Source organism: Melitaea cinxia, chromosome 20 (assembly GCF_905220565.1).
Source record: "Melitaea cinxia chromosome 20, ilMelCinx1.1, whole genome shotgun sequence".
Classification (NCBI taxonomy): domain Eukaryota; kingdom Metazoa; phylum Arthropoda; class Insecta; order Lepidoptera; family Nymphalidae; genus Melitaea; species Melitaea cinxia.
The window spans coordinates 3,820,321-3,959,645 of record NC_059413.1 but is presented as its reverse complement, the minus strand read 5'-3'; the positions used below and the strand labels follow the sequence as shown (position 1 = coordinate 3,959,645).

Sequence of the window (139,325 nt, the reverse complement as noted above, 5' to 3'; positions counted from 1 at the left end):
TTTATTTATACTTAAGTTATTGGAAGGCTTTTATGACCCGTTACCGAATTACCCGTTGTATACGGTGGATTTGAGATTAGCTCTTTCTTTTGCGATTTTTATACCCTGACATTTATTTTGTCATTGTAAAGAAACGATCTAGAAAGACTTTACCGCGCATAATCAAGAATTTTTACAGGATATTGCAATTGATATATTTTATAGTTGAATCAAGTACTTCGATTTTTCCTTAGTGATACCTACATGCTACATTGTACACTCATCCTAACAAGAATTTTATAGAGGTATTAACTTCTAAAGAAGATACCTACCAAATTTATTCATTCATTTATTCGTGGCTGATATTTTTTTTTCTTAATTTTGTTAATTTCCATCAAATATAAAGTTTCATTTATCCTATTTATAAATGTTATTAATTTATTTTATTCAGTTTTAGGTGTCCTCGATTACTCATCTTTGCTACAAAACTTTGATTTGTTACAAAGATGCTTTTTCATAGATAAAAAAAACTACTGTACAAAATTATCTTAACACATTTTATTTACAAGGATTTATAATAATAATCGTAAACTACAAAAGTAATAACCGTCATCAAACTATACCGCCGACCGATGGCGGGATAACCATCTGCATGGCAACTGCTGGCTTGAAATACACAGGTCGAAGACGGGCAGCAGTGTCTTCGGTGCGACAAAGCCAGTCGTACCGATCACCAACCGTTTGCCCAACGTGGTGAGTATGGGCAACACACATGGGTTCACGCCCTTTTTGGCGCGAACTTATGGAGGCCTATGTCCAGCAGTGGACAGTATTAGGCAGAACTGATGATGATGATGATGACTGATGTACATAAAAGCTTCAGCTAGCGAGTAAGTTCAGGTAAAATAATGGTATTAAACATTAATATACTAAAAAACACTTTACAAGTACCTATTTATTTCATTACGAAATCGCTCCAAATATTTTTTCTTTTATACCATAAAACGTGCTATAAATTCGTTCTAATGTCTTAACGCGTAGGTGGATATGTATATTAATACAAGCCATCCATATTAAAACAACTAATCAACATATTGAAATATAAAAGGGTGTCATTGTTATGTTTTATATAGTTTATTTATTAAAATGACTTACGTAATCTATGTGGGTCGATTAACTCCGTCACTAAGCGAGATTTTTATTTTTTAAGATCATAACATGATCATGTTTTGTAAATGGTATTTATTGACATTTTGAATGGATATTATTCAGGTCTTTTATTGTCATCTTCGAAAGTAATATTGTTTTTTTTTTTTTTTTTTACAAACAACATAACTTCGTTGTACTAGGCTGGTATAGTATCTAGGTATAAGACCACTTTGCTGTTGACGTAGAAGTGGAAAATTTCTATTTTAAGCATACGTGAAAATTTTTATATGAGTTTTCTCCTTTCCTACTTTTTGTCTTGTATATACTTTAAATTTTTAAAAGAGTACCGAGTGTTTTTTTCCTTCGGCTTTTTTTTCTCTCGGCCTACACTAGGGACATTAGTTTATCTTATTTATTGTAATTTTTAATAAAACCGAGGACATACCATATAGTTATACCTTGAAGACTTTTAGTCCAAGAAAATAGCTTCTGTAAATTAGGTACTAGGTAACATTAGTTTATTTTATCTATACATCTATACAAATAAATAAAATTGGAGTGTCTGTTTGTAATATAAAAATAACCACTTTTTATTGAATGCACTGTGTGGCTACGGTACTAAAGAATATAGCTACCCCCTCTCTTTTCATGAGTGTCGTAAGAAGCGACTAATAAGGGATAACACAGTTCCGCTACCACTTTGGAACTTAAAAAGCCGACCGGTGGCGGGATAACCATCCAACTACTGGTTTTGAAATACACAGGCCGAAGACGGGCAGCAGCGTCTTCGGTGCGACAAAGCCAGCCCTGCGGTCACCAACCCGCCTGCCCAGCGTGGTGACTATGGGAAAAACACATGAGTTCACGTTATTTTTGGCGTAAATTTGTGAAGGCCTATGTCCAGCAGTGGACTGTATAGGCTGGAATGAATGAATGAATTAAATACATATATAGGATGTATACACGGTACACACACCAAAATAACATTTATTACAATTTTATCTGTCTGTCTGTTTGTACCGTAATATGATGTAATAAGGAGTAACTTAGGCTTCTTTTATTTTAGAAATTTATTTGTTTTGTAACTCTACGAACTGAACAAATTTTTTTTTAAATTCCACACGGACGAAGACGCGGACACAGCTAGTAAATAATAAAAATTGTAATTACTTCAAGGGATCTCTGTACATTTTATAATATTCCTGTCCCTAAAGTAATTCCAAAATCATCAAATAATTAAAAATCAATGTTTCTTACTTGACCGCGAGGTCAAGTGGCGTTAAAACTGATATGTATTTCTCGCTATAGTCAATAGTCATAACAATGAGCACAATGAATTCTTGTTTAAGTTTGTAAGAGTTTTTAATGTTCTTATTTTTAAAAGAAAGATATAAGTATGACAACAAAAAAAATGACCTTTTAAACAGTACTTTAGAAAAATTATGTTTCTTTCGAATTGTATTCGAAAAATAGAACAAAAATCATTTTTCTAGTAACTTATAGACTATTTAATAAAAAAACAAACCAATGTCTAAGTTTTATTTAAAAAAAACTGGCCAAGTGTGAGTCGGACTCACGCACCGAGATATCCGTACAAAAAATATTAAAAATATTTTTATTATATGATGTAATTAAAAATTTATGCTTTTCCAATTTTTCCCTGAAGTACCCTGTAGGTTTCAATTCCCTCGCGAGTGTCGAAAATTTGCAGCATAAGCGGCTGTATCTTTAATTGCGTTGGCTTAGAAGTTTGATTTTTTCACAGCTCCAAGGGATAGTAGACTTGAGTATTTGATAAGAATTTCAGTTTGATATCTACCAGAATACCAAGATAACTTACCAGAAAACAGACGAAAATAGTGAAATTTATGACTATGCTAAATATGGATAAGACCCGAAGTTTGATGAGGTAAGAAAATAATATACGAAATAAATTATATATATACTGGCTGACCCCGCAAACGTTGTTTAGCCATATATGTTACTAGCCTCCTTATAACTTAGGGGTATGAAAAATAGATGTTGGCCAATTCTATCTACCCGATATGCACACAAAATTTCATAAAAATCTGTCCAGCCGTTTCGGAGGAGTATTGCAACTAACATTATGACGCGAGAATTTTATATATTACGAGATTTTTTAACCATGTACAGTTATTCACAATATCAAAATAGCTAACCAATGATTATTACAATGTTACTTACATCTACCGCATTAAATTTAAGTTATTTGGGCTAATTGCACAATCAATAATAGGTGAACACAACAAGGTTTTTACTTCATGTATCACTTTAGCCTATTACAGTCTACTGCTGGATATAGGCCACAAAAAGCTGTTGAGGATGATGAAGATTATCCTTTATTGTAGGTAATGGTAATGACTTCTATTCCAGGTCTAAAAATATGTTTTGTTAAGGTACTTGAATTAATGAAAAGATTGGCTCATGCGTCATGTGCGCATGTTCCGAAAGAGACAAAATGTTTTACGTGTGATCTCTGCATCGCTTCAGCTTCTAATATCTCACTGCTGGGCAAAGATCTCTTCCACATGTAGGAGAAGGATCAGAGCTTAATCCGCCACTCTGCTGTGGATTGGCGGATGATTCTCTACCATGAGTAACAATCGCTATCAGGTGTACATGATAACACCGGAACCGACGGCTTAACGTGCTCTCCGAGGCACGGTGGGAAGACCCACAAGGACGGCACAAACACCCAGACCACGGCAAACATCTGCATGGCCAATACAAATGTTTGTCATGTGCGGGGATCGAACCCGCAACTGCAAGTGTAACAGTCACAAACCAGTGCTGTGACCGTTGCGTCAACGCGTCGTCGTCGTTTGATCTCTGCATATAATAGAGTTATTTTCAGTATAAGTTTGTTATGCCATTTTGTCCACGCTACATGTGCCATTTTACTCTACTAGGGCGGACAAAATGGAATTGATTTCAGTTTTCAGAAATTTTTGATATTTATTTATTTTTGTATTAAGTTGATGGATCTTTGTAATTTTAATTAGGAACCAAATGATAAAATGAACCAAAGATTTTATATAGATACATGAAAGGTGGAAAATGATCTATTAATAAAGATATTACGACCGTTTTTGTAACTTGTATGTCATTTTGTAGCCTTTTCCCTACTTGTTGATAAAATAACATTTATCTATGGCAATTGAATATCATTAACCGAATTATAATTCGATTCTCTGTGATGATATTGTAATAGAAAAATACTTATTAATTACTAGCTGTGCTCGCGACTTCATCCGCGTGGAATTTGAAAAAAGAATTTATAGTTCAGTTCGCAGAGGAGAAGGAGGAGGAGGAGGAAGAGGAAGAAGAAGAGGAGGAGGAGGAGGAAGAAGAGGAAGAGGAAGAGGAAAAGGAAGAGGAAGAGGAAGAGAAGGAGGAGGAGGAGGAGGAGGAGGATGAAGAAGAAGAAGGGTAGTAGTAGTAGTAGAAGAAGAGTAGTAGTAGTAGAAGAAGAAGAAGAATAGTAGTAGAAGAAGAAGAAGAAGAGTAGTAGTAGAAGAAGAAGAATAGTAATAGAAAAAGAAGAAGAATAGTAGTAGAAGAAGAAGAAGAAGATGAAGAAGAAGAAGAAGAATAGTAGAAAAAGAAGAAGAATAGTAGAAGAAGAAGAATTTAAATTCACCCCCTCATCTATCGATTTCGTGCCGTCAATTGGTATATTCTTGTCTTTCGAAAATGCAATAGTATCTTCGATAACAGCTCATTGAGTATTTTTATTTATCTTCGTCATAAACATCCAGTCAAATTTATCAAATTGTTGAAGAGGCTGAATCCAATCTTCAATGTTCATTTTTATTTCACTATATTATTATTTATATATATATTTTATTATTTACTCAGAGTAAGTAAGTAAGAGTAAGTAAGTAAGTGTTTATTTAAAATGCTTTTAATAGTTAAGGGCACGAAGCTTTCTTTGATTCTATCATCTAGGCTTTGTGTATTAGATCCAAGAATGTTTCCAGGTTCTAAGACGGAAGTGTCTCTTTTTTGTAATTTTTCTATTTTGCTATGCAAGATAGCTTATAGAAGACATTGTTGACCCCTTGTCGTTCTTATTCCCCCAAAGTTTGTATTGCAGTTATCTCCTATAGCTTTTATTAACATAAATTATGAGAACGGGATCTGATCGAAAAACCGGACCTTTATTGTAGTTTGGGTTCAACCAGGACTACAATTTAAACCCCGCCCGGACGCTCCCCGGACGTCTTCCAAACTAGGAAAAATTCGGGGAAACCCGGACGGATGGCAGCCCCAGGCGCAGCAGGAAATTTTCTGTTCAAAATTTGGAGCAGATCGACTGGGGTAGTACCTTGACCTTACAGAAGAGCTCATAGCTAAATAATACTGCTTTCAAGCAGTGTTGTGTTCCTGTTGGTGAGTAAGGTGACCAGAGCTCCTGGTGGGAATTGTGGATATAGTCCGCAACGCGTTTGCGATGTTTCTGGTGTTGCAGACGTCTATAAGCTACGGTAATCGTTTACCATCAGGCTAACCGTACGTTTGCTTGTCGACCTAGTTACATTAAAAAAAACCATTCCACGCGGACATGATTCATACCATAACTATCTGTAAATGTTTCGTTCTTAAGTTGTGAATTCTAAATATGTATAATAAGTAGTGTAAGAGTTCGAAATAAATGTACGTAAATTAACTTCTTAATACAATTTAACACAATATAATTAAAATAAAACCATTATCTTTTTTAGCTACTCATTATGTTTAATTAAAAATGAGATCATCGTTTTTTTAATTGTCGTAGATATATAGTCAGAATAATTAATTACTGACGGATATAAAATGGTATTTAAAATGCATAATTTGCCAGCGCTTACTCACTATCAGACGAATTTGCGAATATAAGGACATTCAATGAGTTGAAGGCACCTTTTCCTCTTCGCGACATACATAAACGAACAATGGTAAGTGTTGTATTATTAAAGTACTTTAAAGGCTAAATTAATATTATTTTTTTACATTTTTTTTTAAACAAAGTGTAATTTTTATCGTATTTTAGAATGTTTATTTCTTTTTATTTTGAAATTAAGAGTAGGCAAATAGAGAAGTTGTCCGTACAAAAGTATTTAATTTGAAAGTAGTAAGTTGGTGTTTTTAACCGACTTCAAAAAAGGAGGAGGTTACTATATAATGAAGAAGGCTCTCTAGATTAGGCTTCTTAATAAAGTGACACTAGTAATATGACGTCACTATCAACAAAAAATGGAGTGTCTGTTTGTAATATTAAAGTAACCGCTTTTTACTAAATGCATATGGATGTATACAAGGTACATATACCAAAATAACGTTATAATATATATGGTACGTTCGGGGATAACTTCGTAACTTTTGATTATTATTTTTTTGTTGGAAAGAAGATATCCCAAGGGATTATTACCACGATAAGGAAACCAGGATCTGATGATGTATACCCGAAGAAATCGAGGGAAACCCTCGAAAATCGTAGTGACGACTACTGTGTTTGCCAATTTTTTTTCGTTTACTTATGTTGTATTACTTGTCGATGATGTAATTGAAGTTGGTTTTTTTCGTTTTCTAGCAAACACAACTATTTTTATTATTTACATCTTAATTAATAAGTGATAAATGTTAAAGTAGTATTTTTTTGCTTTAACGCGATAATATGATATACATTTGTAAGTACTATTATTTTCTATCTTACTCTCATTTTAATATTTTTTTTCGATTATTTTCATTGTGAAAATAACTAAAAAATTTCGTTTTAATATGAGTATGATTTACGCCATTTTTGTCGCGAACTTTTGGAGGCCTCAACTATGTCTCAACATGCCTATTTTCGTAATTGAGTAGTATACGTTAAAGTTATTTTAAATAGTTTAGTTTTTAGTTAGTTATTTTATTTTTGTAACCTATTTTGTTTAGACTTCCGATATAAGTATAAAAGCTTGTAAGTAAATGTTACTGTATTTTTTATTTCGATTCCACATCTGGTTCCGTGGACTCTATTAGGCTGAAGTGAAGTGAAGTGATAGGTAAGTATTGTACATACTAGTGATGTACGAATATTCGCATTCGCACATACGCAATCGCGAATATGCGCGATTTTTCGACACTCCCATTCGCATTCGCATTTGCGCGAAAAGATGCGAATATTACTAACTACTTTGTTCTAAGAACTTCAATACATTCTGATTGATTATAATTACCGATTAGTGATCTGGTTTGGCGTCAAAGATTTCAATTCTAGTTTAAAGCTTAATTAGATATTTTTGTTTTTTCAGAGATAGACAGCCAGTTTTATTTTTGTTGTTCCTTGGTTATTGCAACTATACATATATCTACATATATTGTTATTTCGTGGTATATACTGTCTTACATTTGTCAATAAGCTTCTTATGATTTAGATGGAGGGGAAACTTATGTTAGCGGCGTCTTTGGCGTTGTTAGCTTTAGGATGCGGCGTTGAAGGTATGTAAATTTATTATTAGATTTGTGTTCTAAAATATATAACTTACGCGTGTAATAATGTGACACAGGACATTGAACATATTAATTGTAGTAAGTTTATTCTATGTGCTCTAGTTCTACGAAGAACATTAGTGGATTCAGGGTGGGGTTTAGAGGTCTGCAGGTCCTGCGAGATCAAAGGATTGGAGAGCACACTACATAAAATCTGCGACACAATCAACATCATATTTCTGTTAGCTCTATTATGAAATTAATTTTAATCAAGCAGAAATAGTTTATATTATATTATTATGTAGCTATACCAAGCGGCTGCTACCTATAACACTAGCATAAAGTGGCTTACCATATGAACAGACGACCGTGTGTGTATGTTGTAATATATATATAAATATTAGCAATTATACTTTTTCTGTTCTTTTTAGTAGAAATCTCAAAATAAAGACGATATTTGCGTTTTTCTAATACAAGAACATTTAAAGCCTTTACTTTAAACTGATTTTCTTACAATCTGAATGTAAAAATATTTCTGTCCATTATTTTGTCCTGACAATAAAATAAACAAATAGGGTTTTAACTTATAAAAAGCAGTAATGAAATATAAAATGAGTGTAGTGTTTTCTTTACATATATACTAGAAAAATTCACGTCAAAACTAAAGCTTAACCTTAAACCCAAAAAAGTTGTGTCATTGTTAAACTCAATTATAAAATCAAATGATTTTAGAAGTAAACTTTTATTACATTAATAGTAAAATTTGTTTACGACTGTGAACTTAAACGCAACTGATAATCGAAAATTTTAACAATCGATATCTCAGCGAGGAAATCGATTTTGACAAATTAAAAAAATTGGAAGTTGTTCTTTTTTTAAATACCATTTTTAAAGGTGCATTTCTTGTAAATAAAATAAGATTTTTTTCGCTATTTAATTTTGGAAATAAAGCTAAATCTAAAATTGAGTATTTACCTTTTTTTATATAAGTAAATATTTAGACGCATTTAATTTTTTTTTAATTTAGTAAAAAAAATATTAGAATTTAGTAGTGGCCAGAATTCAAGCTCTCGGGTTAGACGTAGCGTAGGAGAAAACGGAGGTCCTGGCCTTCCACGGGCCCAGAGGCGCTTCACGATTCGGAACATCAATAGTCGTTGGAGGTACTTTAATCACCGTCGGGTCGATGATGACTTCATCACCTGGGAATCGTTCTCGATCGTCGATGGAAGTTCGACGAGTACTTCCGGCGGCTAGCCCCAAAGCTTCTGGGCACTGTCAGGACACTCGGATGTCTCCTGCAGAACCTCGAAGGGCCCGGCAATAAATGTAGACGCCTTTACGTCGGGGTTGGGCGTTCGATGGCGCTCTATGACGCACCGATTTGGGCGGAAGCACTGTGCGCCAGAAATGTGCTATTGCTGCGACAGCAGCAAACATGCTGTCGCACGAGCGTACTACACAAGTACACAGTGTCCTACACTGTGTAGTAGTCACGCTCGTTTCGCATCGTATTTTTTCGCCAGCAGCCCTCCGTATAAATTGGAGGTCGAAGTCCTCGCAACGGTCTTCTAGCGCACGATGGAGGCACGCCTGAGAGAGTTCATATTTAAATTTATACAGAATTCGATGTTTGGATCCGCAGAAAGTTGGTCTTTGTGGTATTTTTCTCTACACTCAGTGTAGTATGATTAAAAAAAACAAGTGCGTGCGTACAGAGTACACATGTCAGAAGTGAAACTCCTTTGGGAAACTAATTTTTAAGTCTTTTTAAGTTAATCTAAAGCTTGAGATTTTTGTTCTAGCGCCATCGACGAAAACGTTGCCGTTTTATCAAAACGTTGCCGTTTCATAGAAACGTTGCCGTTTCATCAAAACGTTGCCGTTTCATCAGTAAAAATTTAACCCTCATGCGCCTTAAGAAGTTTCACTTCAATAATAATAATAATAGTGCAACATGAATAGAAAAATTCACTACTAAATCTACTTAGTGTTAGCGTCATGGATTCTCAGTGGATAGTGTCAATAGACACTTCGACATATTTATTTACATTTTACATAGTCTGGCTATCTATTTATCTATATATTTATCTATTTGCTTATATTATATATTTATATGTTTATGTATTAGTGTACATATAGATAAACATATACGCAATAGAGAGATAGGTGTAAACAGTGATAATAAGCAAGCATAGACGTGTTACCGGTGTCGATTATGATGTGTGATACATATATAGTACAGTATATACAGTTGATGAGTTAAAAAATAGAATTATTGGACCTTTTAATAAATTAAAAAATATGGCCACTAATGGCGACATCATGTCAAAATTAATGAATTAAATTATAAGAAGATAATTATTTTAGATAGAATTTAAAAATTTAGTAACCTACTATGACCGACCAAACAAACCAACGTACCTAGTTCGTAGTAGTTCGTTGTGTCACCGCGCGTCATAACAGGTCAGTGAACCTATAGTCACACATGTTGTAGTATAATTTTATTATATTTTTCTTATTTAGTTTGTTTGAAAAAATCATTTTTTTGATTTTGACGTTAGAACTTTTTTGATGGTTTTGAAATACTCCTATAAACTAGTATTACCTGTGTTATCAATTTTTGTCGTATTGTCATCCCCACTCTGTATATATATACAGGGTGTCCCAAAAAGTAGTGATAAGCGGAATTCCAGAGATAGGGCATTGGGGTATCCGAATGACTCCTATGTATGTTCAGCGATTTTGCATAGTTTTCGAGTTATGAATTTTTTTATATGTTTTTGAGAATTTTCCACCTGAACAACTTTAAAAATTTCTAAAAAAAAAAAACTAAAACTAAACTTTAATTTTCTAATGAAATTTTTAATTTTATCTTGTGGTAATAATTGCGACTTGAAAAAAAAAATACATTTTGAAATAAAAAACAATTTGAAAATTATAAAACACTGGCTCAATTTGCTTTAAATTTGTTATGTTTTCCCCATTACAGTGCAATCTGTAATGTGAACGAGAATTCAGCGAAGTTAATTTAATCAGAACAAAACTTAGAAACAGTTTATCCAATGATACCCTTAAGGGCACATTATTAGCCTAGCAATTAATAAGAAGAAACGAAAATGATACGAATTTTAAGCCAACAAATTCTTTTGTTAAAAAATATGACCACAGAAAATTTTGTATGAGTGTGACAAATTTTTCTAGCAGCCCTGGCACAGCCAGTTGTCCTTTACACCGTTAGACGTTCTCAGGGTCATTGCAACACACGTGCCACGTTGATTGTTTTTTTCAGCTGTTGTAAGATTTAATATTTTTAACCGACTTCCAAAAAAGGAGGAGGTTCTCAATTCGACTGTATTTTTTTTTTTTTTTTTTTTTTTATGTATGTTACATCAGAACTTTTGACCGGGTAGACCGATTTCGACAAATTTGGTTTTAATCGAAAGGTGGTGTGTGCCAATTGGTCCCATTTAAATTTATTTGAGATCTAACAACTACTTTTCGAGTTATATCTAATAATGCGTTTTTACTTGACGCTTTTTTCGTCGACCTACGTTGTATTATACCGCATAACTTTCTACTGGATGTACCGATTTTGATAATTCTTTTTTTGTTGGAAAGGGGATATCCCTAATTTGGTATCGTGATAAGGAAACCAGGATCAGATGATGGGATCCTAGAGAAATCGAGGGAAACTCTCGAAAATCCGTAATAACTTTTTACTGGGTGTACCGATTTTGATAATTTTTAATTTAATCGAAAGCTGATGTTTATCATGTGGTCACATTTAAATTTTATCGAGATCTGATAACTTCTTTTTGAGTAATCTTTGATAACGCGTAGTTGCTTGACTATTTTTTCGTCGATCTACGTTGTATTACTTGTCGATGTAATTGAAGTCGGTTTTTTTTTTCGTTTGCGAGCAAACACAATTATAATGTAATAACGTGGTATTTTATTATTAATAAATGTTGTTATTGTTATTTGTTGTCTTTATCGCATTTGTTGAACTGCTCGAGCAAAAGTTTCGCGAATATTTTGATCTTGAAATAAATATAGTCAATGAAATACTTAAATTTATTAAATATTGTTGATATGCCATGTGTGCTCCCCGTGATATTACCTACTTGCAAAAACTATGTTAGATTCAGAATTTAGATTTTCAGAATTTAAAATTTAAGCATTAAAAGAAACAATAAATTTTTAAAAAACAAAAATTATAAAAAGAAAATTATTAGAATCATACTGAATATTAAAACTATTTAACAAATGTTTTTAATATGTCTTAACACAACACTGACCTACCAAAATAGATAACAATTTTGCACGTTTTTAAATTACGCGTACGCGTAATATTATGTTTGTACCGATCGAGCTCAAAGGGTCGTTAACCTGCGGGTGACCGTTTATTAATGTTATACAACACGTAGTAATTTTAAAAAATGAAAAATCATATTTTTTGACTAAACTACTGGATGTATTTTATTGATTTTTTGTATGTGGGCTTGGAATATCATTACATATACGATGTCAAAGTTATTGTCGTATTGTCATCCCCACCCTGTATATATATTTTTTTTCAGCTCAGCAGTACCACAATTACAGTCCACGAGGTTACTATGGACGTAGCTCACGTAGTGTGCAAATAGAGTGTGTTGGTAAGTATAACTTTAAAAAATTATAATTTATTGTTCGTGCTTGCTGTTTTATATCAGAAAGTATCAATCATAAGAGTTTTGAAAAAGAGGGGTCCAATAATTTTTTTCGTCTCAACTGAGTTAGGGCGCAGCAGGAAATTTCCAGCTCAAAATATGGAGCAGCCCGACTGAGTTAGTATCTCGACCTTACAGAATATCACAGCTAAATAATAATGTTTCCAAGCAGTATTGTCTTCGTGTTAGTGAGTAAGGTGACCAGAGCTTCTGGGAGGGGGAATAGGGATAGGATCGGCAATGCGCTTGCAATGCTTCTGATGTTGAAGACTATAAGCTACTGTAATCGCTTACCATCAGGTGACCCGTACACTTGTTTGCCGACCTAGTTATATATATATAACTGTTTTATGTAATGTTTTTTTTTCCGAGTGGTGTGCAATAAAGTATATTCTATCTATCTATCTATATATATATGTATATATATATATGTATATATATATATATATATGTATATATATATATATGTATATATATATATGTGTATATATATAGTAGACCGTTGGCGCTGTTTGTTAGTGACCCTGCTTTTGGCTCCGAGAATTGTGGGTTCGATTCCCACCCCGAGTGTGAGGTGAGGTGTAATATAAATATTTATTTATATATGTATTATTTATAAGTATATTTATTGAAAAAAGAAGTGTAGGTATATACCAGTCAGCTGTTACACACAAACACAAGCATTAAGTTGCTTACTTTAGGAACAGATGACCGTGTGTGTATTGTGTAGATATTTATATATATAATAAAAACACTTTAACCAGGTTAGCATACAAGCTTGACTCAACTTGAACAAAATTTGTTAACTATTTGAATATGTGACTAAATTAAATGTAACTTTACTATGCTTTTGCGCCAATTGTATATTTTAGGGCCACTTTTCGCCTCCGCGAGAAACGAGACGTGATGGGTGGCGATCCACATCGCCGCCATTTTGGTTACTTAAATTGTTTTTGACCATTGCGTTCCCACGAATAGCAAGGGAAAGGTTTGTCCACCCTAGCAGAGCTCCAAATGCCAGAGTAAGGGCTGGCCTAATTCTGGGTCGCCCGGTCCCAGGGCAGAGTGGCACGCTAATGACTAGGCTTGCCCCTAGCCACGCATCCATCCACGCGGCAGACGTTGGATTGGCGGAGAGGGTAGGAATAGGGAAAGGGAAGAATAGGTGGTGTGAAAAGAAAGATTGGAAGAGTTCGTGTGGGGAATAGGAAATGTAGGATATTTTTTTTTTTTTTTTTTTTTTATAACGATATATATCCACGGGCTTATAATGCCCGTGCTCTTGTTATTCCAATTATTTGTTTGTTACTCTCGATACCTTGGCACCTACATATGCAACTTAGAGACTAATTAAACTAAGCTTAGTATCACTAATCCCACGTGAGTCCACCGACCAAAGTTTAAAGTTATGCTATCTTAATTTACTTATATATATAATTACTACTATTTATTATTACTTTTTCCTTTTCTTCACTTTTATCTTACAACTGTCCAGGGGTAGAAGCTGTGTACATTTCTTGAAATTTTTGTATTTATACTGTTATTTTTATTATCTAAGTTTATATTTACACTTATATGCTAGTTATCATATATGTACACTTATTTCCTAGTTACCTTATATATACACTTATGGCCTACTGGCCTACTTACAATATACACTTAGCCTAGGTTACTGTTAGTAAGTTTTTTTTTTTTTTTTTTTCGTTTTTTGTTTTTTTTTTTTATATATATTCTTATATATTTATCACCATATATGTATTTTTTTTTTTAAATTAATATTATATAATTAATCTTAATTAATTTGTTACACATGTTAAGTATAAATAATTTGTACACGTTATGTTATATGTAATTAATCCTATTTAATTTAGTAATTATTATTTATATTTATATAATTAATCGTATTTAATTTAGCACTTAGTACTTATGTTTATATACACACTATTTATTTATTCAACAAGTGTCTTCACACGTCAATAGTTTTCAACATGTCGAGCACACTCTCAGTGACGGCGGCATCTCTGTGATGAATCGCCATCTTGAGACTGTGCTCGAGTATTTTCTTATCCGCGGTCTCCGCTGCCCTCGCCACAAAGCGACCAATTGCGTCGTCACGGTCGTCGGTGTAATAGACACAGGTGTTGGTGTGTCTAGTCACCGCGACTACAGCGTGCGAAACGCTGTCGTGGATCCTGAGCCTCCTCGCCTTCGTCTGGAGGACAATGACGTCCTCGCAGGTCTGGCCCTGCGCCTCGTGGATGGTTAAGACGCGCGATCCCTCCCCGGATCCGTATCCCTGGTCAGTCAGCAACCTCTTCTCCTCTTGCGTAAAGACCAGGTATAAGGTTCGGTCTCTTCTTGCAGGAATACGCGCGCCCGTGAGGCTCTCCACTCGCAAAGATCGGATCTTTGGGCTTGAGCTGTATACGTCTTTATAAACTTCGCTGATGGCAAGGGCTACGTCTTTGGGATTTCGATGCGTGCATGACAACTCGCACGAGATGGTTGTTATCCGGGTTGGTCTGCAGTACCGCATTTCGAACAGGTTGTCCCTGTCGATGTACGGCAGCTGGTTTATGTCTCCGATAAGGACTACCTTCTGAGCTCCCGATAGTCGGGCGGCCATTACTATGGCTCCGAAGTGGTTCATAAGGGCCTCGTCCACCGTTAGGCGGTTGATTTTTGAGCCCTCGTTGAACCCATTAACTAGAACGGAGGCCATAGTGCGCACCTTTTGCTTGGCTTTGTTGCCGTAGCGGTGCGCCAGTTTTTCTTTTAAGTCTTTGGCCGCCTCGACTGTGGTCGTAATCACGACCTCCGTGTCCTCATCGAAGTCCCCGACTATGCGAGTTGTCTTGCCGCATCCCGGTACCCCGTTTATCCACTCCAGTGATGGTAGTTCCCAGGGCACGGTCGGTAAGCCGTCCCGGTCGCCCGAGATGGTTTTCGCCATTCGTAGCATCCGGTCCCCCAGCATTACTTTCGTGCATCTGGCCACTACCACCACTGGGTCCCCTTCAGGTGTTTCGAAGGTTTGTGGCTCCTCGTCATTCCCCTCCGACTCGACTGCGCTCACGAAGCCTGCTGTGCTGTTATATGCTGCCATATACCTACCCGACATCTTGCCCTTGAGTATTTGTCGGGTTTCACTGTTGTATATGGCCGCTTCGGCTTCCTCGAGTTCCACCTCCAGTAATCTTTGGTGATCGTACTGGTAGGCCTGCATGATCTTTTTGCAGGTGGCCAGGCTTACCTCGCGGTTTGCCTTTATTATCGCCAGGAACTCGATTAGGGCGTTCTCCGCATGTTGTAGCGGTGTGGAGGCAGGTCGAAGTCTCGGCGGTTTTACATGTCCCATGTCGGCCTTAGTACGAGCGGCCGGTGACGCCTCCGGGTGCCTCGGACTATTGTCTCTGGTGAACCTGCTCAGCGCCGCCGATTGCCGCTCACCCTGTCCAGCCTTTTTGGGAGAGAGGTGATGCGGGAGCTTGCCTGGTTTTGGGGAGATGGTTGCGTGGATAAAGGTCGCCAATGGCATCGAGCTCGGCTTAGGTTCAGGTGTGGCTTTTGCCTTAATTCGCTCTGCCTTCTGGGTCTCGATCCGTTGTTGTAGGCGCTCCGAGCCGCAGAGCGTGGACTCGTCGTCGGCCGGAGATGCAGGAGGTGTTGGTGTTATGGATTTCGGTCTTAGATATCCGAGATCCTCCCCCCTGTCTTCGTAGACTATGACCTCACTGTACTTGGAGGCCATTAGGCAACCGTACCTATCAGATACGTCACCTCTATCATATCCGACCCTCATCGAATCCACGCTAATTCTTTTGGGGATTCCACCGGGGGTCTCGCTCAACCGGCGTAGCCACACACTAGACTGCGTAAAGGGGGACGTCTCTCCCCACTCGAACAGCACGATGGATTTGTTATTCAAACGCACCAGACGGTAGGTCGAGTCGCCCTTCTGTTCTTGCGATAGCGCTGTGATTTTAGTGCGCTTTATACTTGTCTTTTGCGTGCTACCCTTTAACAGTAAAGCGAGCCCCGGCGAAATCGCCAGCCGATCGCGTCCTTCGGAACGACAGAAACTTATTCCCATCCTCTCTACTTCGCTGTCCATGAACAGAGCCACGCATCTGGTTTTAATTCCCACTACTTCGCTTCCGTTCCCTTCGCTAAGCGAGGATTGAGTCATCCCGCTGTGGGTCGGTTGCGGAGGTGCGTTTTGGTCGGCTCTATTCCTGAACAGTTTCTGCAGCGAGGAGGGCATGACCTTTGTTATTTGACCCAGAAGGGTGCGGCCAGGAGAAATCCGCGGAGCCGTTGAGCTGTTTCTCTGAGTGGCTTGTTGGACACAGTTTTGTTGTGTTTGTAGTTGTGCGTTGTGTGTTTGGGTGTGTGTTGCGTGGAAGACGGTGTTAACGCTCTGCGTGGGTATTACAGCAGGTGGTGGAGCGGTCGTGCTGTTCCTTTTTGCGGCTATATTGACAGCCTTTCTCGCGAATGTGAGGAAGGCAGTTCTGTTTTTTTCACTCTCCAGGATGGTATGGAGCGATGTCTGCTCAAGTTTGATCTGGAGTTTGAGTTCTAGATCTAGCCTATCTTTACTGAATCTCGGGCAGTCCAGTATAACATGCAGAACTGTCTCCTCACAATTCGGATCGCAGATACATGAAGGACTGTCAGTGAGGTGGAATCTGTGGAGATACGCCGCAAATCCTCCGTGGCCGGTCAGAATTTTTGTGTCGACAGCTGTTGGTGCCGATTTCCTTACCAGCCTGCAAGCGGTCTTTACATCCGGTAGGAATATTTTCGTGACCGAGCCCGTCTCCGAAGAATTATATCTTTCCTGCCACATCCTGACAGTCTCTTCCCTGATCTGCCTTCTGACATACGAGATGGGTACTCTGTCGTAGTCAGGTGCCGTCTTTTTTGTTAAGGCCGCCTTTTTGGCCAACCCGTCCGCTCTCTCATTGCCCGGTGTTCCAACATGGGCCCTCAACCAAAAGAACCGCACTGTCTTATTCTCCTCCCGGAGCTGTCTGATTCGACTCTTCATTTCCAGGGCCAGAGGGTGAGTCACTGAGGGGCTCCTCAGCAGATCTAAAGATGACCTCGAGTCGCTCAAGATGTTAATGGAGCATGACTTTGAGGTTTTTGCCATGTCCACGGCTCTGAAGAGTGCGTACATCTCCGATTGAAAGACAGTGTTGTGCGGCTCTAACCGGAAAGTAGAGTATCTTACTTCCCTGCCTTGGTCCCAGCATGTGAGGGCGGCTCCTACTTTACCCTCTATTTTGCTTCCGTCGGTAAAGATGAAAGGCCCGACGATGTTGTGTTCTTCAAGGACTTCGGGGTTCAGATTCTCTAAGCGCTCGTACTCTGTTGTCATGAGTAGGGAAGGGTGGGGATTTTGCATTGGTCCCACCCTGCGCTCTAGCTCTCTTCCCGGTGGAAGAAGATCCGTGCTGTGACCTTTTTTGGTTTTGAATAGTATGGCCGCCTCTCGGACGCGAAGGTCTAACGGGAGCAAGCCAGTGAGGACTAGTGCCGATGTCAGAGACACCGTTCTGTACGCCCTGCACATTTTTTGTGCAAATCCTCTCTGCAGTGAGTCTAGCTGCTTTCTTATCGACAGTTTCTCTGCTGCAGGGGACCATACGCTCGCTGCGTACAGAACGATGGGCTCTATCACCGCCACATATATGATCCGTACGATCTCCCCATTCAGACCCCAACTCACTCTCGCCGCGCGCGCGAGCTGTTTATAGATGTCCGCCGCTTTTTTACACACGGCGGATACGTGCGCGTTGAAAGTGAGCTTCGAGTCCAAAATGAGCCCCAGCAGTTTTATTTCATCTACAAGCCTCAGTCGAGTGCCGGACATATGGATTATGGGGGTGTCGTATTTGAGTTTTTTAGTGAGCACCATCGCGTTGGTTTTGTGCGCGGCGAAGCTCAGCTTGTTACGTATACCCCACTCTTGTACGGCCGCTAAGGTGGTTTCGGCTGAGGTCTGTAGGTTGCTGGTTTTTTGGCTGGAGAAAACGAGGACAACGTCGTCCGCAAAGGCCTGGCAGTATACCCCCATCGCGCTGATCTCTCTCAGAAGCGAATCCAGTATGAGGTTCCAGAAGGTCGGCCCGCCAATGGATCCTTGGACACAACCCTTCGTGGTCTCCTTTTCACTGGTCGCTCTGGCGTAATTTACGATGACCTTTCGGTCCTGGAGGTATGAGGCGACCATCGCGTATAGGTTTCTCGGGCAATGCTTGTCCACTAGCTGTTTTTTGAGAGCCGGCCACCATGCATTGTCGAAAGCGCCCTCTATGTCAAGCGATACCAGAAGTACTATCTTCTTGGACTTAATTTCCTGCCTGATATGCTCGACGAGATCGTAGAGGGCGTCTTCCGTTCCCCTCTGTGGCATGAATCCGTACTGGCTTCGGTGCAGCGTGGGGAAGAGTCTCCACTGAAGTCTACCTATAAGCATTTTCTCAACTGTCTTTCCTAGGATTGACAGGAGTCCTATAGGTCTATAGGACTTCGGGTGGGTGTAGTCCTCTTTGGCTGGTTTGCGGAGGATGCGTACGTGGGCGACTTTCCACAGCTTGGGGAAGTGGGACAGCGATAGGCATTTGTTCGCCAACGCTAGGAATAACTCCCTGTTACAGTTTATTGCCGCCGCGCATATATCCGACGTTAACCCGTCTGGGCCTGGAGCTTTTTTGGGATTTTGGCTCAAAAGAACCTGTTCCAGCTCCGCGGCCGTAAACGGCGGGTCGTCATCGGACAGATCTTTTAACTCCGCGGGAGTTCTGCCTTCTACGGCCTCTCGGATCTGTTTGTGATGGGCGGTTTCGGTCTCTACAGAGTCATCAGGGTAGAACGTTTTTGCTAGGAGTTTTGCCGACTGTTCTGGTGACAGTGTTTCGCCTGATTCGTTCCTTAGCAATGCGTCCTCGTGTCTACGAGAGGTCTTCCTGATGACTCTGTAGATACCGTCCCACACGCTTTCGCGGTCCTGTGCCGTGCAGAACTCTTTCCAGCTCTGAGTGGCTGCTTTGTCTGCCGCTTGTTTATATTTTTCCTTTGCCCGTACGTATTCTTCGATGACGCCAGCCCTTCTGCAGGGTGCAGCATTTCTGATGCGACGTTTGGCTCTTAGTTGTTCCCTTTTCAGGGAATCTAGCTCTACCGACCACCAGGGTGGTCGGGGGTCGCCTTTCCATGGTTTTATCTTCGGGATGGTACTCTCGCATGTGCGGTGAATAATCGCGACGTATTTTGCGATTATGCCATCGAGATCGTCCTTGTTCGAGACATTTCGGACGGCTTCCAGAGTGATGCTTTCTTCCGCGAGGCCGGTTGTTAGGGTAGCGGAGAAATCTGTCCATCGCGCCTTTTTGGTGTTGTATCTACGCGTCGAGATTGGGTCCAATGGTTTCAAGGGCCCCTCAGTGCGCAGACTAAACGTAATGGCGTTGTGATCAGATGTGATCAGATTTCGTTCCACTCGCCAGGTTTCCAGTCTCGTGAGAAGAGATTGACTGGTTAGAGTCAGATCTACGCAACTCGAGTATAGCCTGTCTCCTCTGTGAGTCTCGAATGTAGGAACTTCCCCGTTGTTATGAATGTGGAGGTCCATTTCGGTGATAAAACCATGGAAATGTAGGATATTACCGCCCAGAGGGTAAGGGATAAGACAGTAATAGCTAGGGAAGCCAGGGTCGCATACCCGTATACTATACCACAACTACCGGACAGGCAATTGGGATGAGTATCCCATGACTTATTGTCCGTCAATGGTGTGAGCAGTGTCCTCATACGAGCGTTGCAATCTCTTTATAGGGATTCTAGTACTTGTGTGAGGATAAATGGGGCATACACAGAATGGTTTAATATAGAAAAAGGTGTTAGACAGGAATGTGTAGCGTCACCGGGGCTGTTTAATCTGTTCATGGACAATTGACAGATTTAAAAGAGAATGAAAATGGGTAGAGAATGAATGAGTTACTGGTCAAATATCTTCTCTATGCTGATGATCAAGTATTACTTGCGTCTTCGCGCGAGGTGTTGCAGGAGATGGTAACTGATATGAGTGGAGCTTTTGTAAGAAAGGGAATGAAGATGAATGTAAATAAGACGAAAGTGATAGTGTTTGAAAGAGATGAGGCAGTGACAGATTGCAATATCGTGATTGGAGATGAACAAATTGAACAGGTGAATGAGATTGTGTATCTGGGTTCAAAGTTTACAAGAGATGGAAAGTGTGAGAGTGATATTGAAAGAAGAGTGAATGCAGGAAACAGGGTGAATGGAGCTTTGCACTCCTTTATGAGCAGTCGGGAGGTGTCTAGCAAGGCTCGATTGGCTGTGCATGGAGGGGGGGTGTTGGTTCCGACACTCATGTACGGAAGTAAAAGTTGGGTATGGCACGAGAAACATGAAAGCAGAGTAAATGCAGTTGAGATGAGAGCGTTAAGAAGTATGATAGGAGTTAAACTGAGTAACAGGATAAGAAATAGTGAGATAAGGAAACGTTGTGGTCTGAAAGAAGATGTAGTGTCAAAAATTGAAAAAGGTATGCTCAGACGGTTTGGTCATGTCGAGAGAATGAGTGCAGAACGATTGACGAAAAAAGTGTATAAGGCGAGTTTAAGTGGAAGGGTTGGAAGGGGTAGACCTAGGCGAACGTTCCAAGACCAATTAAGGGACGTCTTGAAAAAAGGCCAGGTCAAGAGTACCCTAAACCGAAGAGCATGTATGAAGGGAATAATGAAAGTGGACGAAGCGAAAGAAGTATGTAAGGATCGTAGCAAGTGAAAGAAGTGGTCTCTGCCTACCCGTACGAGAAAGAGGTGTGATTATATGTATGTATTTATGTATGTATGTATGTATGTATGTATTCATATTTTAGGCACTTTAAAGAGCCTTTTCTTCTTAATTTAAAGTTTTTAATTTTTAAGATTTAAGCGATTTCGTTGTTTTGCCATAAAAAGTAGCATGCTTTCTTATTTGATTCTCAGATATTAATTTTCAAAGGCTAAACTAGGGGCGCACGAAATAAAAGTAAATAAAATCTTTAAAAACGTCAAGTTTACAGCAAAACTTTCTCTTTTAATAGGTAGCAGCGAATGTCCTCAAAACCAAGCTTGTATCAACCAAAAGTGCATAAATCTGTGTGCATTAGCTTGCGGAGAGAATGCAAACTGTGATGTACGAATAACATTTTTTAAAATATAATATACTAGTTATACACTGCGGTTTCTCACATATTAATTTGAAAAAAATAAACTATAGCCTTCCTCAATAAATGGGCTATCTAACACTGAAAGAATTTTTCAAATCGGACCAGCAGTTCCTGAGAAAGAAAAATATAAAATAAAGGAACATTTGACATAGAGCGGCTCCCGTTAGATTATCTGTACTGTGTGGGTCAGGGGTCCAAAAATAAAACACAACAACAAACGCCCAGATTAGGACAAACATCTGTGTGGCCCATACAAACATTTCATGTCATGTACGAGGATGGAGTGACCGCTAATTAATTGACTGGCTAGACCATTGTGTTAACGCATCTTCAACTGTAAACTTTAAACAACGAGTGTTTTGCATTATTTACAACAAAAAAAAAAATACTTTTAATTAGGTTCGTGAGCAAGTCCCACAATGCTTCTGCCCGCCTAGATACACTGGAAACCCGTACACGGAGTGCCGACTCATTGAATCTGGTATGGAATATTTTACAATTACATTAAGAATTAAAAAGTTTTGCTAGTGCTGTGTGGCTACGGCACCAAAGAATATATCCACCCCCTCTCTTCCCGTGGATTTCGTAAGAGGCGACTAAGGGATAACAAGGTTCCACTACCATCTTGGAACTTAAGAAGCCGACCGATGGCGGGATAACCCTCTAACCGCTGGCTTTGAAAGACACAGGCCGAAGACAGGCATCAGCGTCTTCGGTGCGACAAAGTCAGCCCTGCGGTCGCCAACCCGCCTGCCCAGCGTGGTAACTATGGGCAAAACACATAATTCCACGCATTTCTGGTGCTAACTTGTGGAGGCCTATGTCCAGCAGTGGACTGCAATAGGCTGAAATGATGATGATATATATGTATCTTAATAAAAATTCGGCAGTAAAATACGCTTCAAATTAATGTTTATAAAAAGAGGCTAAGAAGAAATAGCCTAAGATCCCAGAGCGATAAGACATAACTTATTTTCTGAAAGATGAAAATTTTCTTAGGCCCTCATTAGTGTCTCATGTGCTTTGAATACCTGAGTACTTGTGTGTGTGTGTTCACCCTGTAACACCTGGGCAGGTACCAAGTAAAAAGGTAACTAAAAATAACAGTTACTTAACTTTCATTTCGCTTCAGTCTTCAGTCTCTCTTTACCTGTGTAGGAGATGGAGGGTCAGAGCTTAATTCACCACGTTGCTACGAGGACTATGAGTAACGATCGCTATCAGGTGTACATGATAACAAGCGGGACCGACAGCTTAACGTGTTCTCCGAGGCACGGTGGGGAGACTCAAAATGACAAACAAGCAGACCGGAAATAATAATAATAATTAAATATTTGCCAGAACAGGGTCTTGTAGTTATACAAGGTTAACATTAGTATAATCCAAACATAATTATTACCTTACTGTGTGCAAATATTAAATATTAATTACCGTGGTGGATTAACCTCTGATCCTTCTCCTACACAGGGAAAGAGACATATGTCCAGCAGTGGAATATTTCAGGCTGAAGCGTTATACATTTTTTTTTTATACAGAGCTAGTTTTTGAAAGGGTACATATAACTTTTGTGAATATCTTGTTGTTCGTGACCTGAATTAGTTTTGAAGAGGTACAAATGCTTTTTTACAAATACACAAACTTCAAAGATGTACAGAGAAGGTAATGGTATTTTGAACGATTTAACAGCTTACAGCTGTCTAAATATCTGGCGCCACATAATGATCTTATACATTTTTTTTTGATTTTGAAAGCTTGCATCAAGCTTTCAAAATCATCGTGTCGTCGCGTCCACAGAAGCGTCCACAGAATTAGCCCAGAAGATCAGGCCATATCTAAGATTTGACGCCACATGTCCATGATATGCCAATAGACCTATTTCCGTAGCAATAAATATTTGTATAAACACAAATATCCACTTCGAGTGGGAATCGTATCCGCGACCGCCGGCCGGTGTTGAGGCGCCGCCGATACGGCACACCCACCATTACACTAGAGCAGTCATCAAACTTAACTTTCACTTAGATGGCTGATTTTTATGTAGATACAAAACATTGTAAAATATTACCCTGAAGTACTACCAACAGTATCAGACACTTTCCGTGGACCAGAACTTTTATCAGACCCTTTAAAACTCCACAAAAATAAATGATTTGTAGTTCTATAAACATGTTTAGTATCCAAAAATCGACCGTTCCAGCGGTCTTCGTCAAAACTTACTTAATGCTTAGACCTAATATAAAATCATCATATCAAAAATTTCGATCTAGTGGGTACATCGTTCCATAGCTTAATTGGCTAGAGCACCGACACCGTCAGTCGGAGATGCAGGTTCGATCCCCGCTGGAACGGTCGATTTTTGATATGATATTAAAAAATTGTAGTTTTATGTTCATTTTTTTATCTGTTTTTTTTTTGCAGAATAAGCTGCCAGTAACAATTACCATAACTGATGATAGTGAAAATGTTGACCCGAATCGGCAGTCACATGATTTGCTTAATGGTGAAAATTGGATTGATTAATATGACGATGATCACGTTGATTAAGACAATTAAATAATTTCCTTAATTAATCATAGTGAAATATTTTTCTGTTAAATAATTTTTTAAAATTGTCACTTTTTTAATTAAAATTTTTAAAATAAAATAAAATGTATTCTTTATAGAATAAAATTGTAAAAAAAATTATTTAATAAATTATTTTACTTTAATAATTATTTATTGTAATCTTAACAAAAAAGTTCATATTGTTTAACTGGTAATTATAAGTCTAGCCACAGATTTCTTTATCGGCCACGTGCTTCGGCCACGACTTCTCATTTTATAACTAGGCAACGGGAAAACTAAACATTCTATAGAAAACGTCAAGTAAAGATCAACAATTATTTTCACTTGTTATTCTTATTTTTATTTGCCACCTAATTTACTAACTCATCCACGAATTTTAGATTTTATCAGCATTTTACGTTTTACAGCTTCAAAACAAGGTCCTCAAAAAATATAATTTAAGCTTCCATAGACAGTATCATTTATTATAACTTAGCATGTAAAATAATACACTATATTCTTTAAGCACGATAAAAGAAGTAGCCAATGCAAGATTTGGCACGAGCGCGCGAGACGACAGCGATTGTATTCCATTTGCCATTTGCACCAATCAGAGAGTGCTATTCGGTTCGTGTAATGATGACGAGTTAGTCACGTGTATTTGTTTATTGTCGTTCGTGAGTTCGTATTGCAATTGTTTCATCTGTAATTAAATAGTTTCGATCATACTGCCCCATACCACTCGCGATACAAGGTAATGCATGGTGCTTTTATGAAAAAAAAAAGAAATCCAAAGAAGACCTAAGCTTAAAATTAGACCGTTTATTGGCATAATTTCGTTCACGTAGACACAAGATTGCAACGAACGCAATGGTGATTTTATTTTTAATTATGCCTCAAAATGCTCACAGAACGGAATCAGCTTACCCCGACTCTACGTAGTTTTGTTTAACCTACCCTCGAGTTTTCTTTAGATCACCTAGCAGACTTATGGTAGCATTGGATCTTGGGATACCCCGAGGTCCACCTTAGGTTGAAGATGGTAGTTCGACATCCCTGATACTTGTAGACACATCAGTAGCACACCTTTCACGTACATCCTCAACAGCCGTATCTGAGGACAGCTGTTGCAGTACCTGCAATACCTATAATATCTAGTTCGATATCCTAAGATAATGTTCCAGTCATGCTGATATCTCTAGTGCCGAAAGGAGATTATGAGGATGGACAAGGTAAAAGGAAATCTCGCAAAAAGCATAAACTTTGTTGTTAACTTCAACATTAAATACACAATAAACTAAGCCGAAATCTCCTCAACCAAGAAGGTCTCAAAAGTTTTGGATTTTAGTTCCAACATTGATTTTTTTTCTTTTCTTAATAGACTTACACATAACGTACATTTTAACTGAGTAGTGATGGGGTGTAAACTATATATTTGAAGTTTTTGAACGAAGTAGTAACACAAGCCATACATAAAGGTTGTCTGGAAGAAATCACTCTTTTAGCGATAAGACCGCCTTCGTACATCTTCCTCTAATTGTACTACTTTTGTTTGTATCTTTTAATGGTGTGCAATAAAGAATATTATTATTATTAAAATGTTTGAATAGTAGTCAAATCAACTGATTTATGCGCCATCGTACATACATACGTAAATATATAATATAATCACGCCTCTTTCTAGTAGGGGTAGGCAGAGACCACTTCTTTCCACATGCTACGATCCTTACATACCTCTTTCGCTTCGTTCACTTTCATTATTCCCTTCATACATACTCTTCGGTTACTCTTAACCTGGCCTTTTTTCAAGACGTTCCTTATTTGGTCTCGAAATGTCACACTCGCTTTGTACACTTTTTTCGTCAATCGTTTTTCACTCATTCTCTCGACATGCCCAAAGCATCTGAGCATACGTTTCTCAATTTTTGTCACTACATCTTCTTTCAGACCACAACGTTTCCTTATCTCACTATTTCTTATCCTGTCACTCAGTTTAACTCCTATCATACTTCTTGACGCTCTCATCTCAACTGCATTTATTCTGCTTTTATGTTTCCTTTGTCATACCCAACTTTCACTTCCGTACATGAGTGTCGGAACCAACACCCAAACACAGTCATGCACAGCCAAAAGAGCCTTGCTAGACACCTCCCGACTGCTCATAAAGGAGTGCAAAGCTCCAATCACCCTGTTTCCTGCATTCGCTCTTCTTTCAATATCACTCTCACATTTTCCATCTCTTGTAAACTTTGAACCCAGATATGCAAACTCATTCAATTGTTCAATTTGTTAATCTCCAATTACAAATTTGCAGTCTGTCACTGCCTCATCTCTTTCTAACACCATCACTTTCGTCTTCTTTACATTCATCTTCATTCCCTTTCTTACAAAAGCTCCACTCATAGCAGTACATGGTGTATGTCTAAAATAATATGTCACCTGTCCTAAATAAATATTTAGGACATACAGATATTACGAGCGTTTTTAGTCGTGTATTGCTTTTTTCAGATTTTTATATTACTATCCAAACTGGGGAAGTTTATGTTAGTGGGCAATCTTTATTGAAGCACCATGAAATATTTACAGTACGCTTCTTAAGTTTTTTGGACATAAAATGGACTTCTAAATATTAAAATATATTTTTTGATATGTTATGAATTACTATCACATAGGTACGTCGAAATTTTTTTTTTTTTTAATAAATCTAATGTAGGGTAAAGGGTAAGGGTTCTCGTAAAATAAATTATTGAAAAAATTAATTTTAATATGTAGCCTATAGAGAATATTGGCGATTGCATATATCGATTTATGCGACTACCTCTTATAAATATTAAAAAACCTCTATTTCGTTTAATCAACTTTTGTAATATACGTTAAAAATAAAATGAAACTTTTCTGACGAAGGCAAAAATATCAGTCCACCATACATAAAAATAAATAAACCACATGATTCAGCGTAGTGTGGCAACGTGCTATTTACTTAATCTAATTCATAATAATGTTAAGTAGCGATTAAATTATAATAACGAATTTTCATATCCAAATTTTTTATTTTAATAAAAAAATAGACATTATTAAGACTCACGGGGTACTGTCCAAGCAATCTTAAGATAGTTTTTATTTGATACTAGCTTCTGTTTGCGACTTTGTCCGCGCGGAATAGTTACTTTGGGCTAACTGGGAAGCTCTTAAAAGGAAAAAAAAAACGATTTTTAAACATTCTTGATTGGTGTTCCGCTCCAATTGGTCTTAACGTAATGATATCTAGCTTACTGCCATTCTCGATAAATAGGCTAACACTGAAAGAATTTTTCAAATTGGACCATTAGTTCCTGCAATTAGCGCATTCAAGCAAACAAACAAACAAACAAACTCTCGGCTTTATAATATTAGTATAGCTAAAAGTTTAAATAAAACCAGACAATGTATTAATAAATTACAGCTAAGTAATTTGGTTTTGAAACTATTTTCCAAGGCAATCGTGCTGAATCGACTTAGAAAATATTCAGTGCCTTAGCTCATATCGCCTCTTAGATAGTATGACATCAAATACTGACAAGTTTTATTTTAATTCATTTTGTAGTTTTGATCCGATGAGCGACAAAGATACAAAAAGATAGATTAAAAAAAATATACGTTTTCGTTTCAGTACCTCTTACAGAGTGCCTTAAGTGATAGTTATAGCTGAGAGTAATCGAAATTTGAAGGAGTCCGACTGCGTGACCTTGCACAAGATCAAAACCCAATAATAGTGCTTTTAAGTACCTAGTGTTGTGTTCCTGAGTCCGTAAGGTAGATAGAGTTCTTGATGTTGTAGAGGGATATAAGCTACGTTATCCGCTTAACATCACGTGAATCGTACGCTTCATTGCCTCCCTAGCGAAAAAAGGGGGCTTATTTACTTTATTCTGAAAGAAAAACCACTTTTCTCTTAATCTAGGAAGTAGAAGAAGAAGAAAAAGAAGAAATATACTTTATTGTGCATAGTGCAAGTAGTAAAGCGGTGGGCGAAGAAAACATGCCTTGTAGTACTTAGCAAATATTTAACTCGTGCAGCTTCTCTTTTGATTTTGATTGATTATGAACCAGTTGTCCCTTATGAAACATAACTTGTTTGAGAGAATAGAAGAGAGGATACTAAAGAACATAGTATTTTTTATCTAGGACGAAAGCTAACTCGCGAAAATAGTTATAGCAATATAATAAAATATATATAATAATAAGTATAAATAATCTCTTATCGACCGACCGATGGCGGGATAATCATCTAACTGCTGGCTTTAAAATAGACAGGTCGAAGACGGGCAGCAGCGTCTTCGGTGCGACAAAGTCAGCCATGCGGTTGCCAACCCGCCTGAACCCGGCTGAAGTGATGAATCTCTTATCTATATTATGTTAAGACCTATTTCTCTAGGTATATACCCAGTAGTAAAAACCAGCGGGTATACGTATAGACGATTTTACCGATTTCATTCAAAAATGTTCGAGTTTTCTAGTTGTAAGAAGGTTCTTGTTAGATAATCGATATAATTGTGTAGAAAACTAGAAAATTTCCGAAAACCCATCGATTATTTTTTTTTATTATTGACTTTTTACGTGTAATTTTTTTTTATAATTTACTCAGGGTTGAGTCAGGATTATCTATTCCGTTACCTTCGGGCTAGTGCATGAATGCCTTTCCCAGTGTAAAAAAGCGTTCTATATTCTTAATTAAGTCAAAACTGGTACCGGGTCAGTTACTATGAAAAAAATATGTGCTGAATAATATTCGTCGCTGATTCCAAATTACTTCTTTGTGTCGTTTACAGTCGAAACGCTTGGACCTTGGAGTAGCAATGCTAAAAAAAAATAAAAGATTTAACTCCTTGTCATTTTGCCTCCACGCGCAATATTTAGTTTTTAAGTTGTGAATTGTAAATATGTATAATATTGTAAAAGTTCCAAATGAAAGTGCGTATATAATTTATAATTAGTGCGTAATAATATCTTAATTCAATTTAACACATTAAAACTAAAATTACACTATTAATTTTTTAGCTCCTCATTATTTCCAATTAAAAATGAGATCATCATTTTTTAATTGGAAGTATTGTAGAGATGTAACTATAAATAATTAATTCTTAACGGATATGAAATAATATTTAAAATGCATAATTTGGCAGCGCTTACTCACAATCAGACAAATTTGCGATGCGTAGGCGCTGCCAGGTAGTATAAGGACACTGTCAATGAGTTGAAGGCACGTTTTCCTCTTCGCGACACACATCAACGAACAAGTGTAAGTGTCTCAGTGATTAAAGTTCTTAAAAAACTAACTTTATAAATATATATATATATATATATAATTATTACATTACACATTACATTGCTTAAATTACACTTCGTTATTTATTTTTATCTTAGTTTAGGATGTTTAAACCTTTTTATTTTGAAATTAACAATAGGCAAATAGTAGAATTTTACTTACAAATGTATTAAATTTGGAAGAAGTTAGTTTTTTATTATTATTTGTAGCTTCATCATTAAGTAATAAATGTTAAAGCAGTAATTTTTTGCTTTAACGCGATAATATGATATACATTTGTAAGTACTATTATTTTTTGTCTTACACTCATTTTAATATTTTTTTCGATTATTTTCATTATGAAAATAACTTTGAAAAATTTCGTCTTAATATATCTACTAGTGACGCCGCGTTGGCGCAGCGGTCTCAGTCATGGATTGTACCTGTTGCGCTGGCGGTTGCGGGTTCGATCCCCGCACATGACAAACATTTGTATTGGCCATACAGGTGTTTGTCGTGGTCTGGATGTTTGTGCAGTCCTAGTGGGTCTCCCCATCGTGCCTCGGAGAGCACGTTAGGCCGTCGGTCCCGGTTGTTATTATGTACACCTGATAGCGATCGTTACTCATAGTAGGGAATATGTCCGCCAACCCGCATTGGAGCAGCGTGGTGGATTAAGCTTTGATCCTTCTCCTACATGGGGAAAGAGGCCTATGCCCAGTAGTGGGATATTACAGGCTGAAGCGATATCTACTAGTGATGTACGTATATTCGCATCCACACATTCGCATTCGCAAATATTCGCGATTTTTCGACATTCCCATTCGCATTCGCATCCGCGAGATTTTTGTATTTTTTATAGATAGACAGCTACCAGTATTATTTTTGTTGCTTATTGGTTGTTGCAATTATATACACATATTGTTACATCGTTGTATATACTGTGTTACATTTGTCAATAAGCTTCTTATGATTTAGATGGAGGGGAAACTTATGTTAGCGGCGTCTTTGGCGTTGTTAGCTTTAGGATGCGGCGTTGAAGGTATGTAAATTTATTATTAGATTTGTGTTGTAAAATATATAACTTACGCGTGTAATAATGTGACACAGGACGTTGAACATATTAATTGTAGTAAGTTTATTTTATGTGCTCTAGTTCTACGAAGAACATTAGTGAATTCAGGGTGGGGTTTAGATGTCTGCAGGTCCTGGGGGATCTAAGGGGTGGAGGTCGAGGATCGAGATAGTTTTTTATGATAGTATATATACTATATAATATAGGGCGTCAAATAGGGGTTCAAAGTTTGTATTTATCATACAATTCACTCGATTAATTAACAGTGAATAATATGCATTTCGGTATTAGTGACAAATCTAGGTACCTTTGGAATGATAAATTTTGATGAGAATGATGAAATTTGTCATTTTTGAAGCTGAAAATATCAAATTTTAAGTAAGAGTAAAGACGTGTTTCCGTTTTTGGGAAAATTCTAACCTCAAATGGGTGAAATATGACATGAAATTTGTATGGAAATCCGAAATTTCTAGAGTTAGAACCTTTCACCTTTTTCCATAGATGTTTGATCAGTATTTTTCAAATTCAAGGAAAATCACTCGCATCAAAATCCAATGATTTCCATATTAAAGTGCGTCCTATTTTTGTATAAATATTATTTTACTTTTTATCTTTAGACCCGATTAGATATCGGTTAAATGTAAATAAATAAATAATCAAATGTAATTTTTTTTAGTCATGATGTATTTTTACGCCTCCATATATCTTAAATGTTTTTCTGATATCGGAAGTAAAAGCATGAAAACGGATTTTAAAAACATGATGTTTTATGTTTAAGGGTTTTATTGAATACTAGCTGTACCCGCGACTTCGTCCGCTTGAAATTTAACAAACTAGTTATTGTTCAGTTTACACGGTTATAAAATAAAAAGTAGACTAAATCGGTTCAGCCGTTTCAGAGTTTAGCTGGAACAAATAGACAGACAGACAAACAGACAGACAAAATTATAAAAAAAATGTTGGTAAAAAAAATTTTGGTATATGTACCGTGTATAAATCCATATGCATTTAGTAAAAAGCGGTTATTATAATATTACAAACAGACAATTTTATTTATTTGTATAGATAGGTAACTAATGAAGTTCTGTATGGTAAAATAGGACATTAATGGCTTGAGAAACCTAAGAGAAGACTGTTTTTCGCACGACTGTCCCGTGAAGCGTAACTGGGAGCGAGCTTTGCAAGCATTCTGGTAGTTCTAACGCACGAAAGTCGAACCATAAATGTGATACAAAGAGGTCATGAATTGTTATAATATAATAATTATACACTACTTTAGCCCCTCTACGTAAATATACTTTACTATTTATTTGTAAACATAAATGTTTCTACGTATCTAAATACCTATCGTTGGCCGCGAGTTTGATTCTTTCACGGGATGGTATCGTACAATTATTTGTTTTCGGTCTAGGTGGCTGACCTTGTTAATGTTTTCTGTTGGTCTTATATATATATTCTTTATTGCATGTGAAATGGTCCCATATTCCTACAAATTTAGTGGAACGTTTTCCTAGTCCTACGCTTAGAACTTTTTTATAGCTTAGCATTAAGTATATATACCATATACCGTATAACGTATATATACCGTGTACCGTATACATGCCGTAGTGAGAATTTACACAGAGGAAATAATTGTGTTTGCTCGCAAACGAAAAAAAAACCGACTTCAATTACATCGACGAGTGATACAACGTAGATCGACGCAAAAATAGTCAAGTAACTACGCGTTATCAAAGATTACTCAAAAAGGAGTTATCAGATCTCAATAAAATTTATATGTGACCACGTGACAAACATCAGCTATCGATTAAATTAAAAATTATCAAAATCGGTACACCCAGTAAAAAGTTATTGCGGATTTTCAAGAAGTTTCCTCGATTTCTCTGGAATTCCATCATCAGATCCTGGTTTCCTTATCATGGTACTAAACTAGGGATATCTTCTTTCCAACAAAAAAAGAATTATCAAAATCGGTACATCCAGTAGAAAGTTATGCGGTATAATACAACGTAGGTCGACGAAAAAAGTGTCAAGTAAAAACGCATTATTAGATATAACTCGAAAAGTAGTTGTTAGATCTCAAATAAATTAAAATGGGACCAATTGGCACACACCACCTTTCGATTAAAATAAAATTTGTCGAAATCGGTCCACACGGTCAAAAGTTCTGATGTAACATACATAAAGAAAAAAAAAATATAGTCGAATTGAGAACCACCTCCTTTTTTGGAAGTCGGTTAAAAAATTGGACGCCTCGTCGAACCGAACCTCCTCACAAACATTCATTCTGTTATCTATGTCCCTTATATATATATATATATATATATATATATATATATATATATAACTTTATTGCACTTAACAACAGAATAGTTATATGTGTATATGTTATGCTATATGCTATATGTTAGTGTGTATGTTATGCTATATCCCTTAGTGTTAGGTTGAAATAATATTAACACAGTGTTTGGTACCCAGATTACTCAGATATTTTTAGACGTTTCATCTGAAGCAAGTTGAAATACTTTATCGTATAGGGTAAAAAAAGGAGTGCATAGCGTACGAAGTCACGTGGATACCAAGTTTCATTATACTCGTTTAAAAATATTCGTGATAGAAAAATATAATTTACCATAAAGGGTATTGGTGTCTATTTATGTATATATGGTAATTTCTATAAACAATAAAAAACAACAAAGCATGCGTTATCAACTAACCACGCGGAACCAACCCACATGCATTTATAAATAATAATCAATCATGTTTACAGGCCTATAAGTCCTTTGTGATTACACTGTTGTATGGACGGACACATGCATAAAAACTAGTAATCACATCTAGTTCGTATTAAGATCTGGTTCATAGTTTCTGTTATATTTTATCTTTTAGAACCTATTCACTTCACCTAATAAGCATTTTTTTGATTCTAGTGTCGAATACAAAGAGCTGATGTTGAAAGTTGAATTCAATAGAGAAATTGTAAAATTTATCATACGTTTTATCTGTAGAATACTGTTATACGACATTTCAAATAAAACTTTAATCTAACGATAAGTAATATTGTAAAGCAGAATATGTGTCTTGTCCATTTGGTTTATTGATCTAATTAACAAAAATCTTGTTTCATTAAAATGCCACAATACAATGAACAAATAGTTCAGAAGGATTATAGCGTTGTAGGCTATAAACAAAACGGAAATCTATGTGTGTAAGTAAAAGACAGTTATAATTGTTAAGTTTATAATTGTCCAATCTCTTAATGACCATTTTAGTTGTTCTATTTACAGGTAATTAATACACCCCCAAGTACAATATCTTTTAAAATGACAATGAGTCACAATTCAATATTGCTTAAAATGTTCTAAAATCACACTGTTTTTTTTTTTTGTTATTCAAGGTTTTTCGTGAAATACCAAGAAAATTTTGTGTCTCATCGATTAAAATTTGGTTATTTTTATATCTTCTACTTCCCACACTATAAATTAACAATGAAAACATTTTGGCAAGCTTGTTAACAGCTGAATTGAGATCGTATTGTATCATTAAGCTTCCGAGATCCGTTGAGCGGACGAGACAAAAGGTCCCTGTGTGGGTGATATCTCGTTTACGCCCTTATACGGTCATCCAAGGTGAGGGTCTGACGCTTCACGGCCTCATAATGTTATTAATGAGATTATGTAAACTTTGTTATGTTTTAATATTGGCGAACTGTTTATTTTTTTCGTCTTTTAGTTCATCTATCCCAACAGTAGTGATAATAAGAAAATTATAAATATTGTAATTAGTTGTAGAGGCAGGGTTTCCTTGAAGGAGACAGAGTTTGGTTTTTATTTGTATACCTATTTATTTTGAACTTTAACGGAAATTGAACTACATTTATATAAAAAATAATAATAATAAACGTATAAAATATGTCATGATTGGGGTAGTGTGACATTTTACGTAGACATATAGGCATATAGGCCTACTATAGCCACGTACGTGATGGTGTATAGCAGTAGGTAGATCATATAAAATTTACTACTTGTTATGATATGATCAATGAATTGAGTGAGATACCTTGGTGCAATAATGTTAATAAAATACCATTATGAAAAAAGGTGTTATTAATAAAACCTTCATACATAAACTAATATGTATATCCCACTTCTGGGCAGAGGCCTCTTTCCCCATGTAGGAGAAGGATCAGAGCTTAATCCACCACGCTGCTCCAATGCGGGTTGGAGGACATATTCCCTACTATGAGTAACGATTGCTATCAGGTGTACATGATAACAACCGGGACCGCGCCTTAACGTGCTCTTCGAGGCACGGTGGGAAGACTCACATGGACTGCACAAACACCTAGACCATGGCAAACATCTGTATAGCCAATTCACGCAACCGCCAGCGCAATAGCCACAAACCAGTGCTGTGACTGTTGCGCCAACGCGCACATAAACCAATATCGATTAAGATTTGTCATATATTTATTTATTTATAAATATAATATTTTTTCAGCTCAGCGGTACTACAATTACAGTCCACGAGGTTACTATGGACGAAACTTGTACGAGCATGGACGCTCTATATCCGATGAGGTGGTGAGGTGTGGTCCACACACCTGCGGGGTAGGTGCTCACTGTACCCACGGCAGCGTGAGGCCGGTCTGTGCCTGCCTGCCAGGATACTCCGGCGACCCGCTATCGCAGTGTGTGCAAATCGAGTGTGTTAGTAAGTATAACGAAAGAAAATATAACTTTTTTTAATACAACTAGGTAGGCAAACGCGTACGGCTCATCTGATAGTAAGCGATTATCGTAGTTTATAGACGCCTGCACCATCAGAAGCATTGCAAGCGCGTTGCCGTCCTTATCCTCAATCTTCCCAGGAGCTCTGGTCACCTTACTCACCAACAGGAACACAAAACTGCTTGAACAGTATTATTTAACTGTGATCTTCTGTAAGGTCGAGGTACTACCCCATTCGTGCTGCTCCATATTTTCAGCAGGAAATTTCCTGCTGTGCCCTACCAAGCTTATTGTCCGTGCTTGCGGTTTTATATCAGAAATTATCTACCGTAAGAATTTTGAAAAACAGGGGTTGCATAGTTTTTTCTTCTCGACTTTGAACAGATTTTCGTTGCATTCGAACAAAATTTGTTTAACTGTTTGAATATATAATTAAATTAAATATAACTTTCCTATGCTTTTACGCCAATTCTATATTTTATGCACTTTATAGTCTTTTCTTATTAATTAAAAGTTTTTTATGACCAAACTAGAGACGCATGAAATAAAAGTAAATAAAATCTTTAAATACGTCAAGTTTATTGTAATTAATAACGTGAATACTTCCTTTTTTTAAAAGGTAACAGTGAATGCCGTCATAACCAAGCTTGTGTCAACCAAAAGTGCATATATCCGTGTGAAGGCGCTTGCGGACACAACGCAAACTGTGATGTACGAGTAACATTTTTATTTTTATCATCATTCCATCATCATCATTCCAGCCTATTGCAGTCCACTGCTGGACATGAAAATGTGATGTGAACAATGTGAACTCATGTGTGTAGCCCATAGTCACCACGCTGAGCAGGCGGGTTGGGCAGGGTGGTATTTATATAATAATACTAGCTGACCCGGCAAACGTTGTCTTGCCGCTAAACGCTATTTAAAAATAGGGGTTGATGGTAGAGGGTTGAAAATTTAGGGTTGTATGTATTTTTTAATGTTGTATCATAAAAAAATAGAAATTAAAAATTTTGTCTAAAAAATAAAAAAAAAAAATTTAGGGGTGGACTACCCCTAACATTTAGGGGGATGAAAAATAGATGTTGGCCGATTCTCATAGATACCGGATAAGCACAAAAAATTTCATCAAAATCGGTCAAGCCGTTTCGGAGGAGTATGGCAACGAAAACTGTGACACGAGAATTTTATATATTAGAATAGATATAATAAAAAAAAAATTAAAAACGGCTTCGGTTAGAATATCAATATTCTGTCGGGAGTCCGAAAATAAAACACAATCACAAACTAACAATCAACAGTAAATTTTAAACGATTGTTATGTATTATTTGTAAAAAAAACTTGTTTTTACTTAGGTTCGTCAACACGTCCCAGTATGCTCGTGCGCGCCTGGATACACCGGAAACCCATTCACGGAGTGCCGAATCCTTGACCCTGGTATGGAATATTTTGCAATGATATCACGAATAAAAGAAGTTATACTATAATTTTTGAAAAAAAAATTGTATTTTTTTTAATGTACATATATAATTAAAATGTGGGAAGTAAAATACCCTTCAACTCAATTTTTACAAAAAGAATGCAAGAAAAGAAATATTGCAAGAGTGTGTTACTAAAATAACGTATTAATTAAAGGTTTCAAATTTCAGAGGAAGCATGCCACCCATCTCCTTGTGGAGCTAACACCAATTGTCGCGTTGCCAATAACCAAGCTATCTGCTCATGTCTTCCCGGATACAGGGTAAATTTATTTTCAATTTCAAATTACATTGCATTGAAACAAGCTTTAAAGACGGTTTGGAGCTTAATCCTAAGCTGCTCAACTGCGGGATAGCGATTTTAAGGCTGTATTTTGAATCTGATATTAGAGCCTCGGGGAATCCACAAAAAATCGTTTTTCTTTTTCAGCAGCATTTTCGTTTTTTTTTTGTATTTTTTCGCATTCATCTGCAATACTTGTGCAAAATATTTCCACAAGTATTGTACCACAGTTATTACTTTAGTTTGGGATTGTTTTATTTTTACTTTTTCTCAGAATGTAAATAATAATTTCTTATACAATTTATTTGACTTTCAATACAAAAAGAAAAAAAAAGTAAATAAACTTAGTGAAACTCAGATGTAATATGAAAAAAATTATATGATAATGTTGTGTACAGTTGTTAATACTTAGTTAACAGTCTCTGGCGAAATTAAATTCTATTTTTATTTATATCGTATTCATAATTAATCTTTGTTAACAGCGATCGTCTGCTATAAATTAAGTATTTTATTTACTAGATAATGGGTAGGAAGATATTATTGAGTGTCTTCAATTGGTTTGTGTATTCGTGTCCAAAGGGTAGTCCATTGACGGGCTGCAGACACGAGTGCGAGTCCGACAGCGAGTGCGGCTCGACACAGTCTTGTCGCGACTTCAAATGCGTCAACCCCTGCAGTGACTGTGGCGTCAACGCCGACTGCGAAACCGTCGCCGCTCATCGTGCCATCTGCAAGTGCCCTAGGGTAAGATACAGCCTTATTTAAAAAACGAGTGTGCTTTAGACCACACGACTGAAATAAAACTAACAAAACGTAACACTCTCTTTTTATCTTCACTAACTTATATCTCTCTCTCAAGTTCCGTTCGCCTCGCCCGATCACACTTTTCGTAACACCCTCGTCACGCATTCACCAGCTTGCTCCCAAAGTCAAGCGTGCACAAAGAAGTATTACTTCGAAAAAATCATGCCTATTTTTTAATTCCTATAATCAATTGTGAGTTTTCTTTATATTAGTTAAGTATCAAAGGTGTTTAGGTATCATCTACAATCATACTACTTACAAAAGAGAAAATATTCACTTTACTGTCATTTGTATTCTATAAACTCTGAACCAATTTTCTTTTAACTATACTTAGCAATATCATCCAGATGAAACATAGTTTATAACTATTTTTAAATCACAATTTATATTTATGTATAACGTAAAAGAGACCACACCTATTCATCCAAAGAAATCAATCGTTAAATAGGTCAAAAAAAAATTATTTACCAGGGCTACCACGGCGATCCTTACCGCATTTGCACAGCGGAATGTACTTCTGACAGTGAATGCCCAAGCTACAAACCAGCTTGTGTCTACAACGCATGTGTGAACCCGTGCACAAACGCATGTGGCGTGAATGCGGACTGCAACCTACGTGGTCTGACGCCCGTCTGCTCCTGCCCTAAGACCATGACCGGTGATCCATTCACCTTCTGCAGGCCTTTCGAAGCGCGTGAGTAATGAGCTTATGAGTAATACAACGCTAAGTGATACCATAAATAGTAATTCAAGTAAGGGATTAAGAAAAGGAAGTTGCGTAATTTTTTGTTTATTCGTGTCGAGTACACACGCGCGTTTGGTATTGAAGTTTATATTGATGCAATTTGTTATACAATAGCTTGAATATTTTCCTATAGCTTTTGAACAGTTGATTGATAGATTTAATATAACAACTTATTTTCAAACATTTAATACTTAGTGGTATCACTTACTTGTAGATACTGTTGCAATATTGTTGTTGAATTTTAATATAGTAATAAAGCCCCTACGAATTAGTATTTTAGATTTACAAAAATCCAATTTTTATTATATATTCACTGGAGGTCACTGGTAGTCTTAATTCAAAAAGTAGCGGTACCAGACTTGTTGCTGCATCCGCCATCTTGATGAATTTTACACGAAAAATAGTTATTACAAAAGTTGTTTAAAATTAAATTACCTAAAATTTTGGTCCCCATCAATTTTTTCGTAGGATCGATTCGTTTCCTACACAGGTTTCGTTTGAAACATACCAAGACTGAATGTGACATTAAAACAATTACTGAAAATTAAAACAGAAATGATGAGACGTGGTATTATCATATATTTTGGAAACATTACAGTTATTTCACAATAAGTAAATATCGTGATTTTTCAAATTTGCGCAAGTTATCATAAACGTTTCTAATTTTACACAGGTGACCTGTGCGAGCCCAACCCTTGCGGTACGAACGCGAAGTGCACGCCCGGACACGACCGCACAGGTGCCGAGCGGCCCGTCTGTACCTGCCCCACAGGCTACATCGGCAACGCACTTGTTGCTTGTGAAAAGGTAAATACTTTAAAATTAGCTTGTATAGTGTTAATACATCGATAAACAATAAACAATCTGAATAGAAAAAAATATCACCGTTATCATTAATAAAAATAATAAATGGAACAGGACCGAGATGTAAGCCCAGCGTACACCCGACGTTGCTATAAACGAATTAAATAAAAAAAAACACTTTTCTTATAGGTCAAATAACGTACCTTTGCAATTTGTTTTAAATTAGTATTAGCTATTATCAACCGATCGAATCGAAAGTAAATGAAAAGTTGTAGTACCTAAATAAAATAATTTCCTATTACTTATCAAGTTTTACGTTTATTTATTTGGCCACACCTTATCAAACTTCTGGGTACGTATACATCAGGTGTTTACATCCTATTCTGCTTCATCATCAATTAATTTCAAAAAATTTGAAACACACTTTACCCTAATCTGATAACCTGATAAATCAGCAATATCTGTACATGTCTAAATGTGTGGTATGTTTAACAGGGTGAATGCGAGTTGGACTCCCAGTGTGCCGACCACCTGGCCTGTGTAGGCTACGAATGCGTAGACCCGTGCCTCGGAAACACACAGTGCGGCACCGGTGCCGTCTGCATGGCGCGCCGGCACATCGCCGTCTGCACTTGTCCTGGAGGTACTTATGCTTAGACATTTATTATTAGCTCAAAATAGATGTAGGATAAGACATACATAAAGGTGGTCAGGTGGCGATTGTTGCACTTCTTGACTTTAGCAATGCCTTCAACAACGTTGACCATGATTTACTTATTGCAATTCTACGGACTCTAAATATTGCTCCATGTGCTGCCAAATGGTTTCAGGCCTACCTATATCAACGGCAACAGTGCGTTAGCTTTGGCAATAAACGTTCTACTTATTGTACTCTTTCCTGCGGGGTCCCTCAGGGAGGAGTTCTGTCACCCATGCTCTTTTCTATATTTATCAATTCTTTGTCTTCACTCCTCACTATAAAACATCACTTTTACGCTGACGATTTGCAACTATATGTTACTACACCTATTGTTGACATCGCTAACGCTATCACTACTCTAAATACTGAATTAAATAAAATCGTTACGTGGTGTCATTCATACGGTTTACTGATTAACCCAATTAAATCTCAAGTGACTATTATTGGCAACTCATATCAGCTTTCCAAAATTAATTCACTCGACTTACCTACCATCCTATTCGATTCCGTCGCTCTTTCACCTCTTCCTGTTGTTAAAGATCTGGGGTTATTAATTGACAACACTCTTACCTGGGCGCCTCAAGTTGCCGAGGTGAGTCGAAAGGTCTTTGCAACAATAGGTTCGCTAAAACGTTGGAAGAACTTTCTCCCCTTTAAAACCAAAGTTGCCTTGACTAATTCCTTACTGCTACCCTTATTAGATTACGCTGACATTGTTTATATCGATTTATCTGAACAACTGTTAAACAAATTGGAACGATTACAAAACATAATTATGTATTCGCTTTATATTCGGGTTGCGCAAATTTGACCATATATCTCAATATCGTCAACAGTTGGGTTGGCTACCAATTAGACAGCGACGAAATGTGCATGCTCTTTCTTTATTGTTCAATATCCTTTATCACCCTCACACACCCCTTTATCTTAAGGAAAGGTTTAGTTTTTTAGGACATGACACTGAATGTCACTTGCGTTCCCGTAGTAATAACTTGCTTGTGGTACCTCTTTGTCGCTCTAATGCTTATGGTAACTCCTTCAGTACTAAAGTGATCAAACTTTGGAATTCCCTACCCAATAACATCCGTCAAGCAGAGTCTATAAATATTTTTAAGAATCGTTTGCACAAATACTACTTTACTCTTACATAGTTTTAATTATGTATATGTTTCTATTGGTATATTGTTTTTATTTGTATGTTTGTATGAATATAGTATGTATGTGTTTACATATGTGTTTATATGTTTATGTAGATATATACCGTTTAAATGTATTGTAATTAATTTAATTATATGTGCTAAACTTGCGTTGTTGATTGCGCACTACTACCGACATATTTTTCTTATACTACTTTTATTAAAGGTTGCCTGGAAGAGATCGCTTTAAGCGATAAGGCCGCCTTTGCATACATCATTTGTTTTTGTATCAAATCGTTCTAAAATGTATCTTCTTTTTTGTGTGTGCAATAAAGTTTAATAAATAATAAATAAAAATAAATAAAATTCAAAGAAAATTATTGATACTTTCCAATACCACCGTCAGATGGAGCGGCGCTGCGAATTAAATTTATTATTAACTTTTTCTTAACAGGAGAATAGTATTTAGTAATAGTAGTAGTTACATGTATCAAATATTGTACCTACTTGTTACATCACATGTTTGGTAGATAAAGAAAAGAAATTTATAAATATTTGGGTTACCCATTTTGAATATCTCTAAAATATACGTTGTCTAACATTAACAGGTAGTAAAATAATAATATTTGTAAATAGTATCTACATAAAAGATATTTTATTAATGTTGTTTTTATTTCAAACAGATCACCACGGAGATGCCCTTGTAAACTGCTACCAGACTAACTCTGTAGCTGCTACCCGTTACTACAGATACAAGCGCAACGGTAACTTTACTGAGTCAGCGGTACCAGTAGTTACTGCCGAAACCGAAAAAACCGAAAAGGAAGATTAAACTTGCCATAAAATTGTAAAACAAGGAATCGATTAATTGATCCCACGTTAAAGATTTTGTCAATATTGCGACTAAAAATTTCTCTAACTTGGGATCGATGCGTGACTATAGATTTTAAATAAACATTACTGATTGATCGAAATAAGTATATATTGTTTTAATCCTATTTAAAAACGATTTTCATCTTAAATTTATAAGTTATACGTAAATAATTATATTCAGTTAAGTCAAAAAATATGAAACAACAAAAAGGACAAATAAATAAAAATAGCGCGACGAATGAGAGAAGAATGGGAGGTCACATAGAACCAATTTGGATTTATGCCGGGCCGGGGAACTACGGACGCCATATTTGCACTCCGCCAACTCGGCGAAAAATATCGACTTGCACAAAAAGACCTACATATGGTGTTTGTAGATCTGGAAAAGGCATACGATAGAGTCCCCCGTAAGGTTCTGTGGTCGGCTATGAAAGGGAAAGGAGTGCCAGAGAAGTATGTACGACTTGTTCAGGCGATGTATGATAGAGCTAGTACCCACGTCCGGTCCGAAGCCGGAGTAACTGGCAAGTTCAATGTGGCTCTAGGTTTGCACTAGGGGTCGGCTTTAAGCCCGTATTTGTTCCTCCTAGTATTGGATGTTCTAACATCAGACATACAGGGGGAAGAACCCTGGTATATGCTCTTTGCTGACGACGTTGTTCTTGTCGGAGATAATGCTCTTGAGGTACAGAGCAGACTGGGAAAATGGCAGGAAAGACTGGAGGGCGCGGGATTGAGAATAAGTAGATCTAAAACCGAGCACTAATTCTGTAATTTCAGCGGTTTGTCCGGTTTTTCCCATATTGCCTTGGATGGTGAATCCCTACCAGTCTGCTCCGACTTCCAGTACCTTGGGTCATTAATACAAAATGACGGCAACATAGACCGTGACGTGAAAAAATAGAATAAATGCGGGATGGATGAAATGGCGACAGGTCTCTGGAACAGCTTGTGATCCACGAATGCCCCTTAAACTTAAGGGGAAAATCTATAAAACGATCGTAAGACCTGTCGTAATGTATGGATCAGAATGTTGGGCAACAAAAGTGACGGATGAAAGAAGAGTGCACGCAGCCGAGATGAGAATGCTAAGACGGATGTGTGGAGTAACGAGGAAAGATCGGATTAGAAATGAGTATATAAGGGGAAGTTTGAAAGTAGCATCCGTGACAGAGAAAATGAGGAGCAATAGGTTAGCGTGGTATGGGCATGTAATGAGGAGGGACGAACGCTATGTTGTTAAAATAATGTTAGGGATGAATGTCGAAGGACGAAGAGCGATCGGCAGACCGAAAAAGCGATGGATGGATTGTGTGAGTGAGGATATGAGAAAGAAAGGAGTAAGCGCTGAAGTGACGAATAATAGAGAGGAATGGAAGAGGAAAACATGTTGTGCCGCCCCTACATAAGTGGGATAAGGGCAGGAAGATGATGAATTAAAAAAGTTAAAATTATTTCATACTCAACAGTTATATGGACTATGAATGTTACAGAGTTCCGGATAAGGTAACTTAACTGAAACTATTGGATATCCGAATTAAAAAATATACACAAATCCGTTACGGTAACCGAAATCCAAATAAGAGTTTTGGATAATTTCGGATAGGAGAGGAGTAGAAATAATACACGTTTTTAATGCTTGTCCAGCCAAACTAACACACCCGTAACCCATTCGTCACTCTAGTGTCGCATCCATAACTTGTCAATCAAAAATGCAATGGAAATCCTTGTGACATCAAATCGCAATTTATAAAAAGTACACAGTTTAAGTAACAACTATTATGACAATTTCTATGACAATTTAGAAGAAAAAATAAATTTAACTCATTACTGTTAAACTTAACTTGAATAATTCTTTAACACTCTTAAATCTAATATTGAAGTTATATGAAACTAAAGAATAATACAAAATAATTTTGTATCCGTAAACATAACAGAAACCTATATCATGTTATCATGTATATAATGAGAAAAACTTGAATCGAGGTAGGACACATCAGGGAGGAATATAATGATCAAATTCTGGAGTAGCCCGACTGGAAAACTATCTTGACCTTACAGAATATAATCGCTTACCATTATGTGAGCTGTAGATTTGTTTGCAGACCTAGATGCGTATAAAAAAGAAATCGGTTAAATTGTCAAAAATCTAAATAGAAAGCATTATATGCATTAATATACATATAAAGAAATAAACTAGTACTACCTACCTGAAATTAATTAAAGAAGTATTATAGTTTTAAAATATTTTAGAAAAAATTGTATTGAACTCTCTTGGGGAGATTTTTGTAGCTTTGCGTGTTAAATTTTATTTTATTTTTATGAAGTCATTTTTAATAACAATTATTAAACTTGACGTGACATTAGAATCATTGACACAGAACATTTGCAGTTACAAAACGTAGTTTGACGTTTGATAGGTAGATTTGATTGATACGTCCTGTCGTTCGATTATCGAATGATGTGAGATACAGTGTTTTATACCCTTAAATATTTATCGTAATTGTAAATATATATGCGAAACCATGTCAGACGTAAACATGGAAAAGTTCGCGGTACCAGAATTCGTACCCGAACGGTACGTAAAAGAGTTAGCAAAGTCATGTGTCGGAGGGGAGGAGCTAGCCCAGCAAAAGGAGAAAATTAAGAATTTAGCCGAAGAAACCGCAAGTGCCCTGAAGAAAAATGTTTACGAAAACTACATGCAATTTATCGAGACTGCTACTGAAATATCCCACTTAGAAACTGAAATGTACAAACTCTCGCATTTGTTAAGTGACCAACGAATAGTTCTTACAACTTTATCTCAAGCTTCGATTTTAGGCAATGAAAATACGTTATCGCGCGAGTCAATCGATAACCACGACTTAGAAGCTGAGAAAGCTGAAGAGGAGAGGAAAAATAAACTCACGTTGATAACTGAAAAGGTTGAAAACTGCATGAATTTATTGGACACACCAGAAAGACATTTGTTACACGAAGGTGACCTGCTAGAGATTGACGCTGAAGAAAACACTGCACTGCAAAGAATGCATGTGTATTTATTCAATGATTGTCTCATGCTTACTTCTTGGATTTCCAACCGACGTGGTCCAATGAGATATAAATTTCAAACCAGTTACCCCATTAGTACTCTAGCTGTAGTAAATGTACGTGATTTAGGTACTGTGAAACAAGCATTTAAGGTACTAGCTTTCCCTGATACTAGAGTATTTCAGTGTAACAGTTTAGCAATAAAAAAAGACTGGCTTGATAAGTTTGATGTAGCAAAAAAAATACATATTGAAAAAGAGAACTCTAAACTAAAGAAAAAGGATTCACAGGAGAAGGTCAGACACGAGTCGTTAGATTCACCTAGTCTATCGGTGGAAGAGATACCATCTCCACAAGTCACTCCACTTCCTGATTGGTTAGCGGATGTTACTGAGGAGTTAGATGTTTTGATTGTAGAGAGACATTTTCAAAAGACCTATGATTTAATGATGTCTGCTCAAAAAACTTTAAGTACAGAGGATTTTATAAACCACCCTCAAAAGAATGAAATATTAAAGAAGATTGAGCAGAAACAGAAAGCTTTGACTGAAATTTTACTTAAAGAACTCGATGCCACTCATAACTGGAGTCCACGAGGAGGTCTGCGCTCAACGCGTAACCCAGTTCTAATACTCAATAAATTTAACATGACTAGTCAGGCTTGTGAATTGTTTTTGAACATATGTAGCCACACAGTCAAAGCCCATGTTAAAGCAGTTCAACTTGAAGGTTCTATTTATAGTTATGTAAAACAAGTGGGAGAGGTTTTCTTCTGCTCACTGAGTGATGCCTTAACAGAATTTATTTCCTTATTCCCTAAAAATAAACTGAGCGCTTTTATAGTTTGGGCTAGTATGCAATTAAGAATTCTTATGAGTCAAATTATTAAACAAGTATTTACACCGCAATGTGCATTAGATTCAGTTTTAGAGTGTGTACAGAGTTTGAGGGAGCAGTGTGATCTATTTTGTGAGTTTGGTTTAGATTTAAGATTTCAGATGAATAGCTGTTTAAGGATGCCAATAATAAAAGCGTTGAGAGAATACAAGGAGAAAATTGTTGATTCAATGAAGACTAAGATATCGGAAGATAAGTGGACGCCTGTGAACATGCATACGAAAGCTGGAGTCAATAAATTTGTAACACAAATAGAAAATTTGGGTCTATCTTTAGTGAGATACGTTATAAATGAAACGTGGGTGGATTTATCAAGTAGTACTATATGGTTTACGCAGTCAATTCTAACTTTACATAATGTTGGCCTAAAAATCGTAACCAAGGATATGATGGATGTGGTCGACGAGTGTATATACGCTATATTTAACGCCCGCCTCATGTGTTCATTGGGGAACGATACGAGTTACGCGCAAAAGAACTATAGGTTTCTTTTAGACGTTTTGATGCCACTAATGCTTAAAAATTACAAAAAAGAAGTAGGATATGAGAATGAGAAATTACTAGAATTAGCGAAAAAATTCGGTATTAGTATCGCGCCACCAAAGAACATCACAAAATACACGAGTAACGAATATTTATGAGAATAGTCAAACTCAATAAACGTTGGTATGTTAAAATTATTTTTATTACGCTGAAGCTTTAATAATGTACATAGTAACGTAAGCGTGCAGGATTTTTGTAAGTTTATTTAAACCGATCAAATTAAAATTTATATTATATGCAAGTTAAATAATATGAAATTTTAATAAACCAAACTCATGGTTCACCAATAACTCGTTTTTATTTACTAATCTATTTAATACTCATAATAATTTATGATACACACAAAATTAATTAAATAAAATATTAACCTATTTTAATAAAAACACGGCAGTACCTCTAATAAATGTATTTATTTTAGTTACAATTAATACATAACATAATAAATTATATTATTTTTATAATAGAAAGTAGAATCTTCTTTCTACTATTCAGCCTCCACCAGTGTTTCAATAAAAGTATTACCATTAATCAACTTTGTGGTGAGTACTACAAATTCTACATTCGACTCTTCCTGTTGGCTGATACTCCTTAACGCTGAGATCTCGTGGTATGTGCAGCCTCCGATAAAGAAGACTAAAACAACTCTAGGGTTTTCTATAGACGATGAATTTTCACTTGATATCGAGTTACGGCGTATCATCCTAGGTTGTAGGCTCTGTAGTTCATCTAACATTGGACCTGGCAACGACCCTAACACATCTGCAATACCTGTGTAAAAAAATTTTTTTTAAAAATTGTCACACAAGTAGTTTTTTTAATACTAGGACATTGAGGGCCTGTTCACAATATTAAACAACTATATATAAAATAGACTTAAAGGTGTGTTTTACTTCAACTTTTGGATTCATAGTTTGGGAATAGAAATATCTGACAGATAAAGTGTAGTTCGAGGGCCTCTTTCAGTTGTTGTGGATAAAGAAAAAGATTTATCGCCACGATTGATCCCAATGAGTTAATATACTACAATTTTTAGATTCACAGGAAGGAAACAGAATATATCCCATAAATTGAATGGATGGAGAATTGGAACAAGTTTTTAATGACCAAACGTTTATAACGAGGATATAATTAAAACAGTGTGTTAGCTTTTTTTTGGTACCAATAGATTAGTCATAAATTCATAATCATTAATTTGCTTTTCAATGCCAACATGCTCTACTAACTCTGATAACATTTTATCAGTAAACAAAGTATATTTAACAATTTTTATAAATCAATGTATGAATAAATTTACATTTTTTTAAATAAAATATTATGAATGTTACTTTTATTGGCACAAACTGAATCATTTATAATTTTAAAAGATGTAATTACAAAGTATTACTTTAATATACATCTACTTAAATAAAAAAAACGAATCGCTAAACGTGTTGCTAAGTCTAAAATGCGATAAAAGCTGAACCGGTTGAGCTAATAATTGTTTTAAAGTTTTTCAATACATCAAGCCGTAATTAGCCGATTGTCTCGTTCCAAAGTACGACGTGTATTATTTATGGCCGGGTACTGTATAAATAATTTCTGAATGTACTATTTATTGCGCTAGATTTGTGGCTTCAACAACAACAATTATAACAAATTTTTATATACATCATGCAGATGTTTGTCGTGGTCACTGCTGCTATACTATGCTGGACATAGGCCTCCCCAAGTTCGCGCACAAACATTATGGCGCGAACTCTTGTATTTTGCTCATAGTTACCACGCTGGGCAGGCGGGTTGGTGACCGCAGGAAAAAAATAAATAAAGATTGTTAATATAATCTTAATATAATATATTCTTATACTATAAAAAATTTTCTTACCAGTCCAACCTTTATTTTTGGCTATATGTTCGCTTAGACGCACTGTCAATGGGACGTATTTACTTGATAGATAACTTTTCTCTTTGGCATCTAAATCTGAGTCATCTACTGTTAAACGTAGAGTCTGAAAAAAAAAAAAAAAAAAAAGTCTTAATAATTTAATTCATAAAAATAATTAAAAAAAAAAAATTTTATTGTAATAACTATTTAATTAATCAATCTATTAACTGAGGCCGAGCAGGAAATATTCTGTTCAAAAAACTGGAGCAGCCCGACTGGGAACCTCGACCTTACCGAAGATCACAGGTAAATAATACTACTTTCAATCAGTGTTGTGTTCTGTGATGAGTTTTGAGGGTAGGGTCAGTAACGCACTTGCGATGCTTGCAGTGTTGCAGGCGTGTATAGGCTGTAATCGCTTACCATCAAATGAGCTTGAAATGTGTGTACGGGCACAACTTCCGAATGATGGTAAATTTATCCGTTATGTCCTGGACAAAGTTTGCGGAAAAAAAATATTTTTTTGTTAAAAAAAAAAACAAATATTATTTTCAATACTACATTAATACATTATGGGTTACAAAATAAAAAAGGTATAAAGATTAATTAAACAAAAAATTTACCTTTCTTAAAACGGCATACTGCCGGGTTCCAGTCTGAGGTTTAAGTAGACCAACTTTTTCCAGATTGCAGAGTGTTAGCCAAGTGTTGAGACCATACACTTGAACTAGTTCTCTTTTATAATATTCTAAAACTTTTGGCTTCAACCCTGATCCGGTCACGCATTGAAGACATATTAATCGAAGTATCTAGAAAATATACAGATGAAGTTTACAACATAGCTCGTATATTAAGGTAAAGTGAAACTTAAAAAAAAAAATTGTAAGGATATTTTTTTTTAACTTGGAACATGATCTATTAAACATACAGAACCCTTCATTCGAAATAACGCACTTAGTAGTCGAAAACAGAGCATATAATTATGTATTAACTAGTTCATTAATGCAATTGGCCGTGACCTTAATTTCCAGGGTCGTCAGTTTGATTCCCGTCTCGAATTTTGTTGTAATGTTTAATTATACAATACAATACAATAAAAATATATTTTATTGTAAACTAAGAGAGAATTTTTTACATCGAGTTTTGTATGTTAGATCAGTTTACCTACAGCACATGTATGTATTTAGTTGTCCTTAGAGGCAGACGACCGTGAGTGTACGTTAAAAACACTATCATATCATAATAAATGATATTAGAGATAGCAAAATTGAAATATATTAATGTCACAAAACTAATAAATTTGACGACGCGTTGGCGCAGCAATCATAGCACATGACATTTGCGCTAGCAGTCGTGGGTTTGATTTCCGCTCTTGGCAAACATTTGTATGGGCAATACATGTCTTTGCCGTGTGCTGGGCATTATAGTTTGTGTATTGCGTTTTCGGACCCCCGACACAGTAAATCCTATTGAGGTCGTCGAGTGTGAACACTTGAATGGAATCTAGACATACCCAATTTAAAAAAAAATTTATGCATATACTTTTTACTTGTTTTAAAAGTCTTTTATTTTCAGTCGAATTTTTAATCAAATCATCTAAATATGTATTCCATATTATAAATATATATTATGTAAGTATGAGTCTGTATATTACCTTAGTCAATGGTGCTTGTTGAGCGATGAGATCTTCTATAAAGGGACATACTTTTTCGTTGTCAATGCAGTTCAAAAAGTCTTCTTCACATTGCAAAGTGTCGTGAAATTCAAAGGAATCTGTCGTCTTAAATAAAAAAATTAAAATGTAGATTTTTTTTGTTGGATTTTCTGTTACTTTAGTAAACTCTCATTAGAATTTTATGATAATAATTAATCTTTTGAAAATCTAGCGTTATTAGACTTCTCACTTTGACACATTGATTTTATATTGGTATCAGACCTATTAAAATATCTTTATAGAAACTGAATTGCTTTATTATAATTGTATATATATATATATATATATATATATATATATATATATATATGTATCAATTTGTTGCGTGGTTACGGCAGTAAGAAAACAGCCACCCCCTCTCGTGGGTGTCGTAAGCACCAACCCGCCTGCCCAGCGTGGTGACTATGGGCAACACACATGAGTTCACGCCATTTTGGCGCGATCTATTGGAGGCCTATGTCCAGCAGTGGAATGCGATTGGCTGAAGTGATGATGATGTGATGATATATCAAAGAGAGTTTATTATTAAAAAACGATTCGTTTTGTTTACGACCCGTTTAAAAACAATGGTAATAAAAAATATGGTAACTACCTACTTCTTTGATATATTCCGCGATTGCTGTATGTACGGCCAGCGATTGTTTGTTCGCCAACATTTGCGGTAAACGCGATACAAATTGTTTGATCTCTTGAACTGATTTCTCATTGTGCCTTTCGTCCAGTTGAGTCTTGATAATGCGAGCTTTCTTTGATAAGGCAGCTCCGACCTAAGTACAAAAATAAAGAGTATGTTTAATATTATACCAGGTCCATTTCAAGTGTAGCAAATAGTAGTGTAAAAGGTTGTTTTTTCCAATTCAGCCTACACTTTAAGATGATACTATTTTTTTTAAATTATATATCACTAGGTTTATTAACAAAAAAATTTAGTTTTTTAAGATAAAACTTACAGCAGTAAAATTACAGTCTCTTAGTTCGGCAAACAGTTCCTCTCCAGAATTCAGTATGATCCGTTTCTTTTCACCGGCCGTCACTTCAGGGTTTGCTTCGTCTGGACTCAAGAACTTTTGAACGGGAAATGTTGCCGTTGAATTCTTTATGCCGTATAGCTCATCTGTATTATAAGAATATAATGTTAATACAATACAATCACAAAAATAAAATCAATTATTATAAATACATTTTAATTTGTAAGATGACGATTTAAAGGTGCTATTAAAGCCTATTTGAATAGTTATTGTGATTTTGGTAAATTATTATAAAATACTTGTATAATGTACATATTAAACATATATATTAAATATATATAAATTTCGTGTCACGACGTATGTTTCTGCTAAACTCCGAAACTACTGAACCAATTTTGTATTAAATTTTGTAAACATCTGTAATTTGGTCCAACTTGGGCGATAGGGTAGTATTTATCTCAATTGGGCCCGGTATGCGGCGCTGCTATCGGTATGTTAGCAACCAAATTTGGTAGTTGTTTTCCTGGTAGGACAACGTCTGGCGGGTTCGCTAGTGTAATTGGTTGCTCGCAAACAAATAAACCAACCTCAATTTATATCGACAAGTAATACAACGTAGGTAGTCGAATTATTAGTGAAAACTCAAAAACTACTCGTCCGATTTCGGTCTTATTTAAATGTCCAGCTTTCGTGTAAACAAAGAATCATCAAAATCGGTACACCCAGTAAAAAGTTATGACGAAAAAAAATAAAAAAAAAAATCAAACCTGCGACGGTCAGGATTAATACTATATGTAAAAGATACATCACTTATCAAAATCTAATAATACAAAAAAAACTTTCTATATCTATATAATATCAAATTTCAAAACTGATAAAATGAAACAAAAAATTAACACAAAAATGTGTCTGATGTAATAAATAATGGGATAAATGTAAAGTGTAACATTTATAACTAATTCCTGATCACATAATATTGTATAGCAATGTGACATTCTGTCTATTACTAAGCAAGGACAAAATAGAAGGTATAGTGTAAATATGTACTAAAATATAAAACAAGAAAATATTATAAAACAAAACTAAGTAAAACTATATAATAAAAATTATTTATATGAATTCTATCTCAATCAATGTACCTGTAAGAGATAAACGAATAGACACCTTACCGATTAATCCTTCATAGTTGAGTTGAGTGCACAGAATGCTTGTAAAATCAATAGCCCTGTCCAAAAGCAGTAGCTGATCGATACAGGATGTACTAGCTCCTCTGGGACTTGTACCTTGTTCCTCTTTGTTCAAGCGACAGAGAAGATCCCAGACCTGAGAGTGAAAATATATTTATAATTAAATATATTATTTTACATTTACTTTTTATACATATGTACATACATAAGGGGTCATTAATAAATTACGTCATACGGGTTTCTAGATTTTTTTTTGGCCCCGGCCTTGTCTGTGTCATAGCTTGTCACATGTATGAGACCCAGGGGGTATCTACATAGAATTTAAATACCATGTTTTAATACGCTACGCTACGCTTCAGCCTTTAATATCCCGCTGCTGGGCATAGGCTTCTTTCCCCATGTAGGAGAAGGATCAGAGGATGTTTTAATACTAACAATTAAATATTATAATTTCTGTAGGGCCTCTAATCAAATTAAGTGATCATCTATAAAATCTACTTAAACTAAAAGGAATTGCTAAATGCAAAACTCGAGACTGGACAGATTAGACATTTTTTTTAAAGTTTTATATTATACTTAGTAGAAAGTTCTGATGAAATAATGACAAAATAACGGAAAATTACAGAAAAGAGAACAAAAAGAGAGAAAAGAGAACAAAAAGAGAGAAAAGCGACCATTCTACGAAGTCGAAATTATTCAGTCAGATTGTCTCTTTCTAAACATCGATGTGCATTATTTATGGCAAGCTACTGTACTCTTTATTGCATAGCTAAAAATATTACTAGTACAAAGCAACAATGTTTACAAGAAAAACGTGCAATAAGCGGCCTTATTGCTAAAGCAGCTTAAAAAGCTTTTTAAATTGCTAAGCAATCTTTTTGCTCTTATTGAAGTAAAACTTCTTTATGCAGACTTAACTTGGGAAGTAAGCTGGTGAATGCATGACGAGAGCGTTACGAAAATTGTGATGATACGGGCGAGGCGAAAGAAAGTTGAGTGGGAGATATAAGTTAGCGAAGATAGAAGATAGTAGAGAAATAGAGAGAGTTATGTTTCGTAAGTTTTACTTCAGTTGTGTGGTCTAAAGAATACTCGTTTTTTTCCATTCAAATAAGTTTAAAAAGAGAAAAAGAAAAAAAAAGAAAGGTTTTGAATAAAAGTAAAATGTAATGTTACAGAGGGTATGCATCTTGCGTCAATTTATCTCTAGCATAGATCTTTAAGACTGTGACAAAGAGTTTAGGATCTTATAGATGACCTTTAAATTATTTAAGATAAAAACATTTGCAAAAAAAAAAATAAAAATAATTTATACACACTTGTTTAGCAGCCGGCCCTTTTCCATAAACTCTAGGTATGATACCATATAACTGCTGTATAGTGCGTAGAGCTTGAGCTGAGTTGTATAAACATGTGGGATCACCTTCCAAATAATTTTCTCTGGAATAAAATATAGATAAATCAACCACTTCAAACAACCACTTAAACCAAGTTATATATATATATATTTAATATTATTTTTTATACTTCAATGAATTGAAAAGATACTCGTTAAAAAATAAAATTTTAAATAGTATTTTTCTTTAAACTTAAACTAGATAATTAAAGAATAATAATTAATAATATACTGATTAAGTTTGAAATCAAATATTTTAAAAATCATTTTTACCTAAAATCATTCTGAAGTTCTAAGGACATAACATCACTGTCCACAGGAAATATGTCACATTTGAATTCCTGAATGGAAAGATTGGCTATAACCCCTCTGTTCTTCAAGTGTTTTTCACAGAGTTCACTCTTACGAGGAACAAAGAACAGGTGAAACTCTACTGGTGTGCTCTGTTTTGCCCTAAAAATAACAAGTTTGATTATATAACTGATATATAAAGAAATATTCTAGGACAATAAGACAAAGTAGGCCAATATCACACTTAAAGTAATTATGATAAAAAACATTTCTCCACATCATGTATGCATCATTTTAGAAATGTTATAATTTAATTATTTTTAAAATACTGGACTAATTTAAATAACATTTGATACCATGTGTGAGTGTTCATACCTTAAAGATAGTATGTAATCAGCTACAAGATCCATTAGCGCAAGTTTAGGGCGAGCAATAAAAATAATATGATTAACAGATATTGTGGGTAAACTGCCTGGTCTAAGCGGAAACATATCAGCTACTTCGTGTTCTTTCAAAAGTGAGTACTGAGCTACGAGACCTACTGGGCCAGCCAGCCATTCATCCCAGATAGTTACCTAGAACAATTGACAAACACATTTCTTAGTTTTCCAAACTAAAAAAAATAATACCATAATAAAAATGGAGTGTAAGTAGGTGGTTACCTTTTTTCCTTCACATAATTGTAGCAGGTTTAACAGCTCTTTTCGCATTGTTTCCTGTAATATTGCGACGTTTAGTCTACCACCAGATAAATGGGTACACATTTTTGTTTCCTTCATTTTTGGGAGTTGTTTTAAATTTCTTTGCGTTTGATAGAAGTAACACTATGTTAATTGTATACTTTTTTCTGATTGTGCTGAAGATTAAAATGTTTTTATAATTTATACAGTTTTCTGACAAACCAAGCCTTGACAACTGTTTTTGATTAAAATGACACTGACAAATGACAACTATAGATTGTGACTTTTATTACTAAAGCTATTTTAACACTATCAATATATGGATGAAATTGTCTATGCCTGCCTATTGGTACAATTTCGAGGCCTCATTGCCTTAACCAAGAATTAATAAATCACTACTGATATGAAAGTTTTCAATCAATCATTACAGCCTATATAGTCCACTGCTGGACATAGGCCTCCACAAGTTTACGCCAAAATTAACGTGAACTCATGTGTTTTGCCCATAGTCACCACGCTGGGCAGGCGGGTTGGTGACCGCAGTACTGGCTTTGTCGCACCGAAGACGCTGCTGCCCGTCTTCGGCCTGTGTATTTCAAAGCCAGCAGTTGGATAGTTATCCCGCCATCGGTCGGCTTCTTAAGTTCCAAGATGGTTGTGGAACCTTGTTATCCTTTAGTCGCCTCTTACGACACCCACGGGAAGAGAGGGCAGCGTCTTTGGTGCGACAAAGCCAGTAATGTAGTATGGGCAAAACACATGAGTTCACGTTATTTTTGGCGTAAACTTGTGGAGGCCTATGTCCAGCAGTGGACTGTATAGGCTGTAATGATGATGATGATGATGATCGTATATCGTACTATCAACAGATACAGTAACACTTCGTCTGTCGAGAGTCTGAGAAATGAAGATTCCCGCTAGGACTCTGTCTCGTATTATAAAACAAGACCTGAAGCTCGGTGCTTGCTCGAATCGATCAAAACGCTGTCTGTCGCGCAGGTGAAAGGCACAGAAACATCCTCTTTACCGATGAAAAAATTTTCACGATTGAAGAACACTACAATAAGCAAAATGATAAACTCACAGTTCTAAAGAGGCTGCTCAAGTTCTCGGAAAGGTACAACGTGGTCATCATCCTGCGTCAGTGATGGTTTGGTGGGGCGTGTCTTATCAAGGAGTCACAAAACTACATTTTTGTGAAAAAGGAGTGAAAACTTCAGCCAAAGTGTATCAAGGATCAGTCTTGGATCATGTTGTGAAATCTCTCAGCAATACACTTTTTAAAATATACCGCGGACTTTCCAGCAGGACTCTGCACCTGGTCACAAGGGACGAACTACCCAAGCCTGGCTTGAAACCAACGTTCTGGACTTTATAAGAGTTGAAGACTGGCTCTCATCTAGCCCAGACCTCAACCCTTTAGACTTCAAATTATGGTCAGTTTTAGAGGACATGGCCTGCTCTAAACGACACGGCGACCTTGAGTCTCTTAAAAAATCTTTGGAGCAAGCAGTGGCCAAATAGATTAAAGACATTCAAAGAGACTCTCGAAAATCGTAGTGACGAATAGTGCATTTGTTAAGTTTTTTCGTCCACTTAGGTTGTATTACTTGTCAATGTAATTGAAGTCGGATTTGTTTTGTTTGCTTTGTTTGTTTTGTTTTGTTTTAAAAATAATCATATGTTTAACGAAGCCCGTTAAACATATGATTATAAATTAGATTAATTATGTCTAAAAGCTCATCGTCATGGAAATGACGAACTTAGTTAGTCCTATAGCCTATTTGATTCTGATTTTAAAGTAGCATTTTTGACATGTTATGAGAACTGAGTCTACACAATAGTATCAGATTAGCAAGATAAAACTTTGCAAAGGCCTTAATATGAGCAAGTGAGTTGTGAGTATGTGTTGCATGATTGGGTAAAAATAATTACCACAAAAATATGTGTAAAACATGCTGCACGGCACATCAAGAACAACTTTATTATGAATAAAATAATATATCCGCCCTGGCATTGTATAGGTGCGGCGCAGGGTTGGTCTTATTATCCCAGCATTTACAATTAAAATAATTATCGTCATAATGAAACAAAACTTTTATAAACTATACGCTTAAACCTTTCTCATTAATCACTCAGCCTGTTAGTGGAAATCTGCTTGAAAATCTATTACGTTTCTCGAGCAAAGGTCCGTACTAAAAAAACAATCGCTCTGTTGTAGTGGTGCGATTAGCCGCCTAAAATACCAACGGTTTGCAGGTTCGATTCCCGCTCGGGATGGATATTTGAATTTGTGCAAATATTTCTTTCCTGTTGTGATATCTGTCCTTGTAGGTTTCCCCAGGTGTCTCGGAGAGCAAGTTAAGCCGTTGGTCCCGGTTGTTATCATACACACCTGATGGCGATATTTACTCATAGTAGGGAACATATCCGCCAACCCGCAGTGGAGGAGCATGGTGGATTAAGCTCCATTCCTTCTCCTAAAGGGAGAAAGAGGTCTATGTCCAACAGTGGGATGTTAGAGGCTGAATGAATAATTTAACGTATTGAGAAGAGTGTAGGTATAACATAATTAATTCATAATTTGCTGTTTTTTCATTTCAGAAAATGTTGTAACTCAAACTTTGTACTTTCTTTCTTTTATATTTTACGGTACAAAACTAACCACATATATTTTTACATATAACCCATACTTTGCTACCATATATATTTTGTTTTTAAAACCATGTTATGTCAATAACGAACGTAAATATATTATATAACTTGATGCTGTCGTTCGGAAGTTATGTGCATATATATAGATATTTCGGCGATAATTTTTTTTTCATACTAGTATTTTCTAGAAAACATCGACACTAAAAATAATAATAAAGATTTAGTAAAATGAGCTCCAGTCATTTAGAACAGTTCAAAAAAAATACTTATAAAGGATCATAAATACTTCAAATAAAATTTACGATTCTTAATATATTATAAATGTTCGGGTTCTTAATAGTATGCTTCTGAAAAGTTATATCTCCTTATTAAACCTTCACTGCTCAAATGAACGATATTTATGAAAACCGACCTAAGTACGGCTAACTTTTAGAAAGGGGCATATTGTTTTTAATCTTAAAAAAGTGTGAAGATTATCTGCACCTAATACAAAAAATAGTTTGTTATTAATGAAATTTGGTACAAGTGATTATAGAGTCTAGCAAAATGTAATATAATGATAAAATATAATAGTAACTAAATCATATAAAAGTAACTAAATCGCCTTAATTGTGATTAATTTGCTGCGTGGTTACGGCACTAAAGAATATCGAGTTATCGAGCCGAATAGCCAGCCCCTCTCTTCCCGTGGGTCCCACTACTATCTTGGAACTTAAAAAGCTGACCAATTACGGGTTGCTTAGATTTTGAGTGGGATGTTTCCTGCTGTCCCCACATCTATACAAATAAATAAAATTGGAGTGTCTGTTTGTAATATTAAACTAACCGCTTTTTACTAAATTCATATGCGCGGTACATATACCAAAATGATATGTTTTATAATTTCTGTCCGTCGATCTGTCTGTCTGTTTGTTCCGGCTAATCTCTGAAAGGGCTGGACTGATTTTGACGGGTCTTTCACTAGCAGATATCTGATGTAATAAGGAGCAACTTAGGCTACTTTTATTTAAACGACTTCAAAATAAGGAGGAGGGAATCGATGGAAACTGTCGAAAATCCGCAGAACTTCTTACTGGGTGTACTGATTTTAATGATTTTTAATTTAATCGAAAGCTGATGTTTATCATGTGGTCACATTTAAATTTCATCGAGATCTGATTACAACTTTTGGAGTAATATTTGATAATGCGTATTTACTTGACTATTTTTTCGTCTACCTATGTTGTATTACTTGTCGATATAATTGAAGTCGGTTTTTCTTCGTTTGCCTGCAAACACAATTATTTTAGAAATTTATTTATTTTGTGACTCTGCGAATTGAACAATAACTATTTTGTTAAATTCCACGCGGACGAAGTTGCGGGCACAGCTAGTAATAAATACAATACGTATATACATATGTATAATATTCATAAGTGAGATTGCCGGTGGAGGCTGGATGAGGATTGCGGATACCAGGATGTTTGGCGCGAGCTTGGGGAGGACTATGTCTAGCAGTGGACTGCGATAGGCTGAAGTGATTATAATATTCATATAACAAAATAAAAAGTTTTGTAAGATGTAGCTAAAAGTCAAAAAAAAACTTGGTTTTTATATCATTCAATATTAAAACCGTTACATTTTAATATTTTCGAATAGGTATAATTGTGTGTATATGTCTTGTGTTTGTGTATTGTGTGTGTTTCCGGACCCCCGACACAGGAGAAAATCCTACTGGGGGATCCGTTGAGTGTGAAGCGTTTATTAATTCGTATAATTCTTAATTCTTCTCTGATATATAAAATTTCCGCGTCGCGGTGTTTGTAGTTAAACTCCTCCGAAACGGCTTGACCGATTCTCATGAAATATTGTGTCTATATTGGGTATATAGGTCTGAGAATCGAATAACATCTATTTTTCATACCCCTAAGTTATAGGGGGGGGGGGGGATTAAAGGGGATAATAATATGTATGGCAAAAAACCGTTTGCGGGGTCAGCTAGTTCATATTTATATAATTTAAAGAATAGCTAAGAACCACTCAGGCTTTTACTGAAAAGGCTTCACAGGACTGTAATATATGATACGTTTTAAGTCAAAAAAAATCTCGTATAAAGCTCCTTAAACTTAATTTAAGTTTTTCAGTAAGTTAATACCTTAATTATAATCCCGTGATAGAAATTAAAAATAAAAAAAACTCATATCTCAATTTTCATATAAATTTATTGTGTTTATTACTTATGTAAATCATAGTTAATGGTTATAACTTATTACTATTTCAAATAAAATTAAAACTTTATAAGTACTTACAAATGTACAAATAATTATAAATTATTCCTTTACATTATTTAATAATGAATTGGATTACGTTTTAAATAACTCTTTTCATAATCTAGGCATTCAAACATTTGTCGTAAAGTACTTGCCCAAATTTCAGAGCAGATATAGGCATGTAGATATATACAGTTTCAGGATCTCTTCACTTACGTATCGCTAGCAGCGGACTGCGCGCGGCGCGACATCGATTTTTCCACTAAATAAGCCATTTTCAACCATCAGTGAGATTGTAAACACGTTCTGTTCAGTTCGGAATAATAAAATTCAGATAAGTGAATACGTGTGGCTCTTCCCGTTAATAATGCGCTACAGTGGGTCGTTATTTAATGACAATGGCCGCTCAAAATAAAGGTACGTAGCTGACTAAGTACGAAAAAAAAAAATTTTTTTAAATGTACGTTACTCATTTGTAATGTAAATATTATGGTAATCGGAGTAAGGCTACGTTTTGTAGGGCATTCTATTTGCTGGAGTGTAACATCGTTTTGACATAAAGATAACAGCGATTGTGGGCGAGTACAGCCATGTGATGTTTAAGCGCGTTTTTTTTCGAATGTAGCAAGTTAGCTTTCATGTAACTTTGTTTTTATATAATTTATTCGGCTTAAGAACATAAATTAACACATCAGAATCGATCGATGTCATCTTGAATAAACCTACGTTATTAATTACTTTTATACATAACGTTGACATTCGATTAAAGTGTGATAATTATATTGAAACTTAAAAAAAAAATAAGTATTTAAGTTATGGCAATATAACAATTATTTATTATTAATTGGAATAGTGTTCGTTCTTGGTCTACTTAGAAAGTTAATAAGGATAAATAGAGAGTAATGTAGCTAATATTTGATTTTGATGAGCATAATGTGAGACAAATTACTGATATCGCACGTTTTATGATTATATCAGATGATTAATGACTTTATCGGTTTTTAGAGATCTTTTGAGTTTTTACTTACTTTGTAAAGAAGTATCTGACGCGTAGCGAATCATAAATCTTGACTAAGTTCGGCTTAACATAGATTTAAAAAAGAAAAATCAATACGTTGTATATAATATCCATCTCCTCTGCCCCTAGGTTGCCTGGAAGAGATCGCTTTTCAGCGATAAGGCCTTTGTACCGTATGATACTCTGTTTAAATCTATATGTATAATCTCTGTTTCGGTGTACAATAAAGTGTATTGTTATTGTTATATACTAAGTGCTTTTCTATATTTAAATTTTTTTTTTTTTTTTATTATCTAAGTGCTTTTATTATTTTATAAATAAAAAGGAAAAGAAGCTCTTATATAATCAATACTTCAAATAGATTTGACAATAAATACAAATTAGGTATTCGAAAATAAATAAATAAACGCTTCACACTCAACGACCCCAAGTAGGATTTTATCGTGTGTCGGGGGTCACACAATACACAAGAAACACACAATACACAAGCACAAACGCCCAGACCACGAATAACATCTATATGGCCAATATAAATGTCTGTCGCCAGAGAAACAGCCCGTGCTTTGAACGTTGCGGTAACGCGTAACGAAAAATATTAATAATCAATTAAATACGAATTATTAGAGAAAACTCAAAAAGTAATCGTCAAATTTCGATCAAATTTAAATGGGACCATATAACATGGACTAGCAATAAAAATAATCTAATAAATTCGATAGATCCAGTAAAAAGTTATGAGATAACGCACATTAAAAAAATACAGTCAAATAAGTACCTCTTCCTTTTTTTGCAGTCAATTAATAACACTAAATTGACAGAAAAGGAGGTCCTAGTACAATACGTCAAACGTAAAAAAAAATATAAAGGTTATCTTTAAGATGAAATAACATTGCGCTAGTATTTTAAAAAGTAGGAGGAATAATCGGATTGAACAGAACACGATAACGTGTGAATCGCATGTGCATTACTGCAGAAATTGGTACAAATACGATTCACTTTATTTTTGAGGATGAATATAACAAATTCAATGATTTTGAAAACAGTCTATTCAGTGTGTTAAGTAATCATCTATCTACGTCTTAATGATTTCTATTTGATATTTTTTTTTTAGAATTAGAAGAAGGTAAATAAGAAGAAGAAAATGAAGATAGTAGTATAGTAGTAGAAGCATATGGGGTAATAGACGATATAATAGAAGTTTAATGAAACAACTTTTTTTGGATTTTATCGCGGTTTATTATTAACTTTTGATTCCCGACGTTTCGGATACTTTACAGCAACCATGGTCACGGGAGGACTGAGGTGTCAGACGTCCCAACGTTACAAAGTTATTCGAAACTACCCGACATACATCAATATCTTATATAGTCCTATCTACGCAGAATGTGCTAATTGAGTCTTTAATCTGTGGTGAATTATGCTTGATTTTTGATTTAATTATATTAATAATGGGGTCCCAAGCAGGTGGTAATTGCCAGCCATCTTCTCTATTGAAATTTGGATGTTTTTTAATTTCAATAGCCTCACGGATCATCCTTGGTTGGAATCGGTGTTCTTTTGCGAGGATCTGTGGTTTATCGAATCTAATATAATGGCTAGCTGTGTCTAGACTGTGTTCACAGATTGCGGACTTAGTATAGCGACGATGTTTTAAGTCAGCTATATGTTCCTTGCCTAGAGTTGTGACTATGGGCAAAACATATGAGTTCGCACTATTTATGGCGCGAACTTGCGAAGGCCTATCCCCAGCAGTGGACTGCGATAGGCTACAGTGATGATTTCTTATTTTTACTTATATTAATTTCTGATGAGCAAGTACGCTAAGGCAAGTAGTAAGACCATAAACGCTTAAAAACAAAGTTAATGCACACTTGTCGCGCAACAACAAGGATATCAGACCGACTATTCTGGCTCACAAACACTTGTTTGCACTTCCCTGCAGTCTAAATTGTTCGTGTAAGAATATTGAACTAGTGTAAACACATCATTATGTACATAGGCCTAATAATAACTGATTTATTTGGGGCCCGCATACAGCACGTGTTTTTTCAGTATACTTAGATTTATAGCAAACTATGTAAATGCCAATCTAATATATAAAATTTTCGTGTCGCGGTGTTTATAGTTAAATTTCTCCGAAGCGGCTTGACCGATTCTCATGAAATTTTGTGTGCATATTGGGTAGGTCTGAGAATCAAACAACACTTATTTTCCATCCTCCTAAATGTTAAGAGTAGTCCTCCCCTAATTTTTTTTTAATTTTTTTTATAAATTATTATTTTTTTATTTTATTAGGATTTGGCGTTGAAAAATACATACAACCCTAAACTTTCACCCTTCTACCACCAAACCCGGACAAGACAACGTTTGCCGAGTCAGCTAGTTATCATATATGATCCATTGTGAGTTCTGTATGTGGCCTTTGCTGACTCAGTCATCAGTTATGGTATTAGTAGTTTCGTAAGATTCTACAAATCAAATTTGGAAAATATATACAGCTTGCAATTAAGATTTCTAAAAACAGGTATACCAAAAGCATACCTAAAATATATTTTCATTGTTATTTGATTTTAATTTGTAAAATATATGGTGATTTTAAGAACAGTTTCTTAAAAAATTTTAAAAATAATTATTTGTAAGTATATATATAATTCACACATATCACAATATTTTTTAGAAAAAGGACAAAAGTCGTAAGAAATAAAACCCAGAAGACTTAATTGAAATCTATTCAGTACTTTTCCATGATGCGCGCACAACGGCTACGTTTATCATTTGATATACATACATAGAAGTGTCTTTTTGTTGTTATTAAAACACGTCTCATGCTGTCTTGTACGACATAATATAAGGATTTGTTTTTATGCGAAAAGATGCGACATCTCGCGTAATATATAATTATGTCTAAAGGACTTTTTATTTACTTACAGTATAACTAGCGAGCCGCCCCGGCTTCACACGGGTGCAATGCTAATACTAAATATGGTACAGAATGTCTTTATTTATAGTATGAAGCTAGCTTATAGCATGGTTATTAACATAATAACAACATTCAAATATGCGTCGTTACAGAATGCGTTGAAGAAATAAAGGTTTACTGCTCGTTCCCCGTAGGTGATAGCGTGATAATTTGTAGCCTATATGTTGACCCGACTTCTTAATAATATTTGTGCCTTTGAAGTAAATCCATGCAGTACTTTTTAAGTTTATCCCGGACATACATACAGACAAGCAGACAAACAGACAAAAATTCTAAAAACTATATTTTTGGCTTCGGTATCGACAGTAGATCACACCCCAAGTATTCTTTTAAAAAAATATTCAATGTACAGTTTTGACTTTCCTACCATTTTATTATATGTATAGATTTATTTAAAAAAAAACTTGATATGTTTTTGGCTATGTTCGTGATAACACATTTTGAGTTTTGATAGCCCTTCATAGAGAATCTACGTAATATGGTGACGACTTTAATTTTTCTTCTCTGTTAAGTAAACTGTTCTAAATTTGAAATTCATAGTAAAACTAGATAATATAAAGTTTTATTTAAATTCGTTCAGTAGTTTTAACAACAAAATACGCGTAATGCTTGACACAACAATTACCTTGTTGCCGTTTAACGAAATAAGATATTTAATAGATTGCAAGAGTCGCTGTTTTTCAATATTATTCAATGTCTGTCAGCATTAGCCTTCTGTGGATATTGGCTCGTCGTGTTAAAATATGTAAGACAAGTCGCGTCAAGCATCAGTCGCATTTGTAGAATGACATCGCCATACAACCACTTCTATTTCTTCTAAGGTGTCAACCGTCACAAATGTGACCACTTTAAACTAAAAGTCACTCAGGTATGCTAGTTTTATACTACTCATCGCAAAAACTTTTCTTTCGTTTTTAATTTTTAATGTTATATAAAACCTTATTGATTGCTTTGTTACAAACATAAACCTGAACACTTTAAAAAATATAATTATGACAATGTATATCATAAATGTTAAATCAAATATGACATTGTCAATCATTTTTCTCATACGATTATTTAAACAGTATATTTTACAAGCGGTTAGTAATATTAAAATTAGATTTAAGTATGTCACATCCGTGTTTGTAGATAAAAAAGAAGGGACTAAAGTATTTAATATATATGACAACGCGTTCGCGCTACGGTCATAGTACCTACTGGCTTATCGCTCTTGCACTAGCGGTTGCAACTTCGATTCCCGCACTTGTATTTGTAAAAGCCATAGAGTTTGCCGTGGTCTGGACGTTTATACTTATGTATTGTGTTTCCGTACCCCCAATAAAGGAGTAAATCCGTTGAGTGTGAGGCGTTCATTATTTATTATTGTTAATGTTAATGTTTGTCTTTTATAACGTAATGTACGAATCTGGTTATTGTCATGTAGCGTATAATGTATGTGTTATAAAATTACAGTATATCTTTTTAAATTTATTCTCAAAAAATATTAATATTTTAATAAAATATTTTACCTCTTGAAGTAGCTACAAATAAAAACGTTGTAGAGTTATTTGTACACTGTAGTCATGTTTTCAAAAAGGCTTTACACACTATACTTTTAACACTATTATTTTTTAGCTCTTTTACTGTACACTGGTTTAGTTTTATGTTTTGTTAATTATTGAGATTAATTTCCTTCAAAGGGTGTTTTAAAAAGAATTTTATAATACTGTGAGTTTATCTCGGGGTTTCTGTTGGGAGGGCAATATTATCATAAAACCGTATACAGTTCATAGACTTTAGGGAGTACCTACATCTATATCTCTATATCGCATAACTTCTAATCGATAATCGATATCGGATATAGAAAGAAGAAAGTCGGAGTATATATAAACCAGAAAAAATACACATATCAGAAGTGAAAATTTTTTGGCAAACTAATTTGTAAGTCTCGTTTATATTTATACAAATCTAAAGCTTTAGATTTCCGTTCCAGGCCATCGACAAAAACGTTGCCGTTTCATCAAAACGTTGCCGTTTTAACCGTAAAAATTTTACCCTCATGCATCTAAAGAAGTATCATTTCAAAAATTGACGGTAAATAGTTCGCCGGTAATAGTTTTCCCTAACGTCTTCTAATGTTAACGTGAATTTCACTCATTATAATTAAACAACTTTTTCGGATTTTATCGTTGTTTATTAAGTTTTTTTTAGATGTCTGACGTTTCAAATACTTTACAGCAGCCATGGTCACAGATTCAAAAAAAGCTTTTCATTATGATCATCTATACGTTAATCTTTGTTACAGTTGAAAGTGAGTCGGAAGAGATGCCGACGGCTGCGTCTGACCCCAGTACCGAGCAGAAGGAACGATTGATAGCTGCCGTGAAGAAAGAAGTTAAGCAGTTGATGGAAGAGGTAAGAATGTGGTAGATTTTGTTATCATCGCCATTTTTAAATGTAATGTATGGTAGAATATAATAGAACTGAAAATATGGTAGATTTTATTAGTTAAAAATGTACTAATAAACTTAATAAAGATGTCGCTTGTAGATTGCAATGAGTGTTCTGCCCTTGTTTATATATAAGTAAAGTATAGAACTTACGATTATTGAGCTGGTGTGAACAGACGATCGAGTATGTTTATTGAACATATATTTAGTTATTTTATTTATTTAATTGAAACTAATAAGAATAAAACTAGAATTTATAGAAATCATTTTAAAAGAACTCAATTAAAAGATTAAACTATTGTGTCGAGTTTCTGAATTACACATTTTAATTTTGTTATATATATTTCTTGATACATCATATACAAAACTTTCTAGAAAAATGTATTCTTTTTTATTTGATGCGGATACTTTTTAGCTCCATTTCAGAATGTTAAAAACTATTACGTTAGAGGTTTTATGCGTTAGAGCTTAGTTATTCGTTAAAACTCTGGCGGAAGAGAGAGTGAAGTTTTAATGTATTAAATTTACATTCTAAGCGGCTCTTATTATACTCATGTTATACGTTTGAACATTTTGCAAAGATTTTAAAATGAAGAGAATTTCATCTTATTACTTGTTATTATAATAATGCGCTATATTTTTAAGAGATTTTATTTAGCTTGCAATGTATGTCTGTGTATATGTTGTAAATATGTATGTATGTTTGTTAGGGTAGATTCATCATTACAGCCTATACAGTCCACTGCTGGACATAGGCCTCCACAAGTTTACGCCAAAAATAACGTGAACTCATATGTTTTGCCCATAGTCACCACGCTGGGTAGGCGGGTTGGTGACCGTTAGGGTAGATTATTGGAACTCAATTTTAACCAATTGAGCTGCAATTTTGTATACATGTTTAATTTGAACGACAATGCATGTTAAGCTACGTAACGTCATTCTAAATACAACTTGGCCACCATACCAAGTATGGCGGAGTAGTTATTTTTAATGCACAACTATAATATTGGTATCAAATGAAAGGGCATGCTGAGAGTAACTCACAAAACTAAGTGACGTTACCTAAAATGGCGGATTAAGCTTTTCATGCTGTCTTACATTATGGGTACAAAATGAACCCTTTCGTTTCTGAGACTAACTCGAAAAATTAGGTGATGTTACTTTAAATCCAATATGGCAGAATTCTAAAGATGGCGTATTAAGTTTTTTATGTTTTCCTACATAACGGGTATCAAATGAAAGGATTTCCATAAATATCAGACTGAGAACCCTGTCAAATAAAGTAAAAAATAAATTAAAGTAAAAAAACTTAAAAAAAATAAGCTTTTATATTAAATGCGCGAAAAAGAATAACACAAACTTTTCCTATAAAACAACGGTCAACATATAACGTCATTACATAACTTATTATTTATGTACCCAGTCATTTGTTTATTTTTTATTACGCTTTAGCCTGTAATATCTCACTGCTGAGCATAGGCCTCTTTCCCCATAGAGGAGAAGGATCAGATTTTAATCCACCACGTTGCTCCAATGCGGGTTGGCTGATATATTCCCTCCTATGAGTAACGATCGCTATCAGGTGTACATGATAACAATCGGGACCGACGGCTTAACATTCTCTCCGACGCACGGTGGGAAGACCCACAAGGACTACACAAACACCTAGACAACGGCAAACATCTCTACGGGCTATACAAATGTTAGTCATGTGCAGGGATCGAACCCGCAACCGCCAGTGCAACAACCACAAACCAGCGCTTTGACCGTTGCGCCAACGCGTCGATATTTATCACGACGTTAAGATAATTAATGTTGTTTTTCAAATTTATATCTATTATTGACGTTTTACCAAATACGAATACTAAATAATTAGTCTATTTGCCGTAGATATGAACACAATATTGTTTCGTTACGATTTCACTACAAATGCTTATAGAGTAAAAGCACTAATAACTTCACTACTAGACGGTGTATATAGGTGTAATCGACACCACATTTTAAGCTAGACCTCCAAAATTAAAACTGTGAAACTACTTTCCAGTTTCAGGTAGTACCTATATTTTAATCGCGCAGAAACAAATAGAGTATATTTGGTTTCATAGCTCTTATAAAGTCAATTAAAATTTGTTTATCCTATATCTTTGATGTACAGGCATCCGATGGTTACAAACTTAACACAATAATATGTATAATAGATACTTAGATTTCTACTACTGACTAAAATGACTGAATTTATGGACAACACAGTTCTCTAATCTTAAAAAATTAAAATTGTTTTTCGTACCACTTGCTCAAAAAAGTGACATTCTATGCCACAAAAAGCGAACATAACAATAGTCATTTTTAATCTGTTAAAAACAGGGAAAGAAAATTGTACTGAATTTCATTCATCCTCTAGGGGGAGAATGTGATTTAAATTTGGAATACTTACCGAAATAGACCGTATGAGCTTGATGCCTTTGCTTTTCCGACAAAAAAATATTAGTCTAGGAATTTGCCGCGTTTTTGTTTTCTTCAAATACATAAACGTTAAGTTTATTTTAATTTATTTTTATTATTATCTTATTATTCTTATCTCATATTATTATTGTGTTAATTTTTTTGCAAATGGTACGAAAAGTAGAGTATTTTCCTCGGTGATAAAGCTGTTTTAGTCTTAGGTGAACTTAAATCCCTCGCTACGCTCGGGGGTAAACCTCGAGTCCTTCGTAACGCTCGCGATTTAAATCGTCACCCGCGACAGAAGACACTGCTTTATCCCCTTGGTTAATAATCTACTATTTTTTCCTAATATTTTATATTACAAGCGGTTTTGTTCTCGTAGAATATTTAGAGTGACTCGTAATTATATGCTGCTACTTTAGTGAATTTTTATCACATTTACGAGGATTTGGAGGAAGATAACTTATTATTTTTATTTACTATTTTCATTTTTTTCTTAGTTAGTTTTTGTAATATTATAAATTTTGTGACGGAGACACATTATTTTTTGTTGACTTTTACAATTATTGATAAAGCAAAGAAAAATTTGGGTTACTTCTTACACAGACTTATCCTGTTGTCAGACGGGCAGATTTAGACATGAATATGTTGATCTTAACGTAAGTAAACACCTCCAATCCACAATTTACAGACTACAACCGCTAAACAAAACAAGCTCTTTGTTCTTCTCTTTGTTCTCAAATACATTATATCATATACACACACTTCGCATATTATGTACAAACTTTTGTTTATATAACTTTATGTTAGTTGAGATAGTTAGATCCCAAGTTTTGTATTTATAACAGTAGTTTTGCTAACTTCATTATTATACTAAAAAATTATCTCACAAATGATTTTAATTTATTTAAAATAGTCATATATGCTTTATTGTAAACCATAAATAAAGAAAGAAAAAATAAAATAATAAAAAACGCTAAAAGAGCGATCTCTTCCAAACAAGACATGGAGAGAATAAAGCAGACTAACAAACAAAATAAATATGATAAACGCTTTTTAACTTTAAAATATGTAATATAAAAAAAAAACCTAGTGTGCTTTAGACCACACGACTGAAGTAAAATTTACGAAACGTAACTCTCTCTCTTTCTATCTTCACTAATTTATATCTCCCTCTCAACTTCCGTTCCCCTCGCCCGATCGCGATTTTCGTAACATTCTCGTCACGCATTTATCAGTTTACTGCGCAAGCGTGCGTAAAGAAGTTTTATTCAAAATGTACAAATATTCATAAAAACATACAAACATTATTTTGTTATAATTTTATAAATATTAACATTATTTTTTTCTAGTTATGTCTGTGGTACAATACATTGTATTATTCCCAATTTATATTTTTTTTGTGTTTATTCTTTTGTTATTTTGTGATTGTAATGACAACTATTTACTTTCTTTTCATCATATCATCTTCATCATTTCTTTTCATCATATATATTACATTACAGCCTATACAGTCCACTGCTGGACATAGGCCTCCACAAGTTTACGCCAAAAATAACGTGAACTCATGTGTTTTGCCCATAGTCACCACGCTGGGCTGGCGGGTTGGTGACCGCAGTACTGGCGTTGTCGCACCGAAGACGCTGCTGCCCGTCTTTGGCCTGTGTATTTCAAAGCCAGCAGTTGGATGGTTATCCCGCCACCGGTCGGCTTTTTAAGTTCCAAGGTGGTAGCGGAACTGTGTTATCCCTTAGTCGCCTCTTACGACACCCACGGGAAGAGAGGGGGTGGCTATATTCTTTAGTACCGTAGCCACACAGTACATCATATATATATATATATATATATATATATATAATCTACGATGTATGTGTCAAGTTCAGGATAATTGTTTTTGTATTGCGATCTGCTAAGCTGATTTTCTGGAAGAGATCGTTCGATTATCGATAAGGACCCCGACGGTAAATTAATATTGTTTTGTAATAATTATTGGTTGTGTGTTTTATTTATTAATACGTTTAAATAAAAAAATAAATATCAGGATTAGGTCTTGTATCAACAGTATAGATGTATCTATGTTATAACATTTATCTTTCTTCTTCTTCTTCTATGGGGTTAATGGCTTTAAATAGTGCCAAATGAGCACAGATGATTTCGCCAATGTCACGTAGAATGGAGCATACGAAATTTACCTTTATCGCCATTGAATTTTTATTTTTTAATTATCTAACAGATCTTTTTGTTAACTGCTTGTTAAACTAAAGGCTTTAAGCATTTGTTTAACATTCGGTTGATAACGCCTATCTGTAAGATAAGAAATAATAGCTATAAGTAAATACTAGAATAGGATAGGAAGTGAATAACCAAAGCTTCGTAAAGTAATTATAAAGTTAAGAGACACTTGTATTCATTGAGCTTAAGGTAACAATGTAATAAATAGTCTAAGAGCCAAATACACTGATAAACATTGCGTTTTAATGGGGAAAAAAATGCATAACAAAAACTTTGGTATGTTGGGTATCGTTTTATAATTATATCAGCAACTAGTATTATTTTGATTTTTCCATTACTTTTAATACGGTATATTTTTTTAATTCAACTGGGTTCAATTAATTTAAAACTTTATTTGTGTTTAAGGCAGGAATATGTTTGCCCTTTTTTGTTTTATGAAACTCATTAAAAGTTCTGTCGGTTTTTATCTCTCCCAGCAAACTTTTATTGCTTTGCTTCCCTTGACATAATACAATATATGATATGTCTTTAAATTTTGATTGTGTTACGTATAAATTATATGTTAAAAAAGTATTATAATCATATATAAATAGTAAATAATATCGGTGCAGAAAAGGATGTAGTTGATTTTTTTTTAAATAGCATACTCTTTTATGGCAGGCCGTTACACGAAAATTCGTTCATGAGGAAAGCGGAGGGGTGACTGCACTCTGTGGCGCGGTGGAAGCTTGCCTCGGTCAAGGTCTTAGGCGACGCGCCCTCGGTCTCTTCAAGACAAGCTCCACTACTGCGCTTTTGCATAAAATTGCTAAGGTAAGTGTAGACCACTTCGTGGCATTAATGACTTTAGAATAGTTTCTATAAGCGTGATATGTACCTATTATCCACGTGACTTTTAAAGAAGCGTCTTTTATAACTGCTATAGTAAGGAAAAAATTAAGAAATGTTTAAAAAATTTTGTTGAGCCTCATTCGTCAAGATGACGAGTTAGACGACGAAAAGATCGGTCTGTTTTGGGTCGTAAAGAATTTGGCCAATTTATTGACTTTAAATTAACTCAGAATCTGTCTTAGATTTCCAATGTTAAGCCAAGCCAGCAGAAACAAAGTCTTCATTTAGATTTAGTGGATTCCAGCTCTTGTGTCGTTTTAATTTGACGATTTGCAAAATAGAAAAACGTAGGTACAAACAAAAACTTACCAATTCTTTTTAATTTTAGCGCGTTACGTAGTATTTATTCGATTTGATAAAACCATTGCACTGTGTCACCGAAATAACAAATATTGTTATTTATTTACAAATAACATATGAAGGTGACTTTACAAAACTTTTGATAATTTTATTTATTTATACTTTATTGTACACTACCACTATATTTTAAACACTGCAATACATTTGAAAATATTATTACAATTTTACCTTTTTTTTATCAATAGTCTAGAATGAAGATTTAATATTATAACTCGATTTTACTAAAAAAAAAAAAAAAAAAATTCCAAACATAGGCTTGTATACTCTTACAAGTATGTAGTTGAACTAATTTTATTTACTATACAATGTTTTAATGGAATTTACAGTGCATTAAGTTTGTAAATTTCTCAACGTATGATGAACTTAAAATAAAACATTTTAAGGGAATTTTCTTTAAATATAGATAGATAGATAGATACTCTTTATTGTACACAACAACAATCAACACAATAACATATTACAAACAAAAAAAGTAAAACAGTGTACAAAGGCGGTCTTATCGCTAGAGTAGCGATCTCTTCCAGACAACCTTTGGGCATATAGGACACAGCGTAGTGAAAAAGCGGTAGGGAAGGGAAATATCTTTTTACTTAACGTAAAAAAAAAAACGTATTGTATCAAATTATTTTGAGTTAACCTTTATTACATTAGCTTTACAAATCGCGAGTAATAAATAAAAATAAAGTCCTCTTAGTGAGCAAACTCCAATCTTATTTAATTTTTCTTAAGTATAATTTATTTTGTACATTACAAAGTTTTTTTTTCATCTATTGTGAAACAACATAATTATGATACTTGAAATTTTATACCAAAATTATTTAAAATTGGATATTTACCATTGTTCACGAGACTGTAAAGACATCCGTAGATAATGTCGAAAATTCGAGCTCCGCAAACAAAAAAACAGTAAATCCCGTTTTAAATAATTTGGTATTGAAGATAACAATGTTAATTTAAAATCTAAAAAACTCGTACTTTTGTTGAATAAATGAAAAGCACTAATATACAAATGTTTTTAATTTTTTATTATCCAATTATAATGAATTTTTTAAAGGACAATAGTAAGCCCTCGTTGACCTAAAATAGACAAATACGTTTGGGTTAATGACATGAATAAAAAGTAGGCACATGCCGTTGTAAAGTGTGAGGTTAATTATACCGATTTTTACCCGCCATTTATTATCATTTTTATATGTCAGTCTATTTATCTTGGTGAGAAAAAAAAATTACGTTGCGTAAGTATTTCTGGTGTGTTAGAAATATTCGCCTTAATTATTTTTTTTAAGAATCTTTCCATGGAGTATTAATCCAGTTACGTTGGTACAGGGTTAGTTACGGAAAAGTGACTTTTGAGATATTATTTTTTTAATTAAAATTCGTTTGTAGTTTTCGATTTTTAAAATAACATAATAATACATTAATCGAAAAAATTGAAACTGCGTTTTTCACTAGTAATTCGTTTCCTTTGTTTTTGAAAAACGTTACGATTTGAGTCTTTCTCTACGAGCTAAGCCGCGAGAAGTATATTTAAGCGAAGAGTATTAATTAACACGTGAAGCAAAAACTTTGTACACCTTTTTACGAAAATAGCATGGACGGAGGAGTATGAAATTTCGCACACTTATAGTTTATATAGAGAAGGAGTTTAACATGCTAATATTTTTTTTAAACTATGCAAATCGATATCGATCGATATCGATATGATAATCGATAAAAAAAAATATTTCACACACACTACCTTGTTTTTGATTCACATAGAATATATTATATTATTTTGTTGATTGTCAAAATGTCTGTACTCAAATTGAAAATTTTTAAAAAAGGTTCTTTATATTCATTATTTTTTGGTTTTCTTTAACTTAAATTATTAATTATGGTCGAATTTCGACGTCTGGGCGAACACTAGTTAAATTAAAAATACGTACTTAGATGTCTGTTACTACAAGGCGTTCTGATTTTTTAAATCTTTTTTAGTTAGAAATCAGGTTATTTAAAGATTCGCCCACAAATATTCCTAGCTTTTTGATTTATTAATGTAGAAGTATTTTTTATCACACTTTATAATCTTTATATAACCGTATATAAAAAACTTTGAACGTACTGCTCCCAAAATTGCGCATTATATCTCATCTTAACAATAAATAGTATAAATAAAATAATTACATACCTTTTTAGGCTTAAGAAAGATATAGCAATAAAATATAGCAAACGAAGTCGCGAGTGCAGCTTGTATAACACATACATTTTATTATACTTGCGGCACATCTGCCCTTAAATTTCTCAGTAATATTTCATTTGGTAGGTGATATATGAAAAAATAAGGTTGATATATCACCTTAATCTGCACACCTAACATTAAGGGGAGAATTTTCTCATCGCTGTCAAAGATTAAAAGATATATTACTTTATCCAGCAATAACTAAAAAAACCCCGTTTAACTGTTATAGATGAAAAAAAATCAGGATTATTTGTATCAGTCAGTTTGTCAGTCAGTTCAGCCTATTGCAGTCCATTGCTGGACATAGGCCTCCCCAAGTTCGCGCCAGATATCCCGGGTTTTTCTAAACCTCATCAAGCCTACACCGGCAATCTTACGTAGCTCTTCGGTCCAGCGGGCCGGAGGATGTCCCCCTCTGCGTTTTCCAAGACGTGGGCTCCACTCAAGGACACGTCTGCTCTAACGGCCATCAATCCTGCGACACAGATGAACAGCTCATTGCCACTTCATCTTGCTAATTCTTGTGGGCTTTGTCGATTACTTTCGTTCTCTCGCGGATAGTCTCATTTCTGATCTTATCTTTGAGAGAAACCCCAAGCATAGCCCGTCGGATGGTATGGCCTAGGTATACATAATCCCGAACAACTTCAAGAAGGGTGCCATCGATCGATACCGGTCTCGGTATGACTTGGTTTTAAACATAACTTTCGTTTTGTCAAGTTCATACCGAGATCGACTCGCCGGGAGGACTCGTTTAGGCCGGCCAGCATTTGGCCTAGCTCATCCAACGTCTCCGCAAAGATGACGATGATTATTTGTACAGTATAACTAAATGTATTTATTGTACTTTCTAATAAAAAGCGCTAATTAAAAAAATACTGTTTTGAAATTATCAAAAAGAGAAATCAAATAATAGTAATAACTATTATGTGTTATGTGTTGTTTTTTTTCAATTAATGTATATGATTATATTGCTTTTTACCTATTATTGTATAATGTCGTAAATTATATATATTGTGGCTACAGAGATATTATTATTATAGTAATATGGGAAACTGTTTTATGGTTAAGTAATATTATTTTGTTTGTCATTTAGTAGACTATTGTGATAGATACCGTTTCTTTCAAAATTAAAAGAAGGATAGGGATCGAAACATTTATCGTTAGGGCAACAGCTAGTTAGTTATAGTCTGTGACTGTGGCAATATCTCCTTGTATTGTATGAAAATCTTGCCAAAATCCATTTTTTTGTCCTGTTCCAACCCATATTGCAGACATTGCATTAATTAAATACCTGTTAAAGTTTAAGTAATGACACTGTTATTTATTGAGATATTGATTATTAAAAATTTTCTGCCTTGATGTTTGACAATATTCTGATAACTGACTTTTTTGTACCTCAGTAAAACATCATAGAAGTTATCTTTAAGGCTATATTCATATTAATCTTAAAACTTATCAGAATTTAGAGGTCGTTCAAGTCTTACGAAAGCAGAATTTAAGTGATTTTTAATCTCCGCCCCCTTGTCAACGAAAGTCAGCAAAACCCTTCAATCTCCACCGCCGTTGTTTACGTGAATATTGGGATATTTTTAAATATATTCAGGTATCTTTTAAAACTTTCGAATATATTTTTAGTATAACTTGGATTTGTCTATATTAGACGACATTTTAAATAATTCCAAAAATGGCAAAAGTGCATCAATGATTAAAACACGATAAAACATGGTAAACAATGGTTCGTTATTATTATTTATTAACATCCGATTGAAATAAACAGCGGGAATTCTCTTCATTCGGTCCTTTCTAACATAATATACTAAATTAAGCAACAAAATTTAACATGAAATATTAAACAAATATTGTCGACGTAATCACCACCTAGACCACCCTGGCCCCCATGTCATCAAAAAACAAGAAAAAAGACCCCACCTTCGGTGCTTACGTAATATTTTAACGAGTCCATTATGTTAAGAATACGTAACGGAATAAGTACTGTATAAAATGATTAAAAATAAAAAGGTTCCAATACACGACGGCGCTTTAACACAACCTCTAATAACAAGTACATACCTATGTATTATCAAATATTTTAAGATAGTACTAAAATCGTTTGAAAACGAAAAGAATAATCCTGTAAATAACTCTCAGTACTAGAGAGCCCTTTCGAAATACATTTGAGACGACTGTCCATATAACTTTATGCAGTATACCGTAAGTAATGTAGCCTTACCATTTTGTTGAATAAGTAAAAGATCGTTACAAAGGTCCGTTTCAAAAAGTACTTGGCAAAAAGGTTATAGTATTAGTTAGGTATGTAGGTTCACCATATTGAAGTTTTAGGTACTGAATCTTTACAGTGTGGGTTTTATTTTGTACGCATGATTTATATATCTAGGTATAGTTTGCCTTGAAGAGATCGCTCATTAGCGATTAGGCCGCCTTTTATACTTATCTCCTCTTTTTATTTTTGTAATTTTGTTCACTCTTGGTGTACAATAAAGAGTTTTTATTATTATTATTATTATTATAGTATTAATGGTTTCGAATCTAGATGGGTTCGATTTTTAACTTTAAATTATAATAAGCATATATAATTGATTTATGTTGTACGTCATAAGGTCAGCTGCCCGACTAGAAAAAAGGTCAGGCTCAACCAGATCATGTATCTGGACCGGATCAGGATAGAATGAGGCATGCCAGATCCGGCAAGCTATCAGGACCAGGTCTGGTCCAGATAAGGATAGCCTGATGTAAAATATAATCAAGTATGGTAAGGCATGCTGGATCAGGACCCGGTCCGGTCCAGATCAGGATAGCCTGATGTAAAATATAATCAAGTATGGTAAGGCATACTGGATCAGGACCCCGTCCGGTCCAGATCAGAATAGCCTGATGTGAACCATTATCAAGTATGGTAAGGCATACTGGATCAGGACCCGGTCCGGTCCAGATCAGGATAGCCTGAAAGAAATTACGCGAACTGAACCTGAATCACGCTATTAATGTTTTTAAGCGCACTAAGTATATATACAGTTATCGGGACAGTCTAGCAGGGAGTCTATTTCTACATATTGGAGCAGTCGTAAGTAATAGGAAATAGTTAATTATTAGAAGTTAATATATAAAATTTAATTAATAATAATAATTAATTAATAACATAAAAATAAATAAAAATAATTAATATTTAAAGTAAAAACACATAAATAAATAATACATTGGAAAAAATAAACGAAATAAATAAATATCATAATAATTATGTTAAGTAACATATTTATAATATCAATCCGCTTTTTTTTGTTAAACAATTTTTTCAAGAATATACATTCGTGTTTTTTAAAAGGACCGGACCGAACCGGCTGATCAGGATGAGATGAGATTTCCTGAACTGGACCCGATCAGGAAATCTCATCTCATCCTGATCAGGTCCAGACCAATCATCTGCGTTACATGCCTTATCTAGTCCTGATCACGCATACCTGGTCCGGTCCTTCTATGAAAGACGAAAAAATTTCTACTCGGGTGGTAGATAAGCCTGTATGGCTTAATGTCCGAATGTAACTCAATGTTATTTAAAAAAAAAATGTTTGTACAGTTACAAGAATTTTTCCATAGAAAACTATTAGTATTCCTTTCACGCCTTCAATTCACGTCGTTAACTATATTCATCTATAATATATATAAACGCGAAAGGTCATTCATCACGAAATCTCCGAAACTATAACACCTACAAACTTGAAATTTGGCAGGTAGGCTCCTTATAAGACGTAGGCATCCGCTAAGAACGGATTTTACGAAACTCGACCCCTAAGGGGGTGAAATGGGGGTTGCAAGTTTGTATGAACGTCCTATGATTTTGAAGTAAGAGACTTGAAATTTAAAATGTATGCCCTATAGATGATGAGAAGGTGTTCAAATAATATATCTTTAGAAATCAACTCCCTTTTGGGGTTGAATCGGGGGATGGTAGGTTGACTCACTCATCACGAAATCTCCGAAACTATAACACCTAAAAACTTGAAATTTGGCAGATAGGCTCCTTATAGGGCGTAAACATTCGCTAAGAACGGGTTTTACGAAATTCGACCCCTAAAGGGGTAAAACGGGGGTTGGAATTTTGTATGAAAGTCCTGTTTTTGAAGTAAACGACTTGAAATTTAAAATGTATGCTCCATCTATAATATAATATAAACGCGAAAGGTCATTCATAACGAAATCTCCGAAACTATAACACCTACAAACTTGAAATTTGGCAGGTAGGCTCCTTATAAGACGTAGGCATCCGCTAAGAACGGATTTTACGAAACTCGACCCCTAAGGGGGTGAAATGGGGGTTGAAAGTTTGTATGAACGTCCTATGATTTTGAAGTAAGAGACTTGAAATTTAAAATGTATGCCCTATAGATGATGAGAAGGTGTTCAAATAATATATCTTTAGAAATCAACTCCCTTTTGGGGTTGAATCGGGGGATGGTAGGTTGACTCACTCATCACGAAATCTCCGAAACTATAACACCTAAAAACTTCAAATTTGGCAGATAGGCTCCTTATAGGGCGTAAACATTCGCTAAGAACGGGTTTTACGAAATTCGACCCCTAGAGGGGTAAAACGGGGGTTGGAAGTTTGTATGAAAGTCCTGTTTTTGAAGTAAACGACTTGAAATTTAAAATGTATGCTCCATAGATGGTGAGGAGGTCTCTAAACAATGTATCTTTAGAAATCAACTCCCTTTCGGGGTTGAATCGGGGGATGTTAGGTTGACTCACTCATCACGAAATCTCCGAAACTATAACACCTAAAAACTTGAAATTTGGCAGATAGGCTCCTTATAGAACGTAAACATTCGCTAAGAACGGGTTTTACGAAATTCGACCCCTAGAGGGGTAAAACGGGGGTTGGAAGTTTGTATGAAAGTCCTGTTTTTGAAGTAAACGACTTGAAATTTAAAATGTATGCTCCATAGATGGTGAGGAGGTCTCTAAACAATGTATCTTTAGACATCAACTCCCTTTCGGGGTTAAAATGGGGGATGGTACATTGACTCATTCATCACGAAATCTCCGAAACTATAACAGCTACAAATTTGACGTTTGATAGGTAGGTTCCTTATAGAGCGTAAACATCCGCTAAGAACAAATTTTATGAAACTCGACCCCTAAGGGGGTTGGAAGTTTGTACGAAAGTCCTATGTTTTTGAAGTAAGAGACTTGAAATTTAAAGTGTATGCTCTATAGATGGTGAGGAGGTGTCCAAATAATGTATATTTAGAAATCAACTCCTTTTTGGGGTTAAAACGGGGGTTCGTAGGTTGACTCATTGATCACGAAATCTCCAAAACTATAACACTTACAAACTTGAAATTTAGCAAGTAGGCTTCTTATAGATCGTAGACATCCGCTAAGAACGAATTTTACGAAACTCGACCCCTAAGGGAGTAAAACGGGGGTTGGAAGTTTGTATGAAAGTCCTATGTTTTTGAAGTAAGCTACCTGAAATTTAAAATGTATACTCTATAGATGGTGAAGAGGTATCCAAATAATGTATCTTTAGAAATAAATTCTCTTTTGGGGTTAAAACAGGGGATGGTAGATTCTCATTCATCACAAAATCTCCGAAACTATAAGAGCTACAAATTTGATATTTGACAAGTAGGTTCCTTATAAGGCGTAGACATCTACTAAGAACTGATTTTACGAAACTCGACCCTTAAAGGGGTAAAACGGGGGTCGGAAGTTTGTATGAAAGTCCTATGTTTTTGAAGTAAGAGACTTGAAATTTAAAATGTATGCTCTATAGATGATGAGAAAGTGTACAAATAATTTATCTTTAAAAATAACCTCCCTTTTGGGGTTGAAACGGGGGATGGTAGATTGACTCACTCATCACGAAATCTCCGAAACTATAACAGCTACAAATTTGACATTTGGCAGGTTGGTTTCTTATAGGGCGTAGACACCCGCTAAGAATGGATTTAACGAAACTCGACCCCTAAGGGGGTAAAACGGGGGTTGGAAGTTTGTATAAAAGTCCCATGTTTTTGAAGTAAGAGACTTGAAATTTAAAATGTATGCTCTATAGATGGTAACAAGGTGCCCAAATAATGTTTCTTAGAAATCAACTCCCTTTTGGGGTTAAAACGGGGGATGGTAGGTTTACTCACTCATCACGAAATCTCCGGAACTATAACAGCTACAAATTTGAAACTTAGCAGGTAGGTTTCTTATAGGGCGTAGACATCCGCTAAGAACTGATTTTACGAAATCGTACCCCTAAGGGGATAAAACGGGGGTCGGAAGTTTGTATGAAAGTCTTATGTTTTTGAAGAGACTTGAAATTTAAAATATATGCTCTATAGATGGTGAGGAGGTGTTCAAATAATGTATCATAATCTATATATATAAAAAAGAAAAGTCACTAACTCACTCATCACGAGAAATCAAAAACCGCTGGATGGTCTATCCACCCAGGTTGGACAAAGATAAAATTTGGCAGGGAGGTAGATTATAGTTAGCAGAGGTCCGCTAAGAAGGGATTTTACGATATTCCACGGCTAAGGGGGTTTAATTGGATTTAATAGTTTATATGAAACACACACAGCCTGAAAATAAAACTAAAAATGTGGTGTATAGAGAGGTTTTATAAAAATAACTATTAAATTTTACTAAATTGTGCCTTTTAAAAAGTTACTCAGTCTGATAAGCATTTCAAGTGACTGAAATAAAAAAATAATTTGCGTTAAACATCTTAATAGTAATGCATATCTTCATAACCACGCGGACGTAGTCGCGGGCAACATTTAGTGTATTATAAAACAAAGTCCTCAAAAGTGTATGTGATCGATTCGCTCAAAATTTACTGAACGGATTTTCATGCGGTTTCACCATTGGAGAGAGGGCTCCACCATAGGCAAGGAGGAAGGTTTACGGAACGGCTAAGCCGATTTTGATGAGAGTTTCACTGGAAGTTTGCCGGGAAAACTTTGTGACATACTAATTTCAACGCGGGCGAAGCCGCGGGCACAGCTAGTTATTGTATAAATATAATCGATATCAGAAATTATGAACTTATATACATAATAACGTCGAAAAGTGAATTAATCTTTTCATACGTAGAGTGCGCTGGTTAATGCGCAAACACGACCCCGTGAAAATGATTTTTCTCCCCCTTATGTTACATAGAATGTATACTTTATCCCTGTTCGTAAGCTTAGTGAATTTTACGAAGTCGATTACTTAATTTTTCATAATGATAACCTAACGATTCAGCCTGCAACATCCCACAGCTGGGCATAGGCCTCTTTTTTCATGTAGAAGAAGGATTGGAGCTTAATCCACCTGAATCGAAAATTTAATTTAATAACGTGCTTTAGAAATAGGTACAAGCTCCAGTTAAGTAATGTTCATTTAATATGTGTAATTTATACATATAATAAAATGGTAGGAAAGTCAAAACTGTACATTGAATATTTTTAAACGGTTTTATTTAGCTCACCCCGTTTGTTTTATTTTTTTTTTTATTATTTATTCTTGGGTCAAATTTAGTAATTCAAATTTCACCCTCTTCCTGTCAACCGATTAATCTGAAATTTTGTATACACTTTGGATTTTGGTGACAATACAATTATGTTTATTCATTATCATTATAAATTCAAGATGGCCGCCGCTACAAAATGGCGGATAATTTATGTTTTATTAATCCCATCAATATGGGTATCAAATGAAAGGGCTCAACAAGCAGAATACAATATACCATAAAAAATTGAAATCCAAGATGGCGGCCGCTATAAAATGGCGGATAACGTAGGTTTTATCAATCCCATCAATATGGGTATCAAATGAAAGGGCTCAACAAGCAGAATACAATATACTATAAAAAATTGAAATACAAGATGGCGGCCGCTACAAAATGGCGGATAACGTAGGTTTTATCGATCCCATCAATATGGGTATCAAATGAAAGTGCTCAACCAGTATAATCAATGTACTATATAAAATTAAAATCCAAGATGGCGGCCTCTACAAAATGGCGGATAACTTAGGTTTTATCAATCCCATCAACATGGGTATCAAATGAAAGGTCTCAACAAGTAGAATACTATTTACTATGCAAAATTGAAATCTAAGCTGGCCGCCGCTACCAAATGTCTGATAACAATTTTTTATCAATCCCACCAATAGGGGTTGATACCCGGGCTAAAAGGGCTTGACAAGAAGAATACAGTGCACTATACAACCTCAATATTTAAGATGGGCCTTGCAATAATGAAGCACTAAATGAATTAAACAGAATGCGAAATAAAAACTAAAAACTAGAAAATAAAAATAGGTAAAAAAACTTTTTAAGTTAAACGGTTTTATGTTAAACATACATTGCAATGTTTAAGATAAATGTACTAAAAACCAAAAAATAACAAAATAGATACAGTCGTGGGAATTATAAACATATGCATAGACTAGACTAAAATAAAACCGTGGGGCACGTCAATTGTCTACAAATTATCGACTTAATGTGCGATAGAAGAATCGTTTAATTCGTCGTTAAAATAGGCAGTTAGCCCGCAGACGGTGAGGAAATTACTTACTATTTTCTTGCTCATGGAAATTCCAATAGTTATACACTCCATGTAAATAAAAGAGATGTTTTAACTAGTTTATCGTTGGACATTCACACTGCTGGCTGGCGAGGAATCGTTTCACTGCTCGTAGTTTGTCTTTAATCGACAAAACATATGATAAAAGTACTACTCGCTCACCACTATGAAACCCTAAAACTCGCTTATAATCGAGCTTGCTAGCTTGTTTCCACATTCTAGCCCTACTTATCACACGTCCATCGTTGTCGGTTGAACAACTGCCTAATTATAGTGTAACATTACAAAACAAACATTTTAATCAACGATTGTAGACAATTGACGTGCCCCACGGTTTTATTTTAGTCTAGTCTATGCATATGTTTATAATTCCCACGACTGTATCTATTTTATTATTTTTTGGTTTTTAGTACATTTATCTTAAACATTGCAATGTATGTTTAACATAAAACCGTTTAACTTAAAAAGTTTTTTTACCTATTTTTTTTTAAAGAATACTTGGGGTGTGATCTACAATCGATACCGAAGCCAAAAATATAGTTTTTAGAATTTTTGTCTGTTTGTCTGTTTGTCTGTATGCATGTCCGGGATAAACTCAAAAAGTACTGCATGGATTTACTTCAAATTTGGCACGAATATTATTAAGAAGTCGAGTCAAGATATAGGCTACATATTATCACGCTATAACCTACGGCGAACGAGCAGTGAACCTTTATTTCTTCAACGCATTCTGTAACAACGTATAATCTAACGACGCATATTTGAATGTTGTTGTTATTATGTTAATAACCATTTCATAAGCCAGCTTCACACTATAAATAAAGACATTCTGTAGTATATTTAGTATCAGCATTGCACCCGTGCGAAGCCGGAGCGGGTCGCTAGTTCATAATATAGTAGCTGGTTAAAATAACTCTGAATTCTTTTCCTCATCGTTTGTTTTTCAATTAAGGTAATGCTTATCTCAAAATACACGTTTATTCCGGTATCGCTTACGGAACTGTTCTGTTTTTAAATTGTACAGAATACTTCTAAAAGAACGAACGATGTATAAATTTACGACAATATCTTTTCGATATGAGGTTATATTTCTTTAGGATGTGCGTTTAATATTGGTTGGTCGATTTTATTAAATATTTTTAATCTAGTCCGACTCACCCTTTCTATATTGTATCAAACATGTAAGACATTCATTTAATACATTCTCTAAAGAAAGGCTTTTTCGAACAAATATTATAGACGAATATTCTAAACATTTTTTTATTTCTCTATCAAGTTAAATTAGATTGTAGAGTCGTCTATTTAGATAGATTTTTTTTTTATCTAGTTCTGTTACTATACAAAAATGTACGGATGCTATGAATTCTGAGTATGTGTATCTTACTTTTATTACTCACAACTGTTTTTGTTAATTTCTCCAAAATACTAAATACATTTCTGCCTTTTTTCTGTCAAAGATTTTATCACTTATACTTTTCAAATAAACTGTCTACTATGAGAAATGTTGTCACCCGAAACTCAAGTTCAAAAATCAAGTTTATAACGGAATGAAAGATCCTCTGACAGATGCCGAGGACGAGCGGTTATTATTATTTATCAAAATAAATTGAAAGATCAAAGTATCGAGAATAAGAATTAACTTTGATCTATGTATATTCATTTTGAATTGCAAATTTTTTTTAGCAAAAATAAGGTTCACTAAAAGCTTTTTTTTAATATTAATATTTTTATGTCGCGAAATATCTTTTTTCAATAAACGAAAATGGAATGATTATTTTCATCAAAGTATAGGATATTACATTTTTATCTTTGACAATCTTAAATCAGTACTATTAGTTTATGTCGCCAATAGAGAGGTTTCTTGACCCCCTCAGAAAAAGTTATTACATTTCAAAAATGCCAAATTGTGATGCTGTTATGTTTATCACAACATCATTACTTTAGCCTATCGCAGTCCACTGTTGGACATAGGCCTCCATAAGTTCGCGCCATAAATGGCGTGGACTCATTTATTTTACCCATAGTCACCACGCCGGGCAAACGGGTTGGTTACCGCAGGGCTGGTTTTGTCACACCGAAGACGCTACTGCACGTCTTTGGCCTGTGTAAATACACAGGAAGCCAGCAGTTGAATGGTTATCCCGTCATCGGTCGGCTTTAACGGTTCCAAGGTGGTAGTGGAACTGTGTTATCCCTTAGTTGCCTCTTACGACACCCACGGGAAGAGAGGGGGTTGCTATATTCTTTACTGCCGTAACCACACAGCAAGATGTAATGTTATGCGTACACAATTCCTTGCCTTTACATTGACAATGAGACTCTTTTGTAACGAAGGTTATCGATGCTTTTTAAAATGAAAGTACATTTCTTTATTTATTTTGTCAAGACAACGTTATATCAGTAATTAATTAGTTAATTGAAAAATAAGGTTAGGGACTCGGTCTGTTGATCTTTATACAATCTTCTTATTGAGGGACGGATTAGAACTAAAAGATTAGCTAACTAAATCCCACTTTTTCTATAGATATCTGGAGAGCCCTTTCAACGTCTGGGAAAATCATATTATGAAATAACTAAAGTAATAAAAGAAGGGTTTTTATGATTCGAATAATTCCTATCATTCACTCAATCAACCTCATTGACTTTTTTGGATAATACATAAATATATTGTGATGACTGAGGTTTTATGTAATTGAACTAAAATTAGCTCGCGTGGTTAAATAATAATCTCATATGATTCATATGACACGAAAGGAAATAAACTTTTTGGTGATAATTGTCATGTGTTGCTGTCATTATAATATTCATGTTCTCTGAGACTTGTTATATAATATGCATTATGGTTGAGTTATTATTTTGAATTTGAACGTATTGTTATTCCATTGTAAAACTGTAATTCACTAATTATAATTGGGTAGGGTAAGCAACGCATTCAGCAGAATATGCTCCTGCGAAGTTTGGATGATTCGATGTTAGAAAGAGATTTGTTGCCTCATTTTCAATCAACCCAATAAAATTTTGCGTCAGTTTAATCTCGGGCTTGGACTTGATTTCGATTGTAGTTTCTCCCTCAAATGGTGACATCAAGGTTGTGTCTATTGTGTTTGACTTGAGTCGATACACTGTCTATCCCTCGCTCTGTCTAGCTTTATGTAGCATGTGTGCTATATGTACTTATTGTTCTAGTTTCAATCAACTATTAAAAAACTATAAGCAAATCGTTAGAAAGGCCTTTAGTAAAATTCATTTTCCTACTAACAAACTATTTAGGACTGAATTCATAGAATTGTACGATTTTATTTTTGTGTTACCCACATATTAGGAAATTTTAAACTTTTTTAAATATCATATCAAAAATTGACTATTCCAGCGGGGATCGAACCTGCATCTCCAACTGACCGTGTCGGTGCTCTAGCTAATTAAGTTATGAAACGATGTACCCGCTAGATCGAAATTTTGTGATATGATGATTTTATATTCTGTGTGAACTGTTGTTTTGTTGGTAATACAGTCGTATACTTCGTCAGTCTGGTTTTAAAAATATTTACAATTAAAATAAAAGTACACATTATCACGCACTTATTCAAATAAATAGAATACTCGCCACACTTTATATTGTAACTGAAATAGTGTTGACATTATGAGGAACATTTTTTTTAATATTTTTATATTTTTGGAGAAATATGTATATTTTTAGCGTTTTTATCATATCGCCAAAGTCATGTTGAACTCTAGGTCTTAAAACACTTGTGGAAGTAGCCTTTAGACAAGTGAACGTAATAAAATATATTGCAACTACATTCTACTTCATACTTAATTTGAAACAGTTTTGAAAACTTTTGCATGCATTAACTGATTCTTTATTCGGAAGGATAAAATTGGGGATTATGTTTGGGTGTTATCTTACTTACGATCTAAAAGAAAAGGATATGTAGAAGGAAATTATTCATTTGGAATATACTCGTGTCACGTGATTAAACGTAATAAAAACTTTAGTTATTGTTATAATAAATTATATTAAGCCTTAATTTTATTTTTTGTGTAACCGTCAGGGCTGGTGGCTACTTAAAGTCGAAGTTTATCATGAAAAGGCCCTACTTGTTCTGTATACCCCTATGTTCTGTCGTTGCTTTAGCACTTTATTCAGTGATTCATATTCGTTAACTGATGATTTGCTATACTTGCTTTAAAAATTCTATTATTGTTATCAATATTTTTCAAAGGCGTTTAACTAGTATAAACCAAAAATATTTTCTTTCTAATAGTTTGGCAAGAAATACAAGCTCATAATTATTTGCATGCACCAAAGATTGTTGTGGTATATATGTAATTTTTAGTAAAAGTCAAGCTCACATACAATAACTAATACTAATATTGTTTGAAAAATTTGGGAGTCTTCTAAAAGACACTGCCACATTATTTTATTTTCTATTATTATGTTAGTTTAAGAAGTAATAATAATAAATATTTATTTTTCACTTTGGAGGAGTATAATTTGTTTAAATACTATGTTATTGTAAACCTAAGACGTCATTAACCCTTACCTTAAAATAATATAGCCTTAAAAATTTTGTTGAGCTTACATAAAATCCGAATTAAATGTTTTGATATCAATATAATCGAATAATACGTAGATATTTATTTAGAGTTTAGAGGCGACAGTGATAGATTTTAAGTAGGTATAAAATATAGTTGTACGCAAAATCATGATTTTTGAAAAAATCATATAAAGCTATCAAATCAAATAATCATGTAAATATATTTTTGAAAGAAAAAAAGTTGAAAAACACGAGTTTGTTGAAACTAAGCATTTATAAATCTACCTACTTTTAACTAAAAAATATGTAAGTAAATGTAATTTCAGCTTAATTACAAGGTAAATATTTGGCCACAGGTTTTACCTATTTGCTATTTTTTAATTTAGTTGTTAAATGTGTATTTTTAGGTTTGGTAGTTCTTTGGCTTAAATTATTGTGTTCCTAATTTGAATTACCAATGTCGCTTTCAAACTCCTAACAAAATCTGAATAATAAAATCTTTTCAACTTCTCTTGAAACATTTTCTTTCTGCACCTGTGATTTCTGTCGACTTCTTCACTTGAAATAAATTTTCAATTTAACATCGAATAATATTGGATAATTTGTGTTTGATAGAATAGAATATTGCTTAAAGAACCCGTGATCGTATGCAAATTGCTATTTATAAATTGGGGTTTACATCAAATATAATATTATTTACGTTTATAAAGAATTAAAAGATTGAATAATAATCCTTCAAAATTTCTGCAAACGTTAGTACTGGTAACATTTAATTATTTATTACGATTCAATTTTGTAAGAGTCATTTAAAAGTCGAATTTGTATTAATTTAATTTTATTATAACTTCTAAAGAATAACTGCCAAGATTTAATTCGGTTTTCGAACAGCGGTAATAATAAATAGGTATGATAAAATATTAAAATTTAATAAAATTATACTTTTTAAAGGAACGATTCCTAAGTGTTTTTGAAGGCTATTTGAATAAAGAAAATTTTGACTTTTATCTTGAGTTAATTTTTTCTTAACGTTATTTTTATTCTTATTCGTTTCATTAACGGTTAGAGTATTTTAATGACAAAACATTAAGTTAATAATATTTATATTATTTAAATTACAAATAGCGTTTTAGTCATTTTAATATATGCTATTATTTATAAATGTCTAAGAAATAGTTTGTTTGAAAGGTTATAAATTTTAAAAGAGCACTCTACTAATACAAAGCGCTTCGCCATCGTTAATGGACTTTCCATTTAAATCTCATAAATCATACGAGGGATGATGAATTGAACTTGTAACGTACAATATTATGTACTTTCTGATGAGTGGAAATAAAAGCGACGTTGATGTTACAATGTTTTTCAACGGAATAATATTTGTTTCGGTGTTGGGATTGTATGACAATAAAGCTTTAAATTTCTTTGTCATGTGAACAGAAAATAAAAGTGTATGAATCACGTATTGTAATATTTATTGTAACTTTCGTTGACTTCGTTCTAAAAGTAAAACATACATCATATAAGGTACCTTTATTCATTTTCACTGACTTTTTAGCACTCGTATTTTTATTTTATTTTATAATGTGTATGTTGACTTTACTAATATAAATACTTACTCTCTATATCTATTGTTACTAGTTTCTAACTTGATTGGTTTCACTTGAGAACGGTCGAACCAATTCGGCTATTTTCTTTAATATTTGTAATGGTCCGTATAAGGTTTTTAGGGAAAAAGAAATGGCCTGGTAAATGGGACAAATCGGAATAAAACTTATTACTTTTTCTATTGATTTTCAATAGGAAAACGTCTGTTAGGTTAGCGATGTATACAATTGTTATATTAAAAGCAATTTTTCCTTGTTTTTTGTTATTGATCAAACGGAATTGATTTATGTTAGCTTAAGCGACAAAAACGACGTAATGTTAGCTCTAGTGGTTGTAACATTAGATTTCTTTGATTACTCTGAGAAGTTCATTATTGTCATATTTTATGTGGATAACACGTGTCATACCTTATTGTGTAACTTTAGTTGATCAGAGTATGCACTCATAAGCTCGGCTATCTATATCTATCTATTATCACTAATTTTAAATGAAGTAATTTTTTTTTAATAAATAAATTCTTTATTATTTTTAATAAAACATTCGCGCTCCTTTAGACTTGTTTACTGATAGTTTTTTTTTATTGCTTTGAGACTGAGAGATGTATGTAGCTATAGGAATAATCGTGAAAAAAATATTACAGACATTTGTCAGTTTAATGTAACAGCTTTACATTTATTAACAGTTATTTATTTATTTAATTTTTATTATAAGGCAAGAACTAAATATTATAAAATCGGTTGTTCGTAAATTATCGCGTTCAAAAAAACAAATTCTTTACCTTTATAGTGTGGGGTATCCACTTAATATAGACTGTTTATATAGAAATAATAATGAAACCTCATTTCTTGTTTTCAATTTCAGTTTAGTTTGTAGAATGTGTAGAATTTGTTTATAAAATAAATTTTTTGATAGATGTCAAGAATGTGTATTTTGAATTCTGACTTATAATTTTATTTATGTTTTATAATTTATTAATTCTATTTTATATTTTGCTACGTGCACGTTGTTTTGGAATTATTTTGTATATTTTGCTATGTGAACATTGTTTTTATATAATAATTTATATTTCATAATAATTTATTATTATTATTTAATAAAGAGTCGGTGGAGATAGCGAAGATCTTATCATTATTAGTACAACCGTTCAATAAGCTCATTCGCTAAAATAGTGTTTGAAATTACAAATAAAAAAGATATAATTTCTGTCTTACCTTAAAATATATTTTATCTTTGATGTAACATAAAAAGGCCATTGTTAACCTACAATAACGTCAATTTAGTGAGTACTTAACCCTTTTTCCATTGCCCTAAAGGATTTATCAATTTGTCACGAGGGTTTTTAAAAATGTTACTCAATACCTTCTCTAATGGTGACAAAGATTTAATGAATATTTTTTGTTGAATTGCTACGGACAATTACTACGATTTATAATAATTTATAACGGTGTCTCAGTAAAAATGTACTTTTTAAATTTAGTGTCATTTGTTATGGACAACTTTGAAATTTAACAGCTATCACATTTGTTTATTCTGATTAATAAAAATCGAGCGCTTTACGAAAGAACAACGCATTATAATTTTGGCAAATTTGTTACAAAAATTTGAAAAGTAATGCTGAGACCACTCGCAAACTTCGTAGAACTTTCAGTTGAGAAAGTGTACCTAGAAAGTGTACCTAATGTGTCAACCATTCGCAGAGTGGTCAAAAATTTTTAATAAATTGGGTCGGTTATGGATAGTAAGGCTTTTGTGCGTTAACTCCATATGGCTATATTTATTCCCGAGTAGAAAAAAGGTCAGGCTCAACCAGATCATGTATCTGGACCGGATCAGGATAGAATAAGGCATGCCTGATCCGGCAAGCTCTATCAGGACCAGGTTCGGTCCAGACAAGGATAGCCTGATATTAAATATAATCAAGTATGGTAAGGCATAGTGGATCAGGACCAGGTCCGGTCCAGACAAGGATAGCCTGATGTAAAATATAATCAAGTATGGTAAGGCATACTGGATCAGGACCAGGTCCGGTCCAGACAAGGCTAGCCTGATGTAAAATCTTACCAAGTATGGTAAGGCATACTGGATCAGGACCTGGTCCGGTCCAGATCAGAATGGCCTGAAAGAAATGACGCGAACTGAGCCTGAATCACGCTATTAATGTTTTTAAGCGCACTTAGTATATATACAGTTATCAGGACAATCTAGCAGGGAGTCCATTTCTACACAGTGGAGCAGTCGTAAGTAATAGGAAATAGTAGTTAGTAGTTAATCATTAGAAGTTAATAAATAAAATTTAATTAATAATAATAATTAATTAATAGCATAAAAATAAATAAAAATAATTAATATTTAAAGTAAAAACATAAATAAATAATACATTGGAAAAAATAAACGGAAATAAATATTATAATAATTTTGTTAATACATATTTATATCAATTCGCTTTTTTTTTTTGTTAAACAATTTTTTCAAAAATATACATTCGTGTTTTTTAAAAGGACCGAACCGAACCCGGTGATCAGGATGAGATGAGATTTCCTGATCAGGTCCAGATCAGGAAATCTCATCTCATCCTGATCAGGTCCAGACCAATCATCTGCGTTACATGCCTTATCTAGTCCTGATCAGGCATGCCTGGTCCGGTCCTTCTAAGGAAGACGAAAAAATTTCTACTCGGGTTGTTATAGTAAATAAATTGATTTATTTTACATTTTTATTTAATGAAACAAGTAATATGAAATGGTCAGACCATTAGAATATTTTGGTTAAATTCTAAAATCACATTACAGCTACTCTTCTTTTTTAAATATTTTTCCTAATTTCCTAAGTACCTAAATTAGTGATACTAGGAAAAAACCAGTTACGAAGTTTACTTAAATCTGTTGTCACTTTAAAAGTTTTTTCTCTTCGAGCTTCGAATCTTTGTTTTGCTTGAAATAAAATGAGGGCGATGTTTTCTACTGACGAAAATGAGAAAAAAACTTATTTGTTTCGCTATTCCTCTGAGCATTAATCAAGGTCAGGTCGGGATGTTAAAACAAGATATCTATACTATAGATATACGACTTTTGCTTTCTTACTCTGTCGACTTTGAATTTTGATATTTGTTTAATTGTGTGTCATTTATTATTGCTTTCTTGCGTCATAGCTTTTATCGTGATAAAACGCTTAGAATAAATAGTTGTACTGGTCTAGGTTTAGTTTTTTTGTGGGTCTCCCTACCGTTATTTGGAGAGCACGATAAGCCATCATACAGTTCAGCCTGTTATTATTCTTCAGCCTTCTGATTATTATTACGTTATTCATGGTGGGAAATTATTCACTAAATCTCAGTCTATCAGCGTGGTTGATTAGGTGTAAACCCTTTTCTGCCAGCAACGTATTTGTCCAGCAAAGACACGCTTTGACAAATTTTTGGTGCCAGCAAAGTTTTTGTCCAGCAATGACGCGCTTATAGGATAATTCAATTTATTTTTTGGTCACTGAGAGTATTCGTTTAGAAAAAATCGATCGACTTCATAAAGTCGATTAAAATATGAAATTCGTAAACAGTACTAGAGTACACATATATGTAAAGAAAATAAGAGAGAGAAAAATTATTTTAAACGGGACCGTGTTTGCGCATGAAGCAACGTACTCGACGTATGAAAATATTAAACGGTTTTCACCATTATTGTGTATATAAAAGCATACAATATCTGATATTGTTTATGTTTATACAAACGCCTAGGCTTGTTTGCAAGTAAAGGGCTCGCTGTATTTTACTGTAATAACTCTTAAACCTTGAAAGCGTTACGCGCGTTAGCATTTTGGGAAAATAGATTGTTCTAGAGACAGGAATATTCGTGTACTGAATATTCAGGTCGGCTTACTTGCTTACAAGTAGCTCGCGCTCGGGGCCACAATACCTTCTTACCCCCTCCCATTCGAAAACCATATAACATGTCCAGCAATTTTTTGTTTTGTGGATCATTTGGCGCCCCTTTGTAAGTAGCGCCCAGGGCATGAGTCCTCCCCTTGCCTCCCCTCGCTACGCCACTGACTTGCAGTACTCACATTATCGCTAATATCTTAGATTTACAAGTTAAAGCCTGTTATGCGTAACAGTCAACTGGTATACCTATATTTTTCTGTGATAAATATAAATATTGCAAATATAAATAAAAACTTCTATAACACCAAGAGTCCGGGCGGGAATCGATCCACAACTCCAGGCGCAGAAAGTTAGGTTACTACCAAACCAACTGCTCTAACAGACTTGTCATGAACATGACTCCTTAAAGTCAGACTAATAAAATAGCAACCATTTATATTTTTATATAGAAATATTGCAAAGCCGTGATTAATTTTACATTATAACTAACAACAAAACGAAAATATTGTCTCGGTAGACCTTTTGTATTTAATAATCTGTCATTTAGGTTTCAAAGCAAGAAATTGTTTTACATTAAATAAAAAGATGACAATGACAATGGCAGGAGACAAATATGGGAACAGTGTGATAAGAAAATTGAAAGTAGTTGAGGCTTCTTGCTAACCATTTTACAAGCCGTTTTTATTTTTTTTATATTCCCTAACAAAATTAATATGAAACAAAATTAGACAGGTTGGCCAACTTCATAATTTGAGTAACTAGTTATATCGATGAAATTTATACCGCTGTATTTTTTTCGTGAATATATGGAATTTTTTAAATTCTTTTTGACAAACCTTGTGACAACAATGAATAAAAAAAGATATCCGATTTAGTGCAGTCTTTACTAAAGTTATTCTCGTACATACAATTCAGTGATTTAATTTTATTTATATACAGATTAGTGCTAATAGTTATGTATATAGATAGGTGCACATGAGTTCGTCATCAATAAGTAAATAAAATTGTACTCTATTCTCTCTAGTACGTCATACGCATGGCATTGGGCAGTAGTTACACAAAATCGATACCACACAAGCTACATCATACAACTGTTGTCACCTTAACTTGTTAAACAATTGAACATTTGCACGACCGAGCGACGTAAACTGGTAGAGACTGATTGATGTAAACTCTCATCAATAGATAATAATATATTAGTAGTAATAATATTCTTTTATGTACATATAAGATATCTAATTATATGACTATTGGCTGACCTTCCGCACTTCGTGCCATCTTGTTCTTTTTTATATATATTTTTACAAATTTCTTTTTTCCATACAAACCTTGGTTGGTGTCTTGGTAATAACAAAAAAAAGCAAAATCAAGTATGGTTCAGTCGTTAGGAATTTATAAGCGTACATAATTTTCTATGATTCATTTTTATTTGTATAAATTGTTTTTTTAATTAATAACATTTTTTCAATTACTACCATTAGTTCGCACTATCTATATACACGTGTCTTGTTCAACTTTAAATCGTTACTAAAATTATTTTTAATCACCCACTCATAATCAAATATTTTTTAACTTTGTAGTGGATCACATTTACGAGTACACATTCTTTTTTCAAAAAATTTAATTAATTAAATTTAATTCGAGACGATCAACTCTCACATAGCTTTACACGTTCATTCAGAAGATTTTAGAATCGGCAACGCATTTGTAATGCTCTTGATGTTTCAGTTATCTGTAGGATATGGTAACTGTATCAATTACGTTTACTCTTGTTTGCCACAATTTCGGTATAAAGAAAGACTTCACACTTTTCCATTTTTTCTTTCTATTTATTAATTTATTGTATTATTTTAATGCAGACTTACATCAAAAGATGGTTAGCTTGTAAATGATTATACTAACTGGAATTGAAGTCAATCTTCGACTGAGACATTTTACGATAAGCACGAATTAAACAAGGCTTAGTAAAAATCTTTTTTTTTTGAGCCTAGAAGTCCTCAAATAACCCAATTACAACACAGACGTCCAATACGTAGCTGAGAAGCCTTTAAAAATCGTATGTTAGTAGAATAGTGACCGTACAATAGTACAATAATTATTGTACAAATTGCAAAAATGTTGTAAATTAAAGTTACTGGAAATAAGATTATTACGATCTCTTTCACTGGTTTTTGATAAAACTGACAAACTTAAACTATCAAAATTATATATTTTTTAAATATCATATCTAAAAACGACTGACCGTGTTAGATTTTATATTAGGCTCTAAGCGAAAATATACAATGAAACAGCAAAAATATAAATCCCGCTGGAACGGTCGATTTTTGGTATCATATTAAACATTGTTTAGAATTCCCTAATGTGTGGGTAACACAAAAATAAATGGTATCCAATTCATTTAAGCTTACTACATACATTATACATTTTTCACTATATAACTCTACTTTATCTACCAAATATTCGTAATCTATAAAAACAAAAGTATTAATTTATTAGTCGAGGCAAAGTATGTCCTAATTTCTTGTTTAAATTCCTACTGATAAAACCTGTTATTAATTTATGTGCCAGATAAACTTTTGAGAGTCTATGTAAAATTAATGTAATATTCATGACTACGTGACAATATTCATGTTTTTCGTAAATACGAAGCGATGATCTAGAAATTTAATGAAGAGGACAGGTTACTATATACAATATTAATGTGTGCGTGTGATGAGTTGTTGTAGGATTGTGGTAGAATACGTTAAATCAAAATGTAAAATGTAAGATATTTCTTGCATTAAGCAAAGTCAGCATTAAAATACAATACATAAAATTCGCTAGAACCTTTTAGCAAAATTATGGTTCGATTAACGGCCGATCCCAATAATCTACCTACAGTTAAACGTAGATAGCAATCCAAGATAGATAGTTAAACATAATCTATCTATTACCGTTGTTTCAATATCAATATAGACACAAGCTTATCTAAGATCAAAGAGAGATAGAAAATCTATCTTTGGTAAGGGCATCCCTCTGAAACGTTTCGTTCTTTCAATTTGAAATAAATAGTTTACGATCTTAAGATAAGTATTTCAAAAACGTTTTATGTATCTAATAGCTGCAGTAAGACTTTTTGGGTTAATAATGTTAATTATTATCAAAGCATATTTAAATAATTTATACAGAGAAAAATAATTTATGTTTATGTTTGTGTTTTACACTAGACAAAATGAAAATTTATTAAAAACGAAACGCGGCACAAAGTTCACATTTGAATTTCAAATTCGACATCAATTGATTTTAACTGCTAGTTTATATTATAATCGTGTTCATTGGAAATAATATGGCTCAACAGTTAATCGTAAGTATTACAAACGCATTTGTATTATATAACTAAAAGACGACATCATTTGATGTGATGCTTGCGTAAATTTCCCGGCAAAAACATGTAACTCACTACATAATTTCAGATGAAATCGAGATCCCTAGGAAAGGATGAAGTGATGTCCTTACTGGATCTGATTTCCAAGCACAATATAATTACTACTAAGGCGACCAACGCCACTAATAATAAATTAAAGGAAGAAGCTTGGAAATCCATCGCTCACGAGTTCAGTGCAATGACGGGAGAAATTAAGCGCCCTGAGCAGTTACGTCTCAAGTGGGAAAATTTAAAGAAAGCTGCCAGAAAACGTAATGCACTCATACGACAAAACAATATCAAGGTTTGCTACTTATTTCATGATCAAACTAGGTGGTATTAATGTCATTTTATCCAATAACTAACGGGGGCACTGCCGTTCTCCGTTTCTTCGAGTTGTAGTGTGCTGTGAATATATAGCATATGAATTAATAATAAGCAGCAATAGTAAATTGAGATTCTTAAAAGAATTGGTCTATCAAATGCAAAAATATTTTTTAAGTCTTCGCCAACAACTATTAGATTTCAATTAAATAAATCCTTTTTTTATAGACAGGTGGTGGAAAGACCTACATCCCTCCAGATGAGGCACTGGACCGAGTAGCATCCATGCTAGGTGCATCATGTACTGGGTTCACAGTGGAGTTCGGCGGTGATAGGGAGGAACTAGTTGAAATACAAAATGTGGAAATTTTAGACGTTCAGCCTGATGAGACAAACAAAGATGAGAATGAGGTGGTGGGTAGTTTAGAGGCAGTTGGTCATTTGAAGCATACTCCTAAAAAATTTGTTTTTAACACACCTAAAAGTGGCCGTAAGTAACTCAGTTAATTTATGTTAGTATAGAAAAAAAAAAATAGGAAAATACTAACAAAAATATATAATAATTTGATTTCATATTTGTTACATGTTCATATTCATCAAAGATTTTTTTTATGAAAATATTCCTCTGTTAGACATAAAGACAGACACTATCAGCAATAAACGCTAAAACAGAACTTATGCGAAAAATTGCCTTTTGTATTGCACCTAAGATTTATATAAACATGATTATACCCTAGTCTTTATTAGAACTTGCTTTATTGAAGTAAGGTTAATTAACTTATTATATTTTAATGCAGATAATACTTGTGACATATGGTAAAACTTTATTTTTTTTTTCAGAAAATAAAAAACGAAAGCTCTCTCAGGAACTTCAGAGAGCTCAATGTGATAAGGAGCAAGCAATGGCGGCTTATTTTCGAGCCAAGGCAAAAAAAGTGGAGCTTGAAACAATCAAATTACAATTAGAAATAGAACAATTAAAAAATAGTGTTAAGTGATAATTGATTTGATGATTATAATTGATTGATTGTGATGTTTATACGTATAGTGGCACTCCTTTTTTTTCAACTTTATATTAATAAATTATTGGGATCTAAAAGTTATTTTATTGAGTACTAGCGTCCCGCCCCGGCTTCGCACGGGTGCAATGCTGATACTAAATATACTACAGAATGCCTAAAGGCTCACTGCTCGTTCCTCATAGGTGATAGCGTGATATTATGTAGCCTATAATGTTGACCCGATTTCTTAATAATATTCTTGCCAAATTTGAAGTAAATCCATGCAGTACTTTTTGAGTTTATCCCGGACATACAAACACAAAAATTATGCTATATTTTTGGCTTCGGTATCGATTGTAGATCACGTCCCAAGTATTCTTTAAAAAAAATATTCAATGTACAGTTTTGACTTTCCTACCATTTTATTATATGTATAGATTAGCGGTCCGCTGGGGTTTTTTACTAACTACTAATTTGTAGGGAAAACATAACACTAAATTCCATGAACTTTGAATTGAACTCTTTTTGACTTTGGTATTCATGTTAAATCAAAAACATTGGAATGTTTAAAAATGAAATAAACTGATATAAACTACTTTTTATTCAAAAATTTAAACCGTAAAATAATTATTAATTAGTTCATGTCGTGCTAGATGATTCTGCTGACCATTGGGTCCTTCAGCACCGTCATCATAAACCGATTCAGGTGGCACCTCAACTTCAGGTTCAACATCACTGATGTTATGTATTCTACAAATGTTGTGTAGAACTGAAGTAGCAACAATGATAGCTTGGGTGGTGTGTAAAGACAATCGGATTTTCAAAGACAGTACTGGGAACCGTCTTTTCCAAACTCCAAAACATCTGAAAAATGTATAGGAGTTAATAATACAAGTATAATATAAGAGTTACCTGTTAGCAATAAAGATAAAAATTACCTCTCTATAGTATTTCTAGTCTTTATATGTGCTTCATTATATCGATGCTCTGGAGGAGATGTAGGATTGAGCAATGGTGTTAAAAGGTATGAAGTGCAAGGATATGCACTGTCCCCAATAAGCCACCTATTGCCAAACAACCCTTCTTCACACTGCACTGCAAATAGGAATCTATTATAAAGCTATATTCCATATTACATATTTATTTATTATTATTTATTTTATACTTTATTGTACACCACAAATATATTACAAACAAAGCATAAAGATAGTTACAGACAGTGAAGTACAATGGGCGGACTTATGGCTAATTAGCCATTTCTTCCAGACAACCCATACATAGAAAGGAAACTTATTATCTAAATTGGGTAGGTGGTGTAGATGTATAATAAACTTACATACAAATGTCTACATTCAAATACTTATAATAAAATAAAGAATTTATTATTATCATTAGCACTATCAAAAAAATACATAAATATACATATTTACTAAATAATTAAATAAAAACTTACTTTTTAACACCGAGTTGTTAAATACAGTAGCATCGTGAGAAGACCCGGGCCATCGAGCAACAACATTCATTAATAATAAGTCTGCATTGCATACTCCTTGAACATTAATAGAAAATATCCCTTTCCTATTTCTATATTCTTCTCCTGTATTTAAGTCTGAAAATATAGGTAAGTAGTAGGTATTTTACAGTTATTTGCAGAACCTATATATTTTTTAGTATTTTCATATTAGACACTTATGTATAAACCTGGCACAAAACAATAGAATATAATAATATTTTTATTTGCAAGAATATGGTGTACAATGGATTTTCATATTTAACAGTTTCAATAATTCTACTAATGTTAGTGTGCAAATAATATTGTGTGTTTAGTATAAACAATTAAAAGTATCTATTAGTTATAAGTTATTTAGATTACATTCTTTTTTACATGTTCAGTTTCAAACAGTTATAATGGAAAATAATAATTTCATTTTCAAAATAATAAATTAACATAAGAAATTAATAATAAAATAATCCACAATAATATTAGAACGAATGTAAGCATATAACATGCACATTTTCATTTATTATTAACTATTAATTTTTTTATATAAATATACCTATATAATACTAACCAGGTGACTGTATAGGGACATGTGTGCAGTCAATTGCACCCAGTATCCTTGGGAATCCTGCTATTTCATAGAAACCATTTTGTGTGTTTTCTAAGATCCTTACATATTGAGGATATAAACCAGCTATGGCTCGAGAGACATCTGACACAATCCTGCTAGCTGATGTTTTTGATACCCCAATGAAGTCGGCTACCGATACCAGCATTGTTCCCAATGCATAGAACCTCAGTGTCAGCAATAATTGGTGTAATGGCGATACGCCATTATTCCTAAAATGTAATATAAACGCAAGGTATTCGAGTTATAAATAATAATAAAATAACACGTGACTCCACGGCTTTCGTATGTACTTACCGGGAAGAATGTACTCTCAAATCTGGCATTATTTTTATTAATAACTCGTTTACCAACGTTTTATTTAATCTGAATCTGAATATAAATTCTTTTTCAGAAAGGAGACTCATATGATTAATGCGCGCATAATTTTGGTGGTCTTTTGAACCAACAATACTGTCTGAATCAAATACTCCAGCTTCAAACATTTCATTATCACTTTCATCACTGAACAGATCCATTATTAATTGATTAGATATTATAAATAGACAATGATTCCTTTGATTATCCTCCAAAATCGAGCGATATGTAAAACTCTAACAGCTAGTAATGTCAACGAATAACAGATAACTGCCAAAGCGATATTGAAACAATGGTATCTTTTTTTTGTATGAAACTACTTATCTACGGTAAGCAGTGAGCCCTCCGAAAGATAGATCAAATTTCTGGGTTGACATTTCTAACTATCTTTGTTTATTGAAACGCAAAAATGCGCTGACACATATCGGTGGTATGTATTTTAACTTTTAGTAAGGGATAGATAGGTTATTGGGATCGGCCGTAAGAAAATTTTATATCGAAAAGCGTCACCCTTCTATCTAAAGCTCAAGTTTTATACGATATTGATTTTCATTTTATAAGCAACGAGCGATTGAAATATTTATTGTACCTACAAAGCAAGCTCGCAATTTATCGTTAATCAATTTCCGTTAACTTTGTCAGCTGTTTTAATATTGTAATGGGTCGTATGCGGGCGTTCAGCTGGATTCGACGCAATCAAATAGACGATTGACAATTCATTAACAGCCCGCTTAATGACTGTCTGATAAATCTATCTGATGTATAACGGTGTCTAGTAGATAAAATAGCTTATGACATATTATTTTTATTTTTTATCATCAAACTCCATTTCATCTTTCCAGATGTTACTATTCACTATCAGTGAATCTAATATAAGTAGTTTGTTAACAAAATTTGAATCAAGAGTCATAGATATGTAGAGGAGTCGTGTAAATACATAGTTTACGGTCCGTGTAATTTATTGAGAAAATATCGTTCCCTATTTCGAGGTCGAGAGTTCGTTAGAATTATAATAACGATGACAATATATAATCAAAACATTTTGTAAGCATATTTGAATTTATAGGTAGAAAATAATAATCAAGGTTCCTCTTATTAGAAAACCTGAATGTAATAGAGATAATAACGGCACATATACAAAGGTCCATATATAATGAAATTATTGTTTTTTTTTTATTACAAAGTTGGCAAACAGTTATGCCACCTGTCCGCAAGCAACACTAGAAATATTAACACTACGTTGCCGACCCTATTCTCGATCCTCCCCAGGAGCTCTGGCTACCTTATTTGCCAGAGGAACAAAACACTATTTGGGAGGAGTGTTATTTGGTTGTGGTCTAATGTAAGGTTGAAAAGTACTTCCCCAGTCGGGACGCTCAAGAATTTGGTTATGATGCTGTTCCCTACCCTAATAAAAGCATAAGAAAAAGTGTAGTATTATATACATTTGCTAAACAGCGACAAAAAAAAGTTTTCATGGTTTTATAATTATCGACGTCTTGGAGAAGTTGGCCCGAAACTGGTTCAAGACATATGTTTGTCATTGTCTGAGTTTTTGCGCTTGTGAACTGAGTGTTTGTGCTCTTGTGTTTCCGTACCTTTGATACTTAGAATATACCCTACGGGGGTCAAATATTGAGCAATATACATCTATGTAAATATTAACTATGTGCATGGATCCAGTTAAATGTTTTAGTATTCTACGTTAAACTACGTTATATTGGTTTATGATATAAGTGGAAGAGTTTTAATATATTAAAATTTAGTATTACACTCTTTTAATATGTTCTGGGAATACACGAACAATTAACTAAGTTAAGCAAACAATTTCAAATATCATTATTTCCATGCAGACAACAACAAAGACGATTTACATTATGTATTCGTATATGGAAAATTTTCTCATCAATTTTCCTTGATGTGTATTAAGATGCTCGTGAAAACGAGATTATGAAAATGACAAGAAAATCATATAATAATATTTGGTTCCATTATAATAGTATTTAAAATATTTGTTTAGATAGGAAAAGTTGCAGTTGGGGCAGATTTCAGCTTGGTAGAGATATTTCTAATTGCACAGATATTTATTGCTGGTCGAAATATGTTCCTTTTTTTATACAGCTAGTTCGGCAAACAAGCGTACGGCCTGATGGTAAACGATTACCGTAGCCTATAAACTCCTGCAACACAAGAAGTATCGCAAGTGCGTTGCCGACCCTACCACTAAATCACCCTAGGAGCTCCGGTCCCTTTTCTTATCACAGAAACACAACACTGCTTGAAAGCAGTATTATATAGCTATGATCTTCTGTTAAGTCGAGGCACTTCCCCAATCTAGCTGCTCTAGATTTTGAGCAGGATATGTCCTTCTATGCCCCTACCCCAGTCGTAGGAAATATAGGTGGCGAATGCTAGCGCGACACCATCTCGCCCCACCCAGGCGGACGACTGCTCACACGTGGTGGTTTTTTAGTCAGTAGGAGTCTGACATAACCCTCTGGCGCCCCCGCGCTGGAGGGTATCCACGATGGATTTTCCCCACATAAAAAAAAGTCGTAGGAGATATGCCCTACCCCAGTTCTCCTACGAGTTTTCTCCCAGTACTCCGGGAAGTATCTGAATCCGTTAGTACTGGATGTTATCAGAGACACCAGATTGCACCCATTGCTCATGGTAGGCTTAATTATGTTTTAACTGTTCTCATATATGGGGCGGATGCCAGATGCCAGTATCAACATTATGTGTCATTATCATCGCTATAGATACGTCCTTACGATCATCATTCAGCCTGTAACTTCCCACTATTGGGCATATGCCTCTTTCTGTTCGTGTAGGAGAATTATTGAAGCTAAATTCACCACGCTGCTCTACTGCGGAATTGGACCTATTATTCAATATTTATTTATTTGTATAAAATCTGGCTTACTTGTCTGTGTGGTCGTTACACTTATTCGATGAATTTCAGTGTAGAAGTTTATATTGGCCATGGTAAAGGATACAAGTTTTTGTAAGTAAATACCTACTTTATTCAAGTGAAATAAACTTTGTACGGCGAACCCAACATTTATCAGGTTCGAAGTTTTAATTCCATGTTTCGGGCTTCCCTGGGAAACGAATGCCAGCGTTTTATAAAATCTTTCTTCAAATTAATATAGGTAATAGGATGTGTAATACCGGAAATAAGATCCTAGTGTTGCAAACTTTCATAAGCTTAAGATGACAACTTACTATTAGGCAGACCGTGTGCTTGGTTGTCACCTTAGTGGTATAATAATGCTTCGGGTCGCAAATCAGAAAATTTAGAGCGACATTTTTTCTGTAGTGTCTCAATGTGTATTTGGTTTAGTGTCTTATGTATTTGGTTTTTATTTTCTACTTAAAATTTCACTCAAATATTAACGCGTCGCTTTGCGATAATATATAAGCGAGCGATATCAACTTAGTTTATTGACCTTGATCGTGTTGATGTATGAGTCTTGTGAAACTTGTAAATAATTTAATAACACGACGGGGACCGAGGGCGTTTTTGATTTAATCAAGAACACAACAGCTGTTACATTTAATTACATTGAAATTAATTTGTAATCTTTATTAATAAATACGTTCAACGTATATACACCCGCTTGTGTGTATACGTTTCCTATACATGGTTCATGCTTTTGTTTTAGGTATCAAAAGATTTATATAGGTACATAGTTATATATAATAACGTTTAATAAAGCACGTACGTTAATTTACGTATATAATATTAATTGGTATATTGTAATATATGTATCGCCATATACCATATAACCAGACGTGGAAGTTGATTCCACAACCGTAGAATTAAAAGCTTTTTTTGTTATTGTTATATAGTATATAAACATTAACATCCATAAGTTAGGAAGCAGAAAAAGTGAAATTGGTAAATAACCGGCACAATGATATGAAGAATTCATATTCTCTTATATTTTTGTAGCAGTTCATCCTACCATCATATTATTCCACGTGTCGAAGTTAAGAATCTTAAATTAAAACTAAAACAATTACAAAGGTCAGATTAAAACCTATTGTAAAACTGTTTGTCATTATCAGCGATTAAAACCATGACCTTCAGAGCATTAGCAAATATTCATCATCATCAGCACAACAAAAATTCTTGTCCGTAGTATTAATTTAATTATTTTTTTCTAGAACTGTCCAGAAGCAGCTCTAATATCCGCTCGAGTTCTGAGCGCCGAGGGTGCACCAGCCACGCGGTCTGCTTCTGGTGTCGAGAGGCGACCGTCAGCTCCTCGACCACCACTTAACAAGCGGGGCTCCGGTTCCCTGTTGTCACAGTCACCGCCGCAGTCTAAGTAAGTGGATGCTAGTTTTCGTTTTTAGGTTTTCGTAGATTTAGGTGAAAAAATACGTGGATAATCCAATACGAAATGTTGACTTGATGGTGAACTGCGGATATATTTATTTAGTTAGGCATTTGAATAGGTATTGTAAAAGGAAGCACGAAATATTTGACATATGATCTGGAGCAGCTCGATTGGGTAAGTACCTCACCATAACGGAAGATCACAGCCAAATGTCTAATAATTCTCTTAAGAAGTGTTTTGTTTCTGTACCCTGTAATATAATATTAGGTAGGGTAAGGTTGACGCGCTTGTAATGCTCCTGATGTTACCGCTCACCAACAGGTGAACTGTATGATTATTTCCAACCCTAATGATATAAAAAAGTGTGTGTGTACCTACTTATGTACGCACGTAAGAAGTTACACTTCATTGGCTGGCTAACTTGGCGTTAAGAAAGAAAGCTGTTAGCAAACTTCTTCTTCGATGACCAGCTAACTTCAGGGTGTCGGTTTTTTGTGACGGTGTGCGCGCGCATCGTAAAAATTTACTCTCATAATTTTTCCCTAATGCGCCAAAATAATTTTTTAAGCCGATTTTTTTAATGTTCATTTTATTTGCATATACTATTGTCGAGTCGATAGGGTCGAAAAAAGTTAATGAATATTTACACAGGTATTTACATATAAAAACTTGGGAAAAACCAAGAAGATAAAAAGCAATTATGTAAAAGAGTTATAAATTCTATCCGCCATCACTCAGTTTTATTTACAACGAAGAAATTTCTTCTTCAGAAAACCTCAAAATAATAAATGGCAATTTACAATAGATCACGTTTCATTAAAAAAAATTGTCGTAGTAATTGAAACGGACGGAAAATAATTTTCTCGGGAAAATTTATTAGGGAAATTGAATAGTCTGCGAACGCTACGGCGATTAAATGAATACCTCCATCTCGCCAGCAGCACTGAGTTCTAACTATGAGTAATTACATAATTGTAATTCTATAAAGTACAAAATCTAACGATCTAAGATATAGAATTTTACTGAGATTTGAATTGAGCGAATTATCGCGAATCGATTACAATTGCCTTGCATCATTTTGCTTATCGATTTTATGTATATTTTTAAAAACACCTCACACTCTACAATGTTACATGTATCTTTTTCGCTTTACCGTTTGAGATACGAAATGTGATAATTTCAAAATTAGTTATTTCCATTTATCCACAATTCAACAAATTTATATAGATAAAACTGGTATCAATCCTCAGTAGAAACACCTGCAAAATATTCAATATGCTAGTATGAGCTTCTTTTAAATCTCATCATATTTTTTTTCCAATTTTTATGACGTTATTCCATTACGTAAGTACTAATACTTTTTTAAATTATGATTTAAAAGTACTTACATTAGATAGTTATAGGTAACAATTACTTGAGTAATTATTAATTGCTGCCTTTATTTGTTTTCGTCAACCGTCAATCTCAATACAAAAACTTTTAATGGCAATTCAAACATAGTTTTACCGTAAAGCACAAAATACAAGCTTCGCAGTTTAAAAACTTTGGCCGCGCTGCTCGGTATTAATTAAAAGTGTAACTGTGATATAACAGACGCTATTACATCATATGTTAGTCGTTATAAAATTTTAGGAATTATAATAAGGATAACTTTTAAGAATCTATCTGTCAAATTTGAGAAGAATCTTCTTTTTAATTGACAAAAAGCAAAGTTTAAAGTTTTTAAATTAATGTTGTAGTTATCATAAAAGGGTTTCAGTTCCATCTCCTTATGAATAAGACTGCGCCCTTTGCTAAGTAGTGAGACGTTAACAGTGTTACGAAGTATTGAGATTTAAATCTTATCCAATAGTTAAGGTGTAATATAATTGAAACTTAAAAAAAATTGTGTATGTACAATTCACACACAGCAGAATTGAAACTTCTGAAAAGTCGTAGGAAGGTCGCAAACATCTGCCATTTTTTCTATCAACGATGATCACGGTGTCGTGAAGAAGGTGTGCAGCCATGCAAAACGCTACGCTTACGCGTTTTGATCAGTAATGTATTCTGTTTCATTCTCTCTTATATATTTATGTATTTGTGTATTTGTCGTGATTTACTTTTCCTTTTATTGACTTTCAAATCAAACGATTCTAAAGAATTTCACTTCAGCAAGTATTCTGGTTCAAGGGTTAATATTAAAATAGGCTTCAGAGCACTTTTTAAATCGTCATTTAAGATTAAAATTTTGAAAGTAATTATTATTTTTAAAAATGAATCTATCACCGATTTGGATTGTAGATTCTGCTGAGAAGCATCGGCAAAAACTCCGCAGTTCTTGACGACGATTCATACTTTAATCGTACTAGTGGTCGCCCAGTGCTTGAAATTCGACCATAATTTAAACACAGACTTTAACAATTATCAAAAAGTATATAATTATGCATGTGTGTGTCAAATACATGATAGTGTGTATGTTTTTTTATTGATTTAATGTTTTATGCATAATTAAAAAAATATATTAGCATTCTGCGCTCCTTCTCTATATAAACTATAAGTGTGCGAAATTCCATACTCCTCCGTCCGCACAATATTCGTAAAAAGTGGTACAAATTTTTTGCTTCACGTATTAATATATATCCGTATAAGAATAAAAATCTTTCATCTACATTAAGATCATCATATATATAAATATTACATAATACTTTTTAAAAAACCTTAAAACTTTAAGCCTTAGGTATACAAACTTTATATTCTCATCTAAAGTTGGAAACAAAAGTACCAATAAATCTAATGATTAAAATATTAAAAGATTACAACTTTTCAATTGTAAGCTCAGAAGAGAAATAAAACAATAAATCTAAAATTGAAACAGCTACTACTTAACTTGTTAAAGTAGACAACATTTAATTTTCAAGTATCAAGTATAAATATAAAATATAAAATCAAATATAAAATATAAAACAAATTTAACATAGTAAAAATATGGCTATTTATTCTGTTTGTTTGATTTTTGAGCACGGTTCAGTGGTTTGGGGATATAAATATAATATTTGTTTTAAGAAAATACGAAAAATATGTTTGTGACACATCTGGATTTAACCATCGTTTAAATTATTTAAGTGTAAAAACGTAAAGTAAGGTGAGGATCCTAAATCTTTTAGTGTAATATCCCACTACTGGGCATAGGCCTCTTTCCCTGTGTAGGAGAAGAATCATAGCTTAATCCACCAATTAACTTACCTAAGTAGTTTAAAAAAGCAATAACATTATTTTTTATTTATTATCAAATTAATTAAAAAAATGATACGAATTAGATTTAAAAATAAAGGCTGTTGACTTTAAACGTCTTTGTTTCAAGTGTCATCAGATTTGAATTAGACCATATTGAAAGAGTAGTTTTATGGCTGAAACATCTCGCTTTTAAGTTTGATTACAAATTTTTGAAGTTGGGAAAGTTTAATTTAATAAAGGTGATTATTTGTTGATACATCAATTGACACAGTAGCATCAGATCAGCAGTCGGCATTGCGGTAATATATTTAACTCCGGTAATCTGAATACTCACGTAGATCTTAGGTATGGGGGGGGGGCCCCCCGGGTTACCTACCAATACGAAACAATTCTATATAGATATATTGCCAAATATTTTCTGTAGTTAAATTATACTTATCGATCGACTTCTCTTCTCTTTGATATACCTAATATATTTATTATGTAATGAATTTTTATTTTTATTTATTTGCTACAGGAAACAGAATTGGAATGTAATTTAATGTATTCTATTTATTATTTTTGTATTGCGGATTTGTTACAAAATAAAAATTACGGACATTGAATTTATGTGAAAAACTGAATTTCAGATTGCGGCTACTCACGCGTGCATTATACGATTTTGGTTGTTCCATTTTCTGCCGTTAATATATAGCCTATATCATTCAGTGATGACGTAGCATTCATTCCACTCATTAACGTAGTTTTAGAGCTTATCCATTACAGACAAAATTCAAAAATAAAAATCTTTCTTTCAATCGAATGTAATCGAGTTTACCACCCACACCTGACATTTACTTTTTATCGAATTGAAAGTAATTATCCAAATTGATATGAAAAAAATTATATATATATATATATATATATATATATATATATATATATATGTATTAATTTGTTGCGTGGTTACGGCAGTAAGAAAATAGCCACCCCCTCTCGTGGGTGTCGTAAGCACCAACCCGCCTGCCCAGCGTGGTGACTATGGGCAACACACATGAGTTCACGCCATTTTGGCGCGATCTATTGGAGGCCTATGTCCAGCAGTGGAATGCGATTGGCTGAAGTGATGATGATGTGATGATATATCAAAGAGAGTTTATTATTAAAAAACGATTCGTTTTGTTTACGACCCGTTTAAAAACAATGGTAATAAAAAATATGGTAACTACCTACTTCTTTGATATATTCCGCGATTGCTGTATGTACGGCCAGCGAGTGTTTGTTCGCCAACATTTGCGGTAAACGCGATACAAATTGTTTGATCTCTTGAACTGATTTCTCATTGTGCCTTTCGTCCAGTTGAGTCTTGATAATGCGAGCGATATATATATATATATATATATATATATATATATATATATATATATCAATTTGTCGGAAAGGCAAACTTAGCCAATAACGAGCGTCGGAAAGTGTTCTGAAACTCCGTAACATTTTAATTACAATAGACCACATTCACGCACATACATTGCCGCACTGTGTTCACACGTTAATCAAATTTGTTCGTCGTTCGCTAACTAAAATGTGATTCTTTGTAATACACTTAAGCCTCAGGGTATACGGTTTATACTTAATTAAATTCCATCTTAAGTAAATTTCAAATGGATTATATGGAATTTGTTTGTGTTTTCGACAAGATATCACGAGTCTTACAATTTGGCCTTGTGTATGCTACCATGAAAATAATAAATATATTTATTCTTATCGCTAATGCTTTTTAGTTGCGACTGTAAATGTTTGAGCTACGATGTTTCTTTAGTTCTGTAATCTGTATGAAGCATAGATTAAGGATTTAATATATGAGGATGAACAAATATTTTTTTAACTACAAGGGCGGCAAATATGCCTACAGCCCACCAGATGATAAGCAGTTACGCGCAACCAAAATCAAGACTATCAAAAGCGCATTACGGCTCCCATTAGGGGTCCCTCTGTACCTCCATCCCTGCATATCAGAAAATGTAATATTTTAGTCTTTAAGATTTTGTTAGAGATCATAACTTTATTCATACAAAATTTCTATTGCGAACAACTATCAATGTGGTACGTCTTCCTATAATATTTACGTTCATATTTGAAAAAGCGCATTAGCTTATTATTAGATAAATAGTTTTGTCTACACTGAGTAGGTATAACTGGTATCGTTATCCAGGGTCAATAACCAGTTTAAATTGCTTTAATAATAGTAATAGTCTGTCTGCCTGTTTGTTCCGGCTAATCTATTAAGCGGCTGGACCGATTTTGATGGAACTTTCACTGGCCGACTGGTTTAATAAGGAGTAACTTAGGCTATTTTTATTTTAGAAATTTATTTATTTTATAACTCTGCGAACTGAACAAATACTTTTTTGTTGAAATCCACGCGGACGGAGTCGCAGGCACAGCTAGTAATAAATAAATTACACTATAATCACTGTGGCCAATTTTGAATTATGATATGGAAAAGCAGATTGGTAAGAGTAAAGTGGTCGTTCCAGTAAACGTTAAAGATATTGAGAGATTTAGATACAAAAACCAAAAAGATATACCATCAGTCGGTAGCATTGATGACAATTGAGAAGTTTCATGCGGTCAGATAAACAGCGTCTTTAAGTCCTTATTTGTACCTACAAAAAAAAATCTCTTCTAAGTATCGTAAGTTATTCAACGATTGGGCGACTTCGAGAATCTATAAAACCTGGCAGAAACTAATAAAAAAAGATAATAACGAATAACAAAAGGGAATAACGAATGAAGAATAAGTCCAAAGAGTCTTAGGGACTTATTTTTTAACAAGAAATGTATCAAACGAGTATTATCTTACACTTGAATTCTTGTTAAAAGAAAAAATTTGCGAGAAGTTGCACGTTTAAAATTGTTTGATGTAAATGAATTTAGAATATGATTACAAACGAACTCGAGTTTGATATTATTATAAAATTCCTCGATGATATCATTGGCGTAGTTGTTAATTCAAGGCCATACCTTGAGAAAATTTAAAAATCAATCAGGCATAAATGACCTATTTAGTCGTATCTTTCGACCCTTTGTTAATAAAGTTTTTAAATATTATATTAAATATTATATAGAGCACGTTCAGCCGTACGTAGCCGTTCCCGGTTGTTATCATGTACACCTGATAGCGATTGTTACTCATGGTAGACAATATATCCGCCAACCTGCAGCTCGGTGGATTAAGCTCTGATCCTTCTCTCACATGCGGAAAGAGGTCTATGCCCAGCAGTGGGATATTACAGGTGATGCGATATAAAATAAATCAATAGACCATTTTACGTCACCTAAAATCGTAGTGTCAATCCATCAACATCAATTCCTCTAAGTGGGTAAAAAAGGGTGTCAGTTTCAAAATTCGACTGGAGTTAATATTTAAAAATTGAAATGTCCTGTTAAAGGAATCAAATGGTTATTAATTAAAACAATATATCTTTTAAATCAAAGAATATAAAATTTTCGTGTCACAATGTTAGTTAAAATACTCCTCCGAAGCGACTGGACCGCTTTTTATAAAATTTTGTGTACATATCGGGTAGGTCTGGAAATCGGCAAACATCTATTTTTCATACCCCTAAGTTATAAGTTAAGGGGCTTAATAACAATATTATAACTTAATAAAAGTGGAAAGGCGGTCTTATCACGATTATAATAATGATCTCATACAAACAACCTCCAAAAAGAGAGAGAATGCTGATAAAATAAACAAAACAAAATTTAAAAAATTAATTATTTAAACTACATATTATATACAGTACTTGTAAATAAAGTAAATTAAATTCATAAAGCTCACCATACATATAAAAAGATATACAAAAATAAATAATTATAATTATAAAAACTAATACAGTCATAATTATAACATAAATAATTACTTAAAAATTTTAATCGACTGCGCTTGACGTATATCTCGTAAAAGGGCATTCACTGCATTACTGCATGAATTGTTTTATAATGTCGTGGATATAGTTATCTATAATTAATGAAAATACCCTGAAATTTCCCAATCAATTTATTAAGAAGTGGTCTCTGCCTACCCCTACGGGAAAGAGGCGTGATTATATGTATGTATGTATGTAATTTATTTTTATTTTTAGCGAGTTATTCGCTAACGCCGAAGTTACAAAAAAAGTCCTCTACTGTTGAGGTGATTGCGACCTTCACCATGGCTGTAAACAAAGAAATAAAAAAGATTATTAATTTGTAAGGTATTGCCTATACAAAGACCCGCGATTGTGAAAAATAATTGAAATTTAACAAAATGTTGCCACTTTGAAAGTAAATGTCGAATTTTGCTCAATAATGAGATGAATTTTGGCCCTAAATTACATTTTTCATACAGTCGAAAAACTGGAGGGTAATTGTACAGAGAAATACACATAAAATAAGGAAAAAATATCGCTATCATAAAAAAGAACATATAACTGCAAGTTCCTGGTTAAGACGGTCAATAGCTACAGTTTAAATTTAGCTAACCATATTCAATTTCTAACACACAGATCTTTAAATTTGATATGTATGGCCTGTGGATAGTCATGGGCTGCCTTTTCAAGGCTTTAAGAGCGACTCACATAATTGGAAGTAATATCTGTCATATCAAGGTGGTACACTCTAAACTATATAATAGCACTAGAAGTTGTTATGTCTTTCTTCTTTTCAGGTATTTCACAACGCTCATCTTATCACTTATTTTTTATTTACTCCAAAACTCCAAAAATTATAGGTGACTATTTTACATGTCCAACTGCATTGGAATAGCGTGGTGGATTAAGCTCTGATTCTTCTCCTACACGGGGAGAGAGGCTTATGCCCAGCAGTGGGATGTTACAGACTGAAGCGATTTTACATGTTAAAAGCAATTGATTAATGTATTAAACATACTTAAAATACAGTAAAAAATTAACAATGCTAGTTTACATTTTAAAAATAAATGTTTTTTGTTACCAAGTCCTTACAGAAACAATTTTTACGTACCTACTGTAATGATGTCCTTCACGATAATGTATTATATAATATTGTAATTGCTAGTTACGATCTTACACACGTGTCATAAAGTGCATTTGCTTTTCTATTCCTCTTTACTGTCAGTTTATGATCAGCCGTAAATGTAAACAATGATGAGGATTACGTTTCATTAAATTCCTTATTTGCTTGATCATGAAAATACAATAACGCCAGTTGTTTTACGAAGTTATCCGAGTATGCAAATAATAGAGGAACATATTATAACTATTTATTTATTAAAAATGTAAAAGATCCTAAAAATATTAACATTTAACAGTGTGACGAAAATCATAGTTGACTTATCCGCAGACCGACTTTCGACATCGTTCGCTCACAATATCAAAATAAGATAATGGTACTCAAGACTGTACTATAGACGAGGTACTATAGAAGAAAAGAAATTTTTAAAAAGGGGTATCAAAGTACTTATCTCTTAAGTCTTTTACTCTATATCAACAAAGTAACTTAACCACAACAATGGATTTGATACTATATTTTGTAATAAACCTTTTACCTTCCCCGACATGAGCTCTTTGCGGCTTTAGTTGTATGAAGTCACTAAATTATATAGAAAACTTTTATATTTTTTGAAGTATATAGGGTTGAATGATAATCTATACAAATAAATAAAATTGGGGTGTCTGTTTGTAATATTAAAATAATCGCTTTTTACTAAATTCATATGTATGTTTACAAGGTCAACCCAATAGACCAACATAACATTTTATATGATTTTGTCTGTCTCTCTGTTTGTTCCGGCTAATCTCTGAAACTTCTGGACCGATTTTGACGGGACTTTCACTGGCAGATAGCTGATGTATTAAGGAGTAACTTAGACTACTTTTATTTTAGAAATTCATTTATTTTGTAACTGCAAACTGAACAATAGCTATTTTGTTAAATTCCACGCGGATGAAGTCGCGGGCACAGCTAATACAGTATATAAATCTAACAAATTATCTGTTTATAAATATGTACATTTTTTAACCTTTTGCCTAGGAATAATTGACGTAGTTGTTGAATATATTAAAAAAAAATCAAAATTATCAACGTTCGATTTTTATTTATATGCCTACTAGTTGGTCTGACAGATATTTTTCGGTCTTGCGAACCAGCGAACACGTAAAGTTGAACTAATCGTTAGATTATTCAGAAATTTTTACATATTTCTTAAGTTTTCATTTTGTAAGAAACTTAGAAAAGTTTAAAAATCAGCTAGAATTGATTCAGCCTTGCACGAGTTTAGCACTTACCAACACATAAAACAATACACGATCGTCTATTTCTAAAGTAGACAGCAAATGGCTGTTTTGTGAGGATTGTTATATTGTACAATCTTTTATTTTATTTGTATTAGTCATTTAATACAATAGTAGAGAAGGTCAATAAATCTTCCTTAAAAATAAATTGGCGTCAAAAAAAACATATACTTATGCAAAGTTAAAACAATTTTCTAAATCCTTTGATTTCAAGATGAACACATAACACTGTTTTTAAATGTAAATTATATGTCAATATATGATTTTTATTTTTGTCTTAGATACCTGTGGATACGAATAGCTCTTTTTGAGCGTCAATTAGCGAAAATAATCGAGCATCTAGTGAACAACGCAAGTAAATACTACGAAAGGGATGCTCTGGTAGCGGACCCTGACTACGGCAGTATCTTAAGTTCTTTGCTGGTTGGACCTTGCGCCTTAGAATACTCTAAAGCAAAAGCACCGGCGTGCTTTTGGACTGACCCCCCTGCGGATGAGCTGGTATGTAATTTCATTTGGCCTTCTTCCCAATTTACTAACACGAATTAAGATGAACGCATTAATAAAAACTAATGGTCGCCCAGAGGTCCAAATTCGATCATAATTTAAAAGTTTAAATTAAAGAAAACAAAAAAATAATAAAAATAACGAACCTTTTTTTAAATTTTACAATTAAACTACAGACTTTGACAATCAACAAAAAGTATAATATGCGTATGTAAGGCGAATACATGGTAGTGTGTGTAATGTTTTTTTTATTGATATAATATATTTTTAGGCATATTTTTTAAAAAAATATTAGCATTTTGCACTCCTCTACATAAACTATAAGTGTACGAAATTTCATACTCCTCCGTTCGCGCAATTTTCGTAAAAAGAGGTACAAAGTTTTTGCTTCATGTATTAATATATAGAATATTAACATACTATATTAATAGGTATTGGTCATAAGCAAGCACAAAAGACGCGAATGAGCTATCAATAATTAATTACATTTAATTTTCATATTTGTATATTTATAAAGGTTCAGAGACACAGAATGTCCGCCGGTACAACAACGCCACCGTCAGTACGTAGGCCTATCCTCAACTTTAAGAGAAGTCTCAATGCGTCTTCAGACGATGGCAGCGCTGTCAGCACAGGTTAGACTTTTTACCATATTTTTAACCCTACCCAATATATAACAAATTTCTTCACAACACACACACAATTGTACTGTGTGGCTACGGTACTAAAGAATATAGCCACCCCCTCTCTTCCCGTGGGTGTCGTAAGAGGCGACTAAGGGATAACACAGTTCCGCTATCACCTTGGAACTTGAAAAGCCGACCGATGGCGGGATATCCATCCAACTGCTGGCTTTGAAATATACAGGCCGAAGACGGGCAGCAGCGTCTTCGGTGCGACAAAGTCAGCCCTGCGGTCACCAACCCGCCTGCCCAGCGTGGTGACTATGGGCAGAACACATGGATTCACGTTATTTTTGGCGTAAACTTGTGGAGGCCTATGTCCAGTAGTGGACTGTAAAGGCTGTAATGATTCTTCACAACTTTTTACTCTATATTTATAACTGGAAAAGAAGAATTGATCTTATAACACACACTCGGCCGTCGGTTCCTACAGTAAGTTATTGCTTGTTTTATAGGTAGCCGGCTGATATAGCTACATATTTTTATTGATAAATATACATAGACATAATACATTTATTACACTCCGACTCAAGCAGGAATTGAATCCACGACTGCGCATATCTAACCGTTACTTACAATTATTAATTTGGGAAAGTGTCACAAACATTGGAACGATTTTAATTTTTCAAAGAAAAAAATTATTCAGGCTACATGATACCTTCAACAAATGCACTTTCAGTGTTATTGCATGATAGTTTTTCTCAGGATTGCTTGAAATTACAGGATTGAATGAAATTTGATTGAAATTTGGATTTTTATTTTTAGTACTTTCAACAAATAATAAAGCGTCGTCTCTATTGATTTTGACCTTAATTTGTGGAATAACATGAAGTACACTTTATATCTAAAACTATACTACACATTGTTCCCACATTAGTCATTTAATAGTTTTAAAGCCTTTTTTTTTGTAAAGTTGGATCGAAGTATAGCTTATATTTTTAACCGACTTCCAAAAAAGGAGGAGGTTCTCAATTCGACTGTATTTTTTTTTTTTATGTATGTTACATCAGAACTTTTGACCGTGTGGACCGATTTCGACAAATTTTATTTTAATCGAAAGGTGGCGTGTGCCAATTGGTCCCATTTAAATTTATTTGAGATCTAACAACTACTTTTCGAGTTATATCTAATAATGCGTTTTTACTTGACGCTTTTTTCGTCGACCTACGTTGTATTATACCGCATAACTTTCTACTGGATGTACTGATTTTGATAATTCTTTTTTTGTTGGAAAGGAGATATCCTAAATTTAGTACCATGATAAGGAAACCAGGATCTGATGATGGGATCCTAGAGAAATCGAGGGAAACTCTTGAAAATCCGCAATAACTTTTTACTGGGTGTACCGATTTTGATAATTCTTTTTTTGTTGGAAAGAAGATATCCCTAGTTTAGTACCATGATAAGGAAACCAGGATCTGATGATGGGATCCCAGAGAAATCAACGGAACTTCTTAAAAATCCGCAATAACTTTTTACTGGGTATACCGATTTTGATAATTTTTAATTTAATCGATAGCTAATGTTTGTCATGTGGTCACATATAAATTTTATTGAGATCTGATAACTACTTTTTGAGTAATCTTTGATAACGCGTAGTTACTTGACTATTTTTGCGTCGATCCACGTTGTATTACTCGTCGATGTAATTGAAGTCGGTTTTTTTTTCGTTTGCGAGCAAACACAATTATAAAATATTATTTACTTTATAATCAAACATATGTCTATCAAAAAGTGACGCACTGTTCTTAGCGCCACCACTTATAGTTTGTTTTCTTTTACTGCGGCACGAAACGCGATGCGCATTGTTGTGTGTGCTGAGCTCTTAATTATTACGAATCTTCTTTTTTGTATTATTCGCTCTATCAACTAATTTGCTAATAGTCGTGGTTTTTTCAAAGAAAATTATTTACAAACTTTTTGCTTTTTAACAAATTCCCTCTACTATATTTATTTAAAAGAACTCCTTGTTAAAGAGTGTTTTAACTTAGTCAGTTCTTAATTACTAAGTTATAATTATTCAGGAACCGCAAACGCGACTGCTTCGAGCGCAAAGGATTATGTCGAAAGTTTACACCAGAATTCAAGAGCGACGCTTCTATACGGCAAAAATAATGTTCGTGTTCAGCCGGTGAGTCTCATCATAGCTTATTTTTTTTAAGTGAAAACTTTTTTTTTGCCGCACCGCACACACATTTTTTCGTAGGTAGTAAGTTAGGTTGATCCGTCACGCTCTGAGGTGAAAGGCACGATCGGGTGAACTCGGGATCGCCGAGCGTACCCGAGCGAGAAAGTTGCAGACGCTGCTGAACGGGGAAAGGTTCGATCGTAGAATTGGTGACTTATTGCGTTATTGCTTGATTGCGATTGCCAATTAAGTTTTCACTTATACCGTGGGGTCTTAAGTATACACTTTTTCAAGTTTTTTTTTCTATCTTGAACATACACATACGGTCATCTGTTCATAAGATAAGCAACTTAATGTTGGTGTTAAAGGTAATAGCCAAATGTTTTAGATATTTCTTTGCGATAATAATACATTAATAACGAAACATACCACCCATCCACGCACCCCACCCCCCCGGAACAAAAAACATTGTCACTGTATACTGCGCCTTCGGGCTAATAGAAGAGCCTGTTTTATCTAGACAATGGAGCTTCTATCGAGTTTGCTTTACTTAATGTACTTCACAATCCATTAGTCTAATGTTGTTATTCTAAGTTAAAATATATTTAACTAGATCTTTAATTTATCTCATTACCCAACTGTAACTAATTACTTTTAGCAATTTCATAATTTAATTTTACCAGAGAGATTTTTAGACACGGTCAATTAATTTTATTAAAAAATAAAATATTTTAGTCCTACAAGGAGGGTTTAATTATTAGGTTAGTATTTCAATATTTTTAAAAACGTAATTAGAAACCTAAATAGTTATTATATAAAAAATGTATTAATACGTAAAATATACCAAAATCTTTAGAAGTTTTTAAGCTTTCGTGATCGCTAATACTAATTGATACGTAAAACGAAGGATGGTAAACAAATTTTAAATATTCCATTTCACATCTGAATATAATTGTTATTATTATTTTTTTAAAGTTTTAATAATTAATAATAAAATAAAAGATATATGGCCCATGTAATGAAAAGAAATATGAGGAATGAAATCGCGGAAAAAAACTGACGTTGTCGTATGGTGACGCTGACGCTTGGTGGGTTTAGTGACGTTTTACATCGCTTATTTTTTTAATTGATTAAGATTTGATAAATTCAATACACATTTTCATTTTTCACGGCAATCGTTTTTAGGAAGTAAACTCAAGTCACGATAAACACGCTTATTTATACAATTACACAGACCCACAAAAATAAACGAGTGCGCTTTAGACCATCCGACAGAAGTAAAACTTCTGCACAATAGGCCTGTACTGTGTCTTAGATTTACGAAACGTAACTGGCTATGAGAGAAAGAGAGAAAGAAAATGTGTGCTCGCACCTACCTCTCTTGCTCCGTTCGCCTCGTCCGATTACAATTTTCGGAACGATTTCATCACGTATTCACGAAATTTTACTTCAAAACAGTTCTGTACCTTTGACCAGATCCATCTATGGTTATTCATTAGGGTATTTCGATCGATGTGGGCCAGTTTTGTTATCAAACTATTAAGCATTAAAATATTAAATTAAAAACTGATAAATTGCAGAAGGATGTCGAAGAACCAATGCCTGGTTATTTAAGCTTACATCAGTCGGCCGCCGGGCTTGTTATAAAATGGACACCGAACCAGCTCATGAACGGTTACGCGGAGAGCGAAGGAATCGATAAAAGGTATATTATTTAAGCTCATTTATGCATTTTCTTTGACTTAATGCTTCATAGCTAAATTAAGTAATTCTTTTTTTTAATGTGATTTTTTGCTTTGTAGTTTTGTATTTATACATATTGTGTGTATGTTACTCCCATTGTAAAATATCCTTTTATTTATTTATTTATTTTATTCTTAATGTACACCGAAATACAGACACATATAAAGAAAGATACAATACAAGATGTACAAAGGCGATCTTATCGCTAAATAGCATTTCTTCCAGATAACCTTTGGGTACTGGACACGATACAGTAGCAGCGGTTAGAAGTGTGCACAAATTAAGGAGGAAAAATCGATAATAAATAGATAAATACGATATGATAGACTTAGATAATTATAAAGAAAAAAAAAATATAAATAAGTAAATATTTTAGTGTATACTATATAATATACATATACACACACATATACATACATACACATATAAAAATTATCACAGGATGGAAAATTAATATTTCAGTCGTCATTTACTTTCATTACATTTAAGTACCAGAAATCGGATAATTTGTGTAATTTTGTTATTAATTTTAATTACGTATTCGAGCGATGTTTTAGAAAAAATAACATTTTATAAGTATATTTTGTTACGAAATTTTATTTCGTTTATCAATTTGTCACTAATGAGTTTATAAACTCTAACAAATATAATGACTTTACACGAAAATATTTAGCAACTTTTAATGATACATACGAAGCTGTACGATCGTTAAATATTAAAAATGTATTCGGGCGTAACATATACACGTGTATTTGATTTTTGTTTGAGTTTGTTAGTTTTTTGTTGCTTGTGTGTAGTCAGTTACGTTGGCACTTAGTGCATGTGTCGGCGTGTCCGCACGAGTGTGTTCTGTGCAGCGCCGCGCCTTGCACCGTGTTTAGGCAGAGATGTGCCGGCTCGCTTTGTATCAATTGGTATGTTCATTTCATACTTGTAGTTATATTAACAACTAGCTGACCCGGCGAACTTCGTATCGCCTAACACAAACTTTATCGTATTAATATAAAGTTCAAATTGACTTTTAAGTATTATCACAAATCTTTTGTATGGGAGTATAGAAAAGTGTTGTTTTTAGACTTTTTCAGGAAATTTTTCTCTCCGTAAGAACCATCCTCGTACTTCAAGGAATATTTTAAAAAAAGAATTAGCGAAATCGGTCCAACCGTTCTCGAGTTTTGCGCTTAGCAACACATTCAGCGACTCATTTTTATATTATAGAAGATATAAAATTCTCGTGTCATGGTGTTAAACATTGAACTCCTCCGAAACGGCTCGACCGATTTTAATAAAATGTTGTGGGCATATCGGGTAGGTCTGAGAATCGGCCAACATCTATTTTTCATACCCCTAAGTATAAGAGGGATTAAGCGGGTTAATAACATATATGGCAAAGAAACGTTTGCGGGGTCAGCTAGTATTATATATATCAGGAGATAATTTTTTTTAAAATAGCCAGTTTTCATTTTTTCCAGATTAATTTATTCAGTTTTTTTTAATTTTTTTTATTGAGTGACACAATATCCAAGGGCTCCTTATGATCCATGCCCTTTTTTATATTAAAAAAAATTGTGTCTTATCCGCGCACGTTTTATGATAGTGACACTTCAGGCCAGCAGTTTTCGAGGATTAATATCGGTTTGATTAATTTCAAACCAAACCTAACATATTGTGAATTACCGAAAAAAATAATAATAAGTTTGTTAACAGTTACAACTACATACCAATAAAATATAAAAAATACATAAAATAATTTAAAATTTTAAAAAGCCTATAAGCCTATAACCTATATAGGCTATAAGATAATAAATAATATTATAAGTGAATTTATTTTAAAATTAAATCGAAGGTCGTATTGTGGAAATGTGGAATTGACCCATTTCGAAAATTACCTCTTGGTATAGTTTTGATAAAATGATATCATTATTGATATGGCTTTCGATTGGCTTTCTTTGACATTGATGTGTGTATTATTTCAGCGTGTACTGGGCGATGTCACTCCAGGTTTGCGTATGGGAGGTGGTGTACGTTCACGTCCATCGATCTAAGGCGAGCGATGCTCTCATTTTGGTGGGGCAGGATGGGGTTCAACGACCTCCCATACATTTTCCTAAAGGTTTGTTTCATGTAACGTAATAAATAAAAATAATTTACCGAAATGTATGTTGGCGCATCTTCGAATTACTGCGCCAAATCAGTTCTTAATTTTTAATGTTATTGTCAGGTCAAGATTTATAAGAAAAAGAAAAATATAAAATTACAATCTGATCTTGACAAATCGCATATAAATACAAAATAGTCTCGATGTTAAATGTAATATAACCTAATTAGGTAAAAATAAAGTCATATAACCTTCATTTGACATTCAAAGGGTTTCCCAAAAGTTCCATAAAATCTCGTGTCCACGTCATAATCGTTCGAGGTTATAAAAGTCGGGTTTTTGTAATTACATTTCCTTAAACTCGAATTATTAAATCTATTATAAAAAATATAGAACTGAATTTTTTTTTTAAATTTCTTTAATAGGCTCAATTTTTTTATTAAGGTGTACGGTGTAGACCGACCGAGAAACTCAATAAGCGCAGCTGATATATGTAGATGTTATTTTATGCTTCAGCCTGTAATATCCCACTACTGGGCAAAGGCCTCTTTCCCCATGTAGGAGAAGGATCAGAGCTTAATCCACCACGCTGCTCCAATGCGGGCTGGCGGATATATTCCCTACTATGAGTAACGATTGCTATCAGGTGTACATAATAACAACCGGGACCGACGGCTTAACGTGCTCTCCGAGGCACGGTGGGGAGACCCACAAGGACTGCACAAACACCCAGACCACGGTAAACACCTGTATGGCCAATACAAATGTTTGTCATGTGCGGGGATCGAACCCGCAACCGCCAGCGCAACGGATACAATCCATGGCTGTAACCGTTTCGCCAACGCGGCGACAAGATGTAATTGTTAGGCTATTAATTTTAGTTATTTAATATTCAATGAATTAAATTGTAAAAAATATCGTTAACGATAAATTATTCGCATTGTTTAATACTGTGCATTTAATTTTCATGAAAACACCAAACTCGATTATGTAATATATATTTACATAATTATTCTATCAACGAGATTGATCGCTTGATATTGTCTATTGTATTACAAAACGAACATAATCCATAATCATTACAGCCTATACAGTCCACTGCTGGACATCGGCCTCCACAAGTTTACGCCAAAAATAACGTGAACTCATGTGTTTTGCCCATAGTCACCACGCTGGGCAGGCGGGTTGGTGACCGATAATCCATAAAGTGGAAGCAAATAATCGGGGTAGCGATGTGTTTTTATCTGTCTCAGTGTTTTTCTTCAAAAACGATCAATGTACAATAAAAATTATTAATATTAGATACTGTTATCATTGTTAATATTTTTCATTGCTTTGCAGGAGGTCATTTACTGTCATTTTTAAGCAATTTAGAAACAGGTTTACTACCGCACGGTCAACTTGACCCACCGCTGTGGTCACAGAGAGGAACCGGCAAGGTATGAAATAATTATGAAATTGTTATACTACCTATATTTTTTTTTTTCATTGATATTAAATGTGCTATTGTGGACGACACGTCAAAATGATTTAAATTTCATTTATAGCTCGATAAAATTTGAAATAAAATTGTTTTTGATGTAGCATGCTTATTATTATGATAACTATTATCAAATTTAAGTATTTATATATTTAATTATTATTTATATATTTATTTATTTATTCATAAGCCAACACCAACAAGTAGTACAACAGCAAGTACAAAATTAATAAAGTAAACATCTGTATCTAGATAATTGCCTACTTTTTTACAGGTGTTCCTAAATTACTAAGAGTATCGTCAAAATCGAAATAAGTCATATTAAAAATTGTCCATTTAGTATACAGTAATAAATATTCGAGATTAAATTCAATATAAATATACAAAATAAAATCAATGTCAGAGAGCAATATTAAAACGAAAAGTCAAAAACATCCATATTTGTGAACATTCCCAATAATATATAACTAACTATGTGTGTCTAAAACCACTACTAATAAGTTTTCATGCAATTTATGTTGGTGTTTGTTTTTTTTCCTCGTAGTTGAAGGTCTATAACAATTATTTTATTTAATACTTTTCTGCAAACTTTAAAAGTACATGAAAAAAGCAATATACAAAGTTAACAGTTCGTAAGTGCGATGGATGTTTTTGTGATGAGTCTTTTAATAAATAGTCAAAGATTTGGTCGCAGTTTTATTAGTATTATATAAGAAATAATTGATATAATAGATAAGTATGTCAATGATATTGAAAAATATTTTCAAACACCTATAGTTTGTGGTCTTTGTTGAAGGTATTCGGCCGCGGTAAAAACCGTCGACGACCTTTACCAAGCTTATGTGAGAGTGGAGAGTCCGAAGAGCCAGATTGGGAAGAAGTGGCGGGCGACTACGTATTCCGAATAGTCAACAACGCTATTACCGATAGAGAAGGTAAAATACATTTTTTATTATTAGTTATCGAGGTAGGGTACAGCGGGAAAATTCCTCTTAATAATCTGGAGCAGCCCGATTGGTGAACTACCCCAACTTAAGGGAGATCACAGCTAAATTATACTACTTTTAAGCAGTGTTTTGTTCCTGTGACGCTTAAGGTGGCCGGAGCTCCTGGGGGGGGGGGGGGGGGGAGGTTAACGCTCTTGTGATGCTTCCGGTATTTCAGGTATCCATATGCTACGGTGATTGCTTACCATCATGTGGGCCGTAAGCTTGTTTGCCGCTCTTGAAGTATAAAAGTAAAACAATTGGGTTCCACGTACTCTACGGTACCTGCTAATAATAATATAATGTGTGTGTAATGTAATAATGTCCGGATATCGGTCAATTTGTCACGGAATTACGTATTTGAAACCGTAAAATCCACTAAAAATCATGTTCTCTATAACGATAGATAAAATATAAACTTAAGCAAAGTTAAAAATAAAGATGAATTAACTTTTAAAAATGTTAACGTGGAAACTTTATTGATTGAATAGACTATTAAATAATATATCAACAAACGTGATTTGACCATTGCAATTTTTTTTTTTTTATGTCACTAGTTCGACAAACAAGCGTACGGCTCACCTGATGGTAAGCGATTACCGTAGCTTATAGACGCCTGCAACACCAGAAGCATCGCAAGCGCGTTGCCGACCCAATCCCCAATCCCCCCAGGAGCTCTGGTCACCTTACTCACCAACAGGAACACAATACTGCTTGAAAACAGTATTATTTAGCTGTGATCTTCTGTAAGGTCGAGGTACTACCCCAGTCGGGCTGCTCCACATTTTGAACAGGAAATTACTGCTGTGCCCTACCTCAGTTGCTGTGCCCTACCTCAGTTTCATAAACTTTAGATATAATTATTGAATCACTCGTCGTTCACCAGCCATGCGCCACTCCCTGTTAGAGCGAGTGGTGCAGTCACCGCCGCGAACTCCTCGCCGACCGCTAGCATCGACGTCCACCACGTCGTCGGACTCCTCCACTATGTCCGTGGACTGTCCATTAACTGGAGTGAATGGACACACACCTACGCCCACGCCGAACCCCATTGTCGAAGAGGTACGATTCTCGTGTACATTTCTATCACGCTTCAGCCTGTAATATCCCACTACTGGGCATAGGCCTTTTTCCCCATGTAGGAGAAGGATCAGAGCTTAATCCACCACGCTGCTCTAATGCGGGTTGGCGGATATATTCCCTACTATGAGTAACGATCGCTATCGGGTGTACACGATAACAACCGGGACGGACAGCTTAACGTGCTCTCCGATGCACGGTGGGGAGACCCACAAGGACTGCACAAACACCCAGACCACGGCAAACACCTTTATGGCCAATACAAATGTTTGTCATGTGCGGGGATCGAACCCGCAACCGCCAGCGCAACGGGTACAATCCATGGCTGTAACCGTTGCGCCAACGCGGCGTCAATCAATATAGGCTATACATATGTTTAACGCTGTCTGGACGTTTGTGTTTAAGTTTTGTCTGATTTCGAAACCCTTCTATTTATCGTAAATCATTTATTCAAAATAGTTGCAATTTGATCCTAGATATAGCCAGAAACTAGTTTTAGTATATTACCTAAATGAATTAACTCGTCTGGGGTATAAACGTGTTCGAATGGAAATTAGCGCTAATCTAAGCTAAGACACTAATATAGCTCCATTTCACATGGTCTACTAGAGAGCGATGAGTCAACATCCTCCCCTTTTTGTATCCTGAGTTCTGTAAGAGAGAGGACTTAACCGATATAATTTGGTTTAAACCCCTGTTGTGTCATATTTGTTAGAAACACTACATTTTACTCGATACGTTTACATTTTCCATTTAATATTATAAATATGTTTACAGTTGTTTTACCAGTAGTTTTATTATTATTTATAATAATACTACTGGTAAAACAACATAACTAAACAACGGTTAATATAAATATTACTGTGTGGTTACGGTAGTAAAGAATAGAGCCACCCCCTCTCTTCCCGTGGGTGTCGTAAGAGGCGACTAAGGGATAACACAGTTCCACTACCACCTTGGAACTTACAAAGCCGACCGATGGCGGGATAACCATCCAACTGCTGGCTTTGAAACACACAGGCCGAAGACGGGCAGCAGCGTCTTCGGTGCGACAAAGCCCGTACTGCGGTCACCAACCCGCCTGCCCAGCGTGGTGACTATGGGCAGAACACATGGGTTCACGTTATTTTTGGCGTAAACTTGTGGAGGCCGATGTCCAGCAGTAGACTGTATAGGCTGTAATGATGTAATGATGATTATTATTACTTTGTTGTTGCAGGTCGCCTCTATCGAGTTAGTTTGTAGTACCATGCGTCGTCAAATCATATCTCGGGCGTTTTATGGATGGCTCGCTTATTGCAGACATCTGTCTACCGTGCGGACGCATCTTAGTGGACTAGTTAATCCTAATATTATATCAAAAGGTAAATTGTACTACTCATAAAAATTAATCTATATATATTTTATGTAATTTACTTCTCGAACGTTTCCTTAACTAAAAGTAGAAATAGGAACAAAAATAGGTATTGATTTTACAAGAAAACTTTTCTCTTACAGCTAATTTTCATAGCAAAGAAAATATGTTAATATAATTGCACAGAAACCAGTACCCAATATACCTGTTTTATGCATGTCTCATAGACAATTTAGCTTATATCAATTGTATTTTTTTTAAATTAAAAAAAAAAAACATTGGTTAATATTGATAATTGTGGGTTAAAACCGGGGCTAATGCTCTCTGATATTATATGGTATATTTGAGAACATAGGAGTTAATCCCCATTGACTGTCAGGCGTATCTTTATTTTAAAGAAAATATCACTAAAATTAAATTATTTGGGAATAAGTCACAAAGTTGGAGCCAATTCGTATGTTTGGGATAAAAGTCCCTCATATTTTGAAGTGTTTTGATCATATTATTATTTAATTGTTACTTAAAATTTGACTATTTAGGTGATATTTTCTTGAGTTTTTTTATGATATTATCAGATATTCATACATATAATTACGCCTCTTTCTCGTAGGGGTAGGCAGAGACCACTTCTTTCCACTTGCTACAATCCTTACATACTTCTTTCGCTTCGTCCACTTTCATATTCCCTTCATACATGCTCTTCGTTTTAAAGTACTCTTGACCTGGCCTTTTTTCAAGACGTCCCTTATTTGGTCTCGGAACGTCCGCCTAGGTCTACCCCTTCCAAACCTTCCATCCACACTTGCCTTATACACCTTTTTCGTCAATCGTTCAGATATTCATGCATGCATAAAGCTAATTTCTAAAAGATTGTTTATCTGCTAATCCGTTATAGAGAAGATACACAGATCAAAATATCTCTCACGTCTTATAACAGATGTCGGTTTGTTCGATTTTATTGAATTTGAAATTTTTATTTATATTTTATCAATTTTAGACGGGATAGAATCTGGGTTGACCGAAGAGATTTGGCGATCCATGATGGACAATCGAGGAGTAGTGACAGATAAGGACGAAGTGTATAGGATAGTTTACTACGGCGGTGTGCAACATGATATCAGAAGAGAAGTGTGGCCGTTCCTCTTAGGATATTACGAGTAAGTATTTTCTTTTTTTTATACCACTAGGTCGGCAAACAAGCGTACGGCTCACCTGATGGTAAGCGATTACCGTAGCTTATAGACACCTGCAACACCAGAAGCATCGCAAGCGCGTTGCCGACCCAATCCCCAATCCCCCCGGAGCTCTGGTCACCTTACTCACCAACAGGAACACAATACTGTTTGAAAACAGTATCATTTTGCTGTGATCCTCTGTTAGGTCGAGGTACTACCCCAGTCGGGCTGCTCCATATTTTGAGCAGGAAATTCCTGCTGTGACCTACCTCAGTTAAAAAAAGTATTAAAATAAATTAAACATATAATATGTGAGCATGTGTTGACGCAATATTTATAGTACTAGCTATTATGCTATCGATTACTGGTTCAATCCCCGTCCGTGGCAAACATTTGCATGGACAATACAGATGTTTGCCACGGTCTGGGCGTTCGTCCTTGTGTGTGTGTTTGGACCTCCGGCACAGGAGTAGGTATATCTAACTGAGTGGAAGTAATGTTATAAAATAAGGGATATAAAAATACTAACATATATGGCTATGAGAATAATATAGATTAACATAAATATCAAAACAATATTATTGTACAAAAAATAATAAAACGAAACAAAATCTTATACGTTACTTTAATTTGTGTTATTTTATTTTATTATAACGTTGTCGTTTATTAAATATCGTTTTATTACGATATACCTGAACTTTGCTTATTTTTGTAGATTTGGATCAACCGCTGAAGAAAGGATGGAACAGGACGTGACGTACCGACGACAATATGAAACGACGATGTCTGAATGGTTGTGTGTCGAAGCAATCGTACGACAGAGGGATAGAGAAGCGACTGCTGCGTCTATTGCGCGACTTACAGCATCTGCTGGAAAGCCTCGAACAGAACTTGACGAACCTAACGAGGTAGGCACAGTTAAGATATATTTTTCTTACAGTTCTCCAAAGAAGGATGCTAATATGTAGACGTGTATCTCATTTATTACATAGAATGTATAGTATGGGTATTCTGTTATAAGTATTTAATGTCCTTATTCTTTGTTACTATATTTGATTATAAATATTATTAGATGATTACCGCTGCTGAAAAAAAAAAAAATCAGAAGAAAATTGAGACAACCTTATTTGTCATATCTAAAGATTTTTTTTTAAATTTCGATACCAATATAAATTTGATAATAATTGTGACTTACTCGTTTTACATATAAATTTTCTGTACAATCGAATATTTTTGATATTTTCGTAACAAGAAATCGGTAAATATGGTCGTATTTTAAACACCTTTTTGTTCATCAATTCGTCAGGTATTCGAAGACGATTGCAGTGTTATATCAGACAATCCACCAATAGTCTCGCCAGAACCAAGTGAAAACGAACAAAGGAAACCGGAATCAAAACCTGTACTCTCACGAGCACCGAGTATAGACGAAGTTGAAAATATTGAATTAGATTCAGAAGACAAAGGAAAAGTAGCAGATACAGTTAACGGGGACACGGCAATAATTGATAGTAGAGACATTGATAGCCTCAATGATTTAGAAGTAGATGACGACGTGTGTATTAAGAGTGTTGTGGAAAATCCTGATTTGAGAAGAGAAAGTATTGCTGAGATTAAGCGACTTGCAGAAGGTTTTGTGCAAAAGGGAGACGGTAGAGGGTTGCTATGCAGTGTCGATAGCGGTAATACCAACCTCAACGGTAATGATATGAGGTCGTCAATAGATGAACCTCTGCCTAGTTCGCATCAGCAGCACACTAGCGTTATTATAACGAACCCTTCTGTAGACTTGGCTCCGTCCGGCTCACCAGCATCCGGTGGAACAACAGGTAAAATTAAATTATAAGTTAAAATTTCTTCTTCAAATTAACGAGAGCTAATAAATATAAGTTATTAGAAAAAAAGTAGTAAGTAATACCGTAAAATTACTTAACCCCGAATTTGTTTAGAATATTGGTATGTTGGCTAGGGTTGTTGCAACTGATTGTTTACAGCTGCTCTGCCTTTATTGTTAGCGTATGTAAGTGGCTCGGATAGTATACTACTGAAACCGGCATATATGGATAGCATAAAACATATATTGTGTAATAATATTATAGTAATGCTTCCAAATATAAATAAATTTATATGCGTTCAGTGTGGTTAGTGTCAAGTTTATTTATTTATTTAGGATCACCAGTAATTGTTAACACCAATTACACAATAACGTAAACCTAATCTTAATAAATACTTTAGAGCTAAGTGTTACAATTTATTAAGGTGAACACCACATGCAAAAAGAAGCTTACATTCCAATATTAAAAAAAACATATTTAAAATGTATTTTTTTTATGTCACTAGGTCGGCAAACAAGCGTACGGCTCACCTGATGGTAAGCGATTACCGTAGCTTATAGACGCGTGGAACAACAGAAGCATCGCAAGCGCGTTTCCGACCCAATCCCACCAGGAGCTCTGGTCACCTTACTCACCAACAGGAACACAATACTGCTTAAAAACAGTATTATTTAGCTGTGGTCTTCTGTAAGGTCGCTACTACCCCAGTCGGGCTGCTCCATATTTTGAGCAGGAAATTTTTGCTGTGCCCTACCTCAGTGTAAAAATCAACAGTCACCAATTATACATAAGAAGTTTGAATGATCTTATCTAACATTCGCGTGACGTCCGAAGCGAACGCGAGCCCCGCGCGCAGCCCGCTGGGCGTGGTCCGCGAGGAGTCGCAGTCGGCGGGCGCGTCGTTCGACACGCTGGAGCCCAGCGACGGCCGCCCCGAGCGCCCCGAGCGCCCCGAGCGCCCCGACAACCGCTCCAGCTGCGTCTCCCCCGCCAGCTCAAACGGAGGGGTGTACTCTGTAAGTTATTTAATACTCGTAGCTATCTTATAAATTTTACGTCATGTAATTTTTCAGCCTGCTTCATTAAAGTACATTGTATTAAAATTTGATCGAGTGTCATCCTCACTCGATCTGGGGCTTGACCTGAATGGAAGGCATATGGTGATAGGCTACACTGACGATTTGGCCCTGTTGGGGGAACACATTAACGATGTTGCTTTAGTCGCTATGACACTCGAAGAGCAAGCAAAAAAGGTTGGTCACTTGATCAACCATGACAAGACCGAGTACTTCCACATGAAGCGATATAGGAATATTCGCGAAGCAAGACAAGACCTCCATGTTGGAAGTACCACATACAAGGGAGTGCCGAAATTTAAGTATCTTGGCTGCACTGTAACCGATACGAATACACGTGACGAAGAAATACAGATCCGTATACAAAACACCTTGAGGTTCAATGCAGCCCTGCACAAGGTCTTGGTGTCCAAGCTTTTTAGTAGGAAGAGAAAGATCACAATTTACAAAACCATCATTCGTCCAATCCTAATGTACGGTTGTGAGGCTTGGACACTTACGTTCGATAGGAGCACAAGCTTCTAGTTACGGAAAGGAAAATTTACCGTAAGATCCTAGGACCAACTAAAGGGCAAGATGGCAGCTGGCGAATAAAAACCAATGCTGAAATTGCAAACCTGGTGTCTGAGCCAAACATCATTGGAGTTACCAAATCCCATCGGTTGCGGTGGCTCGGTCATGTCGAACGCATGGGGGAGGATTGAGCAGTTAAGAGAGCGTATCTGGGTCGACCAACTGGACGTAGACCGGTGGGTCGCCCCAGGTACCGCTGGAGGGACATGGTTGAAGCAGACTTGAGTGAGATCCAAGCCAATAATTGGCGGGAAATCGCGCAAGATCGTGCAAAGTGGAGAAATCTTGTTTCGGAGGCCAAGACTCACTTCGGGTCACTGAGCCAGTTGAGTTAGTTAGTTATTATTAAAATTGTGTTTAGGTCCCCATTCGCAGTGTAGTAAATACTGATCACAAAATTTTATAATTCTAAGAATTACTTACTAAGATAATGATTTTATTTAAATGCAATGTTTAGAATGAATTTTTCTTTTTAATTTTCATCGCTAAAAACAGTGTAATCGAGGCTTAAAACGTGGCATTTCGAATATTCCCGAGTAGAAATTTTTTCGTCTTCCTTAGAAGGACCAGACCAGGCATACCTGATCAGGACTAGATAAAGCATCTAACGCAGATGATTGGTCTGGACCTGATCAGGATGAGATGAGATTTCCTGATCGGGTCCAGATCAGGAAATCTCATGTCTTCCTGATCAGCCAGTTCGGTCCGGTCCTTTTAAAAAACACGAATGTATATTCTTGAAAAAATTGTTTAACAAAAAAAAAAAAAACGAAAAGAAAATAAATATGTTACTTAACATAATTATTATGATATTTATTTCCGTTTATTTTTTCCGATGTATTATTTAGTTATGTTTTTACTTTAAATATTAATTATTTTTTATTTATTTTATGTTATTAATTAATTATTATTATTAATTAAATTTTATTTATTAACTTCTAATAATTAACTATTTCCTATTACTTACGACTGCTTCACTGTGTAGAAATGGACTCCCTGCTAGACTGTCCTGATAACTGTATATATACTAAGTGCGCTTAAAAACATTAATAGCGTGATTCAGGCTTAGTTCGCGTAATTTCTTTCAGGCTATCCTGATCTGGACCGGACCGGGTCCTGATCCAGTATGCCTTACCATACTTGATTATATTTTACATCAGGCTATCCTTGTCTGGACCGGACCTGGCCCTGATCCAGTATGCCTTACCATACTTCATTATATTTTATATCAGGCTATCCTTGTCTGGACCGGACCTGGTCCTGATAGAGCTTGCCGGATCAGGCATGCCTTATTCTATCCTGATCCGGTCCAGATACATGATCTGGTTGAGCCTGACTTTTTTTCTACTCGGGTTTGTCTGGTACAATGACGATGGTCTCAGTTAAGTATCAGAAGCACAAATGGACAGGGGAACAAAAATTGTTGTTATTATGAAACAATTTTTTTTTTGTTTTAGAATGAATTAGTCGAGAGCTTCGCTTTGAATCTACATCGAATCGAAAAAGACGTACAAAGATGTGACAGAAATTATCCATTTTTCACGGATGAAAATTTAGACAAATTGAGAAACATAATGTGCACGTGAGTACAATTTTATATAATACTAGCTGTGCCCGCGACTTATTATTTATTAAATGAAAGTACCCTAAAATACCAGGAGTATATATAATACCAGCTATCTGTCAGTGAAAGTGTAAATCGATCCAGCTATTTCAGAGATTAGTCGGAACAACCAGACAGATAGACAGACAAAAATTGTAAAAAATGTAATTTTTTTTAATTTGTACGATTTTGTTATTTTTGTGTTACCCGCACATTCACGCACGCAGCACATTCTAAACATTTTTTAATATTATATCAAAAATCGACCGTTCCAGCGGGGATCGAACCCGCGTCTCCGACTGACCGTGTCGGCGCTCTAGCCAATTAAGCTATGGAACAATGTACCCGCTAGATCGAAATTTTTGATATGATGATTTTATATTCGGTCTAAGCGACTGTGGCCGTCTATAGTGAGCTCTTTACAGAGACCCGTAACTATTCAAAGTTTCATATTACAATGAAAATCTTTGACAGGAGACGACACCATGCTTTATTTTTTTAATTTGTACGATTGACAACGATGTCCAGCAGTGGACTGCAATAAGCATCCATCGCATACATCCATACGCATTTAGTAAAATGCGGTTATTTTATTATTACAAACAGACACTTCAATTTTATTTATTTGTATAAATACAACTGGGATCGTAACCTCTCCATAATTCTGACAAAAAAAAATCGTTGAAATAATTATATCTTCGAAAGGTATGTCTGGGAGCATTTGGAGATGGGATACATGCAAGGCATGTGTGATTTGGTGGCGCCGCTGCTAGTGATAATGAAGGAAGAAGCCACGGCGCATGCATTGTTTTCGCGACTCATGCACAGAGCGAGGGATAACTTCCCATCTGGTCAAGCTATGGACGCGCATTTTGCTGACATGAGGTAAAAATATAACCTGAGTATATATCAGTTAATACGTATTTAGTAACAAATATGTACACATATATGAACGTATATAGATGTTTCAAATATTTCAAAAGATTTATAAATGTACTAGCTGACCCCGCAGACGTTGTTTTGCCATATATGTTATAAAGCCTCTTAATCCGCCCCCACCCACCCCCTTATAATTTAGGGGTATGAAAAATAGATGTTGTTCAATTCTCAGACTTACCCAATATGCACACGAAATTTCATGAGAATCGGTCAAGCCATTTCGGAGAAGTTTAACTACAAACACCGCGACACGAGAATTTTATATATTAGAGTTGCGTTGTGAAAAAGATTCAAGGGCCTTTTTTTTTGTTTGTCTCTGTAACCCAAATCCTGCTTAGCTTATCATAAGATATATCAGTTCATTTGTCTTCGTTTGGTCGGGATTGTGTATTTTATGCTTGAGTTATTTTAACTTTTATATATCTATTTCACTGTGTACGTTATGATTTTCTTACTACTTTTTTTTTATATAGATTTAATTTTTTATGGCACAAATCACGAATAACTGGTGATTTTTTTTTATGTCACTATGTCGGCAAACAAGCGTACGGCTCACCTGATGGTAAGCGATTACCGTAGCTTATAGACGCCTGCAACGCCAGAATAATTGCAAACGCGTTGCCGACCCAATCCCCAACCCCCCCAGGAGCTCTGGTCACCTTACTCACCAACAGGAACACAACACTGCTTGAAAGCAGTATTATTTAGCTGTGATCTTCTGTAAGGTCGAGGTACTACCCCAGTCGGGCTGCTCCATATTTTGAGCAGGGAATTCTTGCTGTGCCCTACCTCAGTTACTAACTGTTATTTAATTTAGGTTTGATTTTAAAGTTGTAATTACTGTTTCATTCATTACTCATCTATTTTTCGTCACTTTTAGGTCACTCATTCAGATCTTGGACTGCGAGCTATACGAGTTGATGCATGCCCATGGAGACTACACACACTTCTACTTCTGTTACCGTTGGTTCCTGCTGGATTTCAAACGGGAGTTGCTGTACCAAGATGTAAGTTCTGGAATCGACTTGCACTGATGAGTTATCTTCTTTTTACTTTATCTAAAACGTTACTTAAGTATTAAGGAACTTAATCCTTTTAAGTTTTCCATACTAGGTGTATCACAAGGACTAACTTTAGTACTACTTATGTTAATTCGTTTTGGTTTTGATGAATTGTACTTTTTTATATCTTAGTTTTCTGTAGAGTTGTTTATTTTGCAAAAAAATGTTTTGTTTGTTTATTGTGCGTCCCTCTTTAACTAACCCTCTTTAATCAACCCTCTTTAATTAAGTAAACGGTATTGAATATAGAGAGGTCTTTTTTATTTATTTTTTTCAATAGAATCCTAAAGGATAATTTATATTAATTAATTTTCGTAATAGGTTTTCGCGGCCTGGGAGTTGATATGGGTGGCCCGTCACGTGGCCTCGGAGCACATGGTGCTGTTCATAGCGCTCGCTCTGCTCGAGACCTACCGTGACGTCATACTCGCCAACGCCATGGATTTCACTGATATCATTAAATTCTTCAACGGTATGTAGTATTTTCTTTTTAAATAGCCACATTTGTTACAGTACACGCGGTAGTAGTAGGAGTAATATTGAAGTTTATGGATACCCGTGATAACTCGACAAACGTTTGCAAGGCGGTGTTGGATGATATGTCATATGTAATACTCTACTACCTACGATGCCTACTGTGTGGCTACGGTACTAAAGAATATAGTCACCCCCTCTCTTCCCGTGGGTGTCGTAAGAGGCGATAACACAGTCCCACTACCACCTTGGAACTAATAAAGCCGACCAATGGCCGGATAACCGACTGCTGGCTTTGAAATACACAGGCCGAAGACGGGCAGCAGCGTCTTCGGTGCGACAAAGCCAGTACTGCGGTCACCAACCCGCCTGCCCAGCGTGGTGACTATGGGCAACACACATGAGTTCACGTTATTTTTGGCGTAAACTTGTGGAGGCCTATGTCCAGCAGTGCACTGTAATAGGCTGAAACGATAATGAATGATGAATACTCTACTAGCACGTAGTAGTCGTTAAGGTTTCGAATAAGATTATTAAACTTTATAACCAGAGCTGGGCATTAACTCGTTAATCCGTTAACAGTTAATTAACGAAGTTAACACTTCGAGTAACGGATTAACTTTTAAGCTAACTTATAAAATGGTTAACGGTTAACCCGTTAACAGTTAACCCAATGGAAGTACGCACCGCGCGCGGCGGGAAAAACAGGTTTCGACAAGTTTGGTCGAGCGCGCCGGCACTTGCAGCGCGGAGCGCGTGCCGCAGTGTGAGTGAAACAAATATAGCTTAGGTGTGGCGCGTGCGAGCGGGAAAACTGCACTGTATGAAATTCACTTCACATTGTTTTTGTTTTGGTTTCATTACTTAATATCGGCGGTTACGGTTAAGAGCTAACGAGTGTTTGTTTTGTTTTCTTGTCTTTTCCTGCTAAATTGCTTATTTATATGAGCAGTGCAGTTGGTGTGGTGTAAGTTTATAAATAAAGTGTGTGATCATTAAAAAAATATCATGGATTCAGATTCCAGTGAGACTGAAGAAAATCCATGGCCACATTTGAGTGAGTATGTTGTGTTAGTGGCGGAGGAAGTAATGGAGGGAGTAGTGATAAAGAGGAAGACTTTTTTAAGTCGGTAACTACCCAGTGCAAGGAAAGGCCAACGAGGCAGAACTCTTTGAAGACAAAAGCTCAAAGCATAGTCAAAATGTGGCTAGATACACCATCCAAGGACTCACTTGACGACGCTGCATTCTTTGGAGACCAGATTTTGATTAATCTTTTTATCAAATATAACACGGCAATACCTTCAAGCGCAGCAGTTGAACGTCTTTTTTCAACGGGAAAAGATATTTTAGCACCGAAAAGAGCATCTCTTTCTGATGAAAATTTTAATATGTTGATGTTCATGAAAGGGAACATGCACATAGTGCCGGACAGCTAAATTTAGTTGAAAAAAGACGTTCAACTGCAAATACAGAATGCAAATTTAGTTAAATCAATCAATTGATTTAATTAAATTTGCATTCTGTATTTTATTGTTTTATAAAAATAATTAATAAATAAAAAATAAAATAAAGTTTATTTCTTTAACTAGAGCTTACAATAATTAAATTAAATTTACAGACTAGGGAGAACTTACATTAAGCAAATTAAAATTTTTGCTTTTATACTTCATTCTTTATCGGTATTAAATAATCAGCAATTAATATAATGCTTTTTTAGTCATATGTTAACGATTAACGATTAACTTTAACTTGCGTTAAATCTTCTAAAATGTAGCGTTTTAACGTTTAACGAAACTAATTTTTGTATTAGCGGAATAGCGATTAACGAAGCTAACCATTTGATTAACGGTGCCCAGCTCTGTTTATAACTATTTATATAAATACTTCACACGTTGGTGCCACATTTTACGTATACTTTGCCATAGATTTATCTTAAAATGTACCTTCTTATTAAATGTATACACGCTTATCAGAACACAGAGGTTGATGAATATGATCGTAGTTGAATTTCAAACTTTAGTTTAAAGATGACCTGTAGGTCATCTTTAAACTAAACTTTGAAATATTCCACAAGCTACGTACTTGATAGTAATGCAATTATTTTGTTTCAGAAATGGCTGAGCGGCACGACGCTTCCGCCGTGTTATCTCTGGCTAGGGATCTAGTGCTGCAAGTCCAGACCCTAATCGAGAACAAATAGAGTTTAAAATGCAGTGACCTTAGCATCACATTAGAACAATGATTGTATGGATCATAGAGCAAATGTTCGAAGGCTAGGTCCTATTAAAATTGGAATAATCGTAAATAACGAATAAATAATTTTACTATCAACATGTACCTCTTACACAATTCCACATGTTCGTTGTGACAGCGTGTATTTCTAATATACATACTCTGTGTAGTGTTAAAGGTAAAGTAGCGTTATAAAGTATAGTACACATTACTGATACAGGCAAAATTACTAACAAAATAACTAAAAAATTCCATTACATATTTATCCTCTATACTACATGATAAAAGTTCTTTTCTGTGTAGGGCCAAGCGATACATGCAATACATTCAGAAGTTATTTTTTTTACAATTGAAAACTTATATTTTTAACTTATTAAATCGAAATCCCACCAAAAACATTTTCATGTAAAATGTTGCCAGGACGAGATCATATGGCTCGATCTGTCAAAAAGTTATCAGATCTCATGTAGAGCCAAGCTTCTAACTCTACACGCCCTAACTCTACAAGCCCTAACTTCACAAACCCTACACCTTAGTCAAATTAAATGGCTTGGCCGTTTCGCTACCTTCACGTGGGCGTAAGGTGAAAAATTTATTCACTGTTTATTACTTTTCTGTTATACAATAGTTCTATTAAAGAAAAAATAAAAAGAAGAATACTACTATACTATACTACATCTTACTATTAAAGGCAAAAAGATAAATAAAAAATGTAACAGGATCGATAATTAATAGTATGTATGAAATCAATATAAGATTAAAATTTTATTGAAAGTTACCATCTGACGTCTATTAAGGTACAAATGTGGTTATTGATAGACCACAATCTCTTTCCTTCTGAGTAAACATTTTAAAATATCCAGTAAAATATAGCCATTTTTTTTTTTTTTTTTTTTTTTTATAATTGATAGCCATTCGACGATGTGAAAAAGTCGTTGTGTTTACGTTTTATGAGAATAATTGTCTTATGATTTATACGTAAAAGAAACACGTTTGTCTTTGGTTAGTTTTAATTCCCGATATTTCGGCAGTATGGCAAGCGCGAAAGCACTGACGACCTAACGGTAGCCCGTGTTGTACACAAATCATAGTGCTTGTGAGTATGAAGGTTTTGAAACTTAAAATTTTGTTTTTTTATATAATAAAAAAAAAAAATTTAAAAAAAAGATAAATTAAATCGAATCTTAATTAATGTTTTAAGAATTTGACAAAAAAAAAAGTTTTTTTTTGCGGTAATTCCCTCATTATTGTACTCTATAGTATATATAGGTTTTTCAAGATTTGTACCTGTTAGTTTATAATGAATTACGATTATTAAAATCTATATGCAAAACAAATATTAATATATTATGTAATTCTTATCAAAATTTCACATAATTATAGTAAATATTTTTTTTTCTATTTTAAATATTAATAAAATTAATTCAAATTATATCGTTAACTAGAAACTGTGATCAGAATATTGATTATGATGTTTTGAGATATATCTATCTTAAGATATATTATTTAATGGACATATATACCTATATTCATATATTTTATACGTGATAATATTATTGAATGTCATATATTTTATAATTATTAAGGAAAACTATTTAAACACGAAAACTCATACCTCACGTTAAGTATATTGTGTATGTGTATTATCATAGTTGTTTATACTTTGATTTTTAGATATTTAAAATTTATTATCGCTTCCTGCGTTTATGCGACTTACAGCAAACTGAATATATTGTAAAAAATTAAAAAAAAAATACATCCAATAAGTGGCCAAAATCAGCGATAGATTATAGAGAACAGCATAAAGTAACCTGTCACTTTCACCATTCTTAAGACAGTTCAGGATCACCGAGTGTGATGGCGAGCTATGCTAAGGGATGTGGGTAATTGATATTTTAACTCGGGCGACTAACATACATTAATGAATCGCTGAGTTAAAGTGGTAGGAGAATGGAGGTGGTAGTGGTACAGAGAATGGATGGTGATTAATGGTGTGAAGTGCTAAAATGGCGATACCATAATGGGAACGATGTCTTAGAGATTACCTGATCAGGTTGGCGGGAAAGCTGTCAAATCGAGAAGGAAATGAAATAACGATTAATTTTTTATTATTATTAAACTTGGATTGAGACAGTAAAAACGTAATGTTACATTGAGTTTCAATTTTTTTTTTTATGTTTGTAATATGGTAACAAAACCTATCATTACCTATTACTAAGAGAATCTGAGAAATAAATATATAAATATGTCTCTCAGTTATTCTGATATACAGTCGATTAGTAAATTAATTTAAAATTGACTTGAATAAATTATATAATCTCAATGATTACAGTATATACAAATTATTGTATATCTGTTACTTCTCGTAATTAAATTTACAAGAAAATAACTATCAACTAACCTTAAGTTAAAAGAAAAAAAAAATTCTATATTATATATTAACTAAATTATTCTATAATCGTGATTGACGATTGTCATTTAACTCAATGACTGTCATTCACTCGAATGACTGTCATTCACTCGAATGATTTCATTCAATTACAATTATGA

General features: G+C 34.5%; 6 protein-coding genes and 1 long non-coding RNA gene across 7 annotated transcripts; 5 read left to right on the top strand and 2 right to left on the bottom strand.

The window, feature by feature from the left end:
- The first annotated feature begins 5,997 nt into the window (after nucleotides 1-5,997).
- Nucleotides 5,998-12,263, top strand: LOC123663569. The gene is made up of 3 exons (XR_006744682.1): nucleotides 5,998-6,086; nucleotides 7,548-7,611; nucleotides 12,186-12,263. It is a non-coding gene; the product is annotated as an uncharacterized LOC123663569 (long non-coding RNA).
- A 17,078-nt stretch (nucleotides 12,264-29,341) lies between these two features.
- Nucleotides 29,342-42,125, top strand: LOC123663767 (neurogenic locus notch homolog protein 1). Its single transcript, XM_045598433.1, has 11 exons — nucleotides 29,342-29,383; nucleotides 30,368-30,431; nucleotides 34,965-35,177; nucleotides 35,814-35,905; nucleotides 36,551-36,632; nucleotides 36,845-36,936; nucleotides 37,536-37,700; nucleotides 38,232-38,454; nucleotides 39,179-39,312; nucleotides 39,805-39,952; nucleotides 41,829-42,125. The coding sequence occupies exons 2-11, from the start codon at nucleotides 30,368-30,370 to the stop codon at nucleotides 41,975-41,977; spliced, it is 1,362 nt and encodes a 453-aa protein (XP_045454389.1). The 5' UTR covers nucleotides 29,342-29,383; the 3' UTR covers nucleotides 41,978-42,125.
- Nucleotides 42,126-44,425: 2,300 nt separating this feature from the next.
- LOC123663368 (exocyst complex component 8) lies at nucleotides 44,426-46,781 on the top strand. The gene has a single exon (XM_045598057.1). The coding sequence runs from the start codon at nucleotides 44,544-44,546 to the stop codon at nucleotides 46,587-46,589; it is 2,046 nt and encodes a 681-aa protein (XP_045454013.1). The 5' UTR covers nucleotides 44,426-44,543; the 3' UTR covers nucleotides 46,590-46,781.
- A 101-nt stretch (nucleotides 46,782-46,882) lies between these two features.
- On the bottom strand, nucleotides 46,883-54,851 carry LOC123663199 (vacuolar protein sorting-associated protein 33A). The gene is made up of 11 exons (XM_045597896.1): nucleotides 54,571-54,851; nucleotides 54,284-54,483; nucleotides 53,891-54,070; nucleotides 53,541-53,661; nucleotides 52,204-52,357; nucleotides 51,017-51,180; nucleotides 50,663-50,833; nucleotides 50,007-50,132; nucleotides 48,976-49,161; nucleotides 48,353-48,476; nucleotides 46,883-47,259 (listed from the first exon to the last, which is right to left on the bottom strand). Exons 1-11 carry the CDS (start codon nucleotides 54,685-54,687, stop codon nucleotides 46,976-46,978), a joined length of 1,827 nt encoding a protein of 608 aa, XP_045453852.1. The 5' UTR covers nucleotides 54,688-54,851; the 3' UTR covers nucleotides 46,883-46,975.
- A 4,857-nt stretch (nucleotides 54,852-59,708) lies between these two features.
- On the top strand, nucleotides 59,709-136,874 carry LOC123663511 (small G protein signaling modulator 2-like). The gene is made up of 23 exons (XM_045598184.1): nucleotides 59,709-59,909; nucleotides 65,778-65,887; nucleotides 71,260-71,412; nucleotides 104,061-104,224; nucleotides 114,027-114,246; nucleotides 114,770-114,887; nucleotides 116,960-117,066; nucleotides 118,644-118,768; nucleotides 119,604-119,720; nucleotides 120,783-120,919; nucleotides 122,246-122,343; nucleotides 123,181-123,319; nucleotides 124,257-124,432; nucleotides 125,670-125,814; nucleotides 126,802-126,961; nucleotides 127,695-127,887; nucleotides 128,286-128,808; nucleotides 129,649-129,830; nucleotides 131,921-132,045; nucleotides 132,772-132,951; nucleotides 133,886-134,012; nucleotides 134,388-134,538; nucleotides 136,655-136,874. Exons 1-23 carry the CDS (start codon nucleotides 59,885-59,887, stop codon nucleotides 136,741-136,743), a joined length of 3,564 nt encoding a protein of 1,187 aa, XP_045454140.1. The 5' UTR covers nucleotides 59,709-59,884; the 3' UTR covers nucleotides 136,744-136,874.
- Nucleotides 96,274-97,499, top strand: LOC123663513. The gene is made up of 3 exons (XM_045598186.1): nucleotides 96,274-96,380; nucleotides 96,629-96,890; nucleotides 97,241-97,499. The coding sequence occupies exons 1-3, from the start codon at nucleotides 96,276-96,278 to the stop codon at nucleotides 97,396-97,398; spliced, it is 525 nt and encodes a 174-aa protein (XP_045454142.1). The 5' UTR covers nucleotides 96,274-96,275; the 3' UTR covers nucleotides 97,399-97,499.
- Nucleotides 97,988-100,107, bottom strand: LOC123663512 (putative nuclease HARBI1). Its single transcript, XM_045598185.1, has 5 exons — nucleotides 99,828-100,107; nucleotides 99,474-99,742; nucleotides 98,855-99,010; nucleotides 98,340-98,496; nucleotides 97,988-98,265 (listed from the first exon to the last, which is right to left on the bottom strand). The coding sequence occupies exons 1-5, from the start codon at nucleotides 100,046-100,048 to the stop codon at nucleotides 98,013-98,015; spliced, it is 1,056 nt and encodes a 351-aa protein (XP_045454141.1). The 5' UTR covers nucleotides 100,049-100,107; the 3' UTR covers nucleotides 97,988-98,012.
- Nucleotides 136,875-139,325: the final 2,451 nt, after the last annotated feature.

Excerpts from the sequence above, each read along its gene's own strand:
- LOC123663199 (XM_045597896.1), bottom strand. The coding sequence starts at position 54,687 with ATGAAGGAAACAAAAATGTGTACCCATTTATCTGGTGGTAGACTAAAC. Across the intron at positions 51,181-52,203 it reads CAACTATGAAGGATTAATCG|ATGAGCTATACGGCATAAAG; the intron begins GTAAGGTGTCTA and ends CTTATAATACAG. Across the intron at positions 49,162-50,006 it reads AACAAGCACCATTGACTAAG|ATACTTCGATTAATATGTCT; the intron begins GTAATATACAGA and ends TATATTTTCTAG.
- LOC123663767 (XM_045598433.1), top strand. The coding sequence starts at position 30,368 with ATGGAGGGGAAACTTATGTTAGCGGCGTCTTTGGCGTTGTTAGCTTTA. Across the intron at positions 36,633-36,844 it reads GTGCCGAATCCTTGACCCTG|AGGAAGCATGCCACCCATCT; the intron begins GTATGGAATATT and ends TTCAAATTTCAG. Across the intron at positions 37,701-38,231 it reads CCATCTGCAAGTGCCCTAGG|GGCTACCACGGCGATCCTTA; the intron begins GTAAGATACAGC and ends ATTATTTACCAG.
- LOC123663511 (XM_045598184.1), top strand. The coding sequence starts at position 59,885 with ATGACAATGGCCGCTCAAAATAAAG. Across the intron at positions 65,888-71,259 it reads TTAAGCAGTTGATGGAAGAG|GCCGTTACACGAAAATTCGT; the intron begins GTAAGAATGTGG and ends CTTTTATGGCAG. Across the intron at positions 134,013-134,387 it reads GGGAGTTGCTGTACCAAGAT|GTTTTCGCGGCCTGGGAGTT; the intron begins GTAAGTTCTGGA and ends TTTTCGTAATAG.
- LOC123663368 (XM_045598057.1), top strand. The coding sequence starts at position 44,544 with ATGTCAGACGTAAACATGGAAAAGTTCGCGGTACCAGAATTCGTACCC.
- LOC123663513 (XM_045598186.1), top strand. The coding sequence starts at position 96,276 with ATGACGGGAGAAATTAAGCGCCCTGAGCAGTTACGTCTCAAGTGGGAA. Across the intron at positions 96,381-96,628 it reads TACGACAAAACAATATCAAG|ACAGGTGGTGGAAAGACCTA; the intron begins GTTTGCTACTTA and ends CTTTTTTTATAG. Across the intron at positions 96,891-97,240 it reads TAACACACCTAAAAGTGGCC|AAAATAAAAAACGAAAGCTC; the intron begins GTAAGTAACTCA and ends TTTTTTTTTCAG.
- LOC123663512 (XM_045598185.1), bottom strand. The coding sequence starts at position 100,048 with ATGGATCTGTTCAGTGATGAAAGTGATAATGAAATGTTTGAAGCTGGA. Across the intron at positions 99,011-99,473 it reads TGTCCCTATACAGTCACCTG|ACTTAAATACAGGAGAAGAA; the intron begins GTTAGTATTATA and ends CTATATTTTCAG. Across the intron at positions 98,266-98,339 it reads ACTAGAAATACTATAGAGAG|ATGTTTTGGAGTTTGGAAAA; the intron begins GTAATTTTTATC and ends TACATTTTTCAG.